The following is a 142,231-nucleotide window of genomic DNA, read 5'->3' as shown; positions in this document are numbered from 1 at the left end:
GATATGAGGTAATGCGGTACTATGTGTGTGTGTGTGTGTGTGTGTGTGTGTGTGTAGTTTCTAAACTGCCCCTGAAGGCAGTCTCCAAAGAAGAATGTGGTTTTTGAAATGGCAGTCTCCTCAGTATCAGTGGATAACCTCCAAGGTGACTGCTTTGCGAGGCAGCCCTCACTGGAATGGATATGTTTGATTTTGTGCATTTCTTTAGAGTCCACTATATACTGATTAAACAATGAATGTCGTAATTTGTTTGTGCTGGCCCATGGCATCCATTCCCAGATCTGATTTGGTTTTGTTTCTTTATATTGAAGAACAAATTATGATCTCATTTAGAAAAAAAATATAGAAGTGATGACATAGTTTAGCAGGAGACATCTACCCACGAGTTGCAGTCAGGATCTGTGGTGTCCAAAAAGGTCACTCAGTCCTGAGCTCTTTGGTGTCACTATGCCCTTCTTCAGAAAAGCTTTCTCTATCTTCATAGGACCATTGACTTAGAATATGTGATTTCTGAAAAATTTTTTCTGGACCTTCAGGCTGCACATCTAACAAATATACCACTTAAATATGAAAGTACTGCATACCTTCCTATTCCATTAATGCATGTGTATGAAGAGAAGATATTTAGAATACATTCTCCTCCACTCCTGAAATCTCTGTCACTTGGCTAGTTTTGTGAATCATATTTGGATTGTTGCTTTCATTGTATATTACTCATTCCACAGAGTTGTCTAAAGAACTTGACAAACCCTGACCCAGAGATCTATAGTACTCAAGTTTGAAACATGTAAATTAATAGAAGTTTTGTTACATTATTCTTCAGTTAAGTTAGAAGTGGATTAGAAGCTTATTCAACCAGTTATGCTATTCCAGCTGACATGTTGCATGGCCCAGTTAGAAGCATAGAGAGCTTTTCTACTATTTTCTCTTTATTTACAGATAATATGATACATATCTTTATTTCTCATTCTCTTTCTTTTTTTTTTAGAAAGCAGTTGACATTTTCAAACTCAGCTTATAATTGTAGGATACCCAAACAGCTGAATAAAATACACACATTAGAGAATTGTTGAATTGGACTTTAGAGTACTTGTATCATGGAAGAAGAATGATCTTATTAAGTCTATATTAAAAGAAAGAATGTTTGAGTATGATCCATGACAGGTTAAGTTTTGTTATAGTGAAGACCAGAAAGCTTCCCAAATTCTTGTATTAGATATTACTTAAACCAAACTGGTCATTGAGTGACATTGGTGAATTTTTCCTATTACATGAGGATCTTGCACAGTGTTGGTCTTAGTTGTATTATCCTTGTTTCTTTATGTAGTTTGGTTCAAAGTTTTCACCTCAAGAGAATCTTTTACCTTTCAGCATTTTAGGTAATACACACACGGACTCATCCGAAGGTAGAGGTGTCTGAGACATGGGGTTGAATGACTAATCTTAAACCATGGACTTGATTACCTGAGATGGGTATATTTAAAAATAAAGCTATGACTATTAGGTCTGTACATAAACATTAAATGGGAATGAAGTTATATAGCATTGCTGAAAAAGACTATAGCTGAGGCATGATTTCACACTTTTCCTCATTAAATCCTAAGTCTTCTTAATTTGTAACAATACACAATTTTTTTTCCAGGCTTTGATTAAAAATTTCATTTTATAAATCATTTATTTTATATTAATGTAGGGACAAAACCATTTCTAGAGTATCTTCCTGGCTCCAGGAATCCACAATTTCATTAAATATCGATACCTCTCTCTCTTGGGCAACTCTAAACTGATAGCATGGTGGATGGAAAGAACTTTGTCTTTGAAGTCAGATAATCTGGAGATTAAAATTTTGTTCAATCACTCACTAGCTACGTGAACTTTAGTTTCTCATCTGTAAATGTGGAAAAAAGTACTACTTAGAGAGTGACTGGAGGTGGGCTATTACAAATGTGGGGTTAGTGAAGACCTGCCTTATTAGGTGACATTTGAACAGAGGCCGGAGTGGAGTGAGTATGTGAGTCATGCAGATAACTGGAGCAAGTATGTTCCAGGCAGAAGCAAAAGCAAGTGAAAAGGCACCAAAGCACAAATGTACTTGGTGGGGAAAACGTACGGTAGAGGGGCTGTTGTGACTGGAGCCCTATGAGCAAAAGGACAAATACTAGGAGGTGATGAGGTCAGAGCAGTAACAAAGGTCCACTTCGTTGAGGACATTGTAATGACTGTGCTTTTTCCTCTGAGATGGGAGAAAGCCATTGTGGAGGTTGGAGCAGATGAGGGAAATTATCTGAACCTAAGTTTTTTGGGATCACTCTAGCTCTTATGTTAAGAATAGGCAATGGGTCGTTTGTTTTGTTTCTTAAATCCCACATATGACCAAAGGAAAAAAAAAAAAGAGACAAACCAGGAAACAGACTCTAACTCTAGAGAACAAACTGATGGTTCCCAGAGGTGAGGTGGGGGTGGGGGGGTGAAACAGGTGATGGGGATTAAGGAGTGTACTTGTGATGAGCACCAGGTGTTGTATGGAAGTGGTGAATCACTATATTGTACACCTGAAACTAATACAACACTGTATGTTAGCTATACTGGAACTAAAAAAAAAGGAGTAGGTTATGGGGGCAGGCATGAAAGGTAGAGAGTCCACTTGGAAAGCTATTGCAATAGTCCAGGCAATTAGATGGTGATGGGTTGCATTAAGGTGGACGTGGAAGTCATCAGTGTTTTGTAGGTAAAATAAGTTTTGCTGATGGATTAGATGGGGGTGTGACAAAAAGATGTGAAGAGTCCAAGGTATGGCATTGTAACACATACAATCATGGCTAAAATGATGGCTTATTATCATCATCATGTATTAAATTTATATCTGAAATCTGCCATCGTATTTTCCTTGACAGTGTTTTCCTTTGGAAAAACTTGCAGTCACTTGCAGTACTAACCTGTAGTTCCGAGAAGCCTGCCCTCCTACTCACCCCACTTCATCACTCCCCCCCCCAAAAAAAAATTAAAACTGGGAATTTACATGTAGTTGTTCTCTTACAATTCTGAAGCAGATGAAACTTTTCAAACACACATTTCCTTATGGAAAGAGTTTCTCAGCATTGAGTTTGTAAGAAACTTTAGCAGGTTTTGAACATAAGTATATGGTTAGTTTGTGATAATTGTGATGAGTTTTGTTTTGTTCTCCCTGCAAAGCTTAGAGTATAGTAGAGAATTACTAGTGATGAATCCTGTTTGATTCCAAATGCAGTCTGAATTTTGTGTAGAGGCTCTTATCCTTCCCTGTGCCCTATACAGTTGCACAGTTTTCTAATGCATGTTTAATTTGAATGTCTCTGCCAACAAAAAGATATTTCTTGCCCAGATTCTCAGTAAATGTCATAGAGTGGAGTAAATTCCTTTACTTTTTTTTTGACATGACTGAGGCTTGCCATACTAATATTCGTGGGACAACTAATAGGTATTTGCAAACTTGACTTTTCAGAAACCTCCTTAACTTTTCACTGGTATTTATCCTTGCTTCATTAAGCTTTGAGTGCCTTGATCTTTCTGCCTTGTGTAATAAGAAGAGCAAATGCCAAAGATTTACAAAAATAACATGGTGTAGATAATGTTTTCAGATCTCTGCCCTTTAACTACAGAGCAGGATCATTGGAATGATTGTTACATTCACTTTTTTTAGTTGATGGTCAATTATAGGGCATTAATTGTCACTATCACGTTCCTTAAAGAATGTAGTTAATTAATAAGAAACTAATTGCCAGTATTTCCATCCAAGGGAATGTACACTATCAAAAGACTGCTCACTTTGAATTCTTTTATGTGTCAATGCTGTCCTTTATTCTTCTACCAGTGAAAGAACTGGTGAGCCATGGCACTTTGTACCTCTTGTTAGGGTCTTATTGTATACTTGGCATCATCATTTTGTGCCTGTCTCATCTGCGTTACTGAACTATGTATTCATTAAAATTAAAATTCATGTCAGGATTGTCATTTTTAACCCTCCTAAGTACTTAGTAAAAAAAGAAATTGATAAATTACTTCAGGTAGAATGTCCACAGTGAGGAAACTGGCCCAGTAGCAAGCCAAGTGCTCCTGATACAAATTGGACTTGAGGCAGCCGTGGTGTAGCGGAGGGAGCAATGGACATAGAGTTAGTTGGATGGACTTGAGTATGAATCTTATCTCTGAACTTCTGGCTTCTCATTGATTGGACAAGCCTTCATTTCCTTGTGAACAAAATAGGCGATAATTCTTCTTCTCACAGGGCATTATGTAAACTAGTTTGTGTGAATATACCTAGCACAGTGTCTGGCATAGAGCAGTGTTAACCATGTGTTAGACAAATGAGTGAATCAGTGGTCTCCACTCACCAAAGGTAACTTGGTTTGGTACCTAAAGTTTATTTTATAACTAAACCAATAAAAGAATTTTTATTGAAAAAGTTAAGTTTAATGAAAAATATATTTCTTTTGGGAAGTAAATTTCTTATTGAGTGACTTTCATTGTCAAAATTTATTGCCTGTTAATTTCATTATGTTTTGTTTGCTAAATTAAGGTATTATTTCTGCCCTGAATCGAGTCATGCTTTTTCTTGATTGAGATAGGATCCATCTGCTAATTTAAGCATTGGCTAACTCATAGGCTGGCTTCTGCAAATGGTCCATAAAAATATATTTCTGAATTTTGACTGTATATTATTAATATTAATCAGTTAAAAAATTATTTGAATTTTTGGTTCATCACCCAAAACCATTATTCAACTACAAAGAATACTTTATTACTTTGTTCCTATCACATTAAAAACTCATTACTTAACTTAATGCCTTATATTCAATTTATCCATGTGTCACCTTATTTCAGCTACATGGTACAGCATTATTCATTCATTTAACCAACATTTATTGAGTGCTCACTTGTGCCAAGCTGTGCTCTAGGTGTTGAGGATGTAACAGTGAGTAAGACAGCCAAGGTCTCTGTTCTAATGCAATTTACATTTTACTGAGGGAGACAGATAATCAACAGGTAAACATATACTATAATGTCAGGTAGTGATGAGTGTGCTATGAAAAAAAAGCAGGAAGATAATGTCAGGAAATTGGTGCTGTTTAAAATACTTTTGAGTAGAGAGTTGAATGAATAAGGGAAAGCATCATTATAAATATCTGAGAAACAATGTTTCACATTGAATGAAGAGCAAGTTTAAGGGCCCCAAGGTGACTATTTGCTTGTTGTTTTTGGAAATGAACAAGTACTTTGGCTTTTGCTTTGAATAACTTGGGTAGCTGGTAGAAAATGTTAGGTAGAGGGATAGCTTGACATGACTTATGTTTTAAATGAAACACTAGCTGCTTTGTGAAGAATGGAGTGGGAGCTGGGCTGTGGCAAAAATAGATGCAGGGAGACCAGTTAAGTCTGTTTGTAGTAATCCAATCTAGAGATAATGGCTTAGCCCATGTGGTGAAAAGTGGACCGATTCTGCCTGTATTTTGACAGTATTACCAAGAGTTTCCTGATGGACTGGGTTTGGGGTTTAAGAGGAAAAAGACAAGTCAAGGACAAGCATGTGGGTAAATGGTGGTGCCTTTTACTGAAATGCAGAAGACTGAGGGAAGAGCATGTTTTGTGAGGGAAAAGATCCAGGTACGGTGTTTTGAATATCTTAAAATTGAAATCCTACTAGACATCTAAGTTATCTAGAAGAGTTCAGAGAGAAGTCTGGACCAGAGGTGGGAAGATAGATGGTATTTAATAAGCTAGAACTGGAAGAGACCACCCAGGGAGGCAGTCCAGTAAAAGCAGTCTAATGACTAGGCCCTAGCCACTCCGATGCCAACTAGTCAGAGAGAGGAGAAAGCTCCAGCAAAGAAAACTGCGAAGGTGTAGCCTTTGAAGCAGAAAGATACCCATATTTGTATGGCATCCTGGAAGCCAAGTAAACAAAAGGTTTCAGGAAGAAGGAGGGATTCATTGTATCGAATGCTGTCATGTCAGGTAAGATGAGAATTGACCATTGCGTTTGGCAATGTGGAGGTCACTGGTGACCTTGACAAAAGTGGAGTGGTTAGGGTAAAAATCTGATTAGCATGGTTTCAAGGGAGAGTGAGAGCTGAAGAAATGAGAGGCAGCAAGTATAGTTTCTTTCAAAGATTTTTGTTCTGAAGTAGACCAGAGAAGAGGTCGGGGAGAGAGTGTAGGGTCAAAGAAGGTTTTGGATTTGGGGAATTTTGTGTTGTTTTTGTTTTTAAGATGACTGATATTATAGCATCTCTGATAAAGCATTTGCATGCTCTGGGAAAGACCTGGTAGACAGGGAAAGCTTGACGCTGTGGGGAACAGGGAAATTTCCAGAATGATGTCCTTGACTAGTTGAGAGAGGATGAGAGGCAGTGCACTAGTCTTCGTTGGAAGCTTATTCATTGGAATAGGAGAAAAAGTAGGTTTCTAACCACAGAAACAGATAGGTTGGTACATTTGATGGCAGGAAGATACTGATGTTTCTTTTACCTTTTCCTTTTAATTGCAATAAGAAGTGAGATTCCACATCTGAATATGAGGAGGATGAAGGAGGGTTGGAGGTTTGAGAAGGAGGAAAAGGCAAGTCATGATCACACTGAAGAGTAGACAATTTCCAGACAGATCTGAGTGCCCATTTAAAATAATATATGGTTGTGGGTTTTTCACCATAGACATGCAGTTGCTTGGGTGAAGGTATAAGGGAGATGAAGAGTTGAAATGAACCAGAGTTGGGATTTTCCCAGGCAGATATGTCAGAGAGAAAGAGAACATGGCAGTGATTATAATGATCCACCAAGGAATCTGAGCTGGGTAAGGAGGGATGTGACAATTTGCAGGAGATAATGCCCAGTGAAAATGTGATGAGAATGGACTGGAGGTCTCAGTGTGTGGAATAATTATTGGGGAGGTGGGGTACTTGTATGAGTGCAGTGGAAAGGTAGGAGGTAATGGGCATAGAGTGGGATAATGTGAACCGGGACTTGTAGAGGTATAATAGGTGGGACCAAGAGATGGTGAGAGGGAGCCGATGATAAGTTTACTGGAGGTAAGGAGGTGGAGGAAGTGAGCCGTAGTAGTAGCACGTATAACAAAATGTATTTTCTCTCTTTCTCAAGAATGATATCGTGGGTAAAAAGTTACTAAGTCTTCTGCCTGATCATGAGAAAAACGATGTCTATCGAAAGATCGCTCTCAAACTTCCCATGTCAAACTTAGGTACAGATTGTTTTTTCTCAATTGTAAATTCTTAGATTTTAAGAGATAAGTAACAGTCACTCGGAGGAATAATAAAAATAAAAACATTAGGGCCAATATAGCGGCTGATTATATATTAATATAATTTCACAAATTATATTTCCAGTATTAAAAAATTTCTCCTCCATTAAATCTTGTTCTTTATCATGAACCCTGAAAATTTCAGCTTTTGTATAATTGCATTAGTGTTATATAAATAATGTTCTAGCTGGTACTCCACTCTGCAGATACAACATAGACAGTATGCAACTGCTAATGTTCCTGGAAAGAAAGTAATATTTTTGTAAAATCTCTTCTAAGTAAGACAATAGTCCTATGAAATAATCCTGCAGAATATGGTAGCGTACAATTGTAAACTTGTTTTGTATCTGTTTTTTTTTTTCTTAGTGGGAAAACATATTGATTTTTGCTGTCATTTAAAGAGAGGAAATGTTGACTATGATGGCAGACCTACTTATGAATATGTGAAATTCATCCTGACAGTCACAGATATTTCAAATGGTAAGCAGTTAAGTTTTTAATCTGATCTAAATGAAGTTAATGCATTACCTAGCCCTTCATTGCTAACATAAACGCCCTTCCACTGTTGGTTCTCTCACATTCTCTGATATCCCTGTGAGCACAGGTTTTGGTTATAGACATTAATCAGACTTTTAAAAAAGAATCCCATGATTAAAAAAAAAGGCAAAGTAGACAATAAGGGTGCAGACATTAATGGATTACCAACAAAAGGACCAAAGGAAATCTCTGATAAAAAGAAAGAGTGAAGTGATTGTTCCAAAGGATCTCATTGTTTTAAAAATGGACCTCATAATATGAAGCACCTTGCTTGTAATTGTCTCTGATCTTTTTCTCTGAGACAAGAATTCGGGATAGATAGCTTAGACACTTACCTGACGGAAAATACATGATATTATATTTAAAATATGTTTAGTTATATTTAATGATCTCATTCCTCAGTTCCTTGTTCACTAAAGTAGCTTTCATTTCTGCTGTTGCAGTTATGAATAAATAGAAGGTTTGTGCCAGTAGACACTGCTACTAAATCGGTACCCCAAAATCCTTGGGCCTCTAGCTTTTTTGTCCAGGCTCTTTGAATTTGAGCAGAGTGCAGTGAGACTGTGAAACAGCAGTGAGACTGTGCAGGGCAAGGAAAGGGGATTTTTGGACATGATGAGCACTTGAAACATAAAGATATAATTACTGTCCAGCACAATGGAGCAGCTTACTTATGCGAGTTGTAATTACTGTTTATTGCTCTGAGGAAGGTAGAAAAGAGAGGGAAATAGGGGAAACTCCTTTGAAAAATGGAATCCTTTTTACAGAAATATCTAACATATGTTATAAAATTCTAATCCTTATTGCATTCCTTCTATTCTTAAAAAGTATATTAAATATTCAGTTTAAAACATAGTGAAATTTACAAGGTAGGGTCACATGGTAACATGGTGGATTGAGCTAATAAGAATGACTCTTTCCTTCTATAAAAAACAGGAAGCGATTCTTAAAACCTAACAAAAGCAGTTTGATGCATAGCCAAGCTTAAAGAAAAGGGAAGTCCATGGGTGCCAGAAATTAAAGGATTAAGTACAAGACTCTCATGGTAACAGGAGGCCTAGGTGGTGTCCTAGGTGGGCTACAAATCATATGTGGGCTCCATTGGCTGGGGTCTGGAGTTCTAATAGTCATTCAAGGACCAAACATAAAACCTAGAGACTTCAAATGATCGGTAAAATTCTGTCCACTGGCCTAGAGGAAGAATAAGTTGCCATCTCCCTCAGAATTTGAGTGGAAAAAAATGTGTCATTTACAAGAAATCAAAACCCAAATCTGTGTTGTGTGGATACAGGGTTCAAATTTACAAATTTTAAGGTTTCAGGAACTATAGGCTGAGAAATAACATAAACACTGATTTGGGGCCATTAAAACATCTAGGGCTTGAACCAGAGGTAAATGGCCCAACAAATATGTAAAAAGATGCTTAAACTCACTAGTAAGCAAAGAGTGAAAAATTTAAAAACCAGTGAGATAGCACTGTACACCCATCAGAATGACAGCAATCAGGCAGCGTGAATAATAAGCAAATATTGGTGAGGGGGTGAGAACTAATACAGTGTTGAGAGGAATGTAAACTCATGAAACATTCCTGAAACACAGAGTGAACTTAAATTATGTTAATTATCCTGTGACTCAGCAATCCCATCACTGGGTGGAAATATACCAGAGGCAAACTTACAGAGAGATCTGTGTCTAAGGGAGTTGGAGACAGCCTAGGTGTGCATCATTAGGGAAATGGACAAGTAAAATGTGGGAAATATACAATATGGAAAACTTTGAAAGCAGTGACCTCTAGGTATACATACTACAACATGGTTAAATCTTAAAACCATATTGTTGACGGTAAAACATAAGAAACAGAATGAGATCTATACCGCAATGCCACCTTTGTAAATGGTAAACACATAGACATAAAACCAGACTACATATTTTACAAGTTTATATATTAAAGGTGGTAGATGGCAAAGGGTGTCTGTGGGTGGAGAAGAGGCAGAAAGAAAAACAAGAGTGAGGACTTTATCTATGTTCATTATATGCCATGGACTAAGAGTGTAATTAACTCAGTTCTTTGCCACTGAGGTCTGAAAATATAGCGAGTGAATGAGTGAGTGAGTGAGTAAATAAACAATGAAAATTAGCTCACACAATGGTTGTCTGATATGTTTGTCATGTGTCTTGGAGATTAAGGGTCAGATACTTTTAAAAAACTTACTTGACTATGTACACACACAAATTACACACATATTTAATACCCGTGTGGGCTACATACAAGAGGAGAGCTAACTTTCTTTTAGAGACTACAACATCCATCCACAGAGTAAGAACACAAGGCTGAATATCACCCTGAAGTCACAACAGTTATTTCTCAGTAATGACTTCTTCACATTTTGGTGGAGACCTGGGTGAGGAGGGTAGCTGGTACAGAAGGATGGCAGTAAAAATCTGTGGCTCAGAATTCTGAAAATTGTCAGTGGACTAACAGCCCACTGACGTGGCAGATGTCAATCTTGTATAGCCAGCCTGCTTTTCTATTTGGTTGTCACATGTGTGTCTCTGTCTCCCTTAGAGCCTTTGCTGCTCTTCAGTAGCTTCTTCCCCAGCAGCTCCTTTGCTGAATTGTGTCCTGCATATCTTCCTCTGGAGGATCGGTTTTATCTGGTGGGGTCCATTTCTCTCCTCAGGGCTCAGACCCTACGGGTGAGTATGTTCTGTGTGTGCCTTCCCTACTGTGGCATTGTGCTAAGGGGTTGTGCTAAGCAAGATATGTGAATGAGGAAAGATCAGCCCCTGTGTTTCAGAAGGTGAGCATGTCAGTGGAGAGCTCAACACACCCAAAAGAGATGTACAATTATTTACAAATAATTTAAAATTATTTGTAAATAATTGATGTGATATGAAAGAGGTGTACGGGGGATGGGGGTGGGATATATTAAGAGAAGTGACCATTTGGGGAGGTGGATAAAGGAAGGTTTCTGTCACGAGGTGAGTTTTGAGGCAGCTCTCCCCAGTGCCTACCACCATTGTTCACTTAGTGTTCTACTAATATAGTACTCCCAGGTTCTGTGTCTGAAAAGAAAAATCAGACTTTAGAATTCACTGGGTAGATTCAAGTTCAATGAATTTATTCACTAAGTAACATATTAAGTAAGCACCTACGATGTGCCAGGTGCTCTGCTAGGTCCTGGAGTAATATTAGGGGAAATAGACAATAGACAATATTGAAAAGTGCCACGGGGATGATAAAACAATCATATGCTAATGACTGGTGGGAATAGGAAGTTCAGACAGAGTGGTCACGGAAGGTCTTTCTCTGCTGACCTGTCTTTTGAACTGAGACCCACAATGATGATGTCAACCCAGCAAAAAAGGAAGGCGATCCAGCTAGAGGGCTCAGCAGCTGTAAAAGTCCTGAGGTAGTAACGAGCTTGGAGAGTTCCAAGGAACAAATACCGTTATGTGACTAGAAGAAGGTGAAAGAGGGAAAGAGTAGTAGAAAATAAGAGGTAGACAGAGGCCAGGTTCTGGAGAACTTTGAGAACCATGATCATGAGTTTGAGTTTTACTCAAGTGGAGTGGAAAGCAGGATGACGTGATCTGATTTCATTGTTGTTGTTTTTAAAAGATTAGGCTGGCTGCTGGGTGGGAAATGGAATCTGGGGGAAAAAGAGTGGAGGCAAGAGGAGTGCTAGGAGGGCTGATGGGGCCCTGGTTAGGACTAGAGTGATGGAGATAGAAGTACAACGATTTGGGTTATCACTGGGAGACGGGCACAAAGTCCTTGCTGATGTGATGAAAGTGGGTGGGAGAAGAGAGAAAAACGACTTCCAGCTTTTAGGCCTGAGCAGCTCAGTGAATGGAAGTGCCACTAACTGACTTGAGCAAGACAGGGACACTATGGACTGGGCAATGTGGGAGTGGGGGGAGCAAATCAAGAGCCATGTTAACATTATGATAAATTGTGACATACAACACATCCAACTGCCTTGCGAGAGAGGCCTCTGGATCCAGACCAGTTGCAGGACCTCGTCCAAGTCGCTTATGTCCTGTAGCTTCAGTTTCTTTTTCTGTAAATGCTGAGACTAGAACCTCCTTTTAGAGTTGTTGTGAAGAGTGAATAAGATGGCACCTTATGCATGGTAAGCACTTGGGAAAGAGGCGGCAGAGAGGAAAAGTAAATAATCATCATTATCATTATTATTGTGATCATTAGGATCCAGAGAGGGCAAAAGACCTGCTTTACTTTTCCTCTCTGGTTTAGAATGCCGACTTTAACTGACTACATTTCGGAAACTGTGAAGGACCCCTTTACATTCAGTTGTAGAGCAGTGATGTATGTCATCATTTTTCCAGATTTAAGACCCTGAGAAAAGTGGCAGAGAGAAAAGCAATTGAAGGAAATTGCTTGGTCTGATTGCCCCAATCATTATGCCTCTCTGGCAGCCCTCTGGGATTTGAGCTCTCATACTTGCCACAAGTAGGCAGACATCCCATTTTGGGGGTCCCCCCAAATCTACTCCCTCCTCCGAGAAAAAAAAATCTCATTTGGCACCCTTCCTTCCCCCTCATCCCCCTCATGGCACAAGGATCCCTATTTGTGATCTATTGCAGTTTTCCTCTGGGTTTCTAGGATATTTGTTCCATATTAGTGGTCACTTTGGAGAACAAATCTTGTGAGAACAGGGGGCTTTTTTTTTAAGATTTTATTTACTTATTTGACAGAGAGAGAAAGAGCACAAGCAGGGGGCGCAGCAGGCAGAGGGAGAGGGAGAAGCAGACTCCCCGCTGAGCAGGGACCCCCCTCCCCGATGCGGAGCTCGATCCCAGGACCCTGGGATCATGACCTGAGCCGAAGATGGACGCTTAACGACTGAGCCACCCAGGTGCCCCTGCTGTCCTAACAGAGGGCTTTTTGAAGGAAGATTTTTTTTTTTTTCAGTGTGACTGGAGCGCAGTGGACAGAGCAGGGAACTCAGAGTACAACTGTAAGATGGATCTACTTTGATCTTGAATCTACTAGCTGTGCATCTTGGGCCAGATCATTACGTATCTATAATCCTCAGTGTTCACATCTGTAAAATCAAGTGCCTTTCTCACATTGCTATGCAGATTAGCTGTGATATTGGATATGAGATTGCTTCCACATTTACGACATGCTATACAAATGTGTTGGGTATTTTTACTATGTAAGTACATTTTAAGTATCTAAAATGCCCGTTTTTCTGCAGGAACTTTTCACTGTGAAGAAACCTGAGGAAGAGGTTCTGCTGATAGAATACTCAGATGAGGAACATGCATCTCCTGAGTGCAGGTGAGAGGCTAATGCTGAAGTAAGTGATGGAGACCTAGGGCATAGTTTCATTAAACAAAACTGAAATGAGAGAAATAATATCTACAAATATTTTTCCCTTTAAAATGAAAAAACATACAATTGAATCCAGAAGAGCAGTCTACTAGGCTGAATTCCTTTGCCCAGCCAATAAAAATCTTAACTTCTCCAGGTAAATATAAATACAAATGATTGGCTTTTTATTTTTTTAAAAAAGCAATAAAGCACGGTTAACTGACACAGACATTTAATGACTTTCAAATTAAGACAATGCATTTAAAGGTAGTACGTGATTACTTCTTTTTCTTGAAATACTTTTAAATGGTAGAACAGCAAGTAGGCATTGTGGCAAACTATTAGGTGTCCCCCTTTTTGTGAATATAATCTGTTTCTTAACATTTGTTAACCAAGTTTCAGAGAATGGACGCAGTATTCCATGATTTTTGAGAGAGAAACATAAAAATGCATTCCTAACCCACAGGAAAATGCCAGTTGACCAGATATCACTTAAACCCCTTCTTACACTATTTAACAATCCACCAAGGATTTCTGCAAAACAGAAATTGTTCGTGATACTATCTAGTTATTTAATACTTGATAAACTCATTAGTGGGTATGTCTGTATGCAGAAAACCATAATACTAGACACTGTGCAGTGCAGAGTATCGAGCGTGGATTACATTTTCCTTCTGCATCACAGTGTATATGTACATGTAAATAAATAGCAAAATAATATATTAAAGATGTGCACCACATGCCAATAATACTTAGCAAAATAAAATAAACAAGATAACTTTTCAAGAGGTTTCTTATGATTAAAGACATGCTTGTGTGAGGTCTGGTGGTGAGAGGAGGGAGCTGGAGGCTGTGGTCACTGTTGCTATTTGGTGGTGGGGGGTGGTAAGGAAGAAAGAGCTGGTGAAGAAATGAGTTAAACAGGAAATGTCTGACGTTCATCTGTGTCTGGATCTAAGCAATGGGGGGAGAATCTTCCCTGCCTGGCAGGAGAGTTCAGAGGTGTTTGGCTGTGAACCATTGTCTGAAGCTACACACAGGGCAATGGGATGGAAAGCAGAGCTCCCTGTGGCAGTCTGTTTGCATTCCATGGGCTTGGTGTCCTACAACTCTCGCTAACATGAGACTGCATTTGTAATTGTGTGAATGTGACAAGTCTGCTCATGCCAGGATCACACTCACTTGCACCAGCGAAACTTTATTTTTTTTTTCGGAATCTCCAATTTCTTGTGAATATTCAGCATTGTATTTGTAGTTTGTAGGTGTTGGGGACAGGACGAGTGCATGGCTAAGCTTAAGGCCAAGCACATTCAACTTTCTCAATGTGCATTATCACTCCCGGTTTTTCTTGTAGTGCATGTGCTTATTTAGGCTTTTTAAGCTTGACCATTTCCTTCATTAGTTTCTCTACTTTATTAGAAGACCTTTTACTGAATAATCTGGGGAGAAGGATATTTATAAAACATAACATGTTTAAACAACATGAGGGGTGCCTGGGTGGCTCAGTCGTTAAGCGTCTGCCTTCGGCTCGGGTCGTGGTCCCAGGGTCCTGGGATGGAGCCCCGCATCGGGCTCCCTACTCGGCGGGAGGCCTGCTTCTCCCTCTCCCACTCCCCCTGCTTGTGTTCCCTCTCTCGCCGTGTCTCTTTCTGTCAAATAAATAAAATCTTTAAAAAACAAAAAACAAAAAGCAAAAAAACATGTTTAAACAACATGAACTCAAGACCCTCTCCTATCAGGAGAATATCTGAGATACAATAGCAGCAAACCACATGGGTAATGAATTTGTTATCCGTCAACAGATCATTGTAGCAAATATTGGATAGTGAGAGTTCAGAGAGTGAGGAAACCTGTGTTTTACTTTTAAGTAGAGTTTAATTGGATGAAAAATATTCTGTTGCAGAAGCATCTATGCCACTGATCTACATAGAACATAAAAGAAGTGTTTTCTTAAGGCTTAAAACCGCTTCTAATATTGTAAGAAATTATCACTCCAGTGTGGATGAATGCACTATAGTTTTGTATGTTCTGTACTTCCATAAAATATTACTAAATTTCCTTCAAAAATTATGCAATGGAGTATTTATCATGTAGACAGTAAGATGGAAAAATGACAGTTAGGACAGAGCTGATGGATCTGATGAAGAAATTCTGTTTAATTCCAGCCCCCCTATCCCTTTCATATCCCCCCCCCTCTCCTCCAACACCATGGTCTCTGCTCTGCTCTGCTCTCAGCCACCTCAGCTCTCACATGATGGATTGTTGGTAGACCTGGCTTGTCCACAATATTGAGGTCTGTAAGGGAGGACCTGTCAGCCTTGTCCCTGTCTGGCACAGAGCCTCACATTGAGTAAGCAGAAAACAAACATCTACTCAGGGACCGACTGATTGATTGAGCCTATCAAAATGGTAATCCATTCCATGCCGTGAGACCTCTCAAACATAATGCAGTATTGTTATAAATCGGTGCAAACTAGTATTGCCTTATTTTTGTCATAGACTCGTTCCTTGTCCTCAGGATATTTTTAAATAATAAGAAGGAGAGGAGATTGCGGCATGTCAGGGTCATAGTTTGCAGTCATTGGTAATCTGGCTCCCATTTTATAGACTGAGGGATGGTTAGAAAAGTAATCAGGCACAGAAGTCATAGGGACCATAGGGACCAAAGTTCTTCCAGAATTTTTCTTGGTAATTCTACATGTTCTTTGAAAAGTAAGAAGCATTTTGCTAAGACCCTTGAAAGCTTTGTCGGTGCTTATGAAAGAAACACAAAGAGGGGAATTTGAGATGTTTAGAAGAAAGGGTCTGTTTCCATGGAGGATATCTTGTCCTTGCATGTTTCAGATTTGAGGCTAAAGAATTTTCATTTCAGGAGAGGGACTCAAGGGTTGGGTTATTTTCCATTAAAGCTACAGATGCACTGGAGTGGAAGGTCTTGTTTGCTTGGACCACTGAAGATAGAAAGAAGTAAGGGGTACTCGAAAGTCAGTGAGGGGAAGACCAAAACTGGAATACTGTGTAGCCCTCTCCTATGTGTCTCCTGCTAGAGTCGGAAGGATATACCTAGCTACTCGTTCAGTTTGGCCAGTAGTACGTAGAGGTAAGGCCCAAATTCCCGCCCTAGCATCATCTCAGTACAGATGCATTCTGTACTTTATCCTTCACAATAGGATTTCATGCTTATTAACTTAGTTATAAACAAAGCTATAAAGTAGATTTTGGACGTGTTGGAATATAGTCATAGAGGATATGCGATTTGCCCAAACTCACACAGTGGGCTCCACTGTAGAGCTGGAATTGGGGCCCAGATTTTCTTGGGCTCATTCCTGTCAGGACATGAATTTCAGGAGCTGTGGCTAGTATGGGATTCCAAGGAGAAAACTCAAGGAGTCTTTAGGAAGTCCTTGATTGGGGATGTTATTGAGAGAAACTCTTTTTTTTCCTTTAATTTCACCTTAAATGTAGAGGAGAGAACAATTAATAGAGAGGAGACTATGACGATTAACCCTAACACTGTTGATGAAGATAGCATCTTCTCACTCTCAGGTAGAGTAAAGAACACAGGAAAATCAAATGGCAAGCATTTTCAAGGGTTCTAGTAGCTCTTATATTTGCTTGCAGTCTTCAAAAACTGCTACAGTGCTGGAATTGGTCCCTGGGGAGACTCCACCTGTCAGCAGCTGCACCAAAAAGAATGTTCCTGCCTAATTCCCCTTTCAGCTTGTGTCAGTGAGGAGTTATGTTGTACAAAGGTGGGAAGAGAATTTTATAAAGATGTAAGATGATTCTAATTAGCACACTTTTGTTGTTTGGAGCCTTGGTATTATTCTATTCTGACTTCATTCCTCCTGTCTACCCCATCTTGAGCAAGGGAAGGGCCCTGAGTACCATTGTATCACAGGCTGTTCGATTGGGTGTCTCTACCACTAAGGAGCTAGCTTGCCAGTCTCATCATTCTTGTCCCACTGAAACTTATTCATACAGCAAATATTTAGCACCTACTCTGTGGGAAGTTCTGTTCTAGGCTCTGAGGACACAGCAGTGAACAAAAATCCTTAACTGTTAGAGCTTACATTCTAGGGGAAGAGAAAGATAATACATCAGTCAATAGAACAAAGTAGGTTAGATGGTGAGGAGGGCCAAAGGAAAATGTTAAGCAATGAAGAGGGATAGGGAAGGTTGTCAGGGGAGGTTACATTTGATTTAGGTTTTGCCATATGCAGTTGACATTTTTATCTGTTAAAAGGTGGTGCAATGCTGGCAGTTCCCAATGGTGTCATGTATTAAGTAGGGTGGCCAGCTCAGCTCTCCACAAGAGACCTTTTCACAACCTCTTGAAGCCTCAGTCAAGGCTCCCTGCTCTCCCTGTGCAAGTTACATGGCTAGTTTTACTCCACACTGCCTGCCGTCATCTTTGGCAAATAGTGTGAAGGTCTTGTGGCATAGTACTACTTAAAAAACCCATAGGATTGGGATTTTTAAACTACAGTATTTGGGTTTTATTTCTCAGCTTGACCATTTACAAGTTGTGTGATCTTGGAGAAGCTTCCTTGAGTCTCAGGTTCTTTATCTATAAAGAGTAAGGATAATTACTGCAGAATGTGCATCATAATCAAATAAGGAAATGAGATCTATCTGCTTTGATAAGTAAATGAGATCTATATGCTTTGTAAAATACTATACAAAACCAAGATGACTCCTGGTGCTAACAGATAAGGTTTCCATTTAACTTGTCCCATTGGTATGTACAGGACCTAGTTCTTGAGCAGGGCAGCCATTAAAAAAAAATGAAGAAGAAGAGAGAAAAAGGGAGAGCAGGCTCAGGATTCTGGGTTTTATGTTTCATTGTGTTTATATGACCCCTAGCCCACCCATATTCCATCTTTAGCTACATGACAAATTATTTTGATCATCTCAAAACATAAAGTCATTATACTGTCTTAGTAGATATACAATTGATAAGAGCAATTTCATTGTTAATATTTTTTGAAAAACTCAGAGTAAGGGTTTGTACTCAAAACTCATTGAAGCAACTCTGAAATCACTGAGGGCTTAGACAGTAATGAAAAGAAGTCTAATAAATATCAAAGTTTAGAAAAACTGAGAACAAATTATCTGAGCATTAGCCTATTTTATGAAAAGTAGTTTTGGGTAAATACACTGGCAGCTGCTTGTTCTGCTCAGACAGTTAACAATGTAATATTTTCTCTCCTCATGGTGTTCATTCGTCATCCTGTAATGAAGATGTCAGGCTGGGTATTAGGATCTGAGGAAGGGACCGGATCTGGCTCTCTTTCAACCTAACGCTTTTTGCTCTACCTTTTTGTATCCCAGAATATTCTTTTTGCTTTAGCTCTGTTAAACTTTTTTGTTAACTTTTGAACTTTTATTTGGAACATTCTTTTACAAGTCTTTTTGTGGACATATATTTTCATTTTTAAATTGTTAAACTATTTATTAAATTATACAGTGAAATTGATTTGTTTTTTTCTTGGTGTACAGTTCTATGGTTTTAACACAGGCATAGATTTGTGTAACTATGACCATAGTCAAGATAAAGAACAGTTCCACCACCCCCCAAAAAATTTCCTTGTGCTGTCCATTTATAGTCACCCCTACTTCACCTCACCCTCAACATCTGTCAGCCGCTCATTTATTCTGCATCCTGATGGTTTTGTCTTTTTGAGAATGTTGTATAAATACAGTCATTCGGTATGCAGTCTTTAGAGATGGGCTTTTTTCCCCTCGGCATAATTCCTTTGCTGTTGCACGCATCAATAACTTTTTATTGCTGAGTTGCATTTCACTGTATGGATGTACCATATTCATTCACCTGTTGAAGGACATCTGGGTTGTTGCCATTTTGGAGGCAATTGTTAGTAAAGGTGCTGTAAACATTTGTATACAAGTTTTTGGTGGACGTAAGTTTTCATTTAATTTCTCTAGGGTATTGAATTATGGCATTAATTCACATTCCCCTAATGACTAAAGATGTTGAGCATCTTTTTTTTAAATTTTATTTTATTATATTATGTTAGTCACCATACATTACATCATTAGTGTTTGATGTAGTGATCCATGATGCATTGTTTGTGTATAACACCCAGTGCTCCATTCAATACGTGCCCTCCTTAATACCCAACACCGGGCTAACCCATCCCCCCACCCCCCTCCCCTCTAAACCCCTCAGTTTGTTTCTCAGAGTCCATAGTCTCTCATGGTTCGTCTCCCCCTCCGATATCCCCCCCTTCATTTTTCCCTTCCTGCTATCTTTTTTTTTTTTTTAACATATAATGTATTATTTGTTTCAGAGGTACAGGTCTGTGATTCATCAGTCTTACACAATTCACAGCGCTCACCAGAGCACATACCCTCCCCAATGTCTATCACCCAGCCACCCCATCCCTCCCATCCCCCACCACTCCAGCAACCCTCAGTTTGTTTCCTGAGATTAAGAATTCCTCATATCAGTGAGGTCATATGATACATGTATTTCTCTGATTGACTTATTTCGCTCAGCATAATACCCTCCAGTTCCATCCACGTCATTGCAAATGGCAAGATTTCATTCCTTTTGATGGCTGCATAATATTCCATTGTATATATATACCACATCTTCTTCTTCCAATCCATGAGTATGGAATGTCTTTCCATTTCCTTGCCCAAAGGAGTAACCATCTAGGTGATCTACAGCAATAGCACCTCTTGATCCCCAGTCTGCTTATCTTAACCCCGGAGAGTCTGCTTGTTGGCTCTGAAGGAATAGAGCAATGGTAGCATATGCAGAACTCATCTTTGTGGAACACATTTTCTAGAAGACAGAATTAAAATCACAAAAGAGCCATTTAGAGCAAATTATAGTCTTATACATCCCAAATCATATATTTAAGTGGAGAAGAACTTAGAGGAATGGAGCAATCAAAGGGAGAATGACTAATGAGGGCATTTGAGATGATCATGTTGGACTGTACAGATTACAAAGCACTTTGTCCAAACATTATTTCATCTTTGCAAGAATGCTGCAAGGTACATATTATGAGTCTCACTTTAAACATTCAGAAGCTGGGGCTCAGGGAAGCTAAAGGACTTGCTCTAAGGCTCATAGCTAAGAAGTATCAGGGCTGAAGTTTGAGCCCAAGTCTCTGCGACCTCAAATTCTGTCCACCTTCCTTTGGCAGCTCTGGAATGCTGGACACAATGGTGAAAATAGGGGAATGGGAAAAACAGCAGGCTGTTTCAGGCATTATCCCTAGGGGACCACTTAAGAGAATAGTGACTTGGGGAGAGGTAGGCTCTGGAGATGCTAGTACCAATCCAGTTGTCAAGGATGGCTGAGATGCAGTGGGGCCTGGAGGAAATGATGCAGTTGGGTCTTGACCTAAGGTTTCCCATTTCAGACAGGGAGCTGGTAGCGGGTTTCTCCTGTAAGCCTACGGACTAGCTTTGGTCAGAGTAATCTTGAAAATTAGTTTCTTAAACTTTGGTCACAACCTGCGACCAAGAAGGGAAACCTGGCGTTAGATAAGATCATCTCAGCTGTTAAGTTAAACAAGGAGAGACATTTAAGATTATATTTACTGCCACAACTGTTCAAAACAACACCTTAGTTTATACTGCATTGATGTATGAAAGGACAGTATTCATTGGATATCTTTTTCATATTTACAGTTTCATTTACATAGCAAGTAGAAGTAGATGGTTTTTTTTGAGCCAAGAACAACCTTCCATTAAAGTAATTCAGCAGCATTGAGTGCTTTACCAATGAATAGCAAACCTTGGCAAAGATGTAAAATAGAGAGTAAGAAACATTAAGGGCTCATTAGACACCTTAACAGCTAATGTAAATACAGCTAACAAAGTGTTCTTTGATCATTTTCTTTCTTTTTGAAAATTAACTGATGCGATTTAGAAAGGGAAAGTTCTGTTTCTGTCTGTTCCTAACCAAAGGGCAGCAATGTTTGTGGTTGCAAACCCTCCATTACATCTCCTGTCTTGAGCCTGAATTCATTATTTACATGTACAGACTAGTTAGGTATGAAATACTCTTTCATGCCTTTTTTTTTTTAGCAATGTATGTGCTTATTTGTTACTTTTGCATTCTGATCACAAGTCAGAAGTTTGCCATCTATATTATAGATGTATAGAGAAGCATGAAATATAAATTCATGGAAGAATCTGGAAAACTATTACGTTCTTGATATCCAAGCAGTGGATTTAAAGCAAGTCATCATCACCTCATAGTGTTTTGTTGTCAAAGTCAGTGTCTTGTCCAGTAAAACTCATTGCATCCTTTGATCCAGCACTGTCCAATAGAACCTTTTGTGATGACAGTGATGCTCTTTAATCTGCTCTAATACCATAGCCGCTAGCCACATGCAGCTACTGCACACTTGAAATGAGGCTGCTGACTGAAGAAATAAATTTGAAATTTTCTTTAATTATGGTTTTAATTTAGCCACATGTGGTGAATGACTGCCATATTGGACAGTGCAGCAATATATTCGTTCACATGCTGTTTATCTCAGGTATAAAGATATTTACTGTTTAGAAGCCAATATAGTGACATTTAATTGCTTTTAAGGAACAGATAGAAGCCTCAGTTTGTTCTTGAAAATAATTGTGTCAAGCCAAGCAGACCTGGGGTGAGGGAGCAATGTGCAAATATTTCAATTGAGCTGGTTGGTCAGATTGTTTATTCCTTTATTCACTCAGCAAATATTCATGGAGCACCTAATATGTGTTCTGCATTGTCCTAGGTGCTGGGGATACAAGAGGTTCAGTGCATGTGCACTGCCTTCAAGAAATTCACCAAGTAGAAAAGGTGGACAGAAAGTTAGTAACAAACTTTCATACAGAAGAGAGTGGAGAAAGAGTGAAGAGTCAAAGATGACTTGGAGGTTTTAGTCTTGAGTGACTGGGTGGAGGGTGGCACTCATCACCAATAGAGGAGACACTGAAGAAGGAGGAGGATGAGGAAGAGGAGGAGGGGTCACACTGGACCACCTGGAGTTAAGGTGTCTAATGTTAGGCCTCCAGACTGCATGTCCTGAAGGCAGTTGGATATTTGGGTCTACAGCCCAGGGAGAGGTCTTGAGATAGAGATGTCAGAGATACCCCTAGTTGAAGCCAAGGGACAAAATGCAGTCTGCAAAGAGATAATATAAAGAAAGAACAGAAAAGTGAAGAACAACATTGAAGAAGTACCAACACTTAGTAAGAAGACATTCTGTTAGACTAAAACTGGCTTATAAATTTAGTCAAACACTGAAAAAAATTAAAAATATAGATGATAATCTTTTAGGAATTTTATTTTTAAATGATGTCAGGGCAAATTTGTAAGTAACGCTGTTTATGTTATTTGATGCTGAAAGTTGAGCCATTAAGAAATACATAGTAGACATTTTATAGCCCCATCATATACACAAATGACTGAATTTACTCATTAAGTAGTTGTTTTATGCAATTTAAATCACTACTTCCTAAATGTTATATATTTTGATATCCAAAATATATTTTTTCAAACCCTTCTTAGTTTTCTACCATTAAAAATAAATGATGTAAGGGGCGCCTGGGTGGCTCAGTCTCATGATTTTGGCTTGGGTCATGATCTTGGCGTCCTGAGATTGAGCCCTACGTCAGGTCCAAGGTCCGTGGGGAGTGTGCTTGAAATTCTCTCCCTCTCTGCCCCCCCCAATCTCTCTCTCTCTCAAATAAATAAATCTTTAAAAAATGATGTAAGTAAAATTGATTTTTTGGCTGGGTCCTGTAAAATATCGAATGGAAAATTTCTCACAATCATATCAGTATTGACTTTTTGAAACCTTTCAGAGTAATCCAGTTATTCTGTTAATTTTGTGTTTTCTGAATGAATTGGGAGGGTTTCACAGATACCATTTTGTCACTGTGTTGCCGTTCTAAGGACTTGCTTTTTATCATATCTGTTATCAGACTCCAGTTTCTCATTTTGTGGAGTGATGGGGCTTTTTACTGTTTGGCTTTGGCCTGCTAAAGAAAAACTCCTGAAAACAAAATACATTTCCATAACAGATCTTCAGGAAAATTTTAAGGCTTAAAAAGTAATTCCAGTATTGAAACCAAGATTCTCATTCATTCATATTCTCTCCCCCCAAGTTCTCTCTCACCTTCCGCTCAATTTGGTGAAAAATAAGCTAGTACTTAGACTCCAGTGCCAGGAAGCTGGGTTCTCACCTTGGGCATCAAAATTCTAATTTTGATAGAAATGAATTGATAATGAGCCAAAGAATAGAGAGTTTTTCTAATAACAGGAAACAAAATTAAATTTGGCCTGAAAGCATTTTTTTTTTGTAATTGCAGTTGGTTTAAAAATTAAGAAGATTCACCCATATGCCTTGTTTTTTTTGTTTGTTTGGTTTTTTTTTTTTTGAGCTTGCTTTGCTCACCACTTTTAACCAGAGGCATTGAGACCTGCGGCAAACTTCATTCTAATGAGGGTCCAGATGATTTATTTATCTATTTTTTTTCAGATGATTTATTTTATAGATATGGTGTAGAACAGTTTTCTCTGTCGGAATAGCAGCACCTCAAAGATTGATGTGATGTATTAAGAAAAATAAATATTTGGTTTTTTAAAAGATTTTATGTATTTATTTGAGAGAGAGAGACAGAGATAGTGACAGAGAGCATAAGCAGGGAGGAGAGGGAGAAGCGGCGCCTGACGACGCGGGGCTCGATCCCAGGACCCTGGCATCATGACCTGAACTGATGGCAGACGCTTAATGACTGAGCCACGCAGGCGCCCCTCAAATATTTGTTCTTATTTGAACCTTATTTTTACTGTACAATAGAAAATTTAGATTTAAATGGCAAGTGAGATGAGCTTACCATTTCTCTTTTCATCTCTTTATAGAAGCCAGGACCAGAAAAGAATTTCTAGAATGCAATTGCTGCATCCTGAATCTGCTGCTGCTGCCTCAGACGTATGTACATAAGAGAGTCATAGGGTAAATGGATGGATCCTTCTCCCTGTAATGTTGGTTCTTTAGTTAATGTGTGTTGCCAACAGAAAAAGGTTTTAGTTTGGAGAAGTATCCCATCTGGGCATAGCACTTGAGCTGTGTTCCACAGCTGCCATTTTGTAACCATTTCTTATTGGGAGCTGGCAACAGCCATGCTTGTGTTGGGGAGCAAAAATGTCCTGACCCCTTCAAGGTCCTTTTAGCCTGACTAAGAATCAAATCAACATGAGACGGATTAATGGGAGAAAATCAAATTTAATAGCATACATGGAGGGAACCCACACAGGCATGGAAATTTTAAAGAAGTCAAGCAGAATGAGGTATATATGTCATTCTGAACTAGGGAAAGGGGGGTAGGGATTTCAAAGGGAAGGAACACAATCCTCAGGAAGAATGAGAAAGAGTAAATGGTAAACAAATGTTTGTAGGGCCACTCAGAAACAATGGGACACAGAGAGGACTTTGATCAAACAGGCATTGCTAAGCTCCTCCCTGTCCACCATGCCTAGTTCATGGTATAATGGTATATGGTGATAGCTCTCTTCCTGAAGCAGGGCCTCGATCTAAATTCTTTTAGGCAGTTGTTGGGCAGGTAAAGAGTTTTTCCTGAATCTGCTGGGTTTTGATTGCTTTTTTAACTCAGAATAATCTTCATGCCAAAGTGGCCTATCTTGGGGCAGCCTGCTCTTCTTGGCCCCCAACACTTGGAATGGTCCCTGTAGTACTTTTTCAAAAATTAAGCTAAGCTCTATGCCATTGTTCAAGATCTTTTTGACTTGTGAGTACATTTCAAAAAGGAAGTTTATTGACGTGCCTGCTACAGTAGGCTAATGTGGGGTAGACTCATGAGCTGGCTCCATCCCTTCATGGGCAGAACCCAGCCCCTAATTAGCCTAGATTGTCCCCATCCTTTTCCTAAGCCACTGAATGTATCATCCATTTATCCATTCACCAGAGGTCACTAGAGAGAATCTTAGAGGGATGCACATTAATAGAAATATGAAATCTGGATCTGCGTTCAGTGATCTGAAACTCCAGTCTGGGAAAGAAGATCAAAGTGCAAGAAAAAAAGCATAGAACAGAAAAAGCCTCCCAGAAAGCCTTCCCTGTGGATGGTGTTCCACCTACCTGCCACTCCCTGGGTGCCTGTGACCCAGCTGCTATGGTGGAGGTGCTGCAGAGAGAAAGATGGCCCTAGACTTCAAAAGATAAGGGTCAATTCCTGATTCAGCCATTTACCAGTTTTGTGACCTGGGAAAAGTTATTTGCTGGTGGAGAGCCTCTGTTTTCCTGTCAATAAAAGGGGAGTGGTCATCTGCCAGGCTATCTCATCTGGATGTAACCTCATTTATCAGTGCATTTTCTGTGTTCATAGAACAAAGCTTCTGTGAGAACAGGGGCTGTCTTGTTCATCGGCCTATCCCCAAATATGTTGAACAAGGTTTGCCACACATACTAGGTGCTCATAAATATTAGAGGCACAGAGGAACATTGTATGTTACAGCACTGTGTTATTTTTATAGCACTCTTCAAATGTAAGGTGAGAGATCCCAAGAACAGTATAGATAGGCTAGGTGGGTGGACTCTCACTTTGGTTTTCAGGCTTGCATGTGATTTTGTCTGAAAGGATTTGTGTGTTTCTGGGACTGTGCAGACAGCAGGGGTTTATACTATTTAAGCTCTTCTCTAACATAAGAGATACACCTATGTTTTAAATACAAAGTGCTGATTTTGTATTGCATTTTCCAACTATTGCTCATTGTAGGGGAGCAGAATTTACCACCCCAAAATATGTCTCTGGAATAAGGATTATTTTAAGCTGAATATTTTTAAGAAAGTGCAAACATAGGAGAAGCTCAAAAGACTGAGTAGAAGTTAAACTTTTGTAGGAGACATTTAAATTTATAAGGGCAATCTCCCTTTGTTAAGGGTGTCTCCCTCTCTGTATCAGAAAGAGGAGGAAGACTTACCCTTATCACTTTGCTTCTCCTTGCCACCTCCCATAACTGACTCCCCCAGTCCCAGCATCTTCTTCCGTCTTTAGCTGGAGATGGTATTTAAGGTGATGGCTTCGGCCACCTTGGGGAGTCACTTAGTTTTCCTGGGTCTCTCCCATGGTATAGGAGGTATCCATGCTTGATTTTCTCCTGTTAATCTGTCTGATGTAAATTTAATTCTTAGACCAGTCAGAAGAAACTTCAAGGGTAACAAGCTACTTGTTTATAGATGAAGCTTTCTGAAGACAGTACATCTGCTTAACCTAACATTCTGTTCAAGAAAGTATGAAATGGATGAAATTAGGTAGAAAAAGGCTAATTTAAACAGAGTAGTGTTCTGTTTACACACAAACTAATTGCAGTTATGCTAGGAAAAGAGGCCAAGACATCCCTAGAACTCTGGCCATCAGTCTAGCATCTATGCTGCTGACAGCCTGACTTCATCAATCAACAAATACTCACTTAGGATCTGTAGTGTGTAATGTGTGAACAATCAGAGTCCTTCAATTTAGTGTGTCTTGAGGAAAGCTGGACTTAGAAATTCTCACTTCATAAACTTATAAAACCTAAGTAATTATAACATGTAAAGGAACTTTTTTTTTTAAAGACACCCGTGGATGTGAGGGCAATCTGGCTGCAACATCTGTCACCCCATTGATCGCCAGGGTTGATTCGGCTGATCTGGCTGGCTAGGCGGGTGTCTCCTTCCTCCCTCACCGCTCCATGTGCGTCCCTCCCGAAGCTGCGCGCTCGGTCGAAGAGGACGACCTTCCCCGATAGAGGAGGGCCGTTCTTCGGTCAAGGGTATACGAGTAGCTGCGCTCCCCTGCTAGAACCTCCAAACAAGCTCTAAAGACACCCGTAATCCCACCACTATGGCACAATTGCTATTTAATTTTGCTTATTCCCATTCAGTCTCAGTCTACCAATTTTAATCATTTCAGTAACTGTATAATATTTCATGGAATTGAGAAACTTCTGCTTCTAATTAAGATGGAGTGACTAGGACCAGATTTAACTTTCCTGCCCCTGACGACAAAATGTATGAAATAATAGTTTTCAAGAAAACGGTTGGTCATAGGGCAACAAAGGACAGGGACTCTTAAGAGATGGGAAACAATCAGCTTACTACATAGCAAGTTTCCAGGTTGTAAATCTGTTCCACTTCACTGGTATCTTTTTGCTTCTGAAATAGTTTCTTTGCTTTGTTTTCGTTCCAGGCCAGTTACCATTGGTGCACATGATTCTGTCAGTCATTTTAAGTTTATTTAAGCTTAGTGAATTTATATTGATAGACTAAATAAAATATATGAACACACAAAAATGGACATCTTATTCAACACCCGAGTATACACATTTCTATTGAAACTCATCCAGGAAGCAAGGAGCTAAAGATTAAATTGATATATGACTATGATAAAAAGCAGAAGGAAAAGGACAGGGAAAGAAAGGTCATATCCCATCTTATTGAATAGCACCTCACCAGAATATCTTTCTCAATAATGAAAAGATTATCACATCCCTAGCAACATATCACTTATTTTAAGGAGTACAAAACACAGTGCACTTGAACAGGGAGGTTGTGCAGTTTCCTGAAGTTCAAATGCTGGGATTTGATCTGGGCCAGTGTGTTCCAACAAACAGGTTCCTTGTAGAAAAATTGGCATGGGTCTGTGTCTTAATCCAGTCTGAAAAAACAAAACAAAACACAGCCCAAGCACTAAAATTTTCAGCAGAGATGTAAAAGATTCCAGTGCTAAACCAGGTACTTACATTTCATATGAGCAGGGAGCTGCAGACTTTTCAAAAGGGATCCAATCTTCTACTTTAGTAGAAGTGGATCACTAAACTCAGAATATGATGTGTAGAATTTAAAGCAGCAGATGGCTTCGATTGAGGCACCGGGGTTCGGGAAGAGAGCGCTGGGTTTGAAGTCCTTGGACTCTCTCTCACTCTGCTACTGCACTGCTGTGTGACCTTGTCTTCTTTGACACTATCAAAGGGGGAGGTTGCACTAGAAGCTCTCCAGGGCCATTTTCATCTCTGTGCTACTATAGTAAAGATGTCTTTGGTAATAATACTTCCAACTTTAACCTGCATTGAAGACATGAAGTGGCCATTAAGCAGCCTCCATCTGGCCTTTCCTTGCTCTCAGCACGGGCTGCATGTGCAGGCCCTCGGGTGGCGGTGCCCTTCTCCCACCGCCGGGTCGGCATCCTACCAACACCTGGGAAAGGCGTGTATTTTTTTTTTGGTGCCACGGCCTTTGAGTGGCACACAATTTTCTTATGCTTGTGCTTTCAGCGCATCTGTATTGTGTTTATTTTCTCGGTTTTGCCAGAGTATAGCACGTGGCACCCATAATCTCTGCTTGTTATTACCTTCCAGTAATATTTTTCAAGGACGTGTCTCATGATGGTTTTGTTTAGGTATTCAGTTGATAGAAGCAGTGTTGGAAATTGTGATGTGACATGCATCCAAGTTTGTGTTCTGCCCGCGTTTCCTGTTGTTTATATATCTGTCTCCAAATTGAAATGTCATCTTCTCCTCTTTTGGAAATTCCCAGGATCAAGCTGATATTCTAACAGTCGAGCAGTATGACCCCCAAGAATCTGTTCCTGTAACTGGGCTAGACTCTGATACATCTTCCGATTCCAGCACATCGTCCCTGGAAAGCACACCAGCATCACCAGGTAGGTACATTTGGACATGTGGATAAGGATTATCAGAAGAAAAACAGTGAAGACTGCTGTGCCATAGTGGTGGCAGAAAAACAGTGGCCCACAGGGTAGTTCTTGTTTTTTTTTTTGGATAGTCTCTCAGAAACAGTGATATTTATTACATGATCTTCAATATTAAAGACATTTCATAAATATAATTGTATAAAAAATACAAAACTTGAAGCGGTGCCGGATGCATAATGCAGATCCTGTCCTCTAATTTGCTGACCTTAGCATAGAGTCTTTGTATTGTGGAATCTTTATATATAGAACTAATACCTCTATTTTTTTAAATATTCTAGCTAACAACTCTTACATTATTGCTGTCAGTCTCAAACTTTGTTTAAAAAATCTTTTCAAAACAATTGATTTGGGGAGGGGGAATCCGCGAACCCGTGATTATGATTTCTGAAACGTAGAAGAACAAACTTAGTTTTTAATTTGCACACAGTAAACTTCACTCCTTGGGATGTGCGCTTCTATGGGTTTGACAAAGGCAAAGAGTCCTGTATCTGCCACCACAGTACCAGACAGAACAATCCTGTCATCCCCAGATTCCTTTGTGTTGTCTCTTTGAACTCCAACTCTGTCCCTCATCCTCTGGCAACCATTGGTCTGTATTCTGTCTCTGGTTTCCTTTTTCCAGAATGTCATGTAAATGGAATCACATAGTCTCTCATCTTTTTGGTCTGGCTTTGTTAACAAAATGCACTCGAGATTCATCCATGTTGTGTGAATCAGTGGTTCATTCCTCTTTCCTTGCTTAGTAGTATTGCACCTTATGCATGTACCACAGTTATTTGCTTAAAAACCCATTGATCTGCAGAAGGACGTCTGGGTTGTTTCCATGTTTTTTCGGGGATTATATATAAAGCTACTATAACCATATGCATAGAGGGTTTTTTTGTGTGGGTACAAATGTTTAATTGACTTGGTTTAAATTCCTGGGAGCAGGACAACTGGGTCATATGGGAAGCGTGTGTGAAAGAAACTGCCAAACTATTTTCCAAAATGACTCTGCCCTTTTGTGTTCTTCAAATAATGTTCTCCACCTTGCTTTTTGAAGGAGAGTCATTTCTCAACACCTCCACCAGCACTTTAAGCACTCCAGAGATCCCCACATTCTGGGGAACCTACTTTTTTGGAAGTGATTTATGATTAGGTTTGATTTGGTATTATCAGTTGGAAGGTACCAAATTTCCAGAAGCATGGCCGGAAGAATTTTATAATGAAAAGACACTCAACACGAATGGTTTGGGTACCTACCCACTTATGCTTGGGTGGGTGGAGGTAAAGTCAGACACTCCTTCCTTTTTCTTTATTTTCAAACATGAACACAATTTTAAGGAATGTTCTGAATTACTCTTGGTACCTGGCATATCTAATCCTTAACATGGAATAAAACTGGACGCTCCTGTTTTTATGACTTCAAAAGGAAATAAAGAGAAATCTGCAAATCTCTTTGATAATGTTGGCACTTCTGCTTTCTTGCTCATGCATTCCACTGTGCTTTCTTCAGCTGCATCATCTCCGCGGAGCTTTGATTTCGAACCTGAGGCGGAGCAGGTGTATGGTGTGGATGAGGTGCAACAGGTGGACGAGATGGAAGAGGTAGACCAGATGGGCCAGATGGACGAGATGGGCAACATGGAACAAGGAGATGAAGAGGAAGAGGTGGAGCAGGTGGAGGAGGTGGAGGAGGAGGGCCAGCTGGGCCAGGTGGAGCAGGAGGCCCGCTCACCCTCCAATGCGGCTGCTGGCATCAGTGATGAGGTACCTGTGGGAGTCTTGCTCCACATAATTGTCTGGACCACTAACCCTGCAAAGCCCTGAATTTCCACTCTTGTGTTCAGGTTCACTTTGCAGAAAGCATCCTATTTTTATCACTATTTCTGTCATACTGGATTTTCAGATGCAGCTGAGAATCCAGTGGACCCTAGCAAACAGGGAGGTTGGAGGTTCTTTAAGTAGGACGAAATCTCTGTTCTCCTCTTAATGTAAAATATGCAAAGACATTTTGGGTTGGAGAGAAAGTTTGGGCCAAATAGGAAGCTTATCTACTAAGAAAAAGCAGTATTTTTTAAGAGCTGTGTTCCTTATCAGCTGGGAGGGGATGCTAACCATCTCAGGGGAAGATGACTTTCCTGCCTACCATACCAACACCTCCCCACCACGAGCTAGGTTTCTCCAAATGGAATTTTTATTAGATTAGAAGCATGCCTTTCAGAATGTTAGTTGTATCCAACCTTCAAATGTCAGCACCGGTGTATGGTCCGAGGCCAAATCAGTGCAGTTGGATTTACTACTCTGTTGCTCTTCTATCCTCAAATTTGTGTACATAATCACAGATTTGGGCAATCATCTTTTATAATAGCAGGATTATTAAAATCAGGATTGGCAGGCAAGATAATGAGTTTATGGTCTGTTACGTGGACTCGTGTGCATTAATTACAAAGCCTAAGATTAGGGCGCCTGGGTGGCTCAATCGTTAGGCGTCTGCCTTCGGCTCAGGTCATGATCCCGGGGTCCTGGGATCGAGTCCCACATCGGGCTCCCTGCTCAGTGGGGAGCCTGCTTCTCCCTCTCCCACTCCCCCTGCTTGTGTTCCCTCTCTCGCTGTCTCTCTCCCTCTGTTGAAAAATAAATAAAATCTTTAAAAAAAAAACAAAAAACAAAGCCTAAGATTAGTCACTCCCTCTTCTGAGAAGAACTGAGGGCTAGAAGACAGTTGTTTGAGTTTGGCCCCAGCATTGACCTTGGCACATCCCTGAGTCTCAGTTTCTCCATCTTGAAATGGTCTGCTTGCCTTGTGGGGATTTCTAGACTGCTGTGAAAATTTTTTGAACAATCAAAAAAAAATTTCTGTAGAAATCCATGTTGTTCTTATTCATGTCTTTATTATGCCAAAAAGCTGTGGTTCCCCTTTAACATTGACAAGCTTCTCTTCTGCTTGGAATGAAGTCATAACTAAACTTTAAATATAACTTTTGTTTAAAATAGTCAAAATAGGGGTGCCTGTGTGGCTCAGTCGGTGAAGCGTCTGCCTTTGGCTCAGGTCATGATCTCAGGGTCCTGGGATCAAGCCCCACGTTGGGCTTCCTGCTTGCCGGGAGCCTGCTTCTCCCTCTCCTCCCTGCTCATGCTCTCTCTCGCTCTCTCTCTCTCTCTCAAATAAATAAATAAAATCTTAAAAAAATAAAAAAATAAAATAGAATAACCAGCAATGAGTGTGGGTAGTACCACTCTGCATGTGGTAGTGTATCAGGCTTATTTCTGACTGCCATGGATTGACAGACTGGAGTGTGTCCAGAAGCTGGAGACCAGGATGGAGAGAGGCTAGAAAATGGAAAATGTCATGTTGTCCGTAGTGGAAGGCACTGGAGAAGGGAGACTGGCAAGGGACAGGACAGCCTTCTCCAAGTAGCTGCGCAGCCGCCATGCTCCCGAAGTGGAAGACGAGTCTCCAGTGGATCAAACTAGGGTGGAAACCTAGCAGCTGAGGGCAGGCAGCTTTCCACTCGCCTCAGGAAAGCCTTGCTCAGATGGCTTAGGTCCCTTCCTCAGGTGGTGGGCTTCCTCCCCTTCAACGGAAAGGTCTGAGGCAGGCTTGGTAGCTTATCTGCCAGGGACAGCAGAGAAAAGACCCCTGCTTGGAGAACGGGGTTGTAGGGTTTGTGGCTTTCAGTCCCGAGTTTAGAGTTTTTATTTTTTTCTTTTGTTTTTTTGGCTTAATGAGTGCCTACTTTCTTTTTTTTTTTTTTTTTAAAGATTTTTTATTTATTTATTTGAGAGAGAGAGAATGAGAGAGAGCAAGCACATGAGAGGGGGAGGGTCAGAGGGAGAAGCAGACTCCCTGCCGAGCAGGGAGCCCGATGCGGGACTCGATCCAGGGACTCCAGGATCATGACCTGAGCCGAAGGCAGTCGCTTAACCAACTGAGCCACCCAGGTGCCCGAGTGCCTACTTTCTTATATGAACATCTGTATACTTTATAGCAAAAGAAGAGCAATTGGACAATTTTCAGTGGCTTAAAAATATATATATATAATTTTTTATTCCAAGTGCGAAAAACAGCTTGCATGTTTTTTGCTCTCTTTTTAATAACTCAGCTGTGTGCTTCCATTAGCCATAAAGGGTTGAAGGCCACAGTATATGATAGAATAGCCTCTTGTTTTTGTTCTCTAGCAGTCGCATGTATATGTGCCTTCTCATCATTAATATTGGGACTGTGGCTCTCTCATCTTGTTTATACACACAGTGCCAACCCAGATTAAGGCAAAGAATAGCTTCCGCAGATAGTTTTTTTCCAAGAACCCTGCCTCTTTCCTCCGCCATCAGCCGGTCAGTTGAGAAGCCGTGTCTACTTTCTTAATTTCTCTCAAATGTGTCCCTTCCTTTCTATGTCTCCTGCCTCTGGTCTGTTTCAGGCCACTGTTATCTCTACGATAACTGTGTATGGGACAGTACTTATTTTTGAGGACATCGTGAAGGTCAGACCTGTGAATCTCTTTGTAGTGCTTAGAAGAGTGCCTGGAACAAAGGAAGTGCCATTTGAGCATTCTTCTTCTTACCGCCTTGCTAATGGGGGCATCTGATAGATGTTTCCCACATGTCTTGTCTGTGATATGACCCGCTGCACTTTGACTCTTCCACTAAGGATTTGGGGCAGGTCGCTTCACACTTTGGGGCCAATTCCACAGCTTTATGTTTTGAGGAAAAAATCAGACTACATGATTCCCATGATCCGTTTCTGATCTTGAATTCCTGGATTTTCTAGCCATTGCTTCAGACTTTCTAGTGATGAGTGAAATTGGGAGTGGAGGAATGATTCTCATTTCTCAGTCTTTCCAAACTTGGCAATAAGACAGCCTGGTAGGATTTGGAGAACCTGGCGTCCCTATCTATGAACCACAAGCCATTCCTTCCCCCAGCCAATAGAACCACCACTGTCGATTACATCATACATCCACAAGCGGGAGCAGGAGCTGATGAAAAAGTTTAAGGAGCAACTGGAAGAGAAGACGCTGATGCTGCAAGCTGACCTCAGAAGCCAGAAGGATGCACTGGAACTGATGCAGGAACAGCTTCAGAAAATGCAGGGTTCCAGCTTGCAGGCCAGAGGCCAGTTCCACGTAAGTCAGTGGCAGAAGGGAGAGGAGAAAGGGGACCTTGGTAGTTTTCAAGCAGCTAGTCAGCACGGCCTGCTAGGAGGGGCATTTGGAGGGTCTTCAGCAGGGACTTAGGGCTGTGCTCTTTGTCTGCTGGGTGCAGTGGCTGAGCTGGGCCCACCTAGGCTCTGGCGGCGGCACATGGGCTCCTATACAGCCAAGGCTTCCTGGGCGGCCTGTGCCGCTCCGCGCCCCGCACGTCTTGTGCCCTGAGGAAAGGCGCGGCCTCTGACAAAGACCTCTGTGATACTGTGTCTTTCCAGATGCAGCCACACGTCTCACACAACCTTGACCGTCCTGAGTCCCAGTCTTTGGAGCCAGTGCCCAAGAAACAACGCACTGAGCGAATGAAGGGGCCCCTCCCACGTCTCCGGGAGATCAGCCTCTCCTGTGGTTCATGTTCCTCGCACGCTTTCAAATTCTCTGAGGAGCTTGAGGAGCCTGGTGATGTCTCCGGCCAGGTATGGAAAGCCTGTTTCAGCTGGGGAGCTGAAGGAGGTTTCATTTTCATAAACCTTGGGGCCCACCCGGTTCTCCTGAGGGGGTGGCTGCAGTTCACTTGCCTGAGATAGAAATGCTCGGCGAGCTAGACCCAGACGCTCGTGCGCAGGCCCCGTCCGGGTGTTGCGGATTGCGGCATCTCGCAGCCAGGAGCGGGGCTGCAGCCAGTGCCCCGATCAGCATGTAGACGTCACCCAGACCACGCCCGGAGGCACAGGGCCACTGTCACCTTCTGCTCTGGGAGAATGGAGCAGGCGTGTTCAGTCCGCTTCTAGGGGCCTCTGGCGGGCACTGAGGTCCTTTCGTCTCTCATTCTGAAGCCGCTGCTGCAGGGGGAGGACCCGTTCCTGCCGCAGCCGGTGCAGCAGGTGCAGGACCAGCACGTGGCGCAGCTTCTCCTGCCGGAGCAGCAGACGCAGAAGCAGCCGCAGCCGCCTGATGCCGCGGAGGGAACCCGGGACCCCGGGACACTCATGCAGACCCAGCCCGTCGCTGCTCCTGTCCAGTTAGTAGCTGGACGACAGGCGTCTGGCTACTATCAAGATGAAACCCTGGGGGACGACAAAGATGACAGTCAGAGGTAAGAAGCGCTTGGAACAGTGATAAGGGCTAAGGTCTCTGCTTTCCTCTTATGGCCAGTGTGCCCGAGACCATGCGTGACTTGTCCACAGGGCACCAAACCCGCTCATCAAAAGCAATGTGCTCCCACTCATCTTGCTCTGTGGCTTCTCCCCCCCCCCCCCCCCCGCAGGCACAGTGTGTGGCCAGCCATGTATTGATGGAACGGAGGAGACTCTGTGAAAATAGGAGGCCTAGATAAGAAAGCTCCCAAGCTAGGGAATTGGCACGCAGATCTTGAAGTCGCTTGGCTCCATCCACCCAAGCCCAGTCTCATGGCACCAGGCGTCTATAGTAAAGTCTTAAGTGCCCATAGCTGAATGACTCCTGGGCTCCCAGCTTTCTTCTCCCACTCTACTGTGATCTGGTGATCACAGCAGACCAGACCAAGGGGTCTCCATAGCATTGACAATCTATGTGAGGGAAGTGGGTGTGAAACAGTCGCTAGATGGCCATTGCATACCAAAGAGCTAAGCCCACAGAAGGACTACGTTCTGGGAGGCAGTATGAGAACGTGAACACATTTTCTGCTAAGTGATAAAGTCTGTGGTCCCAAATGCCAGAAAGAGAAGGCTCTGCTCAGCAGCGAAGGGGTTGTGGAGCACATGCTTGATGCCCAGTAAATATTTTTGAGTGAATGCCAGCTCTCGGAGCGGGCCTCCCAGAACTCTCCAGATTTCCTTCTGGGCCCCCTTGTAGGATCAGTGACCCTGATATGACTGCTGGGTGGGTTAGTGCCGTGTTTCCTGCCGGCCTGATCATCAGAATGCACTTGAGGAGGTTGTGGAAAGTACAGATTCAGAAGTCCCTACTTACCCAGGATAAATGGGGCTCTTGTAGAGAGAGCACTGGATTTGCAGGGAGGAACTGACCCAGCAGCCCCACTCAGCTGTTCGCTCCTTTAGCGACAAAGGGTGCGTCCCTGACTTTGGGTGGGTAAAGTGACTGGCCCGAGGCCACAAAGATCACCATTGTAGCAGATTGAGGGCTGTCCAAGTAATACAAATAAAACCACTTGAGACAAAAGACTAATTCACCTCAATCTTTACATTCACTTGACTCCAGCAAATGGAATCTTCTTTGGGCAAAGTGAGGGTACAAACCAGTGAATCCTGATTTAGCCACCACAACCAATCGTGCCGCAAGCACCTACCGATGAACAAGGCGGTGACTCCTGGGTCATGGTTCCCAGATCCATGTCACTGTAACATGTTTCTTTCAGTTTTGTTTCTGAGGAGCAGCAAGGGGTGTCCATGGATCCATTGCCACCGGTGTATAGCCCAGACTCTGACATAGTCCCTTCGACCAGCTTTCCTCAGTCTCCCATAAATTCTGACTCCAGCGTAGTCACCCTGGAGACCCCGCAGGATTACATCCAACTTTGGGAAGAGCCACAAGATCCACAGCGTCACCTCTACCTCCAAGTGAATACTTGGCCTTCCAGTGAGCAGAACACCCTGCAGGACCAAGCCACCTGGCCCCAGGTATGACCATTCCTTTCTCCTCTGTCCCCCCCCCCAGGCCAGGTCAGGGCGTTCTGCATGGAGGCTGGACCCCTTCCCCAAAAGGCACACGCTACAGGAGTACGCTCTGGGTGTGAAATCCAGACTTCAAAGCTCAGTAAATTTGAGGGTGGTTACTCGTATGGTGGTGGCACACACTGCTGAGTAAAAAGATTCCTTTCAAGTTTCCATGAAAAAGTGAGCTGTCCTCATGGATATTAAATGCCATCTGATGTGAAAACTTCTCCAGCATATGTTACCTGGATAAAGTGAGTCAGGCCATATGCTGAGCTCATTGCCCGAGCCCAGGCCCCTGTCTGAACTTGTGCATCATTTGTTCTGCTACAAGATCCAGAGCCTAGTGTGGGTGTGTTTCCTTGTACTAAAAAATAAACCAAGGGTCCTTCTATGGATCATGCTTGGTGTTCATCCATAGGGAGCTCCATATTTGCCAGGGTGGCCCCCACCTCAGGGACCATCTGTAATGGTCATGTTTCCAGGGCAGTGTTGGCAGCTGGTCCAGATGGCAGGCACATACTGGGTTTTGCTCCCAGATACACTCCCAGCAAGCCCCTTGGGACCACATACTCTCAATCTGACTAACAGTACTTAGAAAGGGTGTTTTGATTCTGGCTTTAGAAATCTTAATGGAGCCTAACCTCTGATTTTTTAAAACTAACAACAACAACAACAAGGAAAAAAGAACCCAGTAAGCTAAGGCAGAATGAGTGAGTTTGGATATTTTAAATGGCTAAAGGTGTGATTATTTTCACATACACACCTTGACCAACTGGACTGGACCAATCCTCCAGAGAGTTGATCCATGAGAGGGACTGCCCACACGAAGAGACCACGTAGCTGCTCAGTGGATCCCGTGGTTCAGTTCCCAAGGCAGACTCTGGTGAAACTCTTCATCATGTCTGCTCTCAAGGCGCTACTATCTGGGTGGGCCCTTAGAAGCAGAGCCAAGACCAAGCTGAACAGATATCCCAAGGAAGTGGAGAAGGGAGGATGCCTGGAAGGTTGTTGGGAGAGTGCAGTGGGGCAGCCAGGTGCAGGATCATGTGGGAGCTTCCTTGTCCACAAGACTTCAGGGGCTCCCCACACCCTGCCCTGACTCATTTCCACTGGTCCCTGGGCCCCCCCCCCCCCAGGTTCCCAGGCACATCCGGCTTTCTTCCCAGAGCCCAGCCCTGCTTCTTCTGTTCCTCTGTCTTCTCTTCCATCCCTTGGGTTCCACTTACTGAATTCTTGCATCACCTTCAGAACCCAGCCCACAGAGTCCTTTCTTCTCAAAGAAAAAAGACTCCCCCAGCCTAGTCTTCATAATACCGCCTTTGTGTCTGCCCCTCCTCCCCACTCTACAGCTCAGAGTGGGTTGTTGTTACCTTTCCCATCACATTGTTCAAGTAGGCCAGGTAGCTGCCCATCAGGCTCAGCATGGAAGTTACTTAGTTCGAGCAGAGTAATAACAAGGTGCAAGGGTAGGGGCAGGGAGAGAGCTTCCAAGCCTTTGGCTAGCCATGGCTGGCAGAGAAGCTGGGCTAGGGAGGCCCAGACACAGAACCCAGTACCCTTAGGCATGAAGAAAACTTTGGGAGAACCCAGGGCTACTCTTGCTGGTCTTTAAGGCAAGATGCTATTGGAAGACAAAAGTGGAGAGGAACCTCATTGTCCCTAGCTACACCTTCTACCAGCGCCTTGTAAGTCTGTATTCCAAAGAGGTATTTCTCAGCAGCTTGCTGACTCGAACTAGAGGGGATGTCTCACCTTGTCCCCCTTTTTCTTGGCAGGTACCAGCTTCTGAGGCAAGTCCGGAGGCTCTCCAGGACCCTGATGAATACTCACCAGGCCATATCAGCTATTTCATGTCTGCAGAGCAGTCTAGCTTGGATGAGGACCAGCACCAGCGGCGCTTTCATACCAAACCTTGAGAGAAGAGGGACAGACAGGCCAATGAGGCCTGCGTGGCCAGGGAAACTCCAAGGCTCACAGAGTTTCCTGGAGTAGGGGTTGGGGGGGGGAGGTGGATGTTTTTTTTTCTTTCCTGATAAGTGCTGTTTGGGATTGCTGAGCGCAACCCGTTTCTTGGAAGCTATGTTGTAGAGGCAGCCTATGGCCCTCCGTGTGCTAATGTGGGACAGCAGCCAGGCCACAGCAGGAGCAGTTGTCCCCCACCTACCTGTCTGGCCTTGCACACACCTGTTCTACCATGGGCTGGCAGGCTGCAGAGTCTACTCAAGTTAGAATACGTTTTTTGTTATTTTTTTTCTGCCAAGAAACATTTTTCAGCATGGTTTGCAATCTAGTAAGAAGCTGTTCTGTCTTAAGCCACAAGAGTTCCAAAATCTTGGCCTTGATGGCCAAGCCCTGCATCTCCTCCACAGTCATGTTGGGGAAACCACAGGGAACAGCATTCCAATGGTGGGAAGCTGAAATCAGATGAACATAGGTGCTTTGTACAGAAATAATCACAGCTCCAGTGCTTAATAAAAATTGTCTTTCATTGCAACTCTTTGTGAACTTATGATGGACGTTTGGAATCTAGAAATGGTACTGACCCAGTTGACTGATACCAGGATCCTGAGCAAAGAAAGGGCTCGTTTCCTGGACTTGGGCCCCTCATGGGCACCTGTGCTGCCAATGGCTCCTGCCTTCCTGAGTGAGTGGCTTGTGTGCCCAGGCCCTCTGTGTAGCTGAAGCCTGCTGGCTCCTTCACTGATGCCAAGGGCAGCCACAGGCCTACCGGGCCAAAAACAGTGGGCCTAGAGGCTACCCCCTCCGTGTAGACCATGCTCTGCCTCATATATTACCTCCGAGGTGAGCCTGGATGCTTTGCATGCATGTTCTTTCTCTCCTGCCTGTAGCTTTCCTCCAGGGTGTACTCCCTGGAGGGAAAGTGATTTGTTCTCTGGCCAGACACCAAGTAGAGCATCTTCTCAGCTGTCTGCACAGGGGACAAGAGGAGGAGGGGAGGGGGGCACTTGGATAACCTTATCAGAAGTCATCCCAAGCCTTTCATGCCCGTCTTAAGATAATGAGTCATTTCTGGAAGAAGGCAAAGGAAGTCCCCAGTCTCCAGTGACAGGTTAAAGGGGGCACATGAGGCCTTATGCACACAGGAAGATTTTGGCATTCCTCAGGAAACCTGATCTCTACCAGGGTGGTATGGACGGAATGTGTCCCTCTCAAATTCATATATTGAAGTCCTACCCCACAATGTGATGGTATTCGAAGGTGGGGCCCTTGGGCGCCTGGGTGGCTCAGTCGTTAAGCATCTGCCTTCAGCTCAGGTCATGATCCCAGGGTCCTGGGATCGAGCCCCACATTGGGCTCCCTGCTCAGCAGGAGGCCTGCTTCTCCCTCTCCCACTCCCCCTGCTTGTGTTCCCTCTCTCGCTGTGTCTCTATCACATAAATAAATAAAATCTTAAAAAAAAACAAAACAAAAAACAAAGGTGGAGCCCTTGGGGAGTGCTTGGGTTTAGATGAGGTCATAAGGGTGGGACTCCCACAGTGGAATTAATGCCCCTATAAGAAGAGACACCCAAGAGCTTGCCCCCTTCTCTCACCTTGTGTGCACAAAGAAGTCATGTCAGCCCAAAGCAAGATGGTGGCTACTTACAAGCCAAGAGAACAGGTATCAGAATAAAACCTACCTTGCTGGAACCTTCATTTTGGACTTCCATCCTCCAAAACTGTGAAAAATAAAGGCCTGTTGTTGAAGCCCCCATCTATGGTATTTTGTTATGGCAACCTGAGCTGACCAAGACACAGGGGCGGTTTGCTTCTTGGCATGTCACTTTGTAGCCATTGGGAAGGAGCAGCTGAAGGCTCACTTGCCAGAGTCACTCCTTGGCCCATTGTGTTCAGCAGAGACAGAGCATGTCCAAGAACCAGTTCCCTTGGGCTGCCCAGTAGAGACGGCAACAGAGAGGTCAGGGACATTCTTGATACCCGACTTGACTGTGGATGAGCAGAGCTGGAAGTGATGGGCATTCTGGGGTGTTGGCAGGGACTCGGTGGCCTCCTGCACTGGCAGCTGCCTCTCTTGGTCGGGGGCCGCCTTCCCCTTCCTGCCAGACAGCACAGGAAGGACGGCTCGTGTACAAATCATGCTGCGCTTGCTAGAGTGAGGGAACAAGAGGCCCTGCTCCTCGGGCATGCGGAGTGGCCCAGACTCAGAGCTCCAGAGCTGCCCTGTGGACCCTGTGCGGGCCGGGGGTGGCATTTGGCCCTGCAGGCGCCTTCAGGCCACTCAGTCAGCAGGTAGCCTTCTGACCTCTCTGACCACGGGGGAGGCTCAGAGGCTTACTGTGTAAGTAGCAATAGTTCCCACAGCTGGGCCTGCTGTTTCCAATAGGAAAATGATTTGGTCCTGCCTCCTTTCTCCCTTTACATGGTTAGGCAGGCCCTAAGAATGGCACACTCCCATCAGATGCAGCGGAGGCTCTGTTCTGCCTTGGACTAGTCACTTAAGCTCTTTGAGCCTCAGTTTCTCCATCTAAAAAAAGGAGTGAGGAGGAGACGATGCTTTTCCTACCTAGCTCTCAGAGCAGGTAAGGATAAATGGAATGAGGCTGGAAGAGGCTTTGGGAGAGGCACCATAAAAGCTGACGAGGCTGGAGGCATTTGGTTGGGATTATTGTTTGAATTCAGTATCTAGAGTGTGCCCGGCTGGGCCAGAACTTGTTTGAACGAGCCCAGTTAATTCAGGCTTCACCACTCCCTGGATTTCAGACAAGGACCCTGACCTGGGAAGGTCTGTGGTCACCTCAGGCTGTACCTCAGTCAACTGCTTAGCTCCTGGCTCAGCCCCGGGATGAGGCTGCCAGAGGGTCAGAGGGGCGGGCTGCTTGGGCTTGCTCTTTCCCGGAGATCTCCACAGGAATAGCTGTAAGGACACCCCATTTTAGGGTGGTACAAGGGCCCCAAATCCTAGAACCAGTGCTCACATGCAGGATGGGCCAGTTGTGAGTTTGTTCTGTGTATTACTAAAGGCAAACCCTGGTGAGGGATTTCTCTGCAGCCTCTCTGGCGGCTCTGGGCCCAGTCCCTGCTCCAAGGCATTCCTGCTTCTCCTGGCCCAGAACTTGGACTTGGCTTTAACAGGGGTCGGCTGGCATTTACCTTTTGGCTCATTTTCCCAGGCATGAGAGCTAATTCCCCTAGCTCCAGAGGGTCTCCTGATGATTGTAGCCAGGGAGAAAGCTGTGTGCTCGCAGGCTTTGGAGGGGGCAGGGCTGACCAGAGAGGAGGAGGTCAGGACAGCATGAGGGCGAGGGGTGACTGGTGTTCCTTTAGCAACAATGGAATCGGAGACAGGCATGAACTGAGGGGTGGGGCCTGTACCAGCCTTGCCCAGTGCAGGACAGAAGTTTGGGCAAGACTTGAGTCAAGAAGAGTGGTCACAGAAGAAGTTTCTAAGGCCGCAGCTCAAACTGGAAAGAGTCATGGCTGTCTTTGTGGTCTGTGCTAAGCTAAACTGCTCCAGGAGGCTCTGGGGACTTCGCAGCCCACAGCACAAAGCTTCATCAGAGAAATCTTCAGATGCCACACCGGGAACTGCTCCATCACCCTCCCTCCCGGCCCCACATGCTGTACACACAGTGCATGATGCACCTGAGCCACCTTATCTTCTCTCTCAGGCTCTTCTTGGGTGTGGGAGACCAGCAGTTTCTCTAGCAGCCCAAGGGCAGGCAGATCCCAGTGAATGGGTTAGAAAGGGGACTCCAAAGGCAAAGCAGGTCTTGTTCCCAGGATACCCACCCCCAGCACCCCAGGCTCAGCTGCCTGGCTCTCCCGCCTGGGTGGCCCCCAAGAGGCAGTGGCATTCTGCCTTGGCCCCTGAACCCCATGGCCCACACTCTACTCACTGGCTGTGATACAAGGTCTGCCCGTTCCCTGAATTTCCTGGCCTTGCCGTGCACTTCCGCTGGGACAGTTGTGGCCTCCTCCCTCACCCCAGCTGCTTGCCCAGGAGATCCAGGAGCCCTGGGCCCTGGCCATCCTTCCTACAACACAGCCACCAGCAGTCCCGACATTCAAAGCGGGCAACCCCCAGCAATGCTGTCAGGAAGGTGGCCCCTGGCTGAGACCATCATCACCTTACCATGACCCCACAAGCCTTGATGGTGGCTCAGTGTGGATTTGTTTACCTCTCCAGCATGCAGCCACGTTTGCTTCCCCTGTCTGGGAAAGCACAGGAGTTGCATTTCTCTGCGGGTTGGTGGGCAGGGGAGGCTGGAAGAACATGACCGAAGTGTCCCAGCTGCCACACATGGCAGAACTTCCAGACACAGCTGCCACGACCCCCACATCAACTCATCCCCAGGTGGGCCACACAGCCTCCTCACTGAGCAAGACTCAGTCTGGACATAATAGAATACTCCACACCCAGACTTAACAGCTCAATATTCATGTGTTTTCTGTGGCATCAAAAATTTATAAATGTCCCTATTCCTGAATGCCCTTGATGAAGAAAGAAGACCATTTTCATGGACAGCGCAGCACCGTCTGACGCCCTTGGCAACATCTCCAGTGTTCCAAGCATTTTGAAGATGAGAGTGAAGGTAGTGAATGAGAGTGAAGGTAGTGAATGAGAGTGAAGGGACATTCTGGGGTGTGAATATTGTTCAGCCAAAATCACTGGGAAGGAAAGGGGGGTGAGGGAGAAACACTGCAGAGGGGGAGAGGGCAAGGTGGGCATGGGAGCTTAGAACTGCAGCTTCTCTTACCAGGGTGAGACTTGTCTCCAGCCTCAGGAGAGAGCACACCAAACCCCATCCCCAGCTCTCAAAATGGGCTACCACAATTGCCATGAAAACCCTCTGCTTTTTAGCTAGGACCCAATTGCATGTTTTGTAGGGGATATTAAATAACTGAGATGTGTTGTTTTCATGGGTAAGGAAGATGATGTTGAATGGTTCTCCATTGCTTATCAAATAAAATCCAAGTTCTCAGCCTGTTGTGGTCTGGTCTTACTCTTCCTCCACAGCTGCACGTCCCTCCTCCCTTCATAGACTCTGCCCCCAGCCTCCCTGAACCACTGGGTTTGACACAAGCCCTGGTCTTTCCGCCCTCGTGGATTTGTCCCTATTTCGTACACCTGGCATGTCCTTCCCTCGCATCTCTGCATTTCCAACCCTTGCCCGTGGTGCAGAGCTCAGCCGGGAAGTCCTGGTCTATTCCATGCTGAACCTCCGGAGACACAAATGCTCTGAGTGAGGCAGGTCTTGGAGGCCCCCAGAATACCATGCCTCGCAGACTGAGCCTTTTCATCTACAAATGTTCCAATGAACATCTTTCTAACTGAAGTCCTTAGCAGTCACCTGGAAAGCGGAGAGGAAGCTGCTTAGTGGAGGAGAGAACTGGGTGGAAGTTGAGTTGGCAAGTGTCCGTGGTGGTGGCTCCAATGAACCTCTGCAAGTGGCTTTGTGGCACACAGAGGGCAGGAACCCTGCAGGGAGATGGGGCCGGGCGGAGGAGAGCAGGGGGAATTGACAGTGACAACTAAATGCCAAGAGGCCTGAAACTTCCAGAGCCATGGATGTTTCCTGCCCAGATGGAGGCCTTGGCCCTGAGGGTCAAAGGGTAATTAACCACATGGTCACCTTGTTGATGAAACAAAACCCACAGCCCTGCAGAATCAAAACATGTCAAAGGCACGGAGGCAAAGGTCAACAGACAGGACAGACAAATTGCAGTATTTAGAATCGTGCATTCAAGTGTTTGTGTAATCTATTTAGAGTTCTAACCCACCAGTTTGTGGGGAAGGTAGGTGGGAGAGAGGCTGAAAGTTCAGCTGAGGTGGGGTGTGACTTAAGCTGAGAACCAGGCGAAGGGGGGTGGGATTTACACTCACAACTTTGGAGCACACGATCTGCTAGGAAAGGTGGACTGCACGCACGGAGGGGTGTCTGTTTACAGCAAGGGACCCAGGAAGGAGGTGGGGTCACCCACTTTAGGGCTGCTCCTGTATTCTTTCCCCTCAGCTGCCTCTGGGCAAAGCCCAGCAGTTTCCATCTGGAATGTGGTGCTGAGGAAAGCAAAACATTGAACTTTTATTTGAGATTCCTACCTGCTATCTACCCTCTTGCTCCTCTCAACTTACAAGCATTCTCAGGACAATGTTCCCTTCAGACCCACTTCCTCCTTTAATGGCTGTCCTTTCCCCCTCCTCAGCCCTCTGGCCTCCACCTGGGAAATGATCCATGACTCCCAAACCTCAGCAGCTCACCCCGATCTCCCTGCTGGCCTCTAGTCCTGTAGATCCAATGGCACACCGGGTGATGGGTATTAAGGAGGGCATGTGTTGGGGTGAGCAGTGGGTGTTACACGCAACTAATGAATCACTGAACACTACAACAGAAATTAATGCTGGCTAACTGAACATAATAATAATAATAATAAAAGATCCCACTGCACACTGGACATCTCCCCGTGGGTGTCCCCCAGGCACCTCAAGTCAACACAGCCAAAGACAGGCCCTTCACCAGCTCCCCTCTCAGGGACTGGCACTTGCATCCTCTCAGTTACCCAAGCTAGTAGTCAGACATTGTCCTTAACTCCAGCCTTTCCCCAGTCTATCCTCTTGGGCATAATTGTCTGTTTCTTCCACTGACACACAGAAGGAGCAGGGAAACTGTGAATGAACAAGGGAGTGAATGAATAAACAGAGGGCTAGATGGTTTATATGGTCTCACGGACCCAGCACGGGCTGGGCATGTAGGTATCAGGGAAAAGCTGTCGGGCAGTGAGCTCTCTCCTCTCCACCAGAGCCTTCCCAGGCCCCTGCGTGGGCACAAACACACGTCCAGGCTCTGGACACTTAACTCTAGGGGCCCTTGAGGTTGGGGCCAGCCTGTGAGGCCATATACCATGGTACCAGCCTCAAGAAGGAGGTTTGATGGCTCTTCAGGGCCAGGACATAGGCTGAGCTTCTTGGTGCCAGCTGCCCATACCTCAGGGTACCCAAGAGAACACTCAGGGTCTCTTCCTGTGGTTTCTCAAGGCTGGGGCATTGGACAGAGCTCAGACATGGGCCAGGAGCACAGGACTGGTACCAATGAAGGATGTTTCCCTTATCTGTGTCTTGGGGCTCATGGTTTCTTCTGTTTCTGCCTTACACATGCCACCACCAGCCATCTGGTGGCACCAACAGCAGGCCCCAGCTGGTAGGCAGCACCACTCACGCCCATGCCTCAGGGGAGCTTAGAGCAGTCAGAAGGGTCATTGGAGCTCTGGCCACAGGCCCCCGAACTTTAGGCGGGGCTTGGTCAGACTCATTCCTTGTCGTCTCTTGCCCCCTGGCGTACATTTGCAGTATTGCAGCCCTCTAGTGGCCTCCCTTGCGACCAAATCAACTAACATTTCCTGAGCGCTGACTCCGGGCCAGACCCTATGCCGGCAAAATTCTTTTCTCAAGACTTTGGCCCAGCCCTTGGTCAGCTCCCTGGTATCTCCAACTTCTCTACTCTCCGAGTACCTTCAGAGTCACCGTCCATCATGTAGTCACTCCTGTCCCTTCTTTCCTTTGTCACAATCGCTGGCAAATCCCCAACTTTGCATGAACCCAACTATTTGTCCTCTGTGTGCCTGCACTTAAGTGTCTCTGTGCTGCTAGGGAGAATTACACAAGCTGGCAGATTGTGCACCACTATGGATTTATGATCTCCAGCCTCATCTAGGCACAGCTTAATGCTCAGAAGGCCTTCCATATTTTGTGTTTGCCAGTCCCATTCTAGAATGGTGACTTCTCTCCCAAAGTCTTCATGTCTTCTCACTTCCCTCCTGTTTGCCCCATCCGTGTTTGATTTAGAAATTGGAATATGTGGAATGGAAATTCCCTCATCATCCTATCACCAAGCCTCTCAGCCGGTCTACCTCTGTACTCAACATTTCCTCCTCTCCTCAAGCTAAAATGGCAGAAGTATCCCTTCTCCTTTCTAGGCCAATGCCTTCTCTGCATTCTAAATGCCATCCTCTCCCACAGGTCCCTCTCTCTCTCATCACCTGATTCCCCATCTCTACTTGACCAGTTTCATCACCATGCAGACTTGCTGTAATATTTCTTGTCTTGAACAAAACTCTTCCCTCAACTCCCACATCCCTCCCCAGCAAGCACCACGTTTCTCCGCTCCCTTTCCACTTCCTCTCTCTCTCCAGTGTAGTCATCAACATCCTCAGATCCAGTCTCGACTCCTACCACTGAAATAGCTCTTACCAGGGGTTGCCAATGAACTCTGTGTTGTCAAGTTCACTCTGCACTTCTCTGCCCGAGTGTTGTTACTCTAGCTCTCTGCTAACACTCCCTTCTCTAGGATGCTATGGCACCTCTCTTCTGTTGCCACCGTCTCCTACCTCACCGGCTGCTCCGTCTCACTCTCCTTTGCTGGTTCTTCCTCCTGACTTCTAAACCCTGGAAGGCATAGAACTTGCATTTTGGGCTTTTCTCTACCTCCAGTCCCATAGCTACAAGTCTCTCTCTCTCTCTCTCTCTCTCTCTCTCACACACACACACACACACACACACCACCTTCCTTTACTGAACCAGACTCATAAGCAACTGCCCAATTTATACTTCAAAACTTAGATACCTTATTGAGATTTCAGGTTTAATATGCCCCAAACAAAATCTTTAAGACCCCACAAGCCCGCCTCATATTCTTTCCTCTTTCAGTAGATGGGACCCTCATTCATCTAACTCTTTAAGCTAGAAATTGGGGTTATGGATTGATTGTGTCCCCCAAACATTCATATGGTGAAATCCTAACTCCCCAGTATTTCAGAATGTGACCTTATTTAGAAATAGGGTCATTGCACATGTTATTAGTCAAGATGAGGTCATACAGGAGTAGGGAAGGCCCCTGACCCAGTAAAACTGGTATCCTTACAAAAAGGGGAAATTTGAAGATGTGCACACAAGGATAGTCCTATGTGAACATAAAGACAGAAGTTGGGGGGATGCTTCTATACTTCAAGGCATGCCAAATTTTTTTCAGCAAACCACTAGAACCTGGGGGAGAACATTCTCTCTCACAGCCTCTGAAGAAAACAATCATGCCAACATCTTGATCTCATACTTCTAGCTTCCAGAACTGTGAGACAATACATTTCTCTTGTATAAGTAACTGTTCTGGACTGAACTCTGTCCCCCCAAAATTCATGTGTTGAAAGCCTAAACCCCAATGTGACTATTTCCAGAGAGGGCTTTTAAAGAAGTAATTAAGGTTAAATGAAGTCAGAAGGTGGGGACCTAGTCCAATAGGTCTTATAAGAAGAAGAACATCAGAGATTCCTCTCTCACTGGGCACACACAGAGGAATGTCCATGTGAGGACACAGTGAAAAGACAGGAAGACGGCCCTCAGCAAGAACCGCATTTGAAACACCTTGATCTGGGACTGGTAGCCTCTAGGATAGTGAGAAAATAGATGTCTTTTGTTGAAGCCCTATTCTGTGCTATTTTGTTATGGCAGCCCCAGCTGACTGATACAGCCACCCAGTTTGTGGCACTCTAGCCAACCAATACACTCAGGGTCACTCTGAACTACTTTTTTCTCCTAAACCCTTCGCATCCACCCAGCATGCATATCTTGTTGGCTCTACCTCCAAAATTGATCTGGAATCCATCTACTGCTCTCCGCCCCTGAAGTTCCCACCATCATTTCCCACACTACATAACACTTTAGATTTCTAAGCAGGCCTTTATAGAACTTGCAAATGACACATTTTTTGCAATGTATCTTTTCCAATATGTATGCCTCTTGTTTCTTGTCCTAATCTTAGTACATTGTTTTAACTAAAATCTCCTCCCTTGTTAGAAACTCTTGTAACAACACAAATCATCTCAACTTCTATTCATATATGATTTTTTGAATAAATAAGTAAATAGATTTACCCATATTGAATAAATGACAATTTAGCTTCTGCCCCCACCTCTGAACTATATTGCAAAGGAGGAGATTGATTCCCCACTCTCGCCAAGTGCAGGGCCTAGGGTGGGCAATTGTCAGATGTATGTTGAAAACAAGAAGAAAGAAATAGAGATGCTCTAAGGGAAGCAAGCAGTGGTTTGGCAGGGAATGTCAGCGCAGGCTTCTACTGGGTCTCAGCTCCAAATGGATGTCACCAGTTAGAGAAGGTTGGTGGGGGGGGCGGTGGAGTGAACATTATAGGGTTAGGAAACAGCCACGACAAAGGCCTGGGAGCTACAAAAGTGTTATAACCCCAACTCACTCCACGAACTTCCACCCCTTCTAGGCTTCTGGATTTATGAACCAGAAAGGCCAGCACACTTGAAACCCCAGCCCCGATCTCATACACATAAGTGCTGCTTGATAACCTTGGTCAATCACTTGTCTTCCTGTTTATGTAAAGAAGGAAAAGGAGAAGGAGGAGGAGGAGAAGGAGGAGGAGGTGGAGGAGAAGGAAAAGGAGGAGGAGGAGGAGAAAGAGAAGGAGAAGGAGGAGAAGGAGAAGAAGGAGGAGAAGGAGAAGGAGGAGAAGAAGGAGGAGGAGGAGAAGGAGGAGGAGAAGGAGGAGAAGAAGGAGGAGGAGAAGGAGGAGGAGGAGAAGGAGGAGAAGGAGGAGGAGGAGAAGGAGGAGAAGGAGGAAGAGAAGAAGGAGAAGGAGGAGAAGGAGGAGAAGGAGGAAGAGAAGAAGGAGGAGAAGGAGGAGGAGGAGAAAGAGGAAGAGAAGAAGGAGGAGAAGGAGAAGGAGGAGGAGAAGGAGAAGGAGGAGAAGGAGGAGAAGGAGGAAGAGAAGAAGGAGGAGAAGGAGGAGGAGGAGAAGGAGGAGAAGGAGGAGGAGGAGGAGAAGGAGGAGGAGAAGGAGAAAGAGGAGGAGGAGGAGGAGGACAAGGAGAAGGAGGAGGAGAAGGAGGAGGAGAAGGAGAAGGGGGAGAAGGAGGAGGAGAAGGAAGAGAAGGAGAAGGAGGAGGAGAGGAGGAGGAGGAGAAGGAGGAGAAGGAGAAGGAGGAGAAGGAGGAGAAGGTGGAGGAGAAGGAGGAGAAGGAGGGGGAGGAGGCGGAGAAGGAGGAGGAGGAGAAGGAGAAGGAGGAGGAGAAGGATAAAGAGGAGGAGGAGGAGAAGGAGGAGAAGGAGGAGAAGGAGAAGGAGAAGAAGGAGAAGAAGGAGAAGGAGGAGAAGGAGGAGGAGGAGAATAGCTGCAACAGCAGCATATTTAAAAAAATTTTTTTTTCATTCACAGCATCATTTACAATAGTGAGAAACAGAAACCTAAGCCTCCTGGAGCGCCTGGGTGGCTCAGTCATTAAGTGTCTGCCTTCGGGTCAGGTCATGATCCAGGGTCTTGGGATCGAGCCCCGCATCGGGCTCCCTGCTCAGCGGGAGGCCTGCTTCTCCCTCTCCCACTCCGCCCGCTTGTGTTCCCTCTCTCGCTGTGTCTCTCTATGTCAAATAAATAAATAAAATCTTAAAAAAAAAAAAAGAAACTTAAGCCTCCAGTTCCCTGAGGAATTGTTAGGTACATTTTGAAACCTCCAAGCAATGAAATTGTATCCCTTAAAAAAATACTTCAAATAAACAAAAGTTATTTAATCACATTCAACTCTATTCCTGATTAAAATAACAAGTAGTAGTGAACTGGGAATAAAGGAGTTCTTCATCAACATGATAAATTAAATGTATCTGAACCAATGGTAGGTGAAACGTTGTTATGCATCCTGAGTCAGAGGCATTGCCGTGAAACCCAAGGACAGAACATCGTAGTAGGAGCAGAACAAGAAACAAATGGCATGCATACTGGAAAGGAAAAGATGTATTTATCATTATTTGCAAATTCTATGATTGCCTACTTAAAAAACTAAGAAACGTTTTTAGCAAGGCAGATGAATGCAAGATAATTTTTTAAAATTTTATTATGTTATGTTAATCACCATACATTACATCATTAGTTTTTGATGTAGTGTTCCATGATTCATTGTTTGAATGCAAGATAATTTTTTTTTTTTAAGATTTTATTTATTTATTAGAGAGCGAGCAAGAGAGAAACAGCATGAGAGAGGAGAGGGTCAGAGGGAGAAGCAGGCTCCCCACTGAGCCGGGAGCCCGATGCGGGACTCGATCCCAGGACCCTGGGACCATGACCTGAGCCGAAGGCAGTCGCCTAACCAACTGAGCCACCCAGGCGCCCCTGAATGCAAGATAATTTTACAAAACTCAGCACCTTTCTCATAAACCAACAATAACCAGACAGAAAAAAAGATCCCACTTGCAACTGCAAGAAATATATGTATGTTATATATGTTAATATATAATATAAGCAATGTACAGTAGAATACTTATATATGCATATTTTAAATGCTTTATGTGTAGTTTATATATAAATATATATAAATTATAAATTATATAAATATAAATTACATATAAACATATATAATGTTTATATATGTAAACTACACATAAAACATTTAAAAATATGCAGAACATAGAAGAAATAAGAAGAAAACTAGACAACCTTACTGAAGGACATCACACAAGATTTAGGAAAATAAAGAGAAATACTAAGACCTCCGGTTTTCTTTTTTTTTTTTTTAAAGATTTTATTCATTTATTTGACAGAGAGAGACACAGTGAGAGAGGGAACACAAGCAGGGGGAGGGGGAGAGGGAGAAGCAGGCCTCCCGCTGAGCAGGGAGCCCGATGCGGGGCTCGATCCCAGGACCCCGGGGACCATGACCTGAGCCAAAGGCAGACGCTTAATGACTGAGCCACCCAGGCGCCCCAAGACCTCCGGTTTTCTTGTTTGTTTGTTTTTCAGTAATCTCTACCTCCAACCTTGAACTCCTGATCCTGAGATCATGAGTCACATGATCTACTGGCTGAGGCAGCCAGGGGTCCTGAGAAATACCAAGAGCATGACTGAAAAAAATTGCATTGTAAAGATATTGGTATTCTCCCAATTTAATCCATAAATGTAAAGCAATTACAAGCAAGATAGCAATGGTGTTATTTTTCTTCTGTAACTTGATGAAACTATTCCTGAGTTTAGATGGCGGAGTAAATAAGCAAGAATGAGATTTTGGGGGAAAGAAATAGAAATGACTGGGGGCAAGGGCTGAGAGGGTACTTGACCCACCACATATTGCCAGTGCATTAGAGTTCCCCTGGTCTTCACGGCGTGTGACTGGAATAAGAAGATGAATGGACTAGACCAGAAACAGAGCCAACAATACAGAAGAAAGACGTGGTAGGACTGGTGCTTCCCTGTGTCAGAGCTGAGGCTCCAGAGTTGTTTTAGAGGTGAATCTTTGGCGGGGTGGGACGGGGAGCATCTCGGGGGAGGACTCTCAAAGGCTCAGGAAATAGTTATTATGAAAGAAATGCAGGGTGGGGGACAGTTAGTGGTTACTGTAGAGGCCCTAGCCCCCTAAGCCCTGCCTTCTCTCCGACGCTGCTGGAGAAATGGTGCTCCACAAATATTAAACAGAAAAATACAGCGAATCCCTAGTTTAAGTCTTAAACCAAATTCAATTCTGGACAGATTAAAAATTTACATGTTGGGGCACCTGGGTGGCTCAGTCACTTAAGTGTCTGCCTTCAGCTCAGGTCATGATCCTGGAGTCCCGGGATCGAGCCCCGAGGCAGGCCTTCTGCTTGGGGGGGTTCTGCTTCTCCCTCTGCCTCCGCCCCCTACCCCCCTGTGCTCTCGAGCTCAAGCTCTCTCAAATAAATAAATAAAATCTTTAAAAAACTTACATTGATGAAAACATAAAAATGTACAGTGAAAATAATAAATGTTTTAAATGTTGGGGGCGGAGAAGGCCTTTTCAAGCATGAGACAGCAAAGGGAGAAAATGGTCAAATGCCTCAGATGTGTGTTCCAGCAAGGTCGTGACAGCATTGTTTACAATGGGAAAGAGAGCACTAGGAATAGGAAGCAGGAGAGAAGTCGGAGATGAGGAGGTGTTGACTCAGTCATGCTCTGTGTTGCGGTGACAGGAGAGACGCCCACGAGCTTGCGAGACCTTGTTGAGGGGGAAAAAGCTCACAATTCCTTTGTGTGTATGTGAGAGAAAATATATATGTAGAAGAAAATATCAGAAGGATAGACACCAAATACTAACGTGATTCTCACCAGGTGGTGGGATTAGAGGTGATTTTAACTTTCTATTTTATGTATGTACGTTTTTGTCTTAATATTTTAATAATGTTCACGCTATGTCTTTCTTTTTTTTTCACGCTATGTCTTTCATAATCAGATAAAACCAAAGGAAATAAAAAAGTCTTTACATCGTATGAACTAAATGATGTAAAATCAGACTTGTGGAGTGAAAAACAAGAAGGCAATATACACAAATTTTAATAAGGGCTTTACTGGCTGGTGGGATTTCTAAAATTGCCACAACGGGAGCATATTACTTTTTTTTGATCAGAATTGAAAAAAAAATACAATTCCTGGGCTGTGTGGTGGGAAACGAGATTAGAAAAGGAGGAAGGAGTCCGGACCACAGTCAGGTGGGAGAGGCAGGCAGGCTACAAGGAAACATGAATGAATCAGAAAGATAGCAGGGAGTGGCAGGTGCTCTGAAGGAAAGCACCCCAGGGCTGGGAAGTAACTGGAAGCAGGGAGCAGGAGGGAGTGGTCTCCTCTGACACTCCTCCACACAGAGCTCCCCGCCTCAGGTTCCACAAGGATCAGGTGACAGGCAACACATGAGGCCGGTGCTCTGGCCCTGAGGAGCCAGTTCCATACTTGAGCAAGACACTGGTGTAGTTGGCACTGTCCCCGAAAGGTGGGGAGGGCCACGGCGGGAAGTCCCAGCCCTCACCGGAACCAGGCAAGTGGATGAGAAACTGCCTCGTGGTGGCCTCGCACCAGATAGAAAGGCAGGTGAGGAAGGGTCTTGTGACAGCTCCTCACAAGACCGTCCGTCTTTCAATGCCCCTGGGAGGATCACAGGGCATCCCACCGAGACTTGAGGCAGGCTGCCGTGGAGCGCCTTCCCTGGCACTCCCTGTTCCTCAGACGTGCCAAACATACTCCTGCCTCAGGGCCTTTGCATTTGCTGTTCCTGGTTTCCAGAATACTCTCTTACCTGTACAGCTATCTCTATTACCTGCTTTAAATACTGCTCAAATCTGACTTCTCAGTGAGTTCTTCCTTAACCAGATAATTAAAAATTGCAATCCCTCACCCCCTAGCCTTTCCCATCCCCCCTTTCTGCTTCATTTTTCTCCATAGGCCTTATCACCATCTGACATGCTAAGAGGAACATCTTTTTTTTCCATTTCGTTCCCATTTCAGCCTCGGAAATCAAGATGACTCTCATTTACAATGCTGCCAGGCAAGCACCAATCAAAAGTGTCAACATCAAAACTTGCAGGGTGAGTGTCAGTGTTCTTCTTTGAGAAGAAATCCCCGAGACAATAGGGAGTTAATTCTTTAACTTCTAGGAACCAACGGCTATGGGCGCAGGGTGGAGAGTGGTGCCGAGGTGGTAGATCAAACGTCATCAGCTGTATGCCCTAAGCAGGAGTCTGAAGTGAGCAAGCCTCTGGGAATTCCAAAGCCTGATTTAGGGACTGCAGGCTTAAAAAAATATGTTATTTAAAGAAAGGCCTCCTCCCCAACACTCCTGATGATACTGCCATCTACAAGGCTTGGTCAGAAAATGATTCGGGAGTGTTGGCCTCTGAATGGCAGCAAGTTTACTTTAACCAATTTAGTTTGCTTTATATTTTCCTTGGTTATGCAAGTACCGGAGAGATCTATGGTAAAAATCAATGTCTGGTGGAAGTCTACAGAGCTCTTTCAATAAGTACAAAATAAAAATTATATGTGGTAAGAAAGTGTTGTATCATGGCTTAATTGGAAGCATGGCTTACTTGCTAGGTCATGCAATTGATGCCATCTCAGATTTGATGAAACATGATCTACATTGTGCTTATTTATTGATGTGTCGTCTGTCTTCCCTCACTGCACCGTTCATGCAGACAAGGCCTTCGGTTGACTTGGATGCTGTGCCCTCAGCCTCTAGAACATACCTGTGCATAGTGAGTGCTCAGTGAACATTTGTGATACACTTTCAACAAAGAGAACTCCAGGCAGAGTGAAGAACAAGTGCAAACATCCTGAGGTGCTCCTGGAATAGTCAGGAGGCCACTGCGGCTGGAGCTCTGTGCATTCTGACCACCACAGTTGTCATCGGGCCTCTCATAGCTTTCATCAGCATCCTCTCCCTTAAGTGTCTGCTCCCAAAGACCGGAGGCTGGTGGCTGGTACCTCTGCTGCTTGGTGAGCATTCCAGTCAGACAAGAGGCTCAGTCCCCTTCTGAACACTGGCATGATTCTGGCTCCCCACCCCCAAACATAAGAGCCAGGGGCAAGGGATTTATTTGGACTTCAGTTGGGAGCCCTCCAGCATGGTTGATGGAACTTGTGTGGTAATGGGACCCAGAGAAGACCGGCACAGGAAAGGAATGCACCTGCGGGGGTCCTGGTGGTGGCTACAGTGTCCACTGTGTCCAGGAGGTGGCAGTAGGGAAAATGAAATGCACCGGGGCTGAGGTTACTTGTCTGCTTAAGCATCTTTTTCCGGAGGAGGGTGCGCGTGTGTGTATGTTGGGACAGAAGGGATGTGTGGTTGTGATGGGCTAGATGATGGCCACCCACACTTGTCTTTGGTTCCCCAGTCCTGTACAGCAAAATCTTTGAGAAATACTGGTCTAGACATTCCTCCACCCTCCTGTCAGGGCAGGTGGCCAAAGGGAAGATGACTGCCCAGGGAAAGACTAGCCTCCAATCTTGGGCACTTCCTCAGCTGTCCTCAAACTGCCAGGACCCTGAACCCTCAGGCCCTGTCTCCCCAAGGAACATGCTGGGCCACATGAAGGGGGATTCTGAGCACTTGAGCCGATTGCTGAGAGGCAGTCCAACACCAGCTGGGAAGGCAGAAGCTGCTCTGACAGAGTCAGACCTGGAATAGGAGTAAGGGAGGAGGTATTGGGGCTCAGGAATAAACCTAGGATCAGATGGGGTCTGGGTCCAAGGTGGGGTGGGGCTGAGGGACGGAGTGGAGAGAGACACTGTGTAGGAGAGACGGTCAGGGCTGGGGGAGGTTTGTGGAGGAAGTAAGCCTCTGGGCAACATGAAGCTGAGGGAGCAGATAGATGAAGCTTGATGATGAAACTCAGTTGAGGGCTGAGGAATAGATGAGAATCAGGAATGTCACTGGGGGCTGATCTGGAGGTCAAGCCCACGGAGGGGGTGAGGTGAGAGTCAGTGCTAGGGTTGAAGTGGGGAGACTCTGGGGGCATGGATGAAGCTACACATTGTCACCATGAGCTTGCCTGGGGTTAGCAGCCCACACACTGAGAGGCTCCAGGCATGGGTTAGAATCAGGATGACCTGGTGCCCCCTGTCCCCCTTCCCAGCTTTGGTTTCCTCCATTGTATCTCTACCAACTGCCGTCTTAGGTATCCTCCATGTTTGTTAGTTTATTGTCTCTTTTCACCAACCAGAATGGAAGCAGGGTAGACATTGGTCTGTTTGATTCACCTTTATGTCACCAGCACCAAGCATAGCACTTGGCATATAGTAGGTGCTCAATGAAATGTTCAGGAGCAAGGCTCAGGGAAGGTATGGTGGATTGGGACATGGGGTGTGGCACTTGCTAGGGTGTAAGCTCAGTGGTGGGGTGACCTTCAGGACAAATGAAGTTGAGAGAGGAGGGAGGCTCTTGGAACAGGTGAGGCTCAGGAATGGGATGCCCCTCAGGGTCACGATAAAGCCAAGGAATGGAATGAGGGATTGAGAAGGAGATAAGGCTTCAAGGGTTCTGGTATAAGAATGGTTAAATATGCACATTCTTGGTGATGTCAATATCCACAGAAAGGGTTCAAACCCCTGTTCTCTCAGTCTCTTGACCTGCTCTCCCCTGATACTCTTTCCCTCCTCCTAACTTCTGTGGTCATATCCTAAGATCTTGCCATTATCTGTCACCACCACATCTCCACAATCTCCATTATATCCCAACCTTTGAAAGCCAGCTCCTTCCTTTTAGAACTATAAGAACTCCAGCAATCCTTTGACTGCCACTGGGACCCTTCAACCAATAATCCTAGTGTTTTTCTCACTGCCCTTCAGCAAATGCTGACTCAATCCTTACTTCTCTCCTTACCCATTAATCCATGACCAGTCATCCTCATTTCTCCCTAGAACCACACAAAACTCCCGGGTCCCTCTATCATTTCTTTGTACTCATGTAGGAAAATTCAACCCTGATAAAATCCAACTTTCTACCTACTCTGGGTCTGCACCCCTGAGATTGAACGTGTCTGGTGAAAACCAGGGAGACATGCTGAGTAATTTCACGTTAATGGCCATTAAACCTCAAGTGGGCCCTTAACGCAGCCTAGCAATCATGCTACATTTCCATAGAGCATCCAGCCTTCTTGTCTCCCAGAACACTGTTTTAAGCCTTTTCTCCTTAAACCACCGATTCTCCTCTTCCACCCTCACTCCCAGCTAGTGGCCTGGCTTCCTGTTCTGCTGAGAAAAGAGAAGCCACCAGAAGATACTTGCTCCAAGCTCCAGCATCACCTCTCCCACCTCCCTGCATCTGTGCATCTGTCTCTTGCATCATCAACTTTTTCCTTCTTAACTGGCTCATTGGCACACAAACATGTTACCATGCTGTAATTTCTCCCACATTAAAACAATACTTTTATCTTGTTCCCTCATATTCCTACAGCCACCACTCTCCTATGTCTCTGCTCTCCTTCACAGCTGAACTCTCCAAAAGAGTCATCAGTCAGCGCTCACTGTTTCCAATTTCTCTTTCCCGACTCTTGATTTGGAAGCACTCTGATCCACCTTTAGGCCCCACATCTCTGTGGAAATTGCTCTGGAAGGCCACCAATGACCTCCACATCGCTAAACCCAGTGGTCAATTCGTTGTCCTTTTACTACTCCAGTTGGTAGGATTTGAAGAATTGGCCAATCCCTCCTTCTTGATCCACTTTCTTCAGTGTTTCCCCACATCTTGCTGCTCGTTCTTTTCCAGTCTCATTTGCTGGTTCCTTTTCATCTGTCCCACCTCTAAATGTTGGGCTACCCAGGGCTCAGTTCATGGGTTGCTTTGCTTTTTTTATACTCACTCCCTAGTTGACCTCATCCAGTCTCATGACTTTTAATACTGCTACTTATTCTCCAATTATATCTCCAGCCCTGATATTGCCCCTGAACTCCACATTCCTCTATCCAACTGACTCCATCACTGTCTTCCTCACTTCGGTAAATATACGTCCATCCTTCCTGTTCCTCTGGCTAAAACCATGAGAGCTGTCCTTGACTTCTGTCTTTGTGCAGTAGCCTGATACCAATCTGTGGTCAAAACCTACCCAGAATCTACCTACCTCTCAATGTTTCACTGCATCACCTGGTGTAAACCGCCATTGTCTCTTACCTGGATTATTTCAGGAGTCCCGAAATAGTCTCCCTGTTTCCACTCTTTTCTCTCTTTAATCTGTTCTCAGGGAGCAACCCCATTGATAACTTGTATGAGAATAGACATCAGATCACGGTGCCCCTCAATGTCTTTCCACATCACTTTATCAGCCAAAGTCCTTGCAATGGACTGCAAGGCCCTGCACAATCTCTTGCCTCTGTTGTGGCCACCCTGATCTCATCCCCACTGTCCTCCTCTCTCAGTCCCTCCACTTCAGCACACCAGCCTCCTGGGTGCCCCCAGGATGTGCCAGGCATGCCCCTGATTCCAGGGCTCTGGCATGTGTGGATCCCACAGCCTGGAACAGTATGGCCCCTCAAATCCTTTGGATCTTGGCTCAAATGCCATCTCCTCAGGGGGGTCTTTCCTGATTACTGTATCTAAATACTCTGCGCCCCAAAGACCCTTCTCTGTTTCATTCTTCTCCATAGCACTAGTCATTACCCAACATCCCGTATCTTTGACTTCTTTTTCTTTTTTCTTTTTGTCTAAACTTCACGAGTATAGGAGCTTTTGTATGTTTTATTGGCTCCTGTAATCCCAAGTCCTAGAATACTACCTGGCAAAATAATAGCACTGAGTAAATACTTGATATCTTAGTTTGCTCAGCCTGCCCTGACAAAGTCCCACAGACTGGCTTAAGCAAAGGAAATTTATTTACTCACAATTCTGGAGGCCAGAAGTCTGGGATCAAAGTGTCATCAGAATTGGTTTATTCAGAGGCCTCTCTCCTTGGCTTGTAGATGGTTGCCTTCTACCTGTGTCTTCACGTGCTTCACGTGCCTTTTCCCGTGTGCCTGTGTCCTAATCTCCTGTTCTCATATGGGCATTAGACAGATTGGAGTGTGGCCTACCTTAATAACCTCATTTTTAACTTAATGAAGTCTGTAAAGACCCTATCTCCAAATATAGTCACATTCTGAAGTAAAGGAGTTAGGACTTCAACATGTAAATTGGGGAGGCACAATTCAGCCCACGTACTTGATTGATTGGTTAATCCATCTGCAAAGATGCATTGAGGCTCTTATGGGGTAAGGATCAGTGTTTAGGCTCAGGGAGAGGGTGAGGCTTGGTGAGGATATAAAGGGATGGGGGGCAGTGGAGTTCAATTCTGGGATGGATGAGGGTTGGGTAGGGAATGAGGTGCCAAGAGTGAATGACCCCGGAAGAGGGTACTTGTCTTAGCCAAAGGATGAGACACAGGGATGGGGTTGGGGAGAGGCCATGTGGCAGAAGATGGTGGAATCAGTGCAGTTGAGAGGTGAGGAAAGGAAGAACTAACCAAGGCTTGCAGAGGGGAAGGGGAGGAATCTTAAGAGCAGTGGGGTGGTTGAAACGCTGGGATAGAATTGAGGATGTTGAGATTGTCACCAATGGGTGAGATGGCCCGCATACTTTGTGGGTCCTGGTGCAAAATGAAAATCCAGGTCTCTTGTTCAAAAAGTATTAAGAATTAAGGATTTCAAGATGGAGACAGCAGAGACTTAAACCAAGTGTAGGGAACACACCCATGAAGCTGGTTCTGCCCGATGGGATATGGATCAGGAATGGAGACAGGTTAGAAATTAGGACAAGGTTGGGTAAAAAAGGTCTTTTCTCTTGCAATGTATAGGGAATTTTTATTGAAATATGGTCTGCCTTTTGCCATCTTTTATTATTATTAGCAACTGTAATGTACACTCTTTTGGAGGTGGGTCCTCCCACAATCCTTAATGCCCTACATCTGTGATTTTGATGTGTGCCAAGGTGTGTTTGTTGAGATCACCAACACCGCTTGGTAGCAAGTAAGAGAAGGGTGCACACTGGGTGTGATGGAGATGGAGGAGAGTGAAGGCTCACAGGGAGACCAGAGCATCTCTCTAGGATTTAGATAATGAGGGTCTGGACTGCACCTGTAGTCTGGGGGAGGTGCAATTTGGTTGGAAAATAAAGTCCTTTAGAGCACCAACCTGCGGGGTGCCTCACCAAGGCGGATAAGCCAGTGGCCAAGCCTTTCCCATCCTGGTGCAGACCAGAGGCTGTTCAGATCAAGATCCTCCTCGAGGAGGGCACAGAGGGGCTGTCCTGGGCAAAGAGGGCTCCTGCAGCCCTGCAAGGACAAGCAAGCCAGGGGAAGACTCTGAGAACAGGCGGCAGGGGTGGAGGGCAAAGCACCCAGAACGGGGGAAAGGGGAGGAGAGAGAAGGGCAGGGACAGAGAGGGGCAGAGGGGCTGCTCAGCTCTGGGAGCTGGACTGGAAGAGGCCCTAGGTGATGGAGGCCTTCCCCCCCTATTTTCCACGACCCTGGCGGCAGGGTGGGGGTAGTTCCGGGTATGCCTTCTCAGGATCATCCTGCCCAAAACATCAAAATGGGGAAAAGGGTGGGAAAGGCGCCCACTTCAGTTGCAAGGTGGGCTCCAGAGGTTCCGAGAACAAAAAGAACCCTGAAAACCCAGCAGGGTGCACTGGACGCCTCCTCGGAAGATTTGGCAGACCCAGATCCTGAGCTCCCCCAGAACGGTCCTGCCTTCCCTTAGCAGTCCACCTCGTCGCGTGGTTCTCCTTGGACTAGTGTCATCTACCAGCGTCTGGTCCTGTCATGCTGAACCTCCCGCAGCGGGGCCTCCTGAGACCCCTCCCTGCCCCACTCCCCACCCCCGCGCTCCCTTCCTCTTCCCTTTCTGCGCCTTAAGAGTTTCCCAAGCCCATTTCCTCTTTTATTTCGCTGCAGCCCCGCGAGGGAGGCAGGATTCTCCCCATTTACCAGATTTGACAGGAGAGAAGCCTGTCGTCCTGGGGCAGGGCGGGGGCGGGGGGAGGAGGTAAGTGAAGAAGCCAAGGTCACCCAGTCATTGGCAGAACGCAGCCTCAACCCAGCCCTTCTACGGGCCGGCTGGAGCCCGGCGAGGTGGGCCCAGGCTGCTGGCCCGACCCCCTTCTTTTCTCGGCTGGCACTCGGGGGCGGGCTGGCCACAATGACAGGTGAGCCTGGATCGGGGACAGTTGGTGGGGGGGGGGTGCGCTGCGCGGGGCCCCTGGCGTGTGGGCCTTGGGCGCGGCCGCCCCAGCCCGCCTCGGCGCCCGGGCTTCCGAGGGCCAGTGCCCGGAGGCACGACGGGGCCCGCGCCTTTGGCTGGGGGTACTTGGCGCGCCCGGGCCCGCCGGCCAGGCCCCGCCCCCTGGCAGCACGGGCGGGGGCAGGGGCGGCGCCGGCGGAGTGGGGCGCGGGCGCGCGGTGCTCGGTGCGCGCCGCCGCCCCTCCGGCCCAGCTTGCCGGCCTGCCCTCCCTCCCCCTCGGCCCGCTCTCCTCGCCCCCAGCCCTCTCCTGTCCTCGGCCCGGCGGCCCGGCGCGCGGTGGGGCGCGACGATCGCGGCCTGGCGATCAGGGCACGGTGGTCGTGGCGCTCGAGGGTGGCGCGCAAGGCGCGGGGCGCGAGGCCAGACCTGGCGCAGCAGGGCGTGGGGGGCGGGCAGCGGCGGAGTCCCCAGAGGAGAGCAGGGGCAGGGGGGTGCCGAGGTAACGGGCAGGGCCCGGGCGCCCGGCTGCGAGGGGCGGGAGCTCCAGGCGCACCTCGGCCCTGGCCTTGGCCGGGCCGGTTACGGGGGCCCCCGTGGCGGCCGGAGGGCGGCGGGCGGGGAGGGCGGGAGGGAGGAGACGGCTGGGCTGGGCCGGGGGCTTGGCCGACGGGGAGCAGGTGGGCGGGGACAGGGGCCCTGCTGGAAGAGGCGCCGCAGCGAGGTGGCGGGCTGCGTGCGCAAACAGGGCGGCCGCCTCCTGGGCCCAGAGAACGGTGAGGCCGTTTGGGTCGGGTGCCCCGGCCCCGAGGGCATGGTTCGGTGTCCAGGGCCCCTGAACTGGGCGCGGGGCATTATTGGGGGAGGGCCCGGCCGGGCCAAGGCGTTGGGGGTCTTGAGCAGACCCAGGAGAAGAGCGTGGCTGGGCCAGAAGCTGGAGTTCCTGGGCAGGGCGCAGCTGGAGGGCGACGGTGGGCAAGGGCGAGCACTTTAAGGGCTGGCATGAGTGCAAGGAGACAAGGAGGGCCCAGAGTTTGAGTTTGAGCATAATTTGGGAGTTCCATGTCACTGGGTAGGTTCATGAGTCATGCGCTTTGGCGATCCCAGAAGTCTTTCCTGGCGACCAGTTCTGAGTGAGGGGAATGAAAAGGGCTAGGATTTGGAGAAGTGGTTTGGAGGCTACGTCTTGGGACACCCGGTGCTCTGATGGCCTCCTGTCCCCATGCGAGGGACTTTGGGAGCGATGTTTCAGAGTGCTGTGATTTGGAAGCTTCAGCCTAGGCTGGGGTCTTAAGGAAGATCTTTGTGGCGGCCCGTCCCTGCCTGCCTTCCTTTCCAGGCCTTCAGGATTCAGCTGTGTTCTTGGGGGGAGTGGGTTAAAAATTCCTTCGGCCTACAATCAGCCTTACAGTATCCACCAGGGGTAGGAGGGACATGTACATGCGTGACTGCAGCAGCATTCTCTGTCGTGGAGCCCTCACGCTTCCTCGCTGTTGCCATAGCAACGCCCTATTGATGGTGTATTTATAGGGGAAGAAGCAGGCGCTAAATTTTGGGGAAGGTGGGGGAGGCAGCAGCAGTGATGGTGGCTACAGAATTATTAATGGAGTAGGTCACGCCCTGTGACCTGTTTGGGGGGCGTTCCTGGCTTGTTTGCAGCTTAAAAATGAACTAATAACTTTGGCAGGTGTCAGGAGAGCACGCATTCGTGGCTATGATCTGTGCGGATATGCATGCATCTAAGTCAGGTGTGTTTGGGACAAGAGGTGGCTATATGTAAGCTGTTATGTAATTTTTCCACATAAAAATGAACAAAAATCACACGGCAGTTCTCTTTGATAGGCAATGAAATGTATGTTTTTCCGTCTTCACTTATTAGTACAGCCTTTACTCATTCTTTTCAAACCCTGACACAACAGCTCCGTTTTTAATTCAATGAAAACCCTTGCTGTTAGGCGTGCCACACCCACACCATCACCGTGTGACTGGCATGCCCCCCCCCGCCCCCCGGAAACCCAGAGATCAGTAATGAAGCAGAGTTTTGAGATAAATAGTCCGTCTTCACTCTTAAAACATCAAGGGCCAACTTTTCTTACAATGGTAGACCCATCTGTTGACACATTCACTCACTGATAATTTTGGGTGGGATCATTGTGGGGTTCAAGAGAGAAAATCCCCCTTGACATGGTGTTTCCATAGATGGATGTTAGATTTGCTGTTTTTCCTTTAGCTTTAATTTTATTTATGATTTATAGCCTACCTGTTTGCCGAAAGGATTGGAAGGTATATTTGAAACATACATGAGGTCTGAACACATAGATAGAAAAGCGTGTGCCACGCTGCACGGGAGAAGCGTATGTGCTCAACAGCTGCGCTTGATGGTCAATGTTAACACTGAACTTCCTGGCAGCCTAGGCAAAAAGGGTGGCACGACGGGTTACACCGTTCAGGTGTCTTGCATCCAGTTAAGTCATAAAACCAGAGCTTCTGCTTGGGGAGGGGGGCACCGGGGTGATTGCTCCCAGATGTGGACAGCTTGGGCAGAGCTCTGGAATATGTGTGTGAGTGGGAGTGTGTGGTGTGGAGCGCACTGTGCTGTGGCCACGGTTTACGTAATGGCAGGATGATTCCTGAGCAGGAGCAAGGCTTTTGGACAATAGCTCACATGAGAGGCAACACTTGCATTGAGTTAGCGTCTCAGTTTCAGAAGATCCTCAGTGCCTTGTCCGGTGCAGACAAACAGCGGGGCCCCGGGGTTTGGGCTGAGACTTCTGAGATGGCTGTTGCTCCCCGCGTTAAGCTTGGCCACTACCTGCTTCTTCAACGTGTGCTGCCCGATTTCAAGGAACATGCTTGTCCTTAGAGGTATCTGGGACTTGCCATTGTGAGCAAACTGAGTTCCAAAAATTGGGTCCTGTCTCTGTCACTGTTGATGTGCTTGACCTCACGTAATTCTCTGTCTCTCTGAGGTCCTTTCCGACTCAACAGTGCAAAGATCTGTTGAGGGAAGTGAGGAAGGAGGAACCTTGGCCTGTAGGATGGGTTTTTTTTTCCCTTTTTTTTTTTTTTTTTTTAAGAATTAAGTCAACCCTTAGGTGTTCTACGCTCTCTGAATCTGTTCATGGGGCAAAGAGCTGGAAGGTTAGCTTTGGGCTGTGCTGGGCCTCGGGGAGCTCTGGGAAGAGAGCCTGGGGAAGGATGGGAAGCTGTGAGTGGCACAGGGGGTGACCTGCCTCATGAGGTGCTCCTTTGACCTTTGACCAGGCCAGCGGGGGTGGGAGTCACATCCCAGGGCCAAGAGGGTGCCCTGTAGGCTTTGGGGTGTGATTTCATTGTGACTCTGCTTTTCTCCTTTGCCAGGCAAGTGAGACGCTGGGTCTGAGGGAGGAACAATGGCAGGTGAGTTTGCCAGGGCCCAGGCCAAGGGGTGAGGGGCCATGCCCAGGGGCTCACAGGAAAGGTGCCTGTTCACTTTTCTTTCTTTTTCTTTTTTAAGATTTTATTTGTTTATTTGACAGAGACATAGAGAGTTAGAGAGAGACCACAAGTAGGCAGACAGGCAGGCAGAGGGAGAGGGAGAAGCAGGCTCTCCTCTGAGCAGGGAGCCCGATTCAGGGCTCGATCCCAAGACCCTGGGATCATGACCTGAGCCAAAGGCAGATGTTTAACCGACTGAGCCACCTAGGTGCCCTGCATGCTCACTTTTCAAGTCCTTCCCAGCTTGCCTGTCCCCAGGGTGACCTTGTAGATGTGCACCTGCCCAGGCCACTATGACAGAGACTAGTACTACAGGGCACCTGCTGTTTGGGAAAGCCCTGCCTGCCTGGGCCCTGCAAGGGGCTGGTTGACAGGAGAACTAGCTCAGGTTTACAGAGGCCTATAACCGATACCATGCTGGTGGCTGGACCGTAGCTGGGTCCCTCCCTTTGGAATAAGTAGATATGACCAGCATTCAGTGACATTTTTGCAGGAAGCATCTGTGTGGTCTACGAAGGCTTAGATTCTCCACATAGATCCTGCTACCCCTTTCCCAGAGGCACTCTCAGATTTGTATGCACCCAATGCCCTGATCTAGCCCAGAATGGGTTTGTACTAGATTGTCTGGGGCCGGGCTATTGATGATGGCACAGGTGGTCATTCAGGTGGAGGGACGCTGCCCTTGTAGAGTCATATGCGGTGATTTGTTATTGGTCACCAGCAACATGCCCTTCCCTCTCATTCAGATCCCATTTTCCTCCATAACACCCGAGGCCCTAGTCTCCTCGGGTCGGTGGTATTCTAAGCTGACACGTCATGGCATCAGAGAAAGTCAGCCTTTCGGTCCCTTTTACAAAGGCCTCGCCGTATCTGGGGTGGTGTCTTGCCTGCCAGCTTTGTCTTGCCTCCCCTCCTCACTATGCTTCTGTGTCTGGGCTGAGTCTGGTTTGAAGGAGCCCCTGGGCCCCTGCCCACTCCAGGCTTCAGTGCAGATCTCTCCTCAGTGTTTCTGGAGGCCAAGAATGCCCATTCGGTCCTGAAACGGTTCCCTCGTGCCAATGAATTCCTGGAGGAGTTGCGCCAGGGCACCATTGAGCGAGAATGCATGGAGGAGGTCTGCAGCTACGAGGAGGTCAAGGAGGTGTTCGAGGACAAAGAGAAAACGGCACGTACTGCCCCAGGGCCGGCTTCTGGGAGCAGGGGCAGCCTCAGGAATAACAAGAGCATGCCCTGGGATCTCAGGCCAGTCAGAAGCAATGAAGGAAAGATAGCCCAGTCTCAGGCCATAGAAGGACAGACAACATGTCCTTAGAGTCCCAGCTGCCTGATTCTGGGGACCTCTTCACTTGGGAGCATTGTCCTTTGTCCTGGGTGCATTCCATAGCCTCTCAGGTAGCTGAGAGGCCAGTCAGATGGGGCAGGGTGGGGAGCCGCCCCAGGCCCTGCTGAACTTGCCAGACTAGCTGAAGTTCTCTGAGGTCCAGCTGGGGCATGAGGTCTTGCATGTAAGTGTAAGCGGCCCTTCTTCTTTTGTAGATGGAGTTCTGGAAGGGGTACCCGAATGCAGTCTACTCAGTCCGAGACCCTGCACAAAGCTCAGATGCCATGTACGTGGTGGTGCCCCTTCTGGGGGTGGCGTTGCTGATTGTCATTGCCCTGTTCATCATCTGGAGGTGCCAGCTGCAGAAAGCCACCCGTCATCACCCGTCGTATGCTCAGAACCGGTACCTAGCCAGTCGCGCTGGGCACAGCCTCCCCCGGGTCATGGTGTACCGGGGCACTGGGCATAGCCAGGGGGAGTCCTCTGGGCACCGTGAGGCAGGGAACAACGCGCAGGTGGTGCTGGGGCCCAGTCGAGGGGGCCGAACCACGGTTCGCCTCGAGAGCACCCTCTACCTCCCTGAGCTCTCTCTCTCCAGGCTGTCCAGTGCCACTCCTCCCCCATCCTATGAGGAGGTGACTGCGCCCCAGGAGAGCAGCAATGAGGAGGCGAGCGTCTCTTATAGCGACCCACCCCCGAAGTATGAGGAGATAGTGGCCACCAACCCTGGCTTGGACAAGTAGTAGGACTTCTGTCCTGTCCGGAGTGAAAGCTTCTTTAAGGGGTCTCCTATTATTATTTTTTTTTTTTTTTTCTTTTTTACTTTTTAAAGACTGTGCCACCACAAAACAGCCTTAGCCTCCTGTTGCCAAATAATTTCCTAACCGTGGATTTGTAGGAAGTCAGTTGTCAGAGACAGGTGGAGGGGGCGGGGGGGTAGGGAACACACATGCGTCAAAGCCCCTGGGGAGAGCCACAGGCTAGAGAGCCCAGCTCTTCCCAAAACCCCCATGCTCCCGCCATCCTGTCCTCCCATCAGGAACTGGCTTCTCTTATGCCAAAGGTATTACCCCATTGAGTTGATTGTGGCCAGAATGTCCATAGGCTCAGGCCCCAGGGCCACGCAGCTGGCTGGAGACCTGTCTCTGTCTGGAAGCCTAGGCCACAGAGATGAGGGAGAGAAGCTAGCCCTTCAGCAACCCCTTTTCCTCAACAGTCCTGTGCTTTCTGTCTTTGCTTACATTTTGAGCACAGGGACAAGGACTGAACAACAACTACAAAAAAGGGTAATAACAAATGAATAAGTGACCAACACAATAAAACAAAACAGTATAACCTGGGCCATTCATAGGGGACTGAGGGAAATCAGATCTGTGAGACTCCCCTGCCCCAACACCCACCCCCACGCTGCTGACCACGTTAAAAGGAATATCTAGAGCAAGCTGGAAGGAGGACAGGGTGTGTGAAGGATGAGGGGCAAGGGCCTAGCTGCCGGATTGAGCGAGAGGCCTGTGTGAACTTGGCCATCCTGGAGGCTAGCTCTGGTTCTAGTGTGCTTGGCCTCCTGAAGACCTTGACTTTCTAGATATGTGTACCCGCTGTGCTAAAACCGCTACGCACTGGCCTGAGCCCAATCAGAGCACTGGGAAAACTAACGCTGGTGACCCTGCCTGGGGAGCCCGTGGCCTCTGAGTGGTTGGGGGTACGGGCTGGGGCAGAGAGCTGAAGTTTTCTCCTACAGAGGTTGATTGGCCCATGGAATGACTAAACCCATGAACTTGGCCTCCTCAGCACTGTGCTTTCTGGCTTTGAACTTTTAGGATACTTCCTTTTTCGTGAGCAGGTGCATTGAGTTGAACTTGAACTGCAGATGACTGACTTCTCCTTAATAATGGTGCCCACCTGGGGAAAAGATCCTGAAGTGTCCCTTTTTAGAAATTTCTTGGCAGGGGAGGTGGGGAAGCCTGTGACGTGGGGTCAAAGGCCCATTCAGTGTTTGCTGTGTTATTGCCAGGTGCTGGTCCATTTTTAGTAACCCCCTTCTCTGGCCCAGGGGCTGTCCACCTCTGCATTTCAGTGAGGCTTTGGACAGCAGTGGGGCAGAAGTGACCTGCCCTTTAACCGACCGTGACCACGTAAAAGACTCTCGATACCGCTTCCCCTCACCCCTGCATGTCCATCCTTCTGGCCCCAGTGCCAAATCACTTTTCCTCTGTGGTGCTTTAAAAAATGTAGCAAATTTTTGTGGGGTCCAAACACGTGCACAGCCAGGGTCTATCGGCAAGCCACTGAGAAGACAAGCTTCTTTCTGTCCGAACAGCTCTCCGAGACAGGCATCGGGTCTCCTTCTTTGACAGCAACCCTGCCTCGAGGCCACAGATGACTTCTGGAGGCCCCTCCCGTCCTGAGGACTGGCCTTGGGACATGCTTCAAGTTTAGGAGACTTGTGTTCCTATCCCAGTGAGGCCACCAGCTTCGACAACTTGACCTGGTGGCTGGGGTTTTCCATCCTTCCCACTCCCTCCCAGGCCTATGGGAGGCTGACTGAGCTAATGCCTGTGCAGTTCTTGAAGCACCGGGGAGCTAGTGCAGTTTGCCCTTAGGAAGAGTCTTCTAGAAATGTGTAGCTTATAGGAGACCAGTCTTAGCGGAGGCCTTCACGTGACGCTGATGCTGAGTCTCAACTTGGGATCTCAGTCTCCTGCCAGTTGACATTTTCTGCCCCCTCCTCCTTCCCCAGGAGCTCCCTGATGCCCGAGGTGCTGACCAGGTGCGTTCCACCTTTCCTTCCTTCCCCTTTTCCTCCCTCCAGGCCTCTAACACTACACTCTTGCCCTTCCTCACAAAGGTGTTTTTGGGCCTAGAAAGGCCCCCCTTTTTCCACGACGGAGGCTGTGGTCACTCCTGGTTGGCCATGTTGGAGGACCTGGGGCGGCCCGAAGCTCTGGGGCCAGCCCTGCCCTCCCAGCATTTCCTCAGGCAGGTGCCTGCGTGTGACCCGGGGGCATGGGAGGAGAGAGCCAGGCATGGGCCCTAGTGACCAGAGCCGAAGGGAGTAGGCCAAGGAACGCCTGCTGCCTTTGGCATCTGCTGAGCCCTTCCCTGCCAAGCTGGGTGGAGATGGGAGGGAGCGGGAAGCAGGAGCCTGGCCCGGTGGAGGACAGCACGTGTTGTGTCCTTCAGGCGCCGAGCCAGGGCCTGCAGGGAGAGCGCACAGGCAGCTCCTAGGGCCCTGTGTTCTCCTGTTAAGGTGCTTCGCAGGATTCTTCCAGGTGGGCTTGCCACCGTGGTCTCTGGGACGTTTTTTGCAGTATATTGTAGGAAAAAAAGACCGTACAGTACACAATGGTCATAACTCCTCGCGGTGCACATTTGGCTTTTACGAATGCTCTGTATATATCTTTTCAAACTCTGTCTTTGTATGGACGTTGGTTTGATGTGACGCTGAATCTGTAGTAGCCACATTTTTGTTGTTTTGGGACTTTGTGTGTGTGCGTGTGTGTGCCTGTACGCGTGTGCACGTTGCCTTTTCTCATGTGCTTATATCTGAGACAATAGCCGGTGTGTGGCTATATTTGTACCAGGAGGGTACCAGTCTGAAGGGAGGAAGGTCACCTCCTGGGGCTGGACAGGCTTTTGACAGGGCCCTGAGGGAGGAAAGCTGAGATTAGCTGTCCAAGCCCCCGGAAAGGCACCACCTTCTGCCCCCACTTCACAAAAAGTTTTTGGAGAAGACTAAGCCTCCACCCTGTGGGACCCCTCACTCACACACCCTTTTGGCCTGGTGTCCCCCGCCTCTGCTCCTATTCTGTGGGTATCAACAGCTGAAGGAGATCTGAGCACTTCTGGGCCTTTTTGTTTTTTATTTTTATATTTTGGTGGGAAAAAATGTGTGACTATTGACTTTGGGACTGGTGGGGCTAGTTATTCAGATATTTTTCATTAAGAAAAAAGAGAAAAGGCTTTAAAAACCTTTTTAAGACTTTTTAAAATGAGAATCGCAAACCTGTCCCTCCACGCTGCTCCCCATCGCCTGGGGTTTTCAAGATGAAAGCACAGGAGAAAGAGTGAAGCAACATCTAGCAGGAGCCTCCTCTTCTGCTTGTGAATCCCACTGCCATTAGTGTGAATTCCTTAGGGTGCTTGGGAAAACAGGAATCTGCCCGGTGGGTTGGATGTGGCCTTTCTGGTGGCCTGAATATGAGGAATTCGGGACAGGAAAGTGTCTTTTTGTTAAGGAGTTGGAGCCAGATGGTTCCTCTCTGGCTGCTGGTTGATCTTTTGACAAACAAATGGTATCCCATGAGAAGAAGGAAAAAACAACACTGCCTCTAGATTGTTCTTTTGTCGGGGGTGGGGTGGGGAAAGGGGGGGTCCTATTCACCTACTCTCTGTGTTTCTAAGAGTGTGCCTGTGTGCTATGTCTTGCATGTGCTTTCATGTTCAAGGCCGAGATGGAGAGCTGGGCAGCAAAGCTTTTCTGCTTGACAAGTAATGAAGCTCCATTTCAGGATTGTGCCCATTCAGAAACAAGTACATCCTCCCCACTGAACTCTGCTCATACTAATCAGTATAATTAGCTAATTTCAAAGTACTGTAATCAGACTGCCTGCAACCATGGTAAAAGCCTATTAATTTGAAGCCCACTAATTCAGAACTTATAGAAAATCACAACTTAAGATAATTCATGGTATCTGCGATTCTTGCTCTGTGGAAATATTTGAAATATTCTTCGCTTTAGTCAATTTTCAGGGTCCTATGTCTAAGAGGGATCTAGTTAAAATGAGCACCTTTTTCAAATAAAAGGCTCAAGACATCAGGGATCCCTTCACCGTGCCTTCAGCTTTGGGGCTCAGCAATTCTCGTGTGTAAGGCTCTTTCTGCGTAGGATGGTCTCTTGGTCTCTCTCCATTGTGGGAAGGGTGGGTGCTGCAGGTTTTCATTCTCCTAGCCTGCAATTTAAAGTAACGTAACTGTGTATCTTGCTAAATATTCTGTAAGGCAGATGTTTTGCTATCAGACTGGCCACTCCCATCATTCGCCCCTAAATATTAAATGTAGGGAGGTTTTCCTTTCACAGGCTGTGGGCGGTGAGTCTCTCTCTAGCAAGAATTTCTCTGACAAGGATATCCAAACACTGTACTGAGACATCTGACCGTTGAATGGTGCCTGCCCTTCCCCCGCCCCCAGCCTGAGCATTAACACAGATATTCAAAATTGGAACAAATCCCACAGCTGCTTTTGCCTCCCGATCTATCTCCCCTTCTGGATGCCACTTTCCCAGGCCTGAACACACCTGCTATTTCACTCTGTGATTGTGAATTTGTGACAGTGGAAACCCTGATATGTGCAACTGAGCTTATAGACATGATTACTGTGAAATGGATTAATTTTGGTACCACTTTAAACTGTGCTTGTATTCATGGGAGATCTGTACATTCACTGGAGCCTGGGAGCAACCAATATACTTGCTTCTGATTCTCTCTCTCTCTCTCTTTTTATAATTGTTGAGTTTAGCTGTTAAATTTCGTCTCTTTCTGTACAAGAAGATAATTAATAATAATAAAGAGCACATGGCATTCACTTGTGTCCTGTCCTCATCAGTCTTGGATCCCTGCTGACTCCCAAACTTTCGCGGAGGAAATGGATGGTTGTGGGCCAAACTTGTTTTTCCCAAAAGTCAGACTGTGTAGATAAGGAAACAGCCCAAACCAGTTTAGAAGCAGGAAGCGGAGATGTCTTGGGTTCTAAAGATTGTCCTCATGTGTGTAAGATGATCTCCTGGCCCATCCCCCTGGGATGCGGTTAGTAAAGTCTGTGGCCAATCAAGTTAGCAACTTCCCTGGCACCTGATCCCTGGTTACTAACAGAGTTGTCTCTTTTGCTAAAAGGATGCCTTGCTTGGTTTCAGAGCTGGGGGAGGGTTGGGAGGGAGAAATTTTTCTGTGTCCTGTGAAGGTAGGATTTAAAACTCAGGCATCGCCCTGGCTCTGCTTCCTAAATTCAGAGGATGGCAAGAGTCAGAGACTGTTCAGAGGGCAAGGGTGCCCTTGCTTCCCCTTGGTGGAAGCATAGTCTTAGCCCCAAACACTCCCAGCTGTTGGTGTGGGGTGAGATATGGCCATGGCATATGGCCAGTACCAGTTGGGCCAATCCCCAGTAATGAAAATAATCCACGCTTTAATAGGAAAAGCCATGGCAGTGATGAGAAAATGACAATGAAACTTAGGGCCTCCTTCGAGGATTGAATGTGGAGGCTAAATGCCAGAACTGATGACCAGGGGCCTTGGGTTCCATTCTTATCTGGGACTGGCTTGTTGAGTGAAGCCAACCTTCTGGGGATGTGGAGAAGTCAAGTGAATACTCTTCAAGCAGACTCCAGGACACAGGTGGGGTCACATTCTGAATATGGGTTTTGAACTTTAGGCTCTTTTTGTCAGAAACAAGCGTTCTAGGCAGTGACTTAGAGTCCTAGGCCAGCCCACGTGAGGAAGCTAATACATGAGGGAGGCCCCAGGCTCCCAAAGTCCCTGTTGGGCACCATCCGAGGGACTGGGCCTCGCTTTCTTGTTTTCGTGTTGTACCACAAGACCACAGGTTGTGGGGCCAAGGCACTGGGATTGCTTATGGACCGTGAGGGCAAGTCAGGAGCAGAGACTTAAAGGAGTGATGGCAGGGAAGGGGGCAGAGACTGCTTCTTGGGTGTGGCTTGGGATCCCTTTTGTCATTCTTTCCCCAAGCCTCCACCTTGTATTACTGCCAAACTCTTCAAGCAGCTGGTCCGAGACTGCACCTACTGAAGGGACGGAGGGATAGTGGGAAGGATCCATGAGTTGTGCTTGGAAATAATCATAGACAGCATTTATTGAGCACTTAGGGTATGCCAGGCCTTGTGGATGCATTAACTGAGACAATCCTTCCAACAAACCTGTGATAGCTGAGGGAAGGAAGGCCATTTGACCAAGGGCTCACAGACAGGAAGTGCTGCCCTCATCAAGGGGAACTCACGTCTGTCCTGAATGCCCCACACCCCGGCCACTCATATGACACTGCTAGTCTCCTTTGGAGGTTACTTTGCTTTTGTTTTCCCGTTGACTGTCCAACCTGCCAGCACCCTCACACCTCCTCCTGCCCAACTGTTAATTCCACAAGAGCAGGGGCCATGTAAAACGTTTTTCTCCCCACTTCTTCCTTACACTTCGGCACAGTGGCTCACGGTCAGTGTTCAATGAAATAAAATGTGTTGATTGATTATATTCTCCAATTAGGACCCAAGCTTCATGTGTTAGTTTGCTCGGGCGGCCATAACAAAGTACCACAGACTGGATGGCTTAAATGACGGAAATGCATTCTCTTACAGTTCTAGAGGTTGGTTCGCTGAGATCCCGGTGTTGGCGGGGTTGGTTTCTTCTAAAGCCTTTCCTTTTGGCTTCTAGACCACCCTTTTCTGCCTGTGACCTCACATGTTCTTCCCTATGTGTGTATTGTTGTCCTAATCTCCTCTTGGTGTAAGGGTGAACGCTTTTGATCTCATTTAACCTCAGTTACTTCTTTAAAGATCCTATCTCCCAAAACAATCACATTCTGAGGTACTGGAGGTCAGGACTTCAACATCTGAATGGGGGGGGGCGGTTTGGGCGGGAAACACAATTCAGGCTATAACATTCCATCTATAGCAGGGGGAGACTTTGTTGCTCCTTATCCCAACCCTGAGCACATCACACACACTCTGGAAAAGCTTGGGGGTGGACATCAGGACTTCTCTGAGATGCTGGCAAAGACAGGGGCACCTTGTCAGGCTCAAATCAGGCCCCCCACAGCAGTTTCTTCCCTGCCACAAATGGACAGGCCTGGGCCAGTTGCCAAAGGTCCTAACAGCCCAGGTGGGATTGGGACAGAAGTGGGCTTCAGCATAGTTTTCCCAGGGTCCCTCTGAGGAGAGTGATGTGAGAACCCAAAGCCTGAAGAATAGACAAAATCTCAGACTTTTTTATAGACAAAATATGTTTTTTTTTTTTTTTTTAAGAATCACAAGACTAGCAGCTCCAATAACAGTGACTTTCAGCAATTTCTCTGAAGAACTCAAACTGCATGATGGATTCAGTTTCACCAGGCTTTATGTGCTACAAAAATAAGGCTGGCTAACATTTCATATCAGACTGGTTACACTAAATCGCAACAGCACAGTGGGTGGGCCAGTCAGTCCTAGCGCTCCTGAATCCTGGGGCTGACAAGGGCATACGGGGGTAGGTGCTGACAGAGCATGGTGTTCCAGAAGCTGGCTGTGTCCCTGCTTCAAGCCAAGCCATGGGGCCCCAGAAGGGAGTACAGCAACATGCTACGTCCTCCCTTTCTGGAACTCTGGGCCTAGTTTTGTGGGGAAGGCATTAGACAAGCCACAGCAATGAACCATGTTGAACTTTCTGGTAGGGGAAGTCTGGGGGGCTGGGGCTGCGGGCTGCCAGAGAAAGCCTTCCTGAGGAAGCCAGGCCCAACCTAAAGCTTGAAGTAGGAATCAATCAGGCAGAAGAGCATGGAAGACAATTAAATCAGGCAGAGGAATGGCATGTGAAGGGGCCTAGAGTCCAGCAAGGCTATCATATTTTTAAGGAAACAGAAGAAGCCAGGGTAGGGTAAGGGGAAATCCTTGAGCAAGATGAGATTGGAGAAGCCGAGGGAAGGCAGCCCATGCAGGGCCCCGAGGCCACACTCAGGGCTGTAGTCTTTACTCTCTAGTGAGAATGGGAAGGCACTGAGGTATCTTTGAGAAGCAGGAGGATATGGCCAGGCCTGTTACATTTAAAATAATCAGTCTGCCTGTTATGTGGGTAATGGGCTGAAGGGGTCATGACAGGATCCAAGAGATAAGTATGAGGCCATGCAGTCATCCAGGCAAGAGGCGGTGACGGGATTGCCTAGGGGAGTGGCAGAGAAGACAGAGGGAAGTAGACTACTGAGAAGATTTTTGCTCAAACACAGAATTATATATTGAGGAGGTTGTATCAGGGTTCTCCAGAGACACAGAACGAGTAGGAGATGTATACAAAGACAGAGAGTTGGACATACAGGTACCCCCCCGCTTTTCAAGTTTGCTTTACACCACTTTTATGAAAGACCTACATTAGTAACTGTTTTTGCTAACTGAAAGAAACCAGCAGAAGATTTTTGCTTTTACAAAAATAGGCCCAAAGCAACAACACTGTCCATTGTTCAACATTTGTTTTGCAGTGACCTGTTCCAGAGGCTGTGTGTACCCACCAAGCTTCTTCCTCACAAGCTGCACTTGGCATCTCAGCTTTGAACTATGTCTATGAGCATCTGTGCTTTATCTGTTTTTGGAAGTTTTTATTTAAATTCCAATTAGTTAACATACAGTGTAATATTAGTTTCAGGTGTATGATATAGGGATTCAACACTTCATACATCACCCCGTGCTCATCACAAGTACACTCCTTCATCCCCATCACCTGTTTCATCTGTCCCCTCATCCTTTGCCCCTCTGGTAACCATCACTTTATTCTCTAGAGGTAAGAGTCTGGTTCTTGGTTTGCCTCTCTCTCTTTTCCCTTTGCTCGTCTGTTTTGTTTCTTAAATCCCACATGTGAGTGAAATCATATGGCATTTGTCTTTCTCTGACTTATTTCACTTAGCATAATACCCTCTAGCTCCATCCACGTCATTGCAAATGGCAAGATTTCATTCTTTTTGATGGCTGAGTAATATCCCATTGTGCATATATACCGCATCTTCTTTATCCATTCATCTGTCGATGGACAGCTGAGCTTTTCTCATAGTTTGGCTATTGTGGACATTGCTGCTATAAAGGGGTAATTCTATTTTTAACTTTTTGAGGACCCTCCATACTGTTTTCCACAGTGACTGATCTGTGCTTTATCTTGATTTATTTTGTGCATCTGTCAGCAAGAGGTGTCCTAAGGCATCAGAAAGGCCTGACAGAGGTTATTTTTTGGGTCTGAGGACACTCAAAAATTTTTTCCATATAAATTAATAGTAATTGCTTCTTTCCTTTAAGTCATTTTGGTTTATGAAAGATTTCATAGGAATGCTCTACTTTTGGATAGCAGGGGAAACCTGTGCAGATATAAATCTATATATTTATATCTGTAATCTCTTTTTCTCTCTCTCCATCTATCTGTATGTATATATCTATCTATCTATAGATATCTATCTATATATCTATATTTCTATCTATCTATCTATCTATCATCTATCGAGATTGATTTATTATAAGGAATTGCCTCATGCAATTGTAATTATAGAGGCCAAGAATTCTTACAATCTGCCCTCTGCAAGCTGGAGATCCAGGACAGCCAGTGGTAAAGTTCTAGTCTGAGTCCAAAGGCCTGAGATCCAGAGAGCCAATGAGGGAGTTCATTGAGACAGAGAGTTCAGAGAGAGTTCAAAGGCAGGAGAAGACCAGTATCCCAGCTGAAGTAGTCAGGTAGGGAGAGAGAGAGAGAGAGAGAGAAACAAGAAACAAGGGGAGTGAGTAGGTGAATTCCCCCTTCTTCTAACTTTTGTTCTATTCAAGCCCTTAAAGGATTGTGTGATGTTCACTCACACTGGGCAGGGCCATCTGCTTACTGAGTCCACTGATTCAAATGCTGATCTCATCCAGAAACACCCTCAGAGACACATCCAGAAACAAGGTTTAATCTGGGCACCCCATGGCCCAGTCAAGGTGACACATAAAATTAATGATCATAGGTGGAACAGAACTATGCATAGTGACTGATTGGTTGGGAGGGGTGGGGAAAAGTCCCAGATGACTCTGAGGCTTGGGGGCTCAGACTGTGGGGTAGATGGCAGGACCATTCACTGGGAAGGGTCAGAGCAGAGGAAGAGAGAGGACAATGATGTGAAATGCTTCCAAGAAGTCAAGTAAGATGAAGAGTGAAGTGGGTTCATGGGAAGGAGCTGCCAGGAGGTTGCTGATAACTTTGGTCTGAGGCAGTTTCAGTTGAATTGTGGATGAGAAAGGCAGACTAGAATGAGGAGAGGAATGTCTGGGAGGTAAAGGAGTGGAGACACTGCATGGTGGTAACGACATTTTCAAAGAATTGAGAAAGGCCAGTAGTATGAGTGAGACAAGACACCGAAGCAGGACAGTGTTTTTTCTTTTTTTAATATTCAGGTCATTTTAATTCAACAACTACTTAATGAGCTCCTACCAGGAGTCAGGTCTTGTGCTAAGTGCATGGGAGACAGACAGTGCTGAGTGAGGCTGACAAGGTCTCTGCCCTCATGAAACCAATATCCCCATGCTGGGAAAGATGTGATGATATTTCAGTGCTGAAGAGAATCATCCTGGCAATGAGGAGAAGCTGAAGACCCTAGAAAACGCAGAGATGGGTCACTGATAAAGCTGGAGCACCTTTTATAATGAGCAGGAGGCTTCATGGCCTCTGTGAGAATCCCAGCAGCTGGGCTTCAAGCACTAACTCTGCTAGGAGCTGAGTGCTTCATATTCCATGCCTCCTGACCTGCCTTTTCCCCAATAGGACCACTGAGGCACATTGTTGCTAAGTGAGGAGCTAGGACTCCAACCCCAAGAGGTTGCGGGGAGGGGACTGTTGGACTGCAGAGCCTGGGCTCTGACCCACCCCATCCTCCCTGGTGTGTGTTCTTTGTGTTAGGATCTGCCTGCTAGCTCTGTCTTGGGAGAGTGAAGGGCAGGTCAATGCGGCATGGGGCTGGAGGCTGCTTGCTGAGGCTCTCTTGAGCCAGTTCTTCCCTTGGGACCGACCTCCTCCTCTTCTACCAAGGACCCTGGATCACCAATCTTAAAGCATTGGTTTGCTTCTAAGCCCTGCCACCGAATTGTGAAGTGGCCCAGCTTGTCCACCTAAAATGGGGGATACTGGGAGGAGTATCTGCTTGTTGGAAAAAACACGCAGCTTCTCAGGCCTGGGTTTCTCAGCTTGGGTTCCTTCACCTCATTCTCCAGCCCAGAGGAGCAGCTGCTGCACCATTTTTTCCACCTCTTCATTATGGTTGGTCATTTTCCTTTGGCTTCTGATTCTCCTGAATTTTACATACACATCACATTTCGGTCTTTGGACATGGAAACAATTGGAAGCAGATACATTTCAATCTGAGGAGTCACTGTGCAGGCGAGGCCATGGACTCTGCCAGGTCACCTTATCTGACGCCCTCGCCGGGGATCAGGAGAGAGGGCCTTTCCCACCCACTCCAAGGGTTCCCTGTACATGGAGAAAGGTAACTGACAGGCAGACAACTAAACCCCTCCAGGTTTCCAAATGTGCTGCCAGATTTGGGGGCAAGGGGTTCTCAGGCCAGCAGAGACAAGGAGCAGCAGAGACAGCAGCTGGCTACACCAGGAGCCAGAAGGCAAGCTTCCCAGTCTTTGCTCTTTGGGGCTATTCTGTCCCACAGGCACACAGTGCAGTCCTGAGTTCCTTTCTGGGCACCTAGCTAGCAACAATTCCCCAACACTCAGTTGCAGCTGTACGGCAGTTTTTCAGGCAGCCTGCTCCTGTGGGGGCTACTCCAGGGGCTGCAGGGAGGACCATGACTGGACCAGAGTTTGGGGGTGGGTGGGGTCATGACCAGCATTTCCACCCAGTCCAAGCCACCTCAGGAAGTAGTGAGCTGTCCAGGAGGTGTGCAGTCAGAGGCTGTCGGTGCTGGGAACAAGAGTCAGTCTCTCGCTCTTAGGTTGACAAAGCTTGAGGGACCACCCACCACATTTCCAGGAAGGCAGAGTGTAGCAGGATTTAGGGCAGCACTGCCACAAAAACAAGCCCCCGCTACTATCCCCACAGACCCGTGGACTTCCTTCCTGTCTGTCAGCTTGTTTCTGTCTGCCCTCTAAGCCTGAGTTCCATGAAGACAGGAAATTTATCCCTAGTATCAGGACCTGACACCCAGTCAGTCTTGATTGAAGACAGTCATACTGAATGAGAAGTGCCCACATTTGGAAATCGAAGTACTCCCTATAACCTTCTGCTGGTGGCCCTGTCCCTATGGGGGGTGCTGGAATGAGTCCAAAGGGCTGCCCCCATATGCTCCTGCCACTTATTTCCCTCTCTCTGCTTACGAGGTGGTCCTCATTCCCTGGGCCTTACAGTCCCTGAAGTTTATGCTTCTGTCCTCCCTGTGTCTTTAAGGAATGCAAGGCTCCGCTAGTCCTTCTTCCCTTTCCCTTCTGGTCGGGGAGACCCTGGGGCTCCAGGGATGACATCAGTGCCAGCTGCTTCCAGGAGCAGGAAGGAGAATTGTTTACAGGTTCATAAGTTTCATTAGCAAGAGGAGAGGAAGCTCCCAGATGCCTGGGATCTAAGTTTACAGCCCAATTCAGGGTTGTTCGTTTGGGCTTGGGACTGTAGCTGCCTGAAACTGAGCAGGGCTGGGATGCAGTAGACCACTGCACCTGCTAGCTTTGAATGGTCTCTTCCATAGAACCCCAATATGAGAAAGTGACGAAAGTGAGCTGCTCTCTGTGAAGAGAGGCTGGAGTCTGCCCTGAAGCCCAGGTAGCCCCAGCATACCTCCCTGAAACCATAAAACAGTTTAAAACTGGGTTTAGCCCAATCTTCCATGTGAAGATGGGAAACAGGGGCTCAGAGCATGGGAAACAACTAGCCTAAGATGCCCCAGTGTCACTCCCAGGTGTACGGATCCTGGGCCCGGGGTCCTGGAGGCGGGTGGTCGGGCAGGCAGAGAGACAGACAGACATAAGACAAGAGCAGACAGGCAGGCAGACAGGCCGACAACAGCCTGCTCTGTGGGGGGGCTGGATGCCCTCTAGATTTCAGCACAAACTTGGATGCAATTAACTGGAATTGTTTGGTCCCCAGTGGAGGCTATGTGCTCATGGTCACCTTTAGGGAAAAAGATGATATGTTTTCTTTGGAGACGCTTAGCTTGAAAGGAGGGAGAGCTTTCATCTCCATCCCTTTCTGTTAATAAAACAGCTCTCATTTTAATAAAGATCCAAGCCCTCCAGCAGACAGTTCACAGGAAAGAAATACAGAAGATCAATAAACATATGAAAAATTGCTCAGGTTTATTCATAATTAAAGCAATAAAATTAAAGCAACAATGAGATAGATATCATTTTCTACCCATCATACTGATGCCTTTTAGAAAGTTTCATAATATCTTCTGTTGATAAGGCTGTGAAGAAAACAGAACTTTCTTCCTCTTGTTGAGGTCCCACTTGGCACAGTCTCGTAGGAAGGGCACTGACAATATCGGTCAATATTAGTAAAAATTGTCCACATACATACCCTAGAACCACACAAATTCCACTTCTAGGCACCTGCTCTACAAAAATATTTACATATGTGTGCAAAGAGGCATGTCCAGGAATGCTCACGGTTTCTTGTTTATAAAAGTGAAAAACTCTAGACACCCCAAATGTCCACAAGCGGATCAATAAACAGGGGCGCAGCTGTGTCTAAAAGATGTGAGGGAGATTTGTTCTGACATGCAAGATCCCCAAGGCACACTGTGCACTTAAAAAAGTAAGTTGCTTATTTCTCAATAAAACTGAGAAAAAAATTCCATGAAACCTTAAAAAAAAAAAAAGAAAGAAAGAAAGAAAGTGATAGACAAGAATTCCCTGGCCTTCCTTTCATCGAAATGTGTACATGTAAGGTTACACATTTCTATGTGTTTTTCTTTTAAACTTTTATAAGGACTTTCCTATTATGTCTCAGGTACTTGCAAAAAAAAAAAAAAAAAAGTAAACTGCAGAATGGGCATGTACCTCAAATGTATGATCTCATTTGTGTAAAACACTGCAAACATATACACACATCTCAGCCAGATAGTCTCTGGACCCCTCCTTCCCCTTTCCAGAGGCATCTGTCTCATCTCCGGGGTGGAAAGAGCTTTGGGCTCTCTGGCCCTCTTTTCTGGGGAGCCTTCCACTGGGGTCTAGGTCTCTGTAAGCCCACCACCTACACTAACCATGAGCCATCCTCCGGGCCCCCATAAGGCTTGGCAGAGTTCTCTGATCTAGGGATGCTCTAGACCTTCAAGCCCCCAAGGTTGGCACACTAGACAGTGGGGGCTTTCCAGCCACACTGTAAAGAGGGGATTGTTAGCTCCATTGTCAAATGGGGAGACTGAGGCCCAAAGAAAGGAAAGACTTGCTCAAGGTCAAATCATGAGATCATGATGAGGATGGGCAGGGCGTAGGGTTGCCAGATATAAAATAAAGGATACACAGTCTAATGTGAATGTCAGATAAACCATGAATAAATTTTTAGTGCAAGTTTGTCTCAAATGTTGCACAGAGTGTACTAACACTAAAATCTTCCTTGTTGTTTATTTGAAATTCAAATTCAATTGACATTCTGTATCTGTATTTGCTTAATCTGGCAACCCTGGCCAGGCAGAGGCCCATGGTTCCTGCTTCCCAGGCTCCTGAGTCCCACAAAAGCACACTTCTCTGCTCCTAAGGTGGCCTTCCAGAAAGCTCAGATTTCATTGCAGCTGCTCCACTGGATCTGGGAAGGGCTTCCTCAGGGCCCTCAGGAATGTAGGCAAGGCCTATGTCAGCTGGACAGGTGGGGACAGGGAGGGGGCCAGGCAGCCCAGATCATGCCACCCTCTCTAGGCAAGTTCCAGCCTTTCCCTTTCTCTCTCACGCTTTCCTTTCTCTCTTCCTCTTTTCCTCCCTGTTTCCTCCTCTTCTTCCCACCTGGCCCCAGCTGTGCTTGGCTCCTTTTGCAAATAGCCTCCTCTTCCCCCAGGGATGTTGGAGTTATTCCCAAGAGCCGAGGGTTCACCTCTGGTGGTTGTATCAGTCAGCGTTCTCTAGAGAAAAGAAACCAATAGGATATATGTATGTATGTGTATGTACATAGAGATTTCTTTTAAAGAGTTGGCTCCTGCCACTGTGGGGCTAGCAAGGCCAAAATTTGCAGGGCAGGCCTGCACACTGGAATCTTAGGCAGGGAGAGATGTTGCAGTCTTTAAAAAATTTTTTTTTACATTTGAGTATAGTTGACACACAATGTTATATTGGTTTCAGGTGTACAACATAATGATTCAACAAGTTTATACATTATGCTATTCTCAGCACGAATGTAGCTGTCGTCTGTCACCATACAATGCTATTTTAATATTACTGACTATATTTTTCATGCTGTACCTTTTATTCCCATGACTTCTTCATTCCATAACTGGAAGTCTGTATCTCCCACTCCCCTTCTCCCATTTCACCCATCCTCCTGCCCCCCTCCTCTCTGGAAACCATCAGTTTGTTCTCTGTATTTATAGGTCTGGTTCTGCTTTTTGCTTGTTGTTTTAGATTCCACATATGAGTGAAATCATATGGTATTTGTCTTTCTCTGTCTGACTTATTTCACTTAGCATAATACCCACTAGGTCCATCCACATTGTCGCAAAAGGCATGATTTCATCTTTTTTTAATGGCTGTACAATATTCCACTGTATATGTATATGCCACATCTTCCTTATTCAATATCCAATATTCCTATGGATGGACACTTGGGCTGCTTCCGTATCTTGGCTATTGTAAATAATGCTGCAATAAACATAGGGGTGCATATTTCTTTTCAAATTAGTGTTTTTATTTTCTTTGTTGTTGTTGTTGTTTTATTTCATTTTCTTTGGGTAAATACCCAGTAGTAGAATTATTGTTTCATATGTTATTTCTATTTATAATTTTCTTTGAATTTTATTTTATTATGTTAGTCACCGTACAATACATCATTAGTTTTTGATGCAGTGATCCACGATTCATTGTTTTTGTATAACACCCAGTGCTCCATGCAGTACGTGCCCTCCTTAATGCCCATCACTGGGCTCATCCATCCCCCCACCCCTCTCCCCTCTAAAACCCTCAGTTTGCTTCTCAGAGTCCATAGTCTCTCATGGTTCCTCTCCCCCTCGGATTTCCCCCCCTTCATTTTTCCCTTCCTTCTCCTAATGTCCTCCATGCTATTCCTTATGTTCCACAAATAAGTGAAACCATATGATAATTGACTTTCTCTGCTTGACTTATTTCACTTAGCATAATCTCCTTCAGTCCTATCCATGTTGATGTATAATTTTTTGAGGAAACTCAATTCTGTTTTCCACAGTGGCTGCACCAATTTACATTCCCACCAACAGTGCATGAGGGTTTCTTTTTTTTCCACATCCTCGCCAACACTTGTTTCTTGTATTGTTGAGCCATTCTGACAGGTGTGAGGTGATATCTCATTGTGGTTTTGATTTACATTTCCCTCATGGTAAGTGAGGTTGAGCATCTTTTCACGTGTCTGTTGGCCATCTGGATGTCTTCTTTGGAAACATGTCTATTCAGGTCCCCAGCCCATTTTTTAATTGGAGTTTTTGTTTTTGTTGAGTTGTATCAGTTCTTTATATATTTTGGATTTTAAGGCCTTCTCAGATATAGCATTTGCACATATCTTTTCCCATTCACTAGGTTGCCTTTCTGTTTTGTGATGGTTTCCTTTACTGTGCCAAAGCTTTTTATTTTGATATAATCCCAGTAGTTTACGTTTGCTCTTTTTTCCTGATGCTGCAGTCTTGAGCAGAATTTCTTCTCTTCTGGGAAACCTCAGTGTTTGCTCTTCAGGCCTTTCAACTGATTAAATGAGGTCCATCCACATTACCAAGGATTAGTAATGTCCTTTATTTAAAGCCCACAGAGTGTAGATGTTAACAAAGCTACAAAATATCTTCATAGCAACACCTAGACTAGTGTTTGATGGAATAACTGGGAACTACAGGCTACCCAAATGGACAGGTAAACTTGACCCTTAGAGTGGTCTAATCACTGGGGAAGCTGAGGGAGAATTTGGACTTAGACCAGGGACTGTAGGGCATGCCTGGGGATGGTGGGGCCTCCCCAGTGGCTGCAGGCAGATCCCTTCTTTCCTGCCCTTCCCTCCTTTGGTTCTCATGGTTCCTGCCCAGGCTGACCCAGGGCGTCAAAAGGCCATCTCCCTTCCCTGGGAACTCCAGATTGGGAGAGACGGGATGTGTTCTGCAGAGGATGCCTTCCGAGGGGTGCTGTGGCCTGGATTACTAGCCAGAGCTGGGCTTGCAGAAGCCATGACAGTCTTGGGATCTAACCCTGTTTTGACTACTGACTGGCTTTGGGGTCCTGTGCCAGACCTGCTTCTCTTTATTTTATTTATTCTCTTTTAGTACTTGCTTCTCTTTAGAAATGTTGGAGGGTGGATCCCACCTGCCCCTCAATGGGGCCAAATCAAGTGACCTGAGAGCCAGGGTAGTTCTCACGGGCAAAGTTTCTGACACTTATCTTTCCTTCTAAGTTGCTTACAGAGTAGCAGGGGAGAAGGCTGTGAACCAAGCCAACAAGATACAGCAGGAACACAAGGTGCTGGGTCCAAGGCCTGAGCCCCGTGAGGGAGTCTGGCTCCACCCCCATATCCAGCTATATCTTGCTTGAGCTCCTACCCCTTGAAGAGCTGATTTTCCAAGTGCCTTCTCTGTGCCCTGCTTCCTGTGTATCCTTGGCTATAGCTTAAAAGTGAAAAACTGGCCGTGATGGCAGGAGGACCCCCTAGCATCAAGGAGGAGATGGAAACATCCCTGGCTGAAGAGCTGGTTCCTGGAAGCTATATGCAAAACCAAGAGCACCAGGTGATAGTAGGTGAGGAGCCCCTGTAATGTCCCTTTCCTTGGGTCTCTGCACCTGTGCAAGGTGTGTGTATGGCTGGGCAGACTCATATATATGCATGTATGTGTGGCTACGGGTGTGTCTGTGCCTTGGTATGCATATACATGTACTTGTGGCTGGAGGGACAGGGAAGCTGGGAGGAAAGGAATTGATGATGTGAGCATTTTGCAGCCTGTGAGAGTAGGATAAGGACCACATGGGTGGTCCTTATCTCCCCCTTGTTCAAGCTACCACTGTGTCTATGGCAAAGCACCCAGAGGGCTCAATTTATAAGATCAATCAGATCAATTCTCTCCTCTAGTCCTTCAATGCTTTCTCTTCCTTTAGCGTAAAATCCAAACTCCTTTCTATGATCTACAAGAGCCAATCAAGGTGACCTCCTCAAGATATTTCATGCTGTGGCACGGTGACCCACTGCACACTGCATTTATGCTTGTCCTTATAACAGCCCAAGGCTGGTTCTTCCTCACAGCCTTTGTGTTGACTGTTACCTCTGCCTGGGATGCTCTTTCCCTAGATTTTACATGGCAGGGATCTTTTTCTCTTTCAGGTCTCTGCCTCAATGTTGTTTCTGACTTTTCTAGAAGTAGTCCCTTCCTTTTGCCATGTTGCCCTGTTCTTATCACTTTGGGAGCATGTATCTCTTGATCTGAATTAACACTGATGGATTATTTCTGTTTTGCCCCCTCACTCACGCTATGCACACACAGACAGTTGGTTACTTGATTGCTGAGATCTTGTCTCTTGGTCATTGCTCTCCTTCCAGTAACCTAGCCCAGAGCGTGGCCCTCAGTAAATACTTGCTAAACTTTTGAACAGATGAACAGACTAAGGCCTGGGATCTGCCAATGGACAGCAGTTAATGAGTGTTGAATGATTCCTAAGAAGTTTGGGTACCTTATCCTCTTTCTGGTGCATCCCGTGCCCAGGAAGCCTTGGCACAGCCTCTATGGGTGTTCCTGGGGCTTTTCTTCTTCTCCCTAGAAATGATGGAGCATGGATCCCAGTCCCTGGGTGCCTCTCGGCGGCGACAAAAGTTGGATCCAAAGCCTGCTGGCTCTGCTGCAGGTCAACCGATTTGGAATATGACTGCCACCCAGCCCAAGAAAACGGTACTGTATGGAGCCCTTGGCATGCAACGGCTGGGTTGGGGTTGGGAGTATAAGCTGCCTGATGATGGTAGGTCAAGCAGAGCCAGATGTTGACTTGGGGGCAAGGAAGGAAGCTCCTGTGTACTGGTGAGGCAGTGAAGGCAGGGATGTCCAATGAGAGGTCACGGCCATCCTTTGGTAGGCTGGGAGTTCAACCTTGAGAGTCCAGAACACCTGAATCACATATTACTTGGGGACTACATATACACTTTACTCTGCAAAACTAGTGTGTGTGAAATGAAACTTTCCTTCATAAATAAATGAATGAATAAATCTCTATCTATATTTCTCTATATATCTATATTTTATATATAAATATTTATCTATATAAATTATAATTATATAAATTATTTAATTATTAATTAAATAATCAGCCTGGGCAGGAACCAAGAGAACCAAAGGAGGGAAGAGCAGGAAAGAAAGCATCTGCTTGCAGCCACTGGGGAGTCCCACCATCCCTAGGCATGCCCTACAGTCCCTGGTCTAAGTCCAAATTCTCCCTTAGCTTCCCTAGTGATTAGATCACTCTAAGGGTCAAGTTTACCTGTCCATTTGGGTAGCTTTTAGTTCCCAGTTATTCCATCAAACACTAGTCTAGGTGTTGCTATGAAAGTATTTTGTAGCTTCGTTAACATCTATACTCTGTGGACTTTAAGTAAAGGATTACTAATCTTTGATAATGTGGATGGGCCACATCTAATAGATTAAATATAAATATATATAAATAAAAAATATATTTCTCAGGGCTGGGACAAAAGTAAGGCAAATTAGGTTCCTATGCTCCCTTGCCGTTAGGAATTCCAATCAATTGAATCTGACTATTTTGTAGCCAATCCTTTAAACTAATTTAATGTGAGTTAAGGAATGTTCTAGAAAAAAAAATGGCAGGTACAATGTTACAAAGGATACTGGGAAAAGGCAGCCATTTTGGAGAGGAGGGAGACCTGAGTGTTCTGGAGAATCACGTGAGTTCTCTCACTGTGTAGCCAGTCTTTTAGGTTTTATTCACTGGTGGGTGAGGGGAAGTTTTAGAAACATGGTTGCTATGCTGTTGCAGAAGTTACTGGGAAAAGATAACCAAGTTGGAGAGGAGGGGGACCTGACTGTTGGAAGAAATCATGTGAGTTTCAAGTTCTGTATCCAGTCCTTTAAAGCTACTTTCACTGCCAGTGAGGGAAAGTTTTAGAAAAATGGTTGTTATACTGTTGCAAAGGTTACTGGGAAAAGGCAACTAGGTTGGAGAGGGAGGGAGACCAAATGTTCTAGGAAATAACCTGAGTCCCATTGTTCTGTAGCTAATCCTTTAAGCTACATTCACCTTGGGTGAGGGAATGTTCCAGAAAAAAAAAAAAAGGCAGCCATATTGTTGCAAAGGGTACTGGGAAAAGGCAGCCATTTTGGAGAGGAGGATGACCTGAATATTCTAGGGAATCACTTGAGTCAGGTAGTTCTGTACTGGGTTCTGTTAGCCAGGGTCACCATGGTGTTACAGTGTTGCAGAGGTTAGTGGGGAAAGGCAACAAGGTTGGAGAGTAAGGAGGCCTGGCTGTTCTAGGGAATGAGTTATGATAAAGGCCCAAATGATTCCACTGCTAATGAATAAAGAGAAATAGAGCTCTCAGATCAGAGACCTCCTGGGAAAGAAAATAAATCAGAAATACTGAATTGGCTTCTTGTGTCCAAAAGTGGAATTCAAATCAAATTGCTCCAGCAGTTCAGGCTCCAGCAAGCCACCCATGCCCATGAGACTGAGGGAGAATAGGGTGTTTGGGGGGCAGTGGGGAGACATAATCTCTGGATTAATTATAGTTACCTATTAGGACCACAGGAGTACTTTAAAAAGAAAGTCATTATATTGAATTTAGAAATTAGACATTTACGGGGCACCTGGGTGGCTCAGTCGTTGGGCGTCTGCCTTCGGCTCAGGTCATGATCCCAGGGTCCTGGGATCAAGCCCCGCATCGGGCTCCCTGCTCGGCGGGGAGCCTCCTTCTCCCTCTCCCACTCCCCCTGCTTGTGTTCCTGCTCTCGCTGTCTCTCTCTCTGTCAAATAAATAAATAAAATCTTTTTTAAAAAAAGAAATTAGACATTTAGAATTAAGAAATTTATCAATTCTATTTATCATTTACTTTTGAGCCAAAAAAAAAAAAAAAAAAAAGAATGGAACCGTAACCACCTCTGAGAGAACCACAACATGAAAGGACAAAAAAATTTCATAATAGTGTTCCACTGATTTGGGTGTGGGGGAACTAGTGTGCCTTGAAAAGTACATGAAAATAAAAATAACACTTTTTGAAATAGTAGAGGGAAGCTAGGACTTGTTGAAATTCATAGATTTTCTTAATCTCCATCAAATTGCTATAAAAGTCTTATGTTTTACAATGCATATAATTCTAAATAAAGGGTTTCTAAAATTAAAAACAAAAAAGCAACAAGACAACTGGTTTTGAACAGTTAGACCTGTCTTATGATGGAAACCACAATAGGCTATCATCGACTTGCAGATGTTGTCACATTAATTCTTGTTATATTTATGTGTTAAAAACAAACTATGTTATTTCAAACAAACAAACCCCAGCCACCAGTTACTCATCCTTATTTGCCTTCAGATCTCTCAAAAAACCTTTTGTCTTTCTGATCCCAAACTGTAGGAAAATCAAGGGGATGGTGTAGAAATTGTTCTAAGAGAAACTCTCAATCAAATTCTCCTTTATAGTCCTGGGGTTTTCTTGACACATACTGTCATTTTCATCCTATTTTTGAGGTATTGTAAGAAGAAGATGAGGAGGAAAATAAAATAGCATGACTGTCAAGTACACACAGAAAAAGTCACACCAATATCTGTGTGCACTTTTGAGAAAGAGAAATTTTGCATTATTACAACAAATGGAGCGTGTGGCAAAGTTCCTATGAAAATCCTTTATATAGGAATCATTCAACCTTGCAGTTTACGATTGCTCTTAAGAACATAGGAGGGCTGCAGATATTTCTCAGGTGACAGGTGAGCCTAGGTTGTCTGTTCCTTGTTAAGAATGAGGCAAATAGAGCCAACCAAGAATTCTGTGTCTTGGTGAGGTCTGTGAGACAGCAGGTTCTACTTCAGCAAGGTGGGCTGTGCAGGAGGCAGCTGTAAATGCCAGAGTGGAGAGGACTCTGCTCTCTGGCACAACCACCCCTGCTTCTCCATTCATTTAGCTCAGGTTTGAACTCGGGGGGAAGTGCCTGGCTGCCAGCCAGGTGCGGTAAGAGGGCTGGATGACTCTTCCATGTACAGACCTTAAGCCAACGCAGCTGTCCCCCACCCCCACCCACCAGGTCTTCAAGACCACCCCAGTGTCCCTGCAGCCTCCAGGTCTGGGTCCTCTCTGGCCACTGGCAGGAGGAGGACTCCCTCCTCTACTGCTCCCCATCTGCTTCTGAGCCACAAGGCCTGCTTCCCTTGGCTTTGTTTTCAGCACTCTCTGAATGCCACAGTCTTGCTGACCTCTCTCATCATTTGTGGCCTCTCCTCTCCTGTTATCTTCTTTCTTACAGGTTTTATACCATTTTACTGTCTTCACTTTCATTTTAATGGAGTCTGAAGTTCCCCTTCAGTGGTGTACAATATGAGAGGCATCCTGGTATAATGGTTAAAAGCACAACCGCTGGAGCTGGAGCAAAATATCCTGGCTTTAAATGACTGCTCTGCTACTTACTATCTGTGTGACTCGGAGAAGTAATGTGACCTCTCTGTGTCTCAGTTTTCCAATCTTTCAAAATGGGATGATAGTAATGCCTGTTTTGAAGGGTCATGAAGAGGATTTAATGACTTGATGTTGGTAAGGGCTTACAGGGTGGCATGTGGCATGTGTTAAATCAAATAGCTTGTGAAATTTTTCATCTTGCACTGGAAACCTAGAGCTGAGATTTGAATCCAGGTGGGTCTGGCATGTTCTGTTCCTCTATCGCACATTGGCTCTTCAAGGCATGAGATACCCTAGCCCCAGAGCTGTGGGCCAGAGACATCCACTCCAGGTAGTCATTAGCAGATGGATAAAAATGAAAGCTGCTGGGATGACTGTGCTCACCCAGAGAAGGAGGTTATGGTCTCCCAGTGGCCAGGGTTCTATCCTGACCTCCAACACTTACTGTGTGTCCTTGGGAAGTACAGTCATTTGTCAGGCCTCAGTTTCCTTGGCTCTAAAATTGAGGTTTTCCATTCTCCTCTCTGACTCAGCTGATGTCTGCATGTGACAGTGCTGGCAGAGGACAGGGATCCCTGTCACTGCTCTTCTTTCCCCATAGCTTGGATGGCTAGAAGCTACTGAGGAGCATGGTATGGGCGGAGTTGTGGTAACTGGCCAACTTGTGGGATTCCCAAGCTCTTCCAGTGGTCTGAAGCTGCCAACCCTTGATTCCAGAGGATCAGGTTCCACGGGACTCCTGATAGGGTACACCATTGGTCTTAGGCAGTGGGGGGCAGCTGCTCAGTTGAGACTGAGCAGGCTACTTTTACTGACCATTCCTTTCTTTAGGGGCCCCAGGTGCCAATGCCCAGAATGTTGAGAGAACCAGGCCATGGTGATGCCCACCCCCAGGAGTATCCTGGTGGCTTCCAAAACATGAGATTCCACTATGAGCGGTAAGAAAGATCCCAGGGATCCTGCAGGAGGAAAGCTGGAGCTCTTTGGGCAGGGACCAGGGTGGACCAGATGGGCTAGCAAACAGACTGACCAGGAAGGTGTTGTGAGCAGCTGGCTATTCTTGGAATGTTGGGGCTCTGTTGTCTCCTCATCATAGCCCCTGAACCTCCTGGTCTTTTGCCCATTTGGGGCCTCTGAGCACACTGAGGCTGGGCTGGGGTGGCTCCCAGCCCTCAGGTCCCAGGATCTGCTTACCCGGGAAGGGAAGGACTCAGGATGACAGAGTCATTGTTTAGAAAAACGCCTGACTTTACCTGCTTGCCCTCATAGCCTTCCTATGCTCCCTGCCATGCCTGGCCTGGGACCACCAGCAGCTCTCAACCCTCTGTCTTTTCTTATTTCTCAGCAACCCAGACATAGATAGGCTGGCAGAGATTGGCCTGGAAGAGCTAAATGGACTGGAGATGGAAGTCATGAGAAGACAGGTAAGCATCTCTTGTGCTATGGACCCACTGGGAGGGTGGAAGCAGAATCATGGTGTCTTGGGGCAGGTGGGCCTCAGCAGCAATGAGACCACCCCCCTTGAAGTCATCTTAGCCTCTAGCTGTGGAGGTGAGGTTAGGCTCCCCTTCCTTTCCTCCCAGTCTTCAGGGCTCTAGTGTCCCATCTTGATGGCAGCCTCAGCCCTGCCTCTCTCCCTGAGATGTGTGGGAAGAGAATAGGGGAAGTCAAAAGGAGGACGAAGAGGCAACAGAAGAGGATAGAAATCTGTGCAGAGAGAATGGTGTTAAGAGGTCTGAGGGAGGGGTTGTCTTCTCAAGGAGAGGACACAGCAGGCCCAGAGGGACATCTGCCCTGGTGGCTGTCTCTGAACCCCGAGTGTCACCCATCCTGGAGCCTTTACTCCAGTGCTGCAGCTGCCCCCATGCCGGCCTGCTCCAGGACTGAAATGCCCTTCCCTGCCTCCCTCCACACAGCTGGGACAGGCTGGACTCTTCCAGACAACTGGGTGAACACCAATGCGGGGGCAAGGCCGCTAGGCCTGCAAACACAAGCAGCCCGGCCCTCGGTCCCATGGGCCCACCCCAGCCCCTGGTTTCAATTGCTCTGCCTGTTTCTCACCCAGAGGCACTTTGGCCTCCCAAAGGGCAGCAAAGCCCCTTCCTGTACTAAGTTCATACTGTCCCCAGTGGTGAGCCATTGGCTTCCCCAGGAGAATCTCACTCACCAGCCGCTTTGGTCTCTGCAGCTGCACGTGATCACCAGCCGGCTGCGAGCCCTGGAGGACCAGGGTGCCACCTGGAGCTACAAGGATGCTCTGTTCTTCACCATGCTGGTGTCGGCGTGCGTCGCCAACCTGTGGCTGTTGATGCGCCAGTGAAGCCTCATGCCGCCTGAGCCCACTTCTCCTTCCTCTTCTTCCCTTTTCTCCCTGGGCCGCCCTTGTCCATCTTCCTTCCATCACCCCGCAGTCCTTAGCAGCGTCAGAGCCATTTTCTAACTCTGATTACACAGCTTGCCTGGGGGAGGCCCTAGCAGCTGGGAGGTAAAAGAAGTGTGGCATTCTAAAAGTCTGAATGGGCTGAAATGTAGCCACTTTGGAGGGTGAGGAGGGTGGCATCTCGTCCCCAGAGTAACACCAGTGGCAGGTGTTTCCTGCTTGCCCATCAGGGCTCCATAGTGACCATCTCAGAGCTGAAACTTGCCTCTGTGCCCTCAGTGTCCCTTCTGTTCCATCCTCTGTGGCAGGGGCTTGGCTGTGCATTCCCAGTTTTCTTCCACTTTGTGTACAGGGCTCTACACAGAAAATGCACTCAATAAAATTTCACTGATAGCAGCAAACCCTGGTGGTTGAGCTTCTTACATCCAGGATTCATGTAGGGACAGCCCCTCTGGACAAAGTCACTGTTGCAGGGACCAGGCTGATGCCCCAACCCAAGGGTCCTTCCCTCCTCCTCAAAGTCCCCCGCCCAGGCAGGGAGCCTTTTTAGGGGCAGGGCTTGGCAAAGTCCTTCCTGTTGGGCTCATGACAGTGAGTGCTTGTGGGTAAGCTGTTCTTCAACAGCATGTCTGGGCCAGGCATTGCAGGGACTCAATCAGAGGAAACCTGGAATGCACCAGAAACCTTTCCATTTGCCCAGGAGGAAATTGAGCCCTGGAGAGAGAGAACATCGTCCAGGGTCATCCAGGTCTAGAATGGGTTTTCCTGTGTTCCAGCCTCGAGCTCTGCCTGTCTCATATAGACTGAGGGCAAGACCCCTACTCAGCTGTGGAGGCTGGATGGGAGGTCACATGGAGGGGCTTTGAACCCCTCTCCCCCATGTCCACAGCCCCATGAAGCTAACCTCACACAGGGCAGATTGCTGGTAGGACAGTGGGACTTGGGTTGAACAAATGGGAGCATTGCTGCTTGGGGCCCGACCATGGGGCAGATGTGCTGGGCTGCAGGAGGCTTTGGGAAGAGCTGTTGCCCCTTTCCCTGGGGCTAAGAGATAAATACACATCTCTTGGGGGGCAGGGACCCAGAAAGTTCTTATTGGCTTTAGTGGCTAACTGGACCTTCCTAATCTGTCAGGGCATCTCCATCTATAAAGGTAGGAAAGTATGTTAGTCATTAGATATAAAATAAACATGACTGTATGTGTGTGTATGTCTGTGTCTGTATGCGTGTATGAGAGAGAGAGAGAGAGAGAAAGAGAAAGAGACAAAGAGACAGAGATAGAAAGACAGAGATAGAGATAGTGGGAGGACAGGGAGGATGAGAGAGACTGGGACAGGGATGGAAGGAAGAAGGGAAGGAAAGACAGAGACTGGAGCTGTCAGCCTGCTTTGTCCCTGCCCCACCCTTCTCTGGTGATCAATGGCCCCCATACAATGAGGGGGTTCTTCTACTCTTGACTCTCAGGGGCCTCCTGTCAGCCCTGTGGGATACCATGCATGTGGCCATTGGGGCTTGGGCCCTGCCGAAAGTGGAGACAAGAACACTTAATGAAGAAACAGTTGGGAGCTTCCCTCTCTGGTCCCAGAGTAGAGAGGGTAATGGAGTGCCAGAGGAAAGCCCTCTGTGGAATGGGGAGAGAGTGGCATCCAGACACAAGTGTTTCTAGTTGGGAAAGCCAAGAGGCCTGGGGAGAACCTGGAGCCTCCCTGCCACCTCCAAATGGGCCCTGGTGCCCAGGAATCATCTGAGGACTAAGAGGAAGGCTAGGGAACCTCCTTGCAGGCCACCCCTCCCCTCCCCATAGCCTCAGGGCAGACCAGGGCCCAAAGGTGCAGGGACTTATTAAGGGCAACAGCCACAAGCCCAAAGTCCCCACTGCCTTTGAGGACATGGAAGGAGGCCAGCCAAGCAGAGTGGAGAGGCCTGGATTTAAGGATGCCAGAAGGCCTGCCCTTGAGTGGCTCTCTGAAAGTTGCCCCTTTCTTCTGTTCCAGCTGGCTGTGCCAGAAGGCTCAGAGGAAGAGAAGGCTGCTGCGGGTCAGGGCAAGCCCTACCCTTTGGGACATGGGTGTGCATGTGTGTGTGTGAGCAGACACGGACATGTTTTCAGAAGAAGTCTGGCTGAAAATATGTTGCAAAACAAAGATTCACCCTTGGGAGCAATTTAGCTGAGATGCAAACAAACAGTGTGGCAGTCCCCTGGAGAAATGCCTCCTGGGCTAGGTGAGCTAAGGTGGAGCATTTGCCTAGACCCTGGTTACCCTCCATACCTTACCTTGTGGTGTGACTGCTTGGCTGTTGCTAGCCCTGCCTGCCTGCTCCATCTACAGAGGCAAGAGCTGCCCCATGATGGCCTCCATGATGACCTGGGAGACAGGCAGTGGGCTCCTCTGCAGAGTTCTGTGAGGGGCCCTATTGTAGGGGCTTGCACCTCCTACCAAGCCTTCTGGCTAAAATCTGTCGGGTTCATCTACCCCCTTGATGCTATTTAGCCCAACCCATCTCCCAAGAAGCCTTGAACTTCCCCATGGGCTGGTGGGAGAGGGGAAGGACTCATTCATACTTGGCTGTGGGGGAGGGGGTTCTTCTGCAGTGTGTTGTTTATCATTCCTCTGTGAAACTTCCTATGGGCTGCCCAGGCTTGGCATTAGAGGGGTACGTAGTTGGTTCCTGCACTGGATCAGGAGCTGCTAAAGGGAAGGGACTAACTTCCATTGCCTTCTGTATCTCTGGCATCTAGCAGAAATAAAGGGCTGGTAGGATGGCATCTTGACCAGAGTCCCTGGAGAGCAATTCTGGCCTCCTGAATTGAGGGCTGGACTTGCCTTGGTCTTACAAGCCTGGTCTTTAGGGCATGCCCACTGTGGAAAAACCTCTGGCATAAAAGTAAGTCAATTCTGACCACTACTTTCTCTGGTGCACCTACTATGAGCTAGCACATTGCATGTAAAAAATAATTACACGAGTCCTGCTTGATGATATCCTCCTGAAAAAGGCAAACATTACAGGTGTAGCTAAAAAAGCCCCTTGTCCCACAGTGTTAAGCCCCGCTATAGAACTAACTCCCATGGTCAGCTTGGTGTGCATCCTTGCAAACTCTCACTGTCACATATGTGACACAGCCATCAGTGACCTCCTAGTGTTGCATAGATATGTGTACCTGTATGTGTCCTGGGCTTTGTGCATGGGATCTCACGTAAGCCACCCCACACAACCCACTGAGAGATGGGCCGGTTCCCCAGATATGTGTGCAGGTGGGGAAAGCAGTAAACCTCTGATCATGCCTGCTCCACTGGGCTGGCCCTTAAACTCCTGCCAGCCTTGGAAGATGCAGATGCTGAAACTCAATATTCTGGTTCTTCTGTCTCAGGTTGGCTTCCCAGCAGCTGGGGGAAACCAGGCAGAAGAAAGTGGGCATATGGAAAGATATGAGGTGCACAGAGGGGGCTTTGTTGTACCTGGCCTCTTGAAAAGGAGCTAATGATTTGCCACCCAAGGGTTTTTGCCCTCTTTCACTTCCCCAGCCATGGCCCCTCTTAGAGGCCAAGTCCAGGGAGCCCTGGAGAAGAAGGAATGGCTTCCTTTCCAACCTTGCTCCACCCCAGGAACCTCTTTTCTCTCCCAGGTTTCTTCCTGGCTTGTCATCTGGCAGGTAGGCTGGCCAGGACTGTGACCAAGGTGGGAGGCAGGTGCATGGGGGCAGTGAGCTGGCAGCTTTGAGTCCCCAGACACAAAGCCCTGAATGATGCATGCTCCATGTAAGCGAGGGCTCCTCAGGGAGCTTGGGAGGGGCTGGCTCCTGGGTCTGAGCAGACAAGCAGCTTCCACAGTCAGGCAGCTCAGCAACCAGCCCTCACCTGCTTACAGCCTGAGGTGTACAGGGCCCATAGTGAGAGGGTCACGCATCCAGCCAGCAGGCCCGACAGCTTCTCCAGTGGGTGGGTGCCACCCTGGGCCAGGGTCTTGAGCTTGCTGCAGCCATGGGCATGAGCTCCTCTGAGCCACTGTCAGTCTCCCCTACTGGTGTCAGGCAGGGTGAGGCAGCTCTCTGAGAGGCTGCCAGCTGTGTGGGGGTTCAGGGACCCCAGTGGCCTGGGAACAGGAACACCAGGAGGTCACTGCTGGCTTCAGGTGCTGATGAGCCCCCAAGGGCTTGTCTCTGATTGGAGGCTTCACAGAAGGGCCAACGGATGCTGACTGTGGTCAGGGGACACCCTGCCTCTGAAGTCATCTGATTGGTAAGGAAAGGGGCTGGCATTGGGTTGAGGCAGCCACTGATCAAGGGCTGGCACCTTCTTGTAGCCAGGGCTGATGGCCTCCATGGAGTAGGAGCTGGAGCCCATGAAAGTGTGCAGGTCTTAGAGTCTGTGTTGACATGGGCTTTCATATGACTGGTCTTTCCCAGCTGAAGGAAAGTGGCTGTGTGGGGAAACATTGTCTCTTGTCAAAGCAGCTGAATGAAATCCTGGGGGCTCTAGGAGTATGAAGACACAGAGTGCCATGTTAGGCTTGGCCCAAGGCAGCTAAGTCTTTGTTCTCTTTTAGGAGAGTGACTGGAGAAGACTTGGAGTACAGGGCCTGAGGGGCTGAGGGGCTGCTTGGCCAGGCAGGCTTTGGTAAGAGAGAAGGAAAAGCCTATGGACCTTACCACCCACCCCTAACTCCACTCTTTGCCCGGCCCAGGGCATTTCTGGGCATCCCGGCTTCAAAGTATGGGGGGTATGCCACCTGGAGCTCCATGGCTCTCTGCATATGAGAAGTAATGGAGGTAGGGGCAGGGGTTATGTAATGCTTCTCCCAGAAACCCTACTGGATTACAGTTTTTGCTTTCAGTCCTTCAAATGCACCCTGGCTTCTTCAGAAGAGCCTTGAGGGAGAGTGTCTACTGCAGGTCTCTCAGGCTTTGGGAGCCAGCCCCTCTGCCATTTGGGCAAAAGCATCTGCAATGAAGTTTTTAGAGCTTCTAGCTGAGGGAAGATTCCAGAGCCAGGCCTGGGGCAGAGACAGGCTCTCCATTTTGGTCCTTCAGCTGAGCTTGACCCCAGACCAGGAAGTGTCAGCTCCATCCAGGAAGTGTCAGCTCCAACCATGTTGGCCTGTGGCCATAAGAGACAGCTAATGTTGGGGTGGCCTGGTCTCTAGATTTCCTGCCACTGTCCTGGCCCTGCTGTTGACAGAGCATGAGCAGAGTCCTTAGCACTACTTGTTAGGCGAGACCTCCTGGGTGGTGGCGGCCTTCCCTAGAGGAAGTTGACACTGAGTGCTTAGACTGGGCACATGTGCTTTGAGTTGAACCCCAACTGGCTGACAAGGTGTATACCTGGTTGGCCTTTGGATGCCATGGCTGCCTCAGAACTGCCAGGACAAGACCTAGCCACACCCCACCAGGTTCCAACATGAGATGACCCCACAAGAGATGAGGCTGCAAAGGTGGGCCTGGTGAGATCCAGAAGGGATTTGAATGCCCAAATGCAGAGTTTGGAATTTGTCATGTAGATGATTCCCTCATCCATTCAAGAAGTGCCAGACACTGTCCTTAGTTCTGGGACTTAGCAGGGTCACTGCAACTTCAGCTTCACAAGAGTCTGCAGTGCTTGGTGCAGTTCTGACCTAACTCTCCTCTTGGTACTCATACCCAAGTCCCTGGCTCTGTTCACCTTCCAGGCTGGCCCTGTGGCTGAGTGTGCTTTTGGAGTGAGATTGCTTAGGCGTGAATCTGTGCAGTAGGGATAATAATAGCATCAAACTTGTCAGGTTGTTGTGAGGATTAAATGAATTAACTTAGGTCAAGTATTCAGCACACGGTAGTTGCTCAATGAATGAGAAACTGTCCCTGCATCCCCAGGTTCTAGCTTCTTCTTGGCTCTCCTTGTCACTGTCTGCTTGCCTGCCTACCTCTCTGCTTTCCTGCTTGCTTGTCCTTACTGCCCTGCCACCCATGATGTGCATGATTCACCCCTTGGTACCATTCTCTGCCTACAGCCTAGGACTTTCTCTGCTGTAATGGCTGAAATTTCATATCTGGGGCACTAGCTTCTGGCTGAGACTCGGAGCCTGCCTCTCCAGGCTATCAGTCATGGAAGAGTTCCCTTCCCAATCAGAAAAAATCTGGCTGGTATTAACTTGAATCTGAGGCCAGAATGGCCTGGACTATAAAAGAAGTTGGGATACCCAGTCACCTGGAAGGATTCACTGGAGCGTCTCCCTGCTAGCAGTTCCCTCTTCTAAGCTCTGCCTTCTGAGATTCCTCAGAACTGCACTAAGGTCTAACCTTTATGTGTTCTCCCCCCTCCCTCCATCCCTTCCTTCATTCCATCAATATGTGTGGGGCAATTTCCAGGAACCAGCTGCAGTGCTGTATGAGGAGGCACTGTATAACAATGCAGATCCTGATGCCTGCCCTCAGGCAGTGCACAATCTAGTGCAGGGGGGTGTTGGCAAAAAGGTGGCATGGTCTGGACTCAGGCTTCACTGTAGGACTTTGCGAACTTGGCAGGAAGCTGTGCACAGGGAGAATGAGCCTGGACATGCTCTTTAGGGAGAAGCTTGAGTGCCAAGCCACCCTGAAGGCCAGAAGCTGAAGGCCTGAAGTCTCAGTCAGTCACAAACGTCTGTCTAAGGGCTGAAGGTGGTGAATTCAGTGTGGTTTGGGACAAGATGAACCGCACCTGTCCAAGGGTAGCCAGAGAGTAATGTCCAGTTGGAAGTTGGAAGGAAACCCTGAAGCTCAGCAGAAGGATTTTCCTTATTACCATCAGGTCCTTACCTTTATTATTGGACATTTGATTTCATCCTTACTTTTGTGACTGTACATAATATGTCTTATTTCTCTGGCTAGTTTTAAGGCTTTCCCATTATCAATGGATTTGGGGAATTTGATTATAATGTGCCTTGGTGTAGTTTTCTTCATGTTTCTTATGCTTAGAAAGAAGCATTGAGCTTCTTGTATCTGTGGGCTTAATAGTTTTTGTCAAACTTGGAAGACTTTTGGCCATTTTGTCTTCATATATTTTTTTCTCTCTCCCCCTCCTTTAGGAACTTCACCAACACCTATATGCAGCCACTTGCAGTTGTCCCGCAGCTCAATGGTGCTTTGCTTTTTCTTTTTATCATTCTCTTTTATCTTTGTTATATTAACTGTTTTAACAACCTTGTCTGGTTGTTACATTCTACATTTGTATCAGTTCTGGGTGTGTTTTAATTAATAGATCATTTCCTCTTCATCATGGAGACATTATTTATATGCTTGGTAATTCTTGAGTGGATGCCACACGTTGTGAATTTTACCTTGTTGGATGCTGGATACTTTTTTATTATTTTAAAAGATATTTTTGAGTCTTGCTCTGGGATGAAGTTAACTTATTTGGAAAGTTTGATCCTTTTGAGTCTTGCTTTTCAGACTGTTTCAGTGGGACCAGAACAGTGTTCAGTCTAGGAACAAATTATTCCCCACTACAGTAGCAGGACCCTTCTGGATACACCACCAGATACCCCATGAATTATTAAGTTTTCCAGTCTAGTTGGTGGCATCAGACACTATTCCAAGCCCTGTGTTAGGGTTGGGAACTGTAACCTGTAATTTTTTGGAATGGTTCTTTCCCCAGCCATGGATAACTTCCTTCCTCATAGGTGTGTATTGATAAATGCTCAGCTGAAAACTTGAAAGGGACTCTGCAGATCTCCAGAATTCTCTCTCTGTGCAACTTTCTCTTCCCCAGTGCTCTGTTCTGCAAACTCCAGCGGCCTTTGGTCTCCTTGGATTCTCTTGTCTGTCTTCTCAACCCAGGGAATCTATCAGGCTCCCCCTGGAGTTGGTCAAATGCACAGATACTGTCATTATTTGTTGAATCCCTCCTCAGAACTTTTATACCTGCTTTATTATCTCACTAAAAGAATAACAGGAGCAACACAGAGAACCTCTTGCAACCCCACATTCTCGAGTTTCTACTCTCTCTCCTTTCTCTCTCAGTCAAGCTTCTGGAAAGAGTTAGACATATTCATATCTTTTTTTCCTCACCTACTACTCATTATGAAACCCTGCAAAACATGTTGTCTTTTACCACCACTCCTTGAGGCTGCTTTTTTTTAAAATAGAAAATTGAAGTATAGTTGACACACAATGTTACATTAGTTTCAGGTGTACAGCATAGTGATCCAACTTCTCTATGTTATTCTGTGTTCACCACAAGTGTAACTACCATCTGTCACCATGCAACACCATTACAATACCATTGATTATATTCCCCACATTGTACCTTTTTCATCCTTGTTACTTATTATTTATGTAAGTGAAAGCCTGTATCTCCCACCCCCTTTCACCCATTTTGCCCATCTCCCTACCAACAAACAACCAGCAGAATCAAATCTGTAAATACAGAAAACAAATTAATGGCTGCTAGAGGGGAGAAGGATGGGAGGCTGCTTTTGATAAGGTCACCAATTTCCCCCACTCTTTCAGCTCCTTGGGCCACATGTCACCTTTGCCGGTCTTGAGAATGTTATCCTCAGCCTCCTTCTCTGCTCTCATCCCCTCTGAGAGCTTTAACTCCCAGCAAACCCTGATGATGTCCATGTCTCCCCTCCATTCCAGAGCCTGGTGAGGATTGAGGCAGTCAGACTCTGCTGTAGCATGTCTGCAGAGCAACAGTCAAGGCTCGAGACCAGGCCAGGGCCTTGGGAATGGAGGGCAGTAGATGGACAGATCTTTGACACTTTTGGGGGACAATTGACTGAGGACAGAGGCTACCTGGGTATGATGATTGAAGGAAATAAGGAATTATGGTTGACATCCAAGTTTCTGGTTTGGATGACTGGGTAGAGGGCAGCCCCCCTTTATGAGATGGGTAACTTGGAGAAGCCAATTTGTAGGTAAAAGTATCAAGTTTAGTTTTAGTTATGTTGCATTTGAGGTGCCTCAAAGGAGATGTCTACCAGGCAGCTGGAGATATGGGTGGGCAGCTTGGGAGAGATGCCTGAATTGGGACCTTAATTTGGGACATGATGGTAATGGAAGCCTTAGGACTAGATGAAGTTTCTTGGAGAGTGTGCAGCTGAGAACCACTGGCCTAGCTGCCTACAGTGCCAGGAGATAGCTGCCTGCCTTTGTTCCCTGGCAAGCAGCCTGAGGGGGTGGTTCTGATGAACAGGAATGTGTTGTGGCAGGGCAGCTGCTGGACAATCAGACTGAAGGAAGGGACTGTTCGTAGCAGAGGAGCAGGAATAATGGGAGAAGAATCTGTCTTGGTGCTAGAACCTTAGAGAGGCTATAAATGTTGCCATGTGCCCCCACAGTTATTTCTATTGTGGGCTGAGGGCCACTGCTATTAGGGATGATTAGTAAGGAAGAGGTCCAAGTGGTGGTCGGCAGGGCCTGCACTGGATCTTTATCAGTGAGATGCTGTCTCAAGTCCTCTTTCTGGTATTTGCAGCCTCCCTGGGTTGGCTTGGCCTCCTCTGCTCACATTCCACTCTGGGTCCAGCCTCCTCACACCAGTGTCTCTTCCATCCCTGCAAAGGACTTGCCCTTTACTGCCCCACCTGTACCCCTGCTATTCATTCACTGAGGCCAACTCTGATCAGTGTGAGTGGTACCACCTTTGTTTGCATTGCCTGGAACTTTCTGTCTCCATGGTCTGCTGCCTCTAGGGTCTAAGCAGGGACTCAGAGATGCTGGTTCTTATTCCTCAGGTGCCCTCATTAGCATCCCAGTGCCGTAGTCCCACAGAGAGCACCAAGCGAGCAGCTCTGAGGCTGCTTGTTATTACCACTCACCATAGAGCTTGGTGTGTCTGCCATCACCATGGTGACAGCTTTGGAAGCTGGAACGGGTAGATGGGGGGGATGAGGTGATGAGGAGTGTGGCAGGGTTTCAGCAGTAGGGGCCATAGGCAACCCGGGGGGGGGGTGTGTGCTGACCATTTCTGATCAAATCTGGTGGGACATGCTGACCAACCTGAGCAGGGAAGAGCTGCTCTGAATCTCTTTCCCCAGCCTCCCTGACCCCATGGCAAGAAACGTTGCAGAGTGAATATAATCACCTGTCTCTCTTCAGGACTTTTCCCTCTCAGGTTGCTCCTTCTTAGTCTATTTTGTGAATACCTCCTCCTCTACTCATATCTTAAACTTTGGGGTTCTCCAGAGCTCTGACCTGGTCCCTCAGTCTGTATTTTCTTTCTGTGTAATCCCACGCACTTGCTCTCCAGTGCTCCCCATACCCCATCCATCTCCGAGTCCTGTCCTTTCTCCCTCCTGAATAGTTCTCCACACTGCCCACTTGTCTTGGGCTCCTTTGGCACCATCTTCTTCAGCCTTCTCCCTACCACCTTGCCTCCAAACTTGCTCCCCATATAATCCAGTCTCTACATAGCAGCCAGAGGATCTTTCTAGAATATAATGCTGTTCTAGCCATGGTCCTGCTCACCTCTTCCAAGGCTCCCTGTAGCCCAAAGGAGAAACTCATGACTGGTACTACTGCCTATGGAGCCCATGGGAGCTCTCCCTTCTCTCCTCCTCACTCCCTGCCCCAACCCTGGCCTCCTCTTTGTTTCTCAGCTTATGCAACATTACTTGGAGGGTACTGGGGAGAATGTGACTAGAGCTGAGAGGAAGGAGCGCCAGAGACAGTACCACTGGTTGAAGAAGTCAATGAGAGATGAACTCCCACCTGAGGAGCATGAGCTCTGAGGTGGTCTCGGGTCAGGAGAACCAAAGAGCAGGGGGGAGTGGTGGAGAGGCAACTGCTTTGGGCCAAGGAGATACATTTCCTCCCATGGGGCAGGAGTTTGGGGACAGTGGCCGGTTTGGAGGTGCTCAGCATCCTAAGCATGTGCCAGACATCTGGAAAGCCAGGGCACCAGAAGATGTCTTAGACAGTATTTTTTAATTAATTAATTAATTTATTTGAGAGAGAGAGAGAAATCACACAAGCGGGAGGGGCAGGGAGAGGGAGAGAGAATCTTAAGTAGACTCCATGCTGAGTGTGGAGCCCAACTCGGGGCTCAGTCTCAGGACCCCAAGGTCACAACCTGAGCCAAAACTAAGAGTTGGATGCTCAACTGACTGTGCTGCCCAGGCATACCATCTTTTTTCTTTTTTTTTTAATCCATTTTGTTTTGTTTTAGCTTTGATAGTTCATATGTCAAAAAATTCACCGGGGTGAAAGAAAAATAAGCACATTTTGCAAATTATTTAGTGTTGTTTGCCTTTTAAATTACCTGGCAGAGTGGAGACAGCATCTTCATTTTCTTGGTGTTTAGAGCCTGGTATTTAGGCAATGCTGAATCCCCCTGTCCAGCATTGCCATAGCAGTACCTAAGAATGCTGGGGTTTGTCAGGTGAGCCCTGGTTCTGTTCTCACTGCTCACTTGCACCTCCTCTGCCTTATATGGTATCCAAGATCCTTTGTGACCTTCCTCTTGGCCATCTCCCTGGCAGGTGAGGATACTCGTTGTACATGGAGGATGACAGAAAAATCCAATGGTGTGAAGAGTTCCCCAGCCAATAACCACAACCACCATGCACCTCCTGTCATCAAGGCCAATGGCAAAGATGACCACAGGACCAGCAGCAGGTGAGTCTACTGAGGCTGGATCATTTCAGAGATGGCCTGGAGGCTTCTACTTTCTCCCAGCTCTGCCTCATTATCACAGAGCAAACCATCTTTTGGCTTAAGGATACCCTCTAAAAAGGGGCTATGGGATTTCTAGGCACCTCCTGGGACAGAAAAGTGCTGATAGGAGACAAGGTATGCCCATAGAAACCCTGGTCAGCTCTGCTTCTTCCTCTACAGGCCACAGTCTGCAGCTGACGATGACACCTCCTCAGAACTGCAGAGGCTGGCGGAGATGGATGTCCCCCAGCAGGGTAGGGGTGGCTTCCGCAGGTGGGTTCCACCACTGCCCTCCTGCTACCTGCTTCTGCCCATGAGGCCTGTCAGAGTGGCTACCATAACTCACCTTCTCTCAGTCCCACTGAACCTTTCTTCTAAGACCCCTGGGAAGCACTTTTCTCCTGAGGAGGTTCCTGTGAGCAAGCTGGGAGTGGTCAGTGGGGTATTGCCTTCAGAGTTGTCTGTCTCAGCATTGGGAAAGGGGGAGGAATCTTTCCCAGCAAAGGGGTCTATGTAGAGGGTCCTGAGATCTGCAGCCTAGGTCTCAGGAAACCTGGATCAATATTCCTCCTGGCCTGCCCTCCATTAGCACAACATTTATCTTGCCCTGGAAACCACTATTTATTCTCCACAATCAACTGAGATGGCACCTCTGACAGGAAGTCTTCCCAGAGCAACCCCTTGCCCCTCAGGCTGCATTCAGAGTCATACCTGAACCCCAGCCCCTGCCCTCAGTGCTGGCCCCCATCCCAACTGTTAACATGGCACACATCATAGACTGGCCTGTTTCCAAGGTCCCTTCTCCATCTCCCTCACCAGATAGTGAGCTCTTGGGCCTACATCCTTTCTGAACAGCATGATTCTCCTCTCTGGCTCATGTTTCCTCTCATCTCTAGGATTGTCCGCCTGGTGGGGATCATTAGAGAGTGGGCCAACAAGAATTTTCGTGAGGAGGAACTGCGACCTGACTCATTCCTGGAGCGTTTCCGTGGGCCCGAGCTCCAGACTGTGACGACACAGCAAGGGGATGGCAAAGGCGACAAGGACGGCGAGGGCAAGGGCACCAAGTATAGCTGTCCAGCTTGTAGGACTAGAAGGGCTCTCAAGCATGCAATTGTAGGGCTTGGTGGGGTTTCTTATGCCACTGCCAGAGGAAGACTGGGGTCTATATCAAGCCCTACCATGGCAGGCAAAAGGGTTGGCAGGGGAGACCTGCTATGGTTTTAACTCTAGTTCACAGCTTTTCCAACATCCAGGGGCCAATTAACATGGGAGCTCCTGGTGGCTTTTCTTCCCCTAGCTGCCCCTTGCCAGATGTCCTCTTGCTGCTCATGAAGCAAAAAGCAAGGGCACCTGAATGTGTGCCAACCCCAGTCTCAGTTCCAGTAGTCAGTAAATGCAAAGAAGGGTGCAGTTAGGGAGTGCTGCTGAGAGTATGCCTACACCAGTGCCAATGTCGGTACAGAGGTGGGCCTTTGAGGAGGCCATACTGGGGTCTGGCTGGCTGGGGAAGGCCTGGGAACAACTGAGCAGGAGGGAGTGGGGAGGGCGGAGAAGGTGGAGCTGGAGGGTCTGTTCTTTGAGGAATGAGCTGGCGACTGGGGATGTCTGGCCAAGCCGACATTCCCCACTTCTGGCCAGTGGAGGAAAAGAGTTTTTGCCAAGATAGGATGTAGCATCTGGGAAAGCGATTTGGGAGCTGGAGACCAGGGACCAAACAGGGAGGGTGGGGTGGGCAGGAAGCACGTGGCACTCACTTTCTTGGAGTGCCTCTCTCTTCCCAGGAGAGATGTGGGAACAGGCCCTGAGCCCTTATTACCTTCCTGCGGAAGTCCTTCCCCAGGCCCCGAGACCCACCCCAATGAAAAGACTGCCCCTGGCCATGCCCTGCCCTCTGGGCAAGTGACCTCCAGAAGGCATGAGAACCAATGGGTTTGTGTGGGGTTAAAATAAGAAGAAGGGTGACCCTTGCCCATCTGAGCTCTACTCAGATGCCCAGTACCAAGTTGTGGCTCCCTGAAAATGGGGCCCTGAGCCAACCCAGTCTTTACCCTGCACATCCTCTTAAGAATTACTTTTTAAAGGACCCCTGGCCTCTGGGAACTGGGGGTGCTGCCATGCTGAGGACCTAGTCCCCAAGCCTGGCTTCTGTCTGTCTCCTCAGGAAGAAATTTGAACTATTTGTCTTGGATCCAGCTGGGGACTGGTACTACCGCTGGCTATTTGTCATTGCTATGCTTGTCCTCTACAACTGGTGCCTGCTGGTGGCCAGGTGAGCAGGGAGGGATCTGGGAGGGGGTGGCCAAAGCATCCCAGTGCACAGGCCTTGGGGTTGAGAGTACACCAGTCCCAGCTGTGTATACAGAGCTCACGCAACCCAGCCTTCTTTCTGGATTCCCTGATTGCCAATGGCACCTCCCTCTGCCTTATTAACCCCCAATGCCCCCTACTTCCCAACTTAATATGCTACCAAAGCTTCATGTTTATCCTTTCCTGGTATCTGTTCTTACTTCTCCATCTACACCAATACTGTCCTGGCCACCCTCCTCTCTCCCTGGGATAACTACAATAGCCTTGCACCCATTTCTTGTAGGCACTCTTGCCCCCTCCAATGCATCCTTCACACTTGCAACTAGTGTGGTTGCTAGAAACTGATATTTGATTATGTCAGTTCCTCCTCACAAACCCTTCAATGGCCCCCCATTGCTCACCGGATGAAATTGAAGCCCTCAGAGTGTCCTTTACGGCCCTCTGGACCTGGCCTTCTCTCTAGTTCCACCTTCTGGACATACCCCAGCCCCAGTACTCACTACTCTTGGGTCATAATATGCTGTTTCCTCAAGAGAAAATTCCCTTTCCCCATTTTTAGCCTATGGAGATTCTTCTTACAGTTTCAGATCCAAAGCTACTCTCTACAGGTAGCTTTCCTTGACATCATTTCCCACCCCATCCCATCCCCCACTTCAGTTATTCATTCAGCAAGGGTTTGACTGAGCACCCATTGGATGCCAGGCTCTGTGCTAAGTGCCGGGGATAATGTGGTGAACAAGACACACATGGTCTCTGCTCTCTTGGAGCTCTCAGGCTAGTGGGAGACACTGGCAGTACACATGAACAAAACAAATGCCTAAGGGACTTGAGGCAGGAAGCTACTAGAGAAAGGGCAGTCAGTGTAGACCTCTCTGAGGAGGTGACACCTTAGCTGAGACCTGAATGGTGAGAGGGAATCAGTTATTTAGGTGCCTGAGGCTGGTGAAAGGAACATTCTGAGAAGGAGGAACAAATGCTAAGACCCCATCTCAGGATGGCCTAGTGTGGCTGGAGGACTTCAAGTGAACATCAGGCAGGCACAGGACTGTTCTCTAGGCTTTGTGCACCAGTGGAGGGGGCTGGGGTTTTATTTGAAATGTGACCAAGTAGTCAGAATTAACTGCTCTTCCCTTTGACTAGTACACTCACTGAGTCATCATCCTGGGTTCTCTTATTCGGCTCCCTCTTTAGGTTCCTACCCATTCAGTCACCAAGTCTTGTCAATTCCTCCTAAAACTCCTGCAGCCTCCAACCTCTCTTCATTCCCACTGCCTCTAGGTTAAGCCCAGCTACTCTCTCCTCTCTCACCTGGATTGGCCAGTGGTCTGTGTTGGGTTCTCAATAGGTGTATGTTGCAGAGATGGGTATGGAGGCCTTTCAGCTGTGTATTATAATTCATACTTCCAATGACTCATTTTTCATTCAACTCACACCTGTCAAATCCTGGTGCTCTGGACTAGGGCATAGGGTATGGAGTAATGACTAAGAGGTGGTCTCTGCCTTCTTGGTACTCATAGTCCAGTGGATGAAAGACAAGTAATGGTCAGTGTGGATGTCTATTTAAGGATGTCTATGTAATAATAAGGATTGGAGTAGAAGTTGCTTGTCAGTAAGTTTCTTCATGACCTTAGACTGACTGTGATTGATCAGTGTCCCTGGTAGCCATCCCAAGCCCTGTGCTCAGTGGGCACTCAGTTTGAGGCCTCCAGAGGGCTTTGGCTGACTTTGAGGGTGAAGTCCAGTCCTGTCTTCCTGCAGAGCCTGTTTCAGTGACCTACAGAAAGGCTACTACCTAGTGTGGCTGGTGCTGGACTACTTCTCAGATGTAGTGTATATCACGGACCTCTTCATCCGATTGCGCACAGGTAGGTGAGCAACTGGGATGCATATGCAGGAGCATCACCCGTAGGTCCAAAGTCCTGAGTCCACATTTTTATGAAGCCCTCTTGACACTGTGTTAGACTCAACTGCCTAGCTGGGACTTGAGTTGGTGTCTGCTCCTCTTTGAACCTCACAGTCCCCATGTGCTTACTGAGGTTCAGACCTGGTGGTCATCTTTTAGGGTCCTTCAGGCCAGCTCTGCTAGTGAGTTTCCTATGCTTCTCCTTGGGAAGGAGGGATGAATGTGCAGTTTGTCCCTTGCTGAGCATTAGCCTATTGGGAGGGACAGGCCTGAGGGCAGAGCTGATATACTGGTTTGCATCTCTACTAGGTTTTCTGGAGCAAGGGCTGCTGGTCAAAGATCCTAAGAAGTTGCGGGACAACTATATCCACACCCTGCAGTTCAAGCTGGATGTGGCTTCTATCATTCCCACGGACCTGATCTATTTTGCTGTGGGCATCCACAGCCCTGAGCTGCGCTTTAACCGCTTGCTACACTTTGCCCGCATGTTTGAATTCTTTGACCGCACTGAGACACGCACCAGCTACCCCAACATCTTCCGAATCAGCAACCTGGTCCTCTATATCTTGGTCATCATCCACTGGAATGCCTGCATTTACTATGCCATCTCCAAGTCCATTGGCTTTGGGGTTGACACCTGGGTTTATCCCAACATCACTGACCCTGAGTATGGCTACCTGGCTAGGGAATACATCTACTGCCTTTACTGGTCTACCCTGACACTTACCACCATTGGGGAGACGCCACCCCCTGTAAAGGATGAGGAGTACTTATTTGTCATCTTTGACTTCCTGATTGGTGTCCTCATCTTTGCCACCATTGTGGGAAACGTGGGCTCCATGATCTCCAACATGAATGCCACCCGGGCTGAATTCCAGGCCAAGATTGATGCTGTCAAACATTACATGCAGTTCCGAAAGGTCAGCAAGGAGATGGAAGCCAAGGTCATTAAGTGGTTTGACTACCTGTGGACCAATAAGAAAAGTGTGGATGAGCGGGAAGTTCTCAAGAACTTGCCAGCCAAGCTGAGGGCTGAGATAGCCATCAATGTCCATCTGTCCACCCTCAAAAAAGTGCGCATCTTCCAGGATTGTGAGGCTGGCCTGCTGGTGGAGCTGGTATTGAAGCTCCGTCCTCAGGTCTTCAGCCCTGGAGATTACATTTGCCGCAAGGGGGATATTGGCAAGGAGATGTACATAATCAAGGAAGGCAAATTGGCAGTAGTGGCTGATGATGGTGTTACTCAATATGCCCTTCTCTCGGCTGGGAGTTGCTTTGGAGAGATCAGTATCCTTAACATTAAGGGCAGCAAAATGGGCAATCGACGCACAGCCAATATCCGTAGCCTTGGTTACTCAGATCTCTTTTGCTTGTCCAAGGATGATCTTATGGAAGCTGTGACTGAGTACCCTGATGCCAAGAAGGTCTTGGAGGAGAGGGGCCGGGAGATCCTGATGAAGGAGGGGCTGCTGGATGAGAATGAGGTGGCTGCCAGCATGGAAGTAGATGTACAGGAGAAGCTAGAGCAGCTGGAGACCAACATGGAGACCTTGTACACTCGCTTTGGCCGCCTGCTGGCTGAGTACACAGGAGCCCAGCAGAAACTCAAGCAGCGCATTACAGTTCTGGAAACCAAGATGAAGCAGAACAATATGGATGATTACCTGTCAGATGGGATGAATAGCCCCGAGCCAGCTGCTGCTGATGAGCCATAAGGGCTTGGGCTCAACTGCCTTCCCAGCCTTGGCCTTGACCCCAGGAACTAGAAGAGCCATGCAGGTGTCCATATTGTATGCATTACCCTCTTGAATTCTCCTTGAAGCCTCTAGGAGCCCTCCTCCAAGTCCGGCTAATAGCCAAGCTTATGCACAGTGCAGACCATGTTGGCTCAGCTTCCAGGAGCTTTAGCTTGTCCAAGTCTGAGGAAAGAAGAGAGGAGCAGCTGAACTATCTTCAAGGGGTCTCTCTTGGGCCTGGAAGCCTGGGCAATGATCTGCTCTGAAGAAGCCCATCTGCAGGATACTGTGCACCCTACTGCAGATCTGCCCTCTCTACAGGCTCTTTTGCACATAGCTGCTTCCCACTTGGTTCTGACCCTTGCTTTTCTAATATGTGTTCTGAATATCTCCATTTCCCTGCACATGTATGTAGTTCAAGAAATGACTGCAGACAGTTACCATAGGTACTGTGTCTATCTCTCAAGGCAGGGAAAGGAAGGTGGCAGGTAGGAGTGTGCTCACTCAGGGCTGCCTCTCCATCAGGCACTCCAAGTCCTGCTCTGTTCATCCATCTGAATGTTGCCAGCCAGGAGTGAGGTCTCTGTAGTCTTCTCTTGACCAGAGAGATCATTATTCTCTTGGTTCCTGGTCCATTCCAGGGCAGGGAGTGGGGAGCAAGGAAATGCCACCTGGAGAAGGAGGTGGGTGGGAGCTCTGGCCATCACCCCTCTATACAGAGCATTACTGAAGAAGCCCTGAGGCTGGCAGTGGGTGGGAGACTCTTCAAGTTCACATCTTCAGTAGAGGCACCTACAAGTCAATAAATTCATCTGAACTAGTTGTGGTTATTGCTCAGCTCTGCTATTCACATTCTTTCCCTTTTTCCCCTCTTTTTTCCTCTTATCCAGGACTCACTCTGCCTGGAACACTCTCTGCTGTCTTCTGCTGCCTGCCTAAGCCCCACTGAGTCCTTTAGGACTCAGCTCAGGCACCACCTTCTTGGAGAAGGCTCCCAGTTAGGCAGTCAATCACCCCCTCTCTAGACTCCCACAGCACTTGCGAGTCTATATTCTGGCTCTTATCATGCTGTGTGTTTGGTTTTGACAGAACTGGTTTCCCCTCCAGACTGTGGGCTCTTTGAGGGCAGGCCCAGGACAATCTCTCCCTCACTGCTTTGTCTGCAGCCTCGGGGACATGCTTGGCCCAGAGGAGGCTTTCAGAAAATACTGATTCACTGGGGCAATGAGCGAACACACCAAACTCCTATGTTTCCATTTGCCAGTAGCAGGGTCTTGACAGAAACACTGGCTACATCTGGGGATTTGCAGAGGATCTTCTGGAGGAGCAGATACTTGAGTGGGTACCACCAGATGATTAGGAACCCAAAGGACAAGTGTTAATTAGTGGGCAAGAAGCTCTAGGTACAGACTCAGATGCTTTTATGCATACCACTTACCTCTATCTACCTACCTACCTACCTGCCTATTTATCATCTCTTTCTCTATGTCTCTATTTGTCTATCTATTAATCATGGTACAATACACATCAAATTTACCATATTAACTATTTTAAGTGTATGGTTTTGTAGTGTTAGGTACATTCACGTTGTGAAACAAATTTCCAGAAATTTTTCATCTTCCCAAACTGAAACTCTGTCCCCATCAAACAACAACTCCCCATTTTCCCTCCCTGCTAGCACCTGGCAACCTCCATTCTAATTTCTGTTTATATGACTTGACTACTTTAGATACCTCATATAAGTGGAATTATACACTATTTATCCTTTTGTGATAGGCTTATTTCACTTAGCATAATGCCCTTAAAGTTCATTTATGTTGTAGCATGTGTCAGAATTTCCTTCCTTTTTAAGACTGAATAATACTCCATTGTATGGATAGAACACATTTTGTTTATCCATTCATCCATTGATGGACACTTGGGTTGTTTCCATCTTCTGGCTACTGTAAATCATGCTGCTATGCACATGAATACACAAATATCTGCTCAAGTTCTTGCTTTCACTTCTTTTGAGAAGATACCCAGAAGTGGAATTGCTGAATTATACAGTAATTCTATTTTTAATTTTTTGAGGGCCCATCATACTGTCTCCCATAGCAACTGCACCATTTTACATTCCCACTAACAGTGCACTAGGATTCTAACTTCTTTACACCCTCACCAACGTTTGTTTTCTGTTTTTGTTTTTATTTTTTAACAGTAGTCATCCTAATGGGTGTGGGTAGTATCTCATTGTATTCTTAATATTCATTTCCCTGGTAAATAGTGATGTAGAACATCTCTTCATTGCTTGTTGGCCATTTTTATATCTTTTTTGGAAAAATGTCTATTTAGTCCATTGCAGATTTTTAAATCATGTTGTTTGTTTTTTCATATTGAGTTGTAGGAGTTCTTTATATATTCTGGCTATTAGCCCATATCAGATATGATTTGCAATTCCTCCCCCCTTTCCATAGGTTGCTTTTTCACTGTTCATTGTGTCCTTTGACACACAGAAGTTTTTAATTTTTATATAGTCCGATTTACCTGGATGTAGGTGTCACCACTGATCTTCATTGGAATTCATTCTTCTAGCCAGACTTCTTTTACATTAGATGTAATTTCTTGGCCTCTTGCCTACCTTACAGTAACAAATCCTAACCAGGGACAGACTCACTTGGAGGGCTCTCCATGGAGGGATTACCCATGCTTAGACCTGATCCCTGAGAGTGGCAGCAGTAGGGAGGCAGCATTCATGATGGAACATGAATACACAAATGTGTATGCTCTCCTTTTGAGTCCTGGGCTGGAAGAAAGGACTCTAAGTCCCTTCACTTTATTAGAGGCTGAACCACCAGGAGGTGGGGTCCTTGGGGACCCAACAGTTGATCATAGCTAAGATGATCATAGCTAAGGCTACACTAAGGAGCTCAGTTTCACTACGTGCTGGAACCCAGAGTAGATATTAGTTTTGTTGCCCTAGAATGGCACTGCCCAGAAGAAGGGGGATGGCTGCACTGAAAAATATTTCCTTGGTTTTAGCAAGAAATCTGCAGCCTTTTCCACTGGAGCCTGGTTCACCCTTGGCCCAAACCCCATGGGTGCCTGATTTCCAGCCCACATCAATCTAGCAGACACTGAATCTTGGACCTAATTTTCCCCAGTGCAAAGTAGGTGACTCATCTGGGTCATCTGGGGAGCCCACTGGATTGCGATGCAGGATTCAGGGCTCTGCTCCCACCTTCTCCCCAGACGTCTTCGAGTCTAATCACCTTTTGTGGTGCTGCTTTTTTTTTTTTTTAAAGATTTTATTTATTTATTTGACAGAGAGAGACACAGTGAGAGAGGGAACACAAGCAGGGGGAGTGGGAGAGGGAGAAGCAGGCTTCCCGCTGAGCGGGGAGCCCAATGCGGGGCTCGATCCCAGGACCCTGAGATCATGACCTGAGCCGAAGGCAGACGCTTAACGACTGAGCCACCCAGGCGCCCCCTTTTGTGGTGCTTTGAATGTCTATGTTCTCTTAGGTTTCTAGGACTTTTCTCATGCTGTTCCCTTTGCCTGGATCACTCTTTTCTGCCTTTTCTTCCTCTGAGACTCAGTTAAGTGGCCTCTTCTCTGAGGCCTACCACAGCCTTCTATGTGAGACTGTCCTGAACACTGGCTGTGTCTGTTTAGCAGTTGGTCTCTTCTCATCTAAACACAGTTTGTTCTTTGAGAAAAGGATGAAAGAGTTACAGAAAGAATATCCATGAAGCTTGGGGTGTGTGAGTATGTGAATATGTGTGTGTGTGTGTGCACTTGTGTAGATGTGGTTTGGACGCCTGTGTGAGCACCTGGACGTCAGCCGAGGCAGACAGTGTCTCTCTCTGTGTCCACTCCTAGTCCCCTCCTTGGTTATTTTCTGCAAGAGCGTGACTCTCTCTTGCCTGTTGCTGGCCACCACCCCCGCTTCTCTCCCATAACTGGCTGTAATTTAAGAACTGAAGTACATTTTCCATTATGTGTTGTATTTATTCAGCATAGTCTGATGTTCCCTGCTCTTAATTTTAAAATATTTGAATTGGAATGTTCTTTATTTTCCTCTGAAAATACCCACCTAAGGTAAATTGCCCTATTTGTATATGGCTATCAATGCTCTTTTCTTTGCATTGGTGACCTTCTATAGAAAACAAAAACCCCTGCTGCTACCCACCACTCTCCCTCCCCTTTTGGTCTGACCCTTGGTGGCTTCAGCTTAGCTGGCAGACTGCTGCCCCCACTTCAGCCCAGCTTAAGTCCAGCCTCAGCAGCACCTATTTGTCCCTTAGCCTTTAGCCTAAAGCTAATTTGACCCCTTTCCCTTTCCTTGAAAGGAGGCCAAGGTAGAGGGTCCCTCACTTTTGTGAAGCTTGGAAATAAGCTCAGAAGCCCCCAGTGCAGAGACTCAGAGAACCCAGCCACCAGAGGGCGCATGGACCTAAGAAAAGGGTGGTGGGCGCCGCTCTGTGAAACCCCCCTACCAAGCAGAGGGCTGAGCAGGGCTCACTGAGGCAGTTAGGTGGCTGCCCTCAGGGCCTCGCTGAACTGTAGGACCAAGTCTTCCTCTCTGAATGCCCCACTGCAATCCCTTCGAATGCCCTTGGAGGCTCTTGGGTGTTAAAGCCAATGGCTGAATTCAAGTCTGTGTATGCTAGGTGCCCAGAATTTGCTGGGGGTTGGGCATGGAGGAAATGTCAGGGTTGAACTTCAAGGGGACCTAGAAACTATGTTTGTCATTATTAATTTTAATGTGTATTGAGAAAAAATACTAGCATTCTATGAAACCCTTGATGTTATGAATATTACTGCTTAGCATGGAGTTAAAGAAAAAAGTGAACCGAGTTAAAGTTGATTTAAAGAAAATGTTTATATGAATAATTGTTCCAATGGCTCATGAAGGCAGTGACCAGATAATGGTGAATATCGAAATGCCTACCTGACACCACTAAGGCATTTCAAAATCAACACCATCATAACTCACCTTTTATTGCTTTTCTTCTAAACTAGCTCCCTCCCATCCTCCCCATGTCAGTGATGGTTTGTCCACCATTCCAGTTGCTGAGACCAAAATCATTGAAGTCATCCTGGACTTACCTCTTTCTTTCATCCAGTATATCCAACCAGCCAGGAATTACTCTCTGCTTAACTTTCAAAGTAAAGTCAGAATCCACGTACCTCTCCCACTTCCACTGGTCCCACCTTGGTCCAAGCCACCATAAGCTTTCTTCTAGATGCCTGCAGTTGTTTTCAGACTAATGTCCTTGTTTCTACCTTGTCTCCCTGAAATCCTTTCCATTCCCTGCTTAAAACCTCCCATTGTTTTCCCATTATTCCTATAATAGAATCCAAACTCATGACTGTGGTCTCCAGGTCCTGTTGTTACAGGCCCAGGCCATGTCTCTGACCTTACCTGCTCTTTCTCTCCTCCTGCTTCTCTCTGCCCCAAGCCCTCCAGTCTTCTTTTAATTCCTTCCACACTCCCACCAAGCTTCTTCTTGTCTTGGTGGCCTTGCACTCACTGTCCCTCCACCTTGATCCCTCTTCCTCTAGACCTTGCCATGACTGGTTCTTTGTCTTCAGGGCCCTGAAGTGGCCCTCACAGAAATCCACATCAAAAATAGTCCCCACCTCCTCTCTGTGGGATTCACAGTGCCTTCTCCATAGCTGAGGCTTCTTGGTGTTGGAAGTGTGGGTAGGGACTTGGTCCCTAGAGGGCCCTACTGAAGGTAGAGCTCTGCAAGCCGAACAGAGAACTGGGGTAGGCTGGCATGGGATGCCATCTGGTTCCGGCAGGAGGAATGGTTTACCATACTAACTATGGGTTCTGTTGCAGGTCACCTTCCTCCTGGCATGGACTGAGCTGCCAACTACTAAGTGATTCTGCTTGGAGAAAAGGCAGACATTTCCCTGAAAGGACCATCCAGTCCTTATTTAAGACCCAATACCAAGCCAGCTACAGCTGACACCATTTGGGAGGGTGATGAAGATGCATTTCTAGCTAAAAGGCTTGTTAAGCACAGGTCCAAAGGGGCTTAGTGCTGTGGCTGGGACCAGGGCCATGCCTGTGTAGGATCTGATAGGGGTACTGGCCTGGGAGCCCAGGAATGTAAGGTAGGTTCTATTTCACCCTATTTGCTAGAGATATGGAAATTTCTACCCTTGGAAACTTGGGGCAAATCACAGTGGGAGAGTTGGAGAAGAAGGCATTAAATCGTTATTTCTAATCAAACCATTCTTTCTTGGCTGTTCCAGGCTCGGTGACGCCCCACTTTTTTCCAGAACTTTTCACCTACTTGTACTTACAGGAATCAAACTGGGCAGTGCTCTAAGGGGGTCAGGGCAAGCTGCTATTTTGTTCTCCATATACAGATTTGTCCCTGAGTACTTGATATTTGCCTAGGGTCTTGAGGGATGCAGAGGAGCTGTTTTGGCAAGCAGGATGGTGTGCCAGGTCCAAGGATCCAATTGGGCAAGGATGCCTTGAATTTGCAGCCTGTTTTCCTATCTTTATAATTAGTAAGGTCTCTGGTGACCCTTCTGTTCTGGCTTTTTGGAGAACTCTGGCTCTAGGGAGGTAAGGACTGTCCAGTGCTGGAGCGGGGAGAAGCCTTTGGGACCCAGGTCTTGGAGGCCAAGTGAGGTGGGGTGAACAGGCCGCTGGTGGAGATGAGCAGCAGCCTGGGCCAAGGTCTGGAAGGTGCTGGTTGGCCAGGCTAGCTCAGGTTCAGGATCTCTCACCCAGCTGCTGTTCCACCTCTGGCCGCAGAGCATGGTGGGGGCGCTCTCGCGCCGCGAGTGGAGCTTAGACGGAGCTTTCCAAGCCCTTGCCCACCCTACACGTCGCAGGACCTGGACCCTAGGAAACTGGGGCACCCCAAGACCCCCGGGCGAGAATGGGTTTGGGCGAGGTGAGAAGTGCAGCTGCGGGCACAGGCCATGGCAGGAGGAAGTTCTCCAGGGGCCTCCTCAGGTCTCCCCATTTCCTCCGCATAGAATCCCCTCCCACCCATTCATCCCCCGCTTCTCACTGAAACCCTGACTGTGTCTGCCAGCAGCACAGTGCCACGCGCAGGGTCATTGTTGGTAACCCCTTCTCTTTCTTGCCCAAGGAAAGGCAGGGGAGATGTAGCTGTGGGACATTTCCTTCTGGGACCTGCTCTGAGAGGTGATGGGGTTGTAGCCACTAGGCCACTTTCTTGGATCCTGGGGCCCCAGGAGTGAGCAGGCAAGTCTGTAGACAAGCTGCCCAGACCTGTTGAATTCAGGAAGGCATTGACAAGATGTGACAGGCGTACAGGGACAATGGCTGGAGACCTCTAGCAGGGGCTGGGGACAGGCACTGGGGGCATTGGGCTTGGTAAATAACATTAACAAGGCGACAACCTGAGCAGGCAAATTGGGAATGCAGACAGGGCTCCGTGACTGCACTGGCTGTCTGCCTGTGAGTCACCTTTGCTGATCGATTTCATCGCTGAGCACTTGGATATGCAATGTGCTTGGAAAGACAGGCTGGGTTGGAGTCCTCCCTCTAAACACTGAAACAATTTGGGGGAGTGCCACCTTAGGAGGGAATGGCCCAGGAATGCCTCCTTAGGAGGGGCCCAGATGTCATGGCCCTCATCTCTTCCCTTCCTTGGCCCCTCTTTTACAAGGGCTGGGACCAGTTCCCTAGGCTTCAAGTTGAAATTGGCCTTTCCCAAAGCCACCCTGATTTTGGGGTCTCCAGAGATCCTCTTGGCTCTAAATCAACATTGTTGTGGGCCCACAGTGACTCACTTGGGGGCTGCTGTCACTTCGGGCGGGGCTCAGGAACAGCTTCCAGGTCACTTGCCCACAGCAACCAGTGCTTTGAACTGCTCACACCATGGGATCTTTCTGAAGCTGTCCCATAGCAGGGACAGAGTCACTGGCTCACCCTACATTGTCTTTGGGCCAAGGAAAATTACCTCTTGTGGCTCAATTTCCTTGTCCCCATTCAATGCCTGGCACAGAGAAGATGCCAAAAAATGTTTCTTGAAAGAATGAGGAAACCAGTCAGTGTATTTCTTCATTTTTTAACATGTTTGAATTTGTCTGTGTTTCCTACTATACCTATGGAATAAAAGTACAGCCCTTTAGGAAACAAGTGTGTATCCAGTGTGTCCATAGCATAGCAGTGGTTTCTGGAAATAAACCAGTTCTGTGCAGATGTGAGCCAGGGGGTAGGTGGGGAAACAGAGTCTGGGAAAGAGGAAATCTGCCTGAAAAGAGGCCCAGGAACGCCGCTCGTTTTGCAGGCATGGTCATGTTCTTCCCTTTCTGTTCTGATCTTGTGGAACAGAAAATAATTTTTCCTGTTGGAGAAATGTTGCAGTGTCTCCTGGGAGCCTGGCTAACAGGCCATTGTCATGTTCCCTTTGAAATGACCTTCATATGCTTGGCTGGCCTTTCCTCTCATCCAGGTCACAAGTGCCATCTGAAATGGTCCTCCTCTGCCTTTAAACCTTTTTTGGTTGCCTTTCTCTGGCTCTTTCTTTGCTCTTTCCTCTTCTGTCACCCTCCTTCTTTCCTCTGTTGTTTCTTCTGTGCTTTTCTGCTGCCCTCCCTACCCCCTTGTTCTCTTTCTCCTTCCTCCCCTCCTCTTTCTCCCTCAATAGCTCCCTTTCTTTGCCTTTCTTTCCCTCCTGTTTCCTTCTCCTCTTTCCCCACCTCTTGTGTCTTCCCCTTCCTCAGAATAATTTCCCTCATCTTCCGTCCTTTCAATCCATCTCTGCTCTCCTTTCCTACTCCCTGCCCTCCCCTCTCTCTGTCTTCTCTAGGTGGCCCTTTTCCTAATGCCATCCAGCCCTCACTTCTCACAGCTCTTCCCCACCACCAAGCTCTCTTTATCTCCCTCTCTTCCTCAACCTGCCTCCCCAGACCCTTCTATTCCCCCTTTCCTTCTCAGCCTCCCCCCTGCCCATTTCTCTGAGCCCTAGACTGCCCTGCCCCTCCACCTCTCCTTGCATCCCAGCCTCTGGAGCTGGTGAGGATTGGGCCTCAGTGGACTTTGTGCTGAGCCCAAGGACCTGGACCCCAACCCCCAATCCCAGCCCCACTCCTCCAGCCATCCTAAGCCCTCCCTCAGGCAGCATGAACTCAGAAAAATAGCAAGCCAGGGGAGGCAGGCATGCTAGGGCAGAGTCTCAGCTGTGAGTTAACATGCCAAATGGGGCTGCTGATGGCTGTCTGGACAATAATGGGGGGGGGGTCTGTGAAGGCTCCTGGGCTTTAGTGAGCTCCTGGTCACTGTGTAATTGGTGGGAGTTGCTTCTGATGGGTACCCCCCAGCAATGAGCTATCTGTGAGGGAGCAAGGTCATGGGCAGATCTCCTGTAAAATGATCCTTTTGTCTTCTTGGAATTCCCTTGGCTAGATGGCTCTCCATCCCACCTCTGCCTATAGGGTTTGACCATCCTTGCCCATCATCTGCACATTGCTGCTCATTGCCCCTGTGTCTCTCAGTCCCAAGGCCCATGTCCTGGCCATTCATTTCCAGCTTGTTTTACTCTCTGCTTCTGCCCATTGCTGCCCTGTCCCTCTGCTCCCAGCCTGCTGTGGAGCAGCCAGAGAAACCTCCTCGGGAAGCCATTGGGGTTGCTTATCATAAAGGAGACAGTGTGGAGGGAGGGGTGTTCCTGAAGGTGACACAGACAACAGCACAACCTGATCATACGTTCTGCATTGGAGCAGGAAAAGCCATTAGTCCACCCCAGTCACATTCCCAGCCAAATGAGGATTCTGCCCTTCACAGAGACAGCCCACCAGGCCCAGGGGAGCTCCTAGAGATACCACATATAGATCACCTACCCAGTGCAATTCTGTCATAGCACCAAGAGGACAGCAGCAATGGCATCCTGGGGACTCAGAGAGTACCCAAGGGAGTAGGGGTGGGAGTGGCTGCACAAACACTGTCTCAGGAAACACTGAGGGCCAACTAGAGCACTACATTCATGCAATCCAAAAACTGGGGCCAGAAGCAAAGCTAGGGTGACATCAGGCCTCAGAGTCCCTATATTAAACAGAGGAGTAGACTGGCTGTTCAACTGTGGTTATATTGGCCTATCAAGGCCCATTTTGCTCTAGGCACATGTGGTTCCATTTTTTTTAATATTTTATTTATTTATTTGAGTGAAAGAGAGCACAAGCCAAGGGGAGAAGCAGAGGCAGAGGGAAAGGGAGAAGCAGACTCCCCGCTGAGCAGGGAGCCTGATGCGGGGCTTGATCCCAGGACCCCAGGATCATGACCTGAGCCAAAGGCAGACACTTAACCAACTGAGCCACCCAGGTGCCCCGATGTGTTTCCATTTAAGCCTCTCATTAACTTGACAAGCTAGGTTTGCCCATTTTGCACATACAATAACCACAGCACAGGAAGTTTAAGTGATTGGCTACAGATGTGCAGTGAGTAAGTGGAAGTCAGATCTGTTGGCTCCACAATCCTTAGCTCCTTCTTGATATTCAGTCCTCAGCCTAAATGTCACCATGTTTGGCCACCCAGTCTAAAGTGGCCATTCAGCCACTCTTTGTCACACCACCTCATCTTTTTTATTTTCTGGCCAGCACTGCTCACTCATATTTCCTTTCTTTATCTCTTTCTTTGTTCAATCTCTCTCTCTCTCTGCCCACACCCATCTCTTTCCACTTACTAGGCTGCCATCTCTGTGAGTGTAAGACTATATATGTCTTGATCCCTTTTGTACCCCCTATGTCCTGGCACTGTGCTTGGCACCCAGAAGAAGCTTAATGAATATTTGCTGTAAAACCCAGGGGAAGCAGTGACTAACCCTGTCTGGGAGAATTGGGGAAGATATTGAAGGATGAGTAGGAGTTTTCAAGGCAGAAGAGTAGGACAGGACATTCCTAGTAAGGGAAACAATATGTGCTAAGTCTAAGATAGGAAAAAGGCCTGGTGTATTCATAAGAACAGGGAAATGCTTTAGCTAAAGTGTTAGGTGTAGGAGAAGACAATAGATAAAGCAGGAAAGGCTGCTAGGGGCCTTATCATGGGGACCCTTGAAAGCCAGGTGGAAGCATTTGTATTTGTTATCTATTTGCAATGTTTGAAAGCCGGGGAGGCACACATTCAGATCTTTGTTTTACTGCTGTTTCTCTGCTGGCCAGCAGCAACATTGATGGAGAGGAGGGGAGCAGTGAACAATCTCCCTACTGAAAGAGGAGTGTAAGTCAAGGGCTTCCTTAGACAGGAAGGTGCATGTGGGTTGTTCATGGTGACCTGGCTTGTAATAACAAAAGGCACATGTATTGGAATTTTAGCATTACCAGCTCCAGCCTTGACCTTTCTTAACCAAAAGCGCTGAGCGTAAATACCAAGACCCTGGGGAGGGCTGCCTTCCTAAGCATCCTGAGACCCAGTGGTACCAATGAAGTAACTACATGGGCCTCCAAGCAAAGAAAGAGCTGCCAGAAGCCCCTCTAAAGAGGAAATGTCCTGATGTCTCCCATCAGCTTGTCTTGCAGCATGGAAGTGTCCCATCCCTGCCAGAGCTCGCCGCTCTGAGGACATTTCCATGTAAGGTGAAGATTAACACTCCTGGGCATGCAGTGTGATGCATGGACCAGAACATGCACACATTCATGCTGTAGGCCTGGGGCTCTGAGACAAAGCAACTTTTGCTCGAGAAGCCATCCTGTGTCTGAGTGAAGGGCTCTGAACTCTGGCCCCAAACCACCTTCCTGCACTGCACACCTCTCGGTTGTTTTGACATCAGGAGGGATGACCAAATTTTTGGCAAACTCTGGGAAGAGGGGAAGGATTATGATATTGCTTCCTCAAAGTCCCAGGTCTCTAAAATGGAAATTGGCTGCCATGTCAGGAAGGAATAAAGGAGAGAAAATTGCCTTGTGAGCAATTTGGCTTGGTCATAAATATCCCCAACAATCCTTCACACCAGCATAGCGCTTTGTCAGGCACTGAGCTCTTTCCCATACATCAACCCACTAGATCTTCACCATGTAGCTGTTAGGTAGCTAGGGCCAGGATTAGCTACCCAGGGAGGCATAGGCCAGGGCACTGCTATCTATGCCATTTTTGCACAGGGCCAGACCCAGGCACAAGACATCCTTGCACTGCAGTGGGGAACCTGGCCTCAAGGGCCTGTGGGCAGGAGACAGGGTTGTGATGAGAAAAGGCCTCAGGGCAGGCTGCATTCCAAGGAACCTTGAATGGCCAGTGCCTCTTTCCTTCTCCTGTTCTTTTTCTTCTCGTTGTATTGAGATAAAAGTTACATAACATAAAATTCATCATTTTAACCATTTTAAAGGATACAATTCAATAGCATTTAGTACATTCACAATGTTGTGCAACCATTACCCCTTTCTAATTCCAGAACTTTTTTATCATCCCAAAAGGAAACTACATACCCAGTAAGCAGTTATTTCATTCCCCTTCTCCCTTTTTTCCCCCTTTAAAAGACTAAATAAAACTTATTTGTGGACCTTAGATGCACAGTTGAATTAAATCCACCCCCTCATTTCAGGGCTGGCTATGAGAATCACTGACAGGGTGTACAAGGCCCCTTTCTTGTGTTGTTTCCCCCCCTTTATTCCAGATCCCCACATCCTTTCCCCCTTCCATGGGCACCCACTCTAATGTATTTGAGATGAGTCTCTGAATATGTATGCATTCTTGTAAAATATAGTGTTGTTTTGTGTATGTGTTCTTAATTTGCATAAATGTTATTGTGCTATAAATCTTGTTCTGTTTCTTATTTTAAAATAAAATCAGCGCTATAATTTTGAGATCAGTCCATGTTGCACATACATCTAGTTACTTCAAACTGCTGCTTAGTTTTCTATTTAAACTATCCATTCTCCTGGGGATGGAAAATGGCTCATCCCCATTTCCATGCAGTGCCACAGTGGCTATCCTTGGACATGTCCTAATGGGACCTGCTTTGGGATAGGCACCCAGATGTGGGCTCAATGGATCATAAAGTACAGGTGTACATAATGTTAATAAGCCCTGCTGGTTTGCTCTCTAAACAGTAGAGCAGTTTACACTCTACCAGGAGGGCATGGAATCTCCAGTTTCACTTAGTCCTTGCTGACAGTTGGTGTTTTTCAACTTTCTATTATTTGCCAAACTGATAGGGGCCAAGTGAAATCTTATTGCTTCAATGTGCATATCCTTGATTATTAGTGAGCTTGAGCATCTTTTCACATGTTTATTGACCATTATATAAATTGCCTACTCAAATTCTTTATCTATTTGTTGTTATTGTTGTTGTTGTTGTCCCTATCTTCTTGCTGAAGGATCCCTTCTTGGTTTGGCTTAAGACATCACAAATGTATTCACCACTCAGTCATTTATCTTTTTTTCCAATGTTAACATTTCGTGAACAGAAATCCTTGATTTTGATTAGTTGAGTTTATCAATTCATATGGCTTGAAGATTTTATTTTAGGTCTGATCCTTGCCTTCTCAAAGGTTAAAGGGATTTCTCCTACATTTTCTAATAGCTTTATGCTTTCATCTTTCATATTTAAGTTTTTAATCCATCAGAAATAAATTTTTATATGTGGTGTGAGGTGGGGATCTAGTCAGTTTTATGGTTTCCTACACCAGTACATATTGTTATTTTTAAAATTGCTGTAACTTTGTATTATATCTTAATATCTGCAGGGCAAGTCTTCTTCCTTGCTCTTCTCCTATGCAAACTGACTATTTCAAAGCCTCTATTCTGTCAGTGTTGAAGCCTGCGAGGAAGGCAGCTCCATTTTGTGGATGAGGATGCTGAGGCTCAAAGAAAGGTAGGGTTTCCCAGAGAAGCACAGTGAGTTATTCAGAGTGGTGGGATTTAAATTCATGCTTCCTGAGCCCCTGTTCTTGGCTCTTGTCACTGTACTATGCTAACACACAGTATTCAAAGAAAATAGACAACTCATGCTCCAAAGCACAAATATTTGCCAGCACGATTCTCCACTCAGATGAACAAGTTAAAGGGGCAACATGGCCAGAACTGCTTTGAAGAGGCAAAAGGTGAAGACCAATAGGCATTTCAAGGGAGGTCATCAAGCATAGTTGGGAGGCTTCAGACAATGCAAAGGAGGGCTTGGGAGACAATGGAAGTAGTTCTGGAGTAAGATGATGGAGACATTGTGGGGGTGGATATTGAAGCAGTTGAATGTGTCTTAACAAATCAAGTCCTCTTACACTCTAGCAGTCAAGCGGGGAGCATTGGTCAGGAGAAGAGAGAAAAGAACATGGTGGCACAAGTAACTGCAGTACAGAAGCCAGCAGTAGGCCCTGCAGACAGAGATGGTGTACACAGCAGAGTTTCCTGAGACATCCTGAAGAGGGGCTAGGAGTCTAAATAGGGACCCAGCCTGAGCAGCAGATCAGCAGAAAGACTTGATCCAGGCACCTTATGACCATAAACACTGCTTCAATTGAGTCTCGCAGAGACCCAGCTGCCGGTCAGCACTCTAGCTCCATCTGAGTAAACACTTTTTCAAGGTCAGAGCCAATGCCTCAGAATGGGGGCCTTCCTTAGCCCTGGAAGTGTGCAAGGAGTGATTGCATGGCCATAGAAAGGTGGAGACTGTGTATGTGCTTAGAGTATAGATCATGCTACACTGTTGGTCCACTGGTTCCCAAACTGACTTAGGAGTCACCTTGGGAATGGCTTAAAAACACAGATGACAGTCCTTACCCTGTTGACTTACCCCCAGATAGGGAGCCAGAAGTGTAGAGAAGTGCTTTTCACACTACCTGGGAGGGAAAGACTAGTTTTTCAATCTCCATTTTGTCACAATCAATACTTTTGTAAAATACAAAATCACACACTTCTGTGTTGCAGCCATGTCAAATTGCTAAAATAGTACCTAAATACCTACTCTTATTGTTATACTCATCTCATCAGCAAGCACTCATCTGTGGACCACACTTTGCATAACACACATTCAGAGGACCATTTCTTTAGAGATCATTTCCAGCCTGGAGATCCTAGGCCACCGCTTCTGCTCCTGGTCAGCAAAGATTGTTCTGCCTCTACTCCAGCTTGTGAGTTTCCCTGGGGCCAAGCCTTTTGGTCTTGATTCACCAACTGAGAACCAAGTTTGCCATATGCTTGTCTTAGCTCCTAAATGGTCTCCCTGCCTTTGTTCTTGTCTGCTTTCTCAAAGTCTATTCTCCATACAGCCGCCAGGAGAATGTTTACAAAGCTTATAACTACTGTTCAGAGCTTTCCAGTGGCTTTCCATTTCATGAAGAATAAAATCCAAACTCATTCCCCTGTCCTGCAAGCCCTGCCTAATCTGGCTTCTGCTCACCTCTCTGACCTCATCTCCTGATATTCTGGATACACTGATTCCCTGGCTCTTCCTGAAACATAGATGAACATCCTACCTAAAGGTCCTTGAACATATTTATCTCTTTAGCTGAAACTTAGTTAATTCATCTTATTTATGCCTCAGTTCATACACTACCTCTACAAAGAAGACTTCCCCAACTTCCTATACTAGATCAAATTCTCCATTACATATTCTCATTGCATCCTGGAACCCTCGGTCATAGCTATTAGGCCAGATATCATTATACCTTCATGAGTGTGTTTATCTGATTAATATCTGTTTTCTTCACTAAAGCTAAAAGTTTCATAAAGGCAGAGACTTTATCTGACTTGTTCAAAATTGTGCTTCCAGTAGCTAGAAGAGTATCTAGCACATAGTAGATGCTCAATAAATAGTTGTTAAATGGCCCAATCATTGAGCAATTTTTGATTTGGGCTTGGAAGATGAGCAGGCTTTTTTTTTTTTTTTTTTTAATTTACAGGAGATTGTCAGTTGGGAGGTGTAGAAGGAGGAAAAGGAATTCTAGGTAAGAAAACAACATGAACAAAGGCATAAAGCCATGGAAAGGGAAAGTGAGTTGAGATAAAGGTGGAAGCTTTGGAATGGCTGAATAAGAAGGTATATGTGGGGCATGCTGAGAGGTGAAGATGGAGATGATGGCAGGGACATGGTACACCAGACCTTGTGCTCCAGGCTGAAGAGTTTCATTTTTGTCTGGAGGGCAATAGGGAACATTGGAAGAGGTGTAATACGGGAGAAGATAGCATCAAATGAAGGCTCTGCCTCCATCTAGTTCCAGGCATCTCTCACTATAAGCCACCTCTAAAAGCCCAGGGTGCATTTTTGCAAGCCAGGTTAAGCCTCAGGGAGTCCCAGCAGTTACCCTTCTTTCTTATCTTACATATTCCCAAGTCTAGGAGCACTTTTTTTTTTTTTTTTGCATTGAGAATAGTGTGTGCTAAATCCTCAAAATGTTCCATTAACAGTCATTGTTTAAAGTTAGACAACTGGGAGCAAGGTCCACAGCTACAAGTTTGAAGGGAAAATGCTGGTGTTTCTAGGAGGGATTACTATAACCTCCAGATTTTAGGGCCTGGGAGATGGACCTAAGGCCAGAGAGAAGAGAGAGAGAGAATGAGAAAAAGACAGAGAGAGAAACAAAGAGACAAAATCTGACAGCAGGCCACACACACACACACACACACACACACACACACACACACACACAGAGAATGAGAGAAGACAGAAACAGAGAGCTAGAGAGACACAATCAATAACCATGATGGGCTAGGCCTAGGAGTCAGGGAGGGATGATACCAATGATAAAGGGCCAGAGGCCCAGCAGGAAGCACAAATGTGTATAACTAGTGAGCTGGCTTGCTCAGTTTCTGATAAATGACTTCTTCTTTCCAACGAATGAGATGTGTATAAGCTCTAGAGTTAGAAGTTAAGTTAAAAAAAAAGGAACAACCCCCAAATATCAAGGGAAACAGGTGAAAAACTTATTGGTTGGTTAAGAAGTGTACTGGCAAAATTTTTACATACATTACTTTTCTTTCTTTCAATCCCAATCTGTGAAAAGTATGCATGAAAATAGGTACAGAGGCTTCTCACCCTCAGACAAGAGCTAAAAATAACTAATGGATGTCTAGGCACCCTGCTGAGGGTTTTGTCCCCAATCAGCCTCATGGTCTAACCCCAGGCTTGGCATCTGAGGGCTTCTTATAGATTCCACTCAACACAGGTCATTGTGTAAGCCATCCCAGACTATATCTTTAGGGCAGGGGAGAAGAAACACTGCTGCAGCATCCAGGGATTTACCTTGACATTGGGTATGTGAAAGCTGGGTGGCATTCAGTGCCAAATGGAAAAAAAGAATGATGCTTTCTGAATTTCCACTGCTGTACCAGAGAAGGGACTATGGGGTGTCATGTCTCTGCTTTAATTTTCAATGTCAATTAGAAGGAAGCTTCAAATATTCTGGTGATGGAGACAATGCTACTGTCCATTGTCCCCTTGTAAAGAGAAACTGAAGCAAGTTATGGAGGACAAGGTCTGGACTGCAGAGCTTCATTATGTTCTGCTACACTGGTAACTTTGGGCACACTCTTCCCCTCTCTGGGCTTCTCTCTTACCTGTCCAATGAAAAAAAGGACAAGTGATCACTAAGAATACTTCCACTTGTGACATTCTAGGAGTCTCAGTATGTTAAGCCACCCAATCAGAATTCACATGATCTTTTCAGAAATATGAATTGAATTCATTCTACTGGGTTGACTTACAACCACCTCACCAACTACACCAAAAGAGTGTTCATTGAGAGCTGGGGTTCAACATTGAATAGAGGTCAAATGTGACATGTTCCAGAACTCTGTTCTTAATCTTGGTCAGTCCCAATTTTAAAGACATAGAAGGCACATTTTCCAAATTTACCAAATTTATATAAGGCTTGAAGAGAAGAAGGTAGTCATTGTTAGTTGTAGCATCCTGGCCCAACTCAACAAAATGACTTTTTGAAGGATCACATAGAAAGCCATCATGGGTTTTTTTTTTAAGATTATTTATTTATTTACTTGAGAGAGAGAGAGCATGAGCAGGAAGGGCAGAGAGAGAGGGAGAAAGAATCTCAAGCAGACTCTGTGCCAAGAGCAGAGTCCGTTGTGGAGCTTGATCTCACAACCCTGAGATCATGACCTGAGCCAAAACCAAGAGTCAGACACTTAACTGACTGAGCCACCCAGGTGCCCCAAAAGCCATCAGGTTTTAAAATAATAAATTTTGTGCCCCTGATTAAAGATCTCTGGCTCTGAAGGAACTCAGAAGAAAAATACCTAATTTGTTTAACCATAAAGCTCAACAGGGGTCCAGAGTGTGATGTGGCTAGAGAACAAGCTGCCACAATAATTGGTTGCACTGTCCAGGAAAGGGGAAGTAGTGACTCCTTGTTGAGCAGACCATGTCCAGACTCTTGAGCTTAGTTCTTGGCCCCATACTTGAGTAGAGTTGGGGACAACCTGGTGTGTGGAAAAGAAAACTACCAGGATGGGTAAAAGGGAGAAATAAGTGGAAGGACTATTCAGCATGGGGAGGAGCAGATTCCTGGGAGAATGTAGTCACCCTTTTGAAGTCTCTAAAAGTTTGTCCTGGGGAGGAGAGAGCAGGCTTACCTCCTTTAAGCCCTAGAAGGAAATCCTAACATGAGCCATTAGGCTGCAAATTAGAGGAAGTCTACCAAAAGACTCATAGCCTGAGAACTCTTTTTCTTACACTCCTGGTCATTCATTTGTTCATCATTCATTCATTCAACAACCCTTTCCTGAGATGAGAAGCAAAGATTCAGACCCTGTCAACAAAGAGCTTCTAGACCAGCAAGAAGACCTCTGAGTTACGTATCAGTGAGAACTGTGCTGGAGGCCACATATTGGCAGGAGAGCAGGCCCAGCCATAGGCACAGATGTTTGCAGCATTTCCCTCTTGCTTGTTGCCAGAACCTCAGTGGTATTTGGTGGCATCACAGGCAGCAGAGACACCAGGGAACCCTCCCTTAAGGAGGTGTGACTCACCAAAGGTGAGAATGGCCAGATAGCAATGACACAAAAGCCTTGGAGATGAACTTGCCAATTAGTATGGAAAAGAATGAGTCCCCAGGGGTTCCAGAACTCCGAATCCATCCCTTCTCTTTCAAAGCAGCAAGAATTTTGGAGACAGCCTGGAGCCCCTTATGAAGCAGGAGAGTCATGGTGGGCCCCTGGGGACAGAGCTGTCAAGCCACAGCATGAGCCTCTGCACTCCTCAGAATTTCACTGGCAAATTCATCTACTGTGGCGAGGAGGTGGATTTGGTTACCAGGGATGCTGTAGGAATGTACAAATGTGGACCCTGCTTGTCAGTCTCCCTCCCCACAGGGCTCCCAGCTGCTTCTTTCCACTGGTCTGGGATAGAGGCAGCCAAAGCTCCTGATCTCATACTTTGCATCCATAACACACTGCCTTGCAAGCCTAGGCTGCAAGACCAGTCTTGTGTCTCTTTGGGCCAGGGATTCCAATTTTGCCTAGGAATAACAAAAGAGGAATTGTGGGTGTTTGCTCTTCTAGAGCCACTAGCTAGCCAGGGCATCAACAAGCTTCCCTGGCATCCTTCCATCTGAGCTGACCTGTGGAACTGATGAGCCACAGGTGAGCTTGGGCACAATGCCACAGATGTAAAACTGATTGCTCCAGATTCTGGGCTTCCTGTACAGGGTTGCCTTGGTTGGATTGCCTGCCACTGGCTGCTCTAAGGTGACTTGGCATTTCTGCCCCAGCTGCAAAAGCCATTTATCAGCATGATAGATATTTAATCTGCAGCCAGAGCTGCAAGCACGGTGACAGTTGTAGATAGAGGCAAGGGGAGATTCGCAGTCCACATTGACAGAGCTGGCTTTATCATGGCCAGAGAGATAACAAAGGGAGGTGATAAAGAAAGTGCCTTTATAATCACCATGAAAAGCTCATGCTACTCCACAGTTCTGCAGCATGCTGTGAGCATTTAAAAAGAAGGCAGGTAGCAAACAGACAAAGGGTCTGGGCAGGGTGTCAAGCTAGGGACAGGGCTGAGTACCTTCTAGAACTAGCAGAGGTCCCCCCTACTGAACATAGTAAGCAGGGCCACACACAGCCCTCCATTTTTACTACTGCTATCACTACCACCACCACCAGCAGGTCATTCTTTGGGCTCCTTATGTCTGCCAGTGCATGCTGGAGTTTGCAGAGTCTTCCTAAAAGACCCTCAATCTCCTATTGAAGAAGGAAGAGAAATTGGCCAGTGAAGGTTCAGAGGATGTAACTGATACTTCTTGGGGTTAGTTGAGGCAAAACAAACTGGGCAGTGGTGGGGTCATGGGGCCAATCAGGTTCTGCCTTTCACAGTAGGCATGGGAAATAGACACAGTTGCTTCTGCAAGACCAGAGCTCTCCTTACATAGGACACATGTTTAAAGTTTCAGAAGCTAGCTGAGAGGGGAGACAGCCTTTAGATGATGAGCCTCAATGTTTCTTCTTCTTAGACAAGAGGAAAGGCAAGGGAGCAAGGAACCATGGCAAATACCTACAAGCTGAAAGGGGCTCTTGGGGTTGCCAAAGTTATCCACCATGTTATCCAACCAGCCACCAAATGTCTGTCCAGCTGAACTGAGACCACGTATTGGCTGATTGCTTGGGAATATAAGTTGATGAAAAACTTCTGGAAGGCCTCTACCCTACCAGAGGCAACCCTGTGAGACATTCTCTTCAAGACTGGCTATATCATTTGCTTGGAGGATAATAGTGGGAGGTTGGTGAGTGGGGACCTAGCTTTCTTCACCCACTTGCATTTAGAAACCTGTGTCTAATAAATATTTATATTTGCCTGTTTAAATCAGTAATAATGCTTCTGGACTAAGTGACTTTCAAATTCCAGTCCAGCCCTGAAGTTCTCTTATTATATTTTGTGATAATAAAGTATTATAGGTAAATGGAAACACAGGCTCCATTTTTTTTTAATTTTTTTAGTTAATGATATTTGTGCAGAGCCAAGGTGTTTGGACCATGAGGCAGTAACCTAAGCACAGCTATTCCCTCAAAGTATATTTAAGTTGGGACAAAGTTCTGGGCAATGCTCAGCTGTTTCTGATATGCTCATCTTGTACATATAAGTCTTTTTTAAAATTTAATTTAAATTCAATTAGCCAACATATAGTATATTTAAGTCTTGACAGGGAGGGTCAAGAGCTTGGCTGGCACCCTCTTTCAAGGGCTGACCACTCAGCAGGCTCTTGGAGATGCTTGTTAAATAGGTGAATGAATGTCTAGACCCTTATCCCCAAACATCTTTCCTAGGAAGTTTGACTGTTTCAACATCTGCATTCCCATCTGCTGGCTTATCCGACATTAGTGCACAACTTGGGAAAATAAGCCTGGTGAAGATGGCAGGATAATCTGAACTCTGTCTAGGTCATCATTTCACTCTTTTTATGGTTTTTCCTTTTGTTTTTAAGTTGTTTTCTTGTTGGGGCTTCTGTTTTTTCTTTCTTCTTTCTTTCTTTCTTTTCTTTCTTTCTTTCTTTCTTTCTTCTTCTTTCTTTCTTTCTCTTTCTTTCTATCTTTCTCTCTCTCTCTCTCTCTCTCTTTCTTTCTTTCTTTCTTCTTTCTTTCTTTCTTTCTTTCTTTCTTTCTTTCTTTCTTTCTTTCTTTCTTTTCTTTCTTCTTTTCTGGTTTCTTTGAGTCCTTCACCCTCAATATGTGCCATGCTTATATTTGATGGAGTCCTTAAGGTCCTAACTCTAGCCCTCCTTTATTCCATTGGCCTCCATCCCAGCTTGGCTAGCAAGGCCAGACCTTCCCTGAGATCTTACACCTGGATGGGCAACAGCTGGATTTGTCCCCTGCTCATCTCCCAATATCCATTGTCTATTCTACAGGCTAATAGACACCCTGTGCTTGGAACCCATCTTGGACCCAGCCTTCTACTGAAGGAATTCCAGGTATCTAGTGTCTGGCCCCAGTTGCATCTCCCACTATACTTCTCACATACTCAACCCTCTGGGGACTGTCTCCCAAGGGCAGCTTGTGTCCTCCAACCTTGCTCTCTTTGTGATTGTCTTTTCTTCCACCTAGACTGCCATCTTCCAAATCTACTAACAGAGTGTCCATTTTTAAATCTCAGCTCACATAACAATCTCTCTGAAGACTTCCCTACTCTTTAATGGGTTCAAAGAATCTCTAAGTTGGAAGAAATTTCTGAACTCACCTGATCCAATACCCCATTATACAAATGGGAAACTGAAGCCCAGGGAAGGTCAAGCCATGCCCAATACTACAGAGCATGTCAGTAGCTTAACAGGGGCTCAAATGCCACTCTCCTAACATTTACATTGCCTCATTCTGCTCCCTCCTCCTCACCTGGTTGTCAGTTGTCACTAAGCAGTAGAAATAAAGCAAACACACAGAAACCTTCACTGCTCAGAAAGATTAGAGGACATATTGGAAGAAAACACTTCAAAATCTTAACCATGGCTATCTTTGGTGGGTGGAATATGGATGACATTTTCTACTTCTTTCTCTTATTCAGAATGTTTCACATATTCTTTTATGAGCATGAATTGCAGGTAAAATTGAGAAAGTCAAAACATGCAAAAATGGAGGAGGGGGGTTGAGGAAGAGGGGGAAAAGAAAGGCCTTGTAAAGCTAGTATGGGTGTGGGAGCATTTTAGAGAGTCCAGTGCTTCCTTAGCAAGCTCTGCACATCCCTCATGGGTGGAGGAAGCAAACCAGCTCTCCTTTAGATTAAGAAGCATACAGCTTTCACAATTGTCCGAGCCCCAGCCACAGCCCTAGCTGTGTCCCGGGGGGAGGCTGCCTGTCCCAGAATTACTGATCTCCTGACCCATATTTGCAGCTGTGACTTCACCTTCATAGGTTTCTTGGGTTACTGGGCTCCCTTAAAAACACTGAGCCGTCATCTATTCAGTGCCAGGTTCTATAGTGTGGGCTGTGGGGTAAGTGTGATAGGAATCAGAGGCCATTGCTGGCCTAGAGGGGCTCTCAGTTAAGTGAAAGAGACAGATTGCATACAAATAAGGCAAGGGCAGGATGGAGGGAGCTTTGCAATCCCACCCCAGATGCCTGGGGTATGACATCAAGCCTGCTTATGAAACAGAGCTGTCTGCATGGGACAGCATCATAGCAGCTGCTTTCATGGCTACTAGAAATGGCTCAGCTCCAGCCTGCTGAGCCTGGTGTGGTCAGGGTGGGTCCTACAGGCATATTTAGCCCCTTTTCAGAAGAGACCTACACTCTGAGACTGAGACATCGTCTTCCCAGCCTTCTACCTACATTAACCGGGATGAAGATGACCCATGTCTGGATCGTGCAGGAGTACTGTGAATAGCCCCCATGTAAAAAGCCCAAGTAAACAAGCTGAGTGGACTTCAGCAGTGTGATGGGTCCTGGCACAGTGGGCCTTTGCCCTGTTTTAACTCGTGTGATCATCTCCTTCTCTCCCAGTGTGCCCACTCCTCCTCCAGCTCTTTGCTTATATGAGTGTGGCTGTCACAAAGCTGTATTCACATGTTTTTTCTCCCTTCTTCTCTCTTCTTGCTGCCAGAGAGGCCCTTATATCCCTGTCACCTCCCTCCTCACACCCCAAGGATGAGGCCCTTTAGCAGCCTGGTGGCTGAGTGTGGGGAGGTACACACATATGCTTTCCAGTACAGGAGATTTGGAAAGTAGGACTACCAGGACAGCAGCTCTGGGCAACCAGGAAGTAGAACTGGAGGGAGAGTGGCTGCAATCTGATTTCCTGGGTTGTTAGAACGCCCCAGCCCAGGGAACCATTTCTCAGAACAAATGGAATTTCCCAGTGTGATTGAACTCTGCACTGAGTGATCAAAGGGAGTGGGGAAAACCAGGTATCTCTATACCAGGGGTTTGGGAGTTCAGAAGAAATGGCATTGGATTTTGCCCAAAGCTTTATAGGGGAGCAAGGATTGGATATGGCCCTTGGAAAATGTCCAGGCTTTCCAGAGAGTATGAAAGGGCTGTGTGAGCAAATGTCTCTGGGGACAAGATCTCCAGTGCATCTAATGCCAAATGTGGTATAAGAGGAGCACCATAAGGGCCCAGAATAACTCGGGTCCCATTGGGTTGAGATTTACACCTTCTGTGCTGGGTCTTATGGGTAAAGCTGAGGTGCTCCACATGGCACCACCCCTCCAGTAACTGTGGTTCAAGGATGTGCAGTGTGGAAGAAGAGGGGTTGTACTTACGCACACCCCTAGACATTGTCTTCATTCTCTGCTATCTTTGGCTAGCATGCTTGATTTTGTGAGCGAAGATGAGTTCTTATTGTTTCGTGTGAGTTACATGAGCTTGTCAGCTGCAGGGCATGAAAGACAATATTTACTGTGTTGGTGCTGAGCCAGAGTGATGGGTGTGTGTTTTCTGTTGCTGGAAGTATGCCTTCCACTTTGTTTTGGACTAATTACAGCCCTCAGAAACATGCAGACTGAGACAACTTGCACACCTGAGAATAGAAGCCTTTCTTCACAAGGCACTATGCCACATTCCACACATCACCCATGTGCATACCCACCATCCAAGAAAGGTGGAAGGACCCTAGCTTCCTGAGGATTCTCAAAGGCCTCAGTTGAGCTGGGAGATATGGGAACATGAAGCAGGAACTCCTGAAGCCAGTGTTGTTTTTAGAGGTGTGGAAAGTGGGAGGAAGGGGGAGAGAAAGAGAAATGACTTGTCTTTCACTAGGGATGAAACATAGGAATCATATTTTTGATCAATGATTCTGTTATAGGCTAAATTATGTACCTCTAAGATTTGTATGTTGAGGTCCTTACACCTAGTACCTCACAATGTGACTATATTTAGAGATATAGTCTTAAAAGAGGTGATTAAATTAAAATGGGGTTGTTAAGGTGGGCCTTAATCCAATCTGATTTGTGTCCTTATAGGAAGAAGAGATTATGACACAGACACACACAGAATGAAGACCATGTGAGGACACAGGGCCATCTACAAGTCAAGGAGATAGGCCTGGAATAGATCCTTCCCTTATGGCCCTCAGAAGGGACCATCCCTACCCACACCTTGATCTTGGACTTCTAGCCTCCAGAACTGAAAGACAATACATTTCTATTTTTTAAACCATCCAGCCTGTGGTACTTTGTTACAGTGGTCTGAGCAAAGTGATGTATCTTCTCTAGTGTTAGGAAGCATAAAAATCACACTGTGCTGATAAAACTGCAGATTCATGGGCTCACCCCCAGATGCTGTGACTTAGTGAATCTGGGATGGGGTACACCAATTATGCTTGCTCAAGAAGCTCTTCAGGGACTCTGAAACATGTGGTCCCTGGGTCACACTTTGAGAAACTGGGACCAAGATATTGGACTTAGACTCAAAAGTACTGGACTTGAATCACAGCTCCAAAACTTAGTTACTCTGTGACCTTGGCCAAGTGAGGTTGCTTTCTGGGCCTCAGTTTCCTCCTCTGTGGAATGCAGTTAATACTTCCTTTCATGCCTAACCCATAGGGATGCCTATAAGTATGTATGTGAAAGGCAAAGCTCAGGTTTCCTATCAGAGGTGGTGTTTTAGCCCAGACTGCCATAACAAAATACCATAGACTGGGTGGCTTAAACAATAGACATTTATTTTCTCACTTCTGGAGGCAGGAAGTCTGAGATCAAGGTGCCAGCATGGTTGGGTTCTAGGGAGGGCTCTCTTTTCAACATGTAGATGGTCACCTTATTTTTGTGTCCTCCCATAGCAGAGAGAGAGAGAGAGAGAGAGAGAGAGAAAGGACTCTTTGGTGTCTCTTCTTAAAAAGGTACTCATACCATTACAGGAGCTCTACCATCATGACCTCATTTAATCATAAGTATCTCCCAAAGGCCCTACCTCCAAATGCCATCACATTGAGGGGTTAGGGCTTAACATAGGAATTTTCAATTCAGTCCATAGTAGGTGGCAATAGTATTGATGAGCTTGCAGTCCAATTTAGACCCTATATATGACTCCCCAGATCTCTAAGACTCAGGGCCTGCATTACAAATGACTGCACTGTGAAATAAACTTTGAGGCTTTGTTTCCTCTTTGACTCTTCACTGAGGTTGCTCAACCTTTTGAGCAGAGGGGTTTCTGTGACCTGGTGGCCCCAGGATAGGGGATATGGAGATGAGGGTAGGTGAGTAGCTGGGAGACCATTAGATCTTCCTCCTGTGAACAAGCCAAGCTACTAAAACTCTTCTACATGTAACTCAAATGTGTGCGGCCTCCTTGGGCCACCACTGCTCTGGCACTATGTACTTCTAGAGGATAATCTCAGCATATTGGTCAGATCTCAAAAAGGAAAAATCCAACTGCAAATGCATATTGACAGTTAATGTGGCATTTCACTAGAAGCCTTCAGGGAGAGGCAGGGAAGAGACCATATATCACAAAACAACATTAATAGTCTCTTTAAACATCCTGACTTTTTTTCTGAAAATCCATTTTCTGTAGTGGCTGCCTTATTCCTCCTCTCTTTTCCACAACCCTATTCTCCTCAACCCTTCTAGCCTCTCAAGCCAGAGTCCATCTCAAGGCTAGACACAGAGTAAGTTCTCAGTCAGAGACTACTGCATGCCTGGGAAAATCTAGGGTCTCTGTCTGCCAGTCTTGCTTCATGGGTTATATTCCCATCTCTTACTTACAGGCTCAACCGGTCGTGGGTGTGGTGTGTAACTACAGAGCCCTTCACTGTGGTCTTTTTCATAGTGGAAGCTGTTTCCATGCCTCAAGATCCAGTATGCCAGCTCCCTGTCTCAAGTCAGCTTCTTCCCATCTCGTACTTTTGCTATACTTTGACGATTCACCCAGTCCAGCACCCCCCTATCTCAGAGCTCATGGGGTAGCATTGTTAGAACATTCTGAGTCAGGGGTAATTTAGGCCAACTTTTCATTTTACAGATAGGAGAATTTTGGCCCCAGAATAGGAGGAACTTACCCAAGGCTCCACAACAAGGTAAGCCGATGGTCACTGTGAAGATGGTGACAATCCAGGCTTTCACAGTCACTTTAGAGGTCCAAAGGTGTTAGGCAGGAGCAGTTAATCTCCCTGCAGACCCACCCTCTAACCATATCCAGACCTGTGCCTTACACACATAAGTCATGCCTGTGTGGGGATTGGCTGCCAATCTGCCAGGCCAGGTTCTTACAGACTGTGATCAGGAGACAAGATGAGGGGAGCCTCAGGCCTTTCTGCCTGGAAGGAATCTTGGGAAGAAGTTGCCCAGTTGGTGCTTTTCTAGTACAATGACTTTGAAGTGGCATTTGTATGGTAAAAATAGGCAGAAATCCTGGGGTTCTTCAGGGAGACCAGGTGCCCAGGCTAGAGTGACTGTGGGAGGAGGGACCTCCGCCTCTTGGCTCCCCATTCCATGTACCTTCTTGCTTGCAGATGGACCTCTTTAGCTTGTGGGGGATGGTAGGGGTTGTCACAGCAAGTAACTCACTCTCTACATCTATAGAAATGTAGCAGCAGGTTTGCCAGGAGGCCTTGGAGAAGGTTCACAGCCCTTGACTGAGCTATCATGGAACATCTTGTTAAAGCCACTGTTACCTTTCTCTCTATAACTGGTCTCTCTGTGTTATAGACTGCATGTTTTTATCCTTCCAAAATTCCTATGTTAAAACCCTAACCCTCAATGTGATGGTATTAAGAGGTGAGGCCTTTGGGAAGTGATTAGATGATGAGGGTGGAGCCCTCATGATAGGATTAGTGCCCTTATAAGAAGAGACAAGAGAGGACTTAGTTCCTCTCTCTCTGCTCTCAACCATATGTGGATACAGCAAGAAGTGGCTAAATGCAAGCCAGAAAGAGGGCCTTCACCAAGAACTTAACTGTGATGGCACCTTGATCTAGGACTTTCCAGCCTCTATAACTGTGAGAAATAAATGTCTTACTGTTTAAGCACTCAGTCTGTTGTATTTTGTTACAGCAGACGAGCAGACTGACACTCTTGCCTTGCCTCCCAATCTATTCTTTGCTCAGCAGCTAGAGTATCTTTTTAAACCACTTTACTGAGGTATCACTGACATAAAAAACTGTCCATATTTAATGTATATAACTTTAGTGACTTTGGAGTTGACACTGTGAAACTATCACCACAGTCTATACCATAAACATATTCAACACTGCCAAAAGTTTCCTCCTGCCCTATTTATTTACTTATGATGATAAGAACACTTAATATAAAATTTACCCTCTTTAGAAAATTAAGTATATAATACAGTATTGTTAGCTCTAGGCACTATGCTGAATAGTAGATCTCTAGGTCTTATTCATTTTGTATAACTGAAACTACCTTTTGATTAATAACACTCCTCCCCCTGCTACCACCAGCCCCTGGTAACCACCATTCTACTCTGTGATTCTATGAGTTTGACTATTTTATTCCTTATAAAAGTGGCATCATGTAGTATTTGCCCTTCTGTGTCTAGCTTATTTCATTTAACATAATGTCCTCCAGGTTCATCCATGTTGTAGATAGCAGAATTTTCTTCTTTTTAAAGGCTGAATAATGTTCCATTATATATATGTATACACCACATTTTTTTATCCATTCATCTGTTGGTGGACATTGAGGTTGCTTTTATGGTTTGCTATTGTGAACAATGCTGCAGTGAATATGAGAGTGCAGCTATCTCTTTGAGATCCTGATTTCAATTCCTTTGGATATATATCCAGAAGTGGGATTGTTGTCTCACATGGTAGTTCTATTTTTATTTTTTTGAGGGGCCTCCATGCAGTTTTCCATGGTGGCTGCATCAATTTATATTTCCATCAACAGTGTACATCCTCACCAAAAATTGTTTCTCTATATCCTCATCAATACTTGTCTTCTATTATCTTTTTTGATAATAGACATCCAGATAGATGTGAGGTGATATCTCATTGTAGTTTTAATTTGCATTTCTCTGATGATTAGTGATACTGAGTACCTTTTCATGTGTCTGTTGGCCATTTTTACATGTTTTTTTGGAGAATAAACAAATTCAGTAAAGTTGCAGGATACAAAATCAAAGTACAAAAATCAGTTATGTTTCTATACACTATACACTAACAATGAACCATCTGAAAAGGAAATTAAGAAAACAATCCCATTTACATCAAAAACAGTAAAATACTTAGGAATAAACTTAACCAAGGAAGTGAAAGACTTGTGTACCCCAAACTACAAAACACTGATGAAAGAATTTTAAAAACTCACAAATAAATGGAAAGATATCCCATGTTTATGGGTTAAAAGAATTAGTATTGATAAAATATTCATACTACCCAGAATGATATCCAGATTCAATGCAATCTCTATAAAAATCCCAATGGTATTTTTTATAGAAATAGAAAAAAAATCCTAAAATTCATATAGAACCACAAAAGACCACAAATAGTTAAAGCAATTTTATTTTTTATATTTTTTAAAAAAAATTTATTTATTTGACAGAGAGAGAGGGAACACAAGCAGGGGGAGTGGGAGAGGGAGAAGCAGGCTTCCCGCAGAGCAGGGAGCCCAATGCGGGGCTCGATCCCAGGACCCTGGGATCATGACCTGAGCCGAAGGCAGACGCTTAACCCATTGAGCCACCCAGGCGCCCCTAGTCAAAGCAATTTTAAACAAGAAGAACAGAGCTGGAGGCATCACACTTTCTGAATTCAAAATGTTACAAAACTATAGTTATCAAAACAGTGAGGTACTGGCATAAAGACAGACATATAGACCAATGTAATAGAATAGAGAGCCCGGAAATAAACCCTTGCAGATGTGGTCAAATGACTTTCTTTTATTGAAGTATAACTAGCATACAGTGTTATCTTAGTTTCAGGTGTACAATATAATGATTCAACAATTCTATATATTTTTCAGTGCTCATCAAGACAAGTGTACTCTTAATCCCCTTCACCTCTTTTATGGTTCTCCCTACCACCTCCCCTCTGACAACCACCAGTTTGTTCTGTACAGCTAAGAGTCTGGATTTTTTGTTTGTCTTTTTTTTTCTTTGTTCATTTGTTTTGTTTCTAAATACCACATATGAGTGAAATCATATGGTATTTGTCTTTCTCTGACTGACTTATTTCACTTAGCAAAATACCCTCTAGCTCCATCCATGTCATTGCAAATGGCAAGGTTTCATTCTTTTTTATGGCTGAGTAATATTCTGGTGTGTGTTTGTGTGTGTGTTGTCAGATGATTTTTGACAAGGGTGTCAAGAATACACAATGGGGAAAGGATAGTCTCTTTAATAAATGCTATTGGGGAAACTGGACAACTACATGAAAAAGAATGAAATTGGACTCTTATCTTACACTATACACAAAATTCAACTCACAATGGATTAAAGACTTGAAACTGTAAAACTCCTCGAAGAAAGCATAGGGAAAAAACTTATTGACATTGGCCTTGGTGATGGTTTATTGGATATAACACCAAAAGCATAGACAACAAATGCAAAAATAGACAAGTGAGATTACATCAAACTAAAAGGCTTTTGCACCACAAAGGAAACAATCAAAATGAAAAGGCAAGCTACAGAATGGGAGAAAATATTTGCAAATCATATATCTGATATAGAGTGATTTAAAAATGCAAATCACTTTACTATCCTGCTTTTCAAACCTTCCATGGATGCTTACTGCAGACAGAATAAAATTCACCCTTCTTATCCTGACCTCCAAGGCTCAGAGTTACCTCTGAGTTTCACCTACTACTCCAACCTCATCTGGTGTCACTCTCTCGTCATTCCCCATATGCCAGCCCCATGGGCCTTTCCTCCTCTTTTTTCTTAAACAGATCAAACTCAGTATATATTTAGGACTTTGGAGCTTACTTTTCTACTTGCTTGAAAAGCTCTACCTCTCAGATCCCTAAGTGACTGACTCCTTCTTGTTAATTACTCTCAACTCAAATGTTATTTCCTCAGAGAGACCTTCTCTGAACTAGCCAACCTAAAGTAGCTACAGGGTTATGAGCACATTGCCTTGAACTTTCTTCCTTATGACTCATCACTCTGAGTTATCTCTGTATGTGTATTTGTTTACTTGCTTATTGTGCATCTTTTTTACTTAAATGTAAGCTCCACAGGGCCAAGACATTGTCTACCTTGACCTTCACCGTATTTCCAGTGCCTGACACTCAGCAGGCACTCAGGAAATGTTTGGGGAGTGAATGAATGAATGAATGATGCATAGAAATTATCCAGGGAAAGGTAATGGTAAGGAAGGCAAACTTACCCAATCCCCCAGGCAGAGTTAGACACTCTGGTCTCTTAGCCCTCCTGCTATGATTACAATGTGTTATGATGTACCTGCTACATGGCCACTTCTCTCAATGGATGCTAAACCCCATGAGGGCCAGGATCATTCCTGTCTTATTCATCACTGTATGCTTTGTATGTCGGTGTGCCTGGTATATAGGATGTCTTCAATAATTTTTTGTTGGTTGACTGAATAACTAAATCTATCTTCCTCAATTGATAGAACACAGATGGAATGAAACCCAACATATCTATCTTTTACAAATGGGAAAGCTGAGACCCAGGGAGATTTATCCACCACCACACCCTAGTCAGGCCATAATGCAGGTCTTAGCAGCAGAACTATTTTCCTGTAAATGATTCAAAAGTTGGCTCAACTGAGATGGCTTTTCAAAGGTAAGTAGCTAAGCAAACAGAAGGCCAATCCATCATTTTTGCTTGGAGAAGAAGGGAATCTTGTTACAGAGGCAAAGGGCATATTCAATGAAATGCCACATCTTCTAGGACAGGATTAGCCTGGACAAGATGGAGGAATAGAGCAGCTATGTTGAGGCATGGTATGCACCTGCCAACACTAATAGTATTCAGGTTATATTTCTACTCTTCCAGTGCATCCCCTTCCCAGAAACCCCAGCCACATGCCCCCATCCTGTAGCAGGTGTTGCTATCAGCTTTTGATGGTGGGAATTACTGGCAAGGTCAATGTTTTCTGAGACAGCCTTGCAGAGTTCTTAAGAAGATGTTAAGAAGACACAATTTAGAGTCAAACAGATCTGGATTTGAATCCTGTATTTTCTACTTACAAAACTTGACTGTAGCAAAGAGATTCACCTCTCTGAACCTCAGTTGCCTCCTCTATAATTTGGATATAGTAAGAATAAGATTTATTATGCAGGGCTTTGTGAGAACTAGGTGAGGTCATGTGAGTACTTGGTAAACTGTGAAGCTGTGTTCATGCTCTTCTTGTGTCTTTAGGTATCTGCCCTGTTTGTATTTAGATGATTGCTTATGTTCTTTGAGGATAAAACTTTTTATTTCATCCCTGGGCACCTCATTTGTGCCCAGTACAGAGCAGGGCAGAGAGTGTGTGCCAGTGCAGGCTGCGACCCTGTCTGGGATCTAACACTCAATGAGGATAGGAAGAGCTGTTGCCAACAGGCTTGAACACCTGGGTCTTTATGTGTGTGTAGCTGAAGTGGTGGGTACCATGCCTAACTCTAAGGGGACAGACAGACTAAGTTTCTGTGCAGGCAGGATGGTTTGTGATAATGTAGTTTGCCTTATGGTAGTTATAGTACATGAAGGCAACCCCAATGCTGGACCCAGAATACATCCAGAGGTGGCTACATGTAGTTACTTACCATTACCCCTGTCCCAGCCTAAGTCGATTCTAAGAACCTAGCTTACTAGCCACAAACCTAATAGGAATGGAGCTGGGCCAGAAAGTCAGAGCTCCTGTGTTTTAGCTGCTGGAAGGAAGTCCAGGGGTTAGTGATCTGAAGTGTGGGCAAGGGAATAGACAAGACTGAAGCAGAGCAGGTTGTGGAGAAAGGGTTGGTTTAAATCACTGTTGGATTAAAGATCTTGCCTAGGAGGGAGCCAGAAGCAAAGCCTGCTCCATGGCTGCAGCCTGAGCTACAAATTACCACCCAACCAACTCAGAGTCACTCAAAAAACAAGACTGCAATGGATTCA

At 46.3% G+C, this 142,231-nt stretch overlaps 4 protein-coding genes across 8 annotated transcripts; all 4 read left to right on the top strand.

Moving 5' to 3' along the window:
• The first annotated feature begins 30,376 nt into the window (after positions 1-30,376).
• PASD1 (PAS domain containing repressor 1) lies at positions 30,377-38,605 on the top strand. Its single transcript, XM_078064823.1, has 7 exons — positions 30,377-30,655; positions 33,814-34,014; positions 34,314-34,511; positions 34,872-35,131; positions 36,512-36,653; positions 38,303-38,374; positions 38,465-38,605. Exons 1-7 carry the CDS (start codon positions 30,377-30,379, stop codon positions 38,603-38,605), a joined length of 1,293 nt encoding a protein of 430 aa, XP_077920949.1.
• A 22,348-nt stretch (positions 38,606-60,953) lies between these two features.
• On the top strand, positions 60,954-71,520 carry PRRG3 (proline rich and Gla domain 3). Of its 4 annotated transcripts, none has more exons than XM_036086727.2 (4): positions 60,954-61,106; positions 64,500-64,538; positions 65,621-65,781; positions 66,153-71,520. In XM_036086727.2, exons 2-4 carry the CDS (start codon positions 64,532-64,534, stop codon positions 66,678-66,680), a joined length of 696 nt encoding a protein of 231 aa, XP_035942620.1. In that variant the 5' UTR covers positions 60,954-61,106; positions 64,500-64,531; the 3' UTR covers positions 66,681-71,520. The 4 variants fall into 4 exon arrangements, with proteins under 4 accessions (XP_035942620.1, XP_035942624.1, XP_035942618.1 ...); XM_036086731.2 differs by lacking the exon at positions 60,954-61,106 and adding an exon at positions 61,592-61,641; XM_036086725.2 differs by lacking the exon at positions 60,954-61,106 and adding an exon at positions 61,822-61,915.
• FATE1 (fetal and adult testis expressed 1) lies at positions 66,173-92,217 on the top strand. Of its 2 annotated transcripts, none has more exons than XM_078065340.1 (6): positions 66,173-66,223; positions 84,454-84,583; positions 85,595-85,722; positions 90,277-90,383; positions 90,791-90,869; positions 91,634-92,217. In XM_078065340.1, the coding sequence occupies exons 2-6, from the start codon at positions 84,478-84,480 to the stop codon at positions 91,763-91,765; spliced, it is 552 nt and encodes a 183-aa protein (XP_077921466.1). In that variant the 5' UTR covers positions 66,173-66,223; positions 84,454-84,477; the 3' UTR covers positions 91,766-92,217. The 2 variants fall into 2 exon arrangements, with proteins under 2 accessions (XP_077921466.1, XP_077921465.1); XM_078065339.1 differs by having other exon boundaries at positions 66,207-66,340.
• An 11,067-nt stretch (positions 92,218-103,284) lies between these two features.
• On the top strand, positions 103,285-109,394 carry CNGA2 (cyclic nucleotide gated channel subunit alpha 2). Its single transcript, XM_036086724.2, has 6 exons — positions 103,285-103,394; positions 103,614-103,706; positions 104,330-104,500; positions 105,598-105,705; positions 107,502-107,608; positions 107,956-109,394. Exons 1-6 carry the CDS (start codon positions 103,285-103,287, stop codon positions 109,359-109,361), a joined length of 1,995 nt encoding a protein of 664 aa, XP_035942617.1. The 3' UTR covers positions 109,362-109,394.
• The last annotated feature ends 32,837 nt before the right edge of the window (positions 109,395-142,231 follow it).

Source organism: Halichoerus grypus, chromosome X, assembly GCF_964656455.1.
Source record: "Halichoerus grypus chromosome X, mHalGry1.hap1.1, whole genome shotgun sequence".
Taxonomy (NCBI): domain Eukaryota; kingdom Metazoa; phylum Chordata; class Mammalia; order Carnivora; family Phocidae; genus Halichoerus; species Halichoerus grypus.
This window is presented reverse-complemented; position numbering and strand designations above follow the sequence as displayed.

What these genes read in the sequence shown, in the direction of transcription:
- PASD1 (XM_078064823.1), top strand. Translation starts at nt 30,377, where the DNA reads ATGCATTCCACTGTGCTTTCTTCAGCTGCATCATCTCCGCGGAGCTTT. An exon ending in CTGCTGGCATCAGTGATGAG is followed by an intron (nt 30,656 to 33,813) that starts GTACCTGTGGGA and finishes TCCTTCCCCCAG; the next exon opens with CCAATAGAACCACCACTGTC. An exon ending in GACAAAGATGACAGTCAGAG is followed by an intron (nt 35,132 to 36,511) that starts GTAAGAAGCGCT and finishes TTCTGACTCCAG; the next exon opens with CGTAGTCACCCTGGAGACCC.
- PRRG3 (XM_036086727.2), top strand. An exon ending in TCGAGGACAAAGAGAAAACG is followed by an intron (nt 65,782 to 66,152) that starts GCACGTACTGCC and finishes CTTCTTTTGTAG; the next exon opens with ATGGAGTTCTGGAAGGGGTA.
- FATE1 (XM_078065340.1), top strand. Translation starts at nt 84,478, where the DNA reads ATGGCAGGAGGACCCCCTAGCATCAAGGAGGAGATGGAAACATCCCTG. An exon ending in CCACCCAGCCCAAGAAAACG is followed by an intron (nt 85,723 to 90,276) that starts GTACTGTATGGA and finishes TCCTTTCTTTAG; the next exon opens with GGGCCCCAGGTGCCAATGCC. An exon ending in ATGAGATTCCACTATGAGCG is followed by an intron (nt 90,384 to 90,790) that starts GTAAGAAAGATC and finishes CTTATTTCTCAG; the next exon opens with CAACCCAGACATAGATAGGC.
- CNGA2 (XM_036086724.2), top strand. Translation starts at nt 103,285, where the DNA reads ATGACAGAAAAATCCAATGGTGTGAAGAGTTCCCCAGCCAATAACCAC. An exon ending in GACCACAGGACCAGCAGCAG is followed by an intron (nt 103,395 to 103,613) that starts GTGAGTCTACTG and finishes CTTCCTCTACAG; the next exon opens with GCCACAGTCTGCAGCTGACG. An exon ending in GGCGAGGGCAAGGGCACCAA is followed by an intron (nt 104,501 to 105,597) that starts GTATAGCTGTCC and finishes CTGTCTCCTCAG; the next exon opens with GAAGAAATTTGAACTATTTG.